This window comes from Myodes glareolus, chromosome 1 (genome assembly GCF_982192425.1).
Source record: "Myodes glareolus chromosome 1, mMyoGla1.1, whole genome shotgun sequence".
Classification (NCBI taxonomy): Eukaryota; Metazoa; Chordata; class Mammalia; order Rodentia; family Cricetidae; genus Myodes; species Myodes glareolus.
Window position 1 is genome coordinate 72,203,159 of NC_142026.1, and position 137,973 is coordinate 72,341,131.

At 51.3% G+C, this 137,973-nt stretch overlaps 9 protein-coding genes across 19 annotated transcripts; 5 read left to right on the forward strand and 4 right to left on the reverse strand.

Annotated features, from left to right (window-relative positions):
* Nucleotides 1-4,811: 4,811 nt before the first annotated feature.
* Sbk3 (SH3 domain binding kinase family member 3) lies at nt 4,812-11,428 on the forward strand. The gene is made up of 4 exons (XM_048426948.3): nt 4,812-5,616; nt 6,123-6,273; nt 6,720-6,922; nt 8,990-11,428. The coding sequence occupies exons 1-4, from the start codon at nt 5,572-5,574 to the stop codon at nt 9,671-9,673; spliced, it is 1,083 nt and encodes a 360-aa protein (XP_048282905.3). The 5' UTR covers nt 4,812-5,571; the 3' UTR covers nt 9,674-11,428.
* Nucleotides 11,429-12,422: 994 nt separating this feature from the next.
* Sbk2 (SH3 domain binding kinase family member 2) lies at nt 12,423-21,348 on the forward strand. Its single transcript, XM_048426876.3, has 4 exons — nt 12,423-12,651; nt 13,542-13,796; nt 18,894-19,096; nt 19,869-21,348. Exons 2-4 carry the CDS (start codon nt 13,544-13,546, stop codon nt 20,454-20,456), a joined length of 1,044 nt encoding a protein of 347 aa, XP_048282833.3. The 5' UTR covers nt 12,423-12,651; nt 13,542-13,543; the 3' UTR covers nt 20,457-21,348.
* A 9,919-nt stretch (nt 21,349-31,267) lies between these two features.
* On the reverse strand, nt 31,268-50,446 carry Ssc5d (scavenger receptor cysteine rich family member with 5 domains). 4 transcript variants are annotated; one of them, XM_087909510.1, is made up of 14 exons: nt 50,244-50,446; nt 49,689-49,715; nt 49,096-49,404; nt 48,651-48,827; nt 48,355-48,468; nt 47,695-48,003; nt 46,864-47,181; nt 46,280-46,438; nt 43,839-44,156; nt 39,861-40,424; nt 39,460-39,774; nt 38,844-39,014; nt 33,849-34,013; nt 31,268-32,784 (listed from the first exon to the last, which is right to left on the reverse strand). In XM_087909510.1, exons 1-14 carry the CDS (start codon nt 50,266-50,268, stop codon nt 31,331-31,333), a joined length of 4,425 nt encoding a protein of 1,474 aa, XP_087765636.1. In that variant the 5' UTR covers nt 50,269-50,446; the 3' UTR covers nt 31,268-31,330. The 4 variants fall into 4 exon arrangements, with proteins under 4 accessions (XP_087765636.1, XP_087765637.1, XP_087765640.1 ...); XM_087909511.1 differs by having other exon boundaries at nt 48,714-48,827; nt 50,244-50,445; XM_087909514.1 differs by lacking the exon at nt 39,460-39,774.
* Nucleotides 50,447-51,221: 775 nt separating this feature from the next.
* Nucleotides 51,222-53,936, reverse strand: Nat14 (N-acetyltransferase 14 (putative)). 4 transcript variants are annotated; one of them, XM_087909528.1, is made up of 3 exons: nt 53,413-53,936; nt 52,743-52,866; nt 51,222-52,220 (listed from the first exon to the last, which is right to left on the reverse strand). In XM_087909528.1, the coding sequence occupies exons 2-3, from the start codon at nt 52,812-52,814 to the stop codon at nt 51,672-51,674; spliced, it is 621 nt and encodes a 206-aa protein (XP_087765654.1). In that variant the 5' UTR covers nt 52,815-52,866; nt 53,413-53,936; the 3' UTR covers nt 51,222-51,671. The 4 variants fall into 4 exon arrangements, with proteins under 4 accessions (XP_087765654.1, XP_087765650.1, XP_087765653.1 ...); XM_087909524.1 differs by having other exon boundaries at nt 52,743-52,869; XM_087909527.1 differs by having other exon boundaries at nt 53,163-53,936.
* Nucleotides 53,937-54,077: 141 nt separating this feature from the next.
* Znf628 (zinc finger protein 628) lies at nt 54,078-60,625 on the reverse strand. 2 transcript variants are annotated; one of them, XM_087909516.1, is made up of 2 exons: nt 60,432-60,625; nt 54,078-57,319 (listed from the first exon to the last, which is right to left on the reverse strand). In XM_087909516.1, exon 2 carries the CDS (start codon nt 57,312-57,314, stop codon nt 54,213-54,215), a length of 3,102 nt encoding a protein of 1,033 aa, XP_087765642.1. In that variant the 5' UTR covers nt 57,315-57,319; nt 60,432-60,625; the 3' UTR covers nt 54,078-54,212. The 2 variants fall into 2 exon arrangements, with proteins under 2 accessions (XP_087765642.1, XP_087765644.1); XM_087909518.1 differs by lacking the exon at nt 60,432-60,625 and having other exon boundaries at nt 54,078-56,996; nt 57,143-60,373.
* Nucleotides 60,626-68,038: 7,413 nt separating this feature from the next.
* C1H19orf85 (chromosome 1 C19orf85 homolog) lies at nt 68,039-78,360 on the forward strand. Its single transcript, XM_048426845.3, has 2 exons — nt 68,039-68,815; nt 77,346-78,360. The coding sequence occupies exons 1-2, from the start codon at nt 68,643-68,645 to the stop codon at nt 77,845-77,847; spliced, it is 675 nt and encodes a 224-aa protein (XP_048282802.1). The 5' UTR covers nt 68,039-68,642; the 3' UTR covers nt 77,848-78,360.
* Nucleotides 78,361-79,099: 739 nt separating this feature from the next.
* LOC125395444 (isochorismatase domain-containing protein 2A) lies at nt 79,100-89,433 on the reverse strand. The gene is made up of 6 exons (XM_087909530.1): nt 89,274-89,433; nt 83,070-83,210; nt 82,753-82,962; nt 82,512-82,582; nt 82,290-82,407; nt 79,100-79,485 (listed from the first exon to the last, which is right to left on the reverse strand). The coding sequence occupies exons 2-6, from the start codon at nt 83,205-83,207 to the stop codon at nt 79,393-79,395; spliced, it is 630 nt and encodes a 209-aa protein (XP_087765656.1). The 5' UTR covers nt 83,208-83,210; nt 89,274-89,433; the 3' UTR covers nt 79,100-79,392.
* An 11,515-nt stretch (nt 89,434-100,948) lies between these two features.
* On the forward strand, nt 100,949-113,273 carry LOC125395461 (isochorismatase domain-containing protein 2). Its single transcript, XM_048426875.3, has 6 exons — nt 100,949-101,133; nt 108,137-108,277; nt 108,695-108,904; nt 109,090-109,160; nt 109,828-109,945; nt 112,868-113,273. Exons 2-6 carry the CDS (start codon nt 108,140-108,142, stop codon nt 112,961-112,963), a joined length of 633 nt encoding a protein of 210 aa, XP_048282832.3. The 5' UTR covers nt 100,949-101,133; nt 108,137-108,139; the 3' UTR covers nt 112,964-113,273.
* A 79-nt stretch (nt 113,274-113,352) lies between these two features.
* On the forward strand, nt 113,353-132,177 carry Shisa7 (shisa family member 7). 4 transcript variants are annotated; one of them, XM_087909537.1, is made up of 6 exons: nt 113,353-113,632; nt 121,023-121,857; nt 123,394-123,548; nt 125,697-125,747; nt 126,711-126,860; nt 127,476-132,177. In XM_087909537.1, exons 2-6 carry the CDS (start codon nt 121,178-121,180, stop codon nt 128,111-128,113), a joined length of 1,674 nt encoding a protein of 557 aa, XP_087765663.1. In that variant the 5' UTR covers nt 113,353-113,632; nt 121,023-121,177; the 3' UTR covers nt 128,114-132,177. The 4 variants fall into 4 exon arrangements, with proteins under 4 accessions (XP_087765663.1, XP_087765665.1, XP_087765659.1 ...); XM_087909539.1 differs by having other exon boundaries at nt 121,137-121,857; XM_087909533.1 differs by lacking the exon at nt 113,353-113,632 and adding an exon at nt 113,837-115,445.
* The last annotated feature ends 5,796 nt before the right edge of the window (nt 132,178-137,973 follow it).

Here is a 137,973-nt window from a genome sequence, read left to right on the forward strand (position 1 = left end):
GAAGCAAACACCCCTACCGACTAAACCATCTTGCCAGCCCTTCAAGTGTCTCTTTAACAATGTTCTGAACCGGAGCTGCAAGTACCTCTACGTCAGAGGGAAGGACCCTGAGGCAGAGGCACATTCATCAGAGGTTCAAAGATCGACAGGAAAAAGCAAAGTCAGGAAAGGGTCCCAGGAGGAGCCTTTGGAGCTGGCAGGCCCGAGGACTGGAGGAAGAAGGCTTGGCTCCCAGAGTTCAGCTTTGAAGAGGGGAGTTGTGTGTGTATGTGTGTACGCCCTAGCGCCAGGCCTGGACTGTCCCCTGCCACACCTGTGTGCTGAGGTCACTCTGGGTGACCCCCGTGAAGCAGTTGTTGCTAAATGGGGAGGTGCAAAGCTCCCCGGATCATCAGTGAGCTTGGGGGGAGGGCTGTGACAGGCTGGAGGCCTGAGGGGGCCCCTCCCTGGCTCCTCCCAGCAGGCCCAGGTGGCCATCTTTCTAGCTTGACCTTTCTGTTCTAACTAGTGTGACTGCCATTCCTGCAGTCCAGGTTCACACCACTGACCCTAAATCCCCTGAGCCAGAGAGCGTGGGTAAGCCTGGAGATAGATCTACAGAAGCCCTCTGGATGGGAGACAGAGAGTGGCCTGGCATCTGCAGACCAGATGGAATATTGACACTTCGTGTCCGTGGCCAGTGATTGTGTCTCCATGACTCAGTTTCCCTGGCAGTAATCTGAGAAGTATCATTCTGATCACTAGTGCATGCCGGACTTCACAAGCTCTTGGATAAAATAAATTAAGAGAGAGAGCACAGCGCCCAGGACCTGTCATCAGGGCATAGGACGATACTCGTGTCGTCTTCTGCTAGTTTGGATTTTTTCATAAGCAACACGGACTCGTGAGAGAGAAAAATCAAATAGGGCAAAGGAAACAGCTATTTAGGGGTTTCCCAAAACACATGCAAGGACATGTGTCATTTATGAAGAAAGGTGTGTGTATGTGTGTGTGTGTGTGTGTGTGTGTGCGTGAGTGTGTGAGAGTGTGTCTGCATGTGTGAGTGAGTGTATGTGAGAGTGAGAGTGTGTGTGAGTGAGAGTGTGTGTGAGTGAGTGTGTGCGCGCATGTGTGAGTGTGTGTATGTGTGTGCATGTGTGTTGGTGTGCCTGCGTGTGTGTGTGCGTGTGTGTGCGTGTGTGTGTGCATGAGTATGTGTGAGTGAGTGTGTGTGTGTGCGTGTGTGAATGAGTGTGTGTGCGTGTGTGTTTGCTACGTGCATGAGAATGCCTGAAGAAAGCAGAAGAGGGTGTTGGATTTCCTAGAACTGAGTATATGAATGTGGGTGTGGGTGCTGGGAATTGAACCTGGGTCCTCTGCAACAGCAGCAAGTGACTTAAATTTTCTTTCTTTCTTTTTTTCTTTTTCCTTTTTGGTTTTTTGAGACAGGGTTTCTCTGTAGCTTTGGAGCCTGTCCCGGAACTAGTTCTTTTAGATCAGGTTGACCTCGAACTCACAGAGATCCGCCTGCTTCTGCCTCCCGAGTGATGGGATTAAAGGTGTGCGCCACTACAACCTGGCTAAATTTTCTTTAAAAGAAAAAAAAAACAAATTTTCATTTTTTGGACATAGAATCTCACTGTGTACCCCTGGATAGTCTAAAATTCACTGAGATCTGCCTAACTCTGCCTCCTGAATTCTGGATCTAAAAATATTAGCCACAAATATATATATGCCACCTGCACATGGGCTCCATCTGGAGGTTAGAGAATAAACATACGTGTGGGAGTCCGTTCTCTCCTTCCAAGGGCTGGATGAAATTAAAGTTGTCAGGCTGGGCAGCCAGTATCATTATCTGCTGAGCCATCTCCCCAGCCCTGCCGTGTATGGGCTTCTGCCTTAACTAGGATATTTAAAGGAGTTGTGAGGGTGGGGGTTGAATGCACACTGGTTCTTGGTGGGCTTTAAGGGACAGCAATGTGGTTAAATGATGATAATGGGCCTACATAGATGGTTCAAAGACACATACACGCAGGCAAAACAACAAATACACATTTTTTAAAAATTTCAATATGTAAATGATAGCAAAATTGTAGTTGACCTGTGCTTTGTTTCATAACTTATTATTCTATGAAAAAAAGCATAAATGTGTTCGTATTAGGGGCATTTGTGGTTTCTTAGAGTCTCAAAACCTCTCTAGCACACATATGTACTTTTCATTTTAATTTTTCAAGAGTTTTATTTTTTTACTTTTGTTTTTGTTATTTGTTTATTTGTTTGTTTTTTAAGACAGGGTTTCTCTGTATAACAATCCTAGTAGATCTGGAACTAGCTCTTGTAGACCAGGTTGGCCTCGAACTCACAGAAATTCACCTGCCTCTGCCTCCCCAGTGCTAGGATTAAAGGTGTGCACCACAGCCTGGCTCAAGAGTTTTATTTTGTTTGTTTTGTGAGGGGTTGATTTTTTGGTTTCTGGGTTTGGTTTGTTTTTTGTTTGTTCTGTTTTGGTTTCGTTTTTTTGGTTTTTGTTTGTTTACTTGTCTGCTTATTTGGTTTGGTTTTGAGGGTTTTTTTTCCCTCTGTGTAACCCTGGCTGTCTTGGAACTCACCCTGTAAACTAGGCTGGCCTTGAACTCACAGTGATCCATCTGCCTTTCAAATGCTGGGATTAAAGACAAGCTCCACAACCAGGCTTTTTTCCCCTTTCCTTTTCTTTTTCTTTTTTTATTTTCTTAGACAGGGTTTCTCTCTGCAACAGCCTTGGCTGTCCTGAAACTCACTTTGTAGACCAGACTAACCTTGAACTCAAAGAAATCTGCCTGCCTCTACTTCCCAAGTGCTGGGATTAAAGGTGCGCACCACCAACACCTGGCATTTTTTGCTTTTGAGATATTCTTCCTAAATTGTCCAGGCTGCCCTCAAACTCGTTATCCTCCTGCCTCAGCCTCTTAAGTGCTGTGGGTACAGGCATGCATCACTATACCCGGCTCTCTGGAATATTTAATTTAATTAATTAGTTAATTAAATTCTCCTGAGACAATATTTCAGCTTGTCCAGGCTGACTTTCCACTCTCCAAGTAGCTCAGGCATATCCTGAACTTGTGACCTCCTGACTCAACCTCCCAAGTCACTGACATGGAAGGTCTACACCGCCATACCTGGCTAGATCTGTCTATTTGATTGTGTAGGGTCTTACTGTGTATCCCAGACTGGCCTGGAACTCACAAGCTCAAGACAACCACCTCCAGCTCACAGTCCTCCTGCCTCAGCCTCCTGAGTGCTGGGATTACAGGCATGCATCACAACACCTGGCTTTACTGGAGTATTTTGTTTTATTAATTTTATGGCCTGTGTGTGTGTGTGTGTGTGTGTGTGTGTGTGTGTGTGTACACATTCCACAGCTCATGTGTTGAGGTCAGAGGCCCTCCCGTGGGGGTCAGTTCTGTCCCTTCACCATACTGGTTCCAGGAATTGAACACCAGTTGTCAAGTTTGGTGGCAAGCCCCTTTACCTGGTGATCCATCTCGCCAGCCCCTTGGTGATCTTTCTGTGCCTTTGCTGCTTTCACTAATGGAACACGAAAAAGACAAAGATCAATGGAAACTCTACTTCAGCCCAGTCAGGCTCCTCAGGGACAACCACCTCAGCCAGTTTCCCGGGGATCCTTCCAGAGCCTCGGAGAGCGGTGTTGTGTCTATATTAATAGCCGGCTGTAGTAGTAGTGGAAACTTGAGTGGTGCCGACGTCAGGGTTGTGAGTCACCCAGGCCTGGCACGAATCTGGCGCCCTCTGACTTGGTGTAAGGCGATGCTGCTCTCGGAACCTCAGTTTCCTGCTCTACAGGCTGGGGACAAAGCCTGGTGCTGCGGGCAGCTGCAAGGGAGCAATGCAAAGCCCCTGCTCTGACCAGGGTTAGGATAGGTTGTAGAGCGCAGAGAGATACTATGACCCACTGTATCCCCAGCAACCTCTGCTCCCCTGTCCCTGGGGGTGGGGGTGGGGGATGAGGATGGACCACTGGGTCTAGGAAGGAGGGGTGGAGTTTAGAGGAGATCTTTGGGTCTGAGAAAGGAAGGATGGTACTTGGACCCCAGAGTCTGAGAGAAGAGAGGCTGGGATCTGGATTTCTGGTGATGTAGGAGTAGGTCTGGGTCTGAGGGAGAAAAGGCTGGAGTTTGAAGGAGTCCTTTGGGTCTGAGAAAGGAAGGATGATTCTTAGACCCCAGAGTCTAAGGGAAGAGAGGCTGGGATCTGGATTTCTGGCGATAGGAGTAGGTCTGGAGTCTAGACCCCTGGGTCTGAAGGAGGAGAGGCTGAAATGTGGAGCCCTGGGTCTGGGTGTGGAGGACTGGAGTCTAGACTCCTGAGTCTGAGGAAGAGGGCTGAGGTCAGGGTGACCCAGTTTAAGAATGGAGGATTGAGGGTCTCGATCCCCGGGTCTAGGGGACCTGGACTCCGGGTCTGGGGAAGGAGGGTTAAGGTTTGTTTAAGGCAGGCTGCGGCTTAGGCTTGGTATTAAGGAGCAGAGCTGTGGGAACAGTCCTGGCTTCTGGCCTTCGATACTCCCAGCCCCTAAAGAACGGTCCAAGCCCTGGACCAATTACCCCTGCTATCTTTGAATGAGTCTCCCTTCCTTTTTCTTCTGCTCTCAGCCTGGCTCTTGGGGGTTCACAATATGGTTTGTCCCCTCTGTCCTGGGACCAGCGCCCAGAGTCCAAGCTGGTCTAAGTTTGGAAGAGGGAGGGAGAGGACAGCGAGTCAGGGGGGTGAGGGAGGCGTGTAGGGGGGACAGGATGTCTCTGTCTCTGAGCTGTCACACACACACACACACCTCAGCCCAGAGAAAGGGAAGGACAAAAGGCTCGGAGAGACAGAACAAAGAGAGACCCAGAGACAGCCCAAGAGAGTCAGAGAGAAGGGGAGGCAGAGGAGAGAGTGGGGATGTCCCACGGGCAGACTTAGTTGACAAGTAGGGGAAGAGTATATAGGGAAGTCAGAGGTCCCAGCAAACAGAGGCGGGGTAGAGTGAGGGAGAGCACGCTGGGGAGAAACAGGGAAAGGGAGGAAGAGGGTGGTGGGAAAAGAGACAGACGGAAAAAAATAGAATCAGATACGCTCGGAGAGTGAAAAAAAGATTGAGAGAGACAGAAGGAGGAACAAAGACACCAGAGGGGAGAGGAAGAGGGAGAGAGAGAGAGAGAGAGAGAGAGAGAGAGAGAGAGAGAGAGAGAAGAAGAAGGAGGAGGAGGAGGAGGAGGAGGAGGAGGAGGAGGAGAGAGATTCAGAAGGAAAGAAAGACTGCCATAGGTTGTAGAGAGGAAATAGAAGGGTGAGAAGATTCAAAAGACAGAAGACAGCGGAAGGAGACACACTCCCTAGTAGGGGCCAGGAAGAAGAAAAGGGAGTCTGGGAAATCTCAGGGGCCAGGAAGATTGTTTCAGACAGTGACACCAAGGCAATCCTCCCACAGCTTCCCCACACTCGGCTGGGCAAGGACCTGTGGGGGTGCAGAGGGTCCCTCAGGCTGCTACCTCTTTGGGGACTCTAGATAAGGGGTGCCTACCAGGGTCAGCTGACACCAGGCAACCTGAGATGGAGCTCAGGGCCCTCGAGACCCCTGAGGATGGGGATGCAGAGGTGAGAGGGGACAGAAGGGAGGCAGACAGACAGAGCAGGAAGAAACAGAGGGAGAGATGAAGGACAGACAGAGAGACAGAGAGAACACAAACAAGAGAAGAGAGAGAGAAGAAAGAGAGCTGGAGGCCCAGGTTCAGGGAGGGACAGCAGCGCAGACTCAACTGATCACTCTCTGGGACCAGAACACCAAGATCAGAACGCAAGGAGAGAGGGTGAAGGGGTCCCGTTGGGCTAAGTACAAAGCCATAGTTGGGGTTGAGAACTTCTAGCTGCCTCCCTCAGGTGGGGCAGACAAAGCCTCTGAGACCAAGACCCCTAACTTTGCTAGGACACAAAAATAGGTGTCCCCAGGCTGGGTGACTCACTGTGACTCATCCTTCTCTCTAGGGACAGTGACCCCTGTCCCTGCATCCACAGTTTGGATCTGGGCTTGGCCTCTGATCTCTCCTGTCGTTCAGAGAGACCCCAGATGTGCCCCTCAGTCATCCCATTTCTTCTCCCCGCAGGAGGACACAGCCATGGCCCTCCAGCGACTCGTGGAGCTGACAGCCAGCAGGGTAGCATCTGTGAGAAGCCTGCGTGTCCAGTTCCGTCTCGTCCGAAAACTGGGTTCCGGTTCCTACGGCCGAGTGCTCCTAGCCCAGCCTCGCCAAGGGGGTGAGTTCAGTCACCAAGGGGTGGACTTCACATTCTCCCATCATGAAACATCTCTGAGATAAGCCAGACCTGGTGGGAACTCGGAATATTCAGACTCTACGATCTTCTGAGAGACACAGGCCACCCAGAGAGAGCAAGTAGCTGACTCCAGGTCACACATCACACAGCAAGGCAGGTGAGCAAACTGAACTGAAATTCATGCCACCACCATGTCCCTTTATGTTATAGGGAATGGAGGACCAGAGAGGGTAAGGCAGTTATACAAGGCAACACAGCAGTCCAAGTCAGAGCAGGAGGGACACAAGGGAAGGGACACATGTCACAGGTGGAGAAACTTGATTTTCACATGCGACTTCTCAGGCTCCAAGAGGTCAAGTGGTTTGCCGAAGGCCCCACAGCATGACCAGGGTGTCCCGGGTTCTCATCTGAGCCCGTCTTTCTGACAGGTCAAACCGTGGCCCTTAAGCTCCTCCGGCGGGATTCAGTCCTGAGAACAACGTTCCTGAGAGAATTCTGTGTGGGCCGCTGCGTCTCTTCACACCCGGGCCTGCTGCAGACCCTGGGATGGCCCCTGCAGACACCCCGACATTTTGCCTTTGCCCAGGAGTATGCACCCTGTGGGGATCTCAGCGGAATGCTCCAGGAAAAGGCAAGGCTGGATAGGACTGCTCAGGTCCCTCTCAGTTCCTAAGCCCAAATCAGTACCCCACTGAGATTACCCTGAGACCCCCAAATGACCCCCCATTTCTAAGTCCTGACACGGCTACCTACCTGCCCCCAGCGCTGATCCTATGATCATCCAAACACAAGCTTGGAAGAGTTGACTGGGTTGGTGTTAGGATGGATTGCGACTACTTGAGGGTGGAGAGGAGACAGATTTGGGTAATTTTCGAATGGGGTTTCCTCTAGAAAGGATACTATGTCAGGACTGAACCCAGGAGAATCTATTCCCTTTTGTCCTTGGAGAGAGGGTACATGGAGATGTTAAAGGGGTGGCATTTTGGATTTGAGATAGAATTAGGGGTGAGGGAAGGATGAGAGGGAGAAGGGAGGGAAGATAAGTGGGGGACGGATGGTTGGATGCATGAATGGATGAGTGGACGGTGGGTGTGTACATGGATGGACAGCTGGATGGCTAGTCTGATATGTAGATGGATGGATTCATGGATGGATGGACAGCTGTGTGGGTGCATGGATGGATAAACAGATGGCTGCATGACTGGCTGCATGGAGAGCTGTATATACACGCATAACTGCCTGGTTAGTTAGATGTATGGATGGACGGATGGATGCATGTATCAGTGTATAGATGGATAGATGGCTGTGTGGTTGTCCAGTTGTATGGATGGCTGCATGGTTGGCTAGTGTATGGACAGCTGCATGGTTGGCTAGTGTATGGACAGCTGCATGGTTGGCTAGTTGTATGCATGGTTGCATGGTTGGCTAGTTGTACGGAAGGCTGCATGGTTGTCGAGTTGTGTAGATGGCTGCATATGGCTAGTTGTTGGATGGCTGCATGATTGGCTAGTGTATGGATAGCTGCATGGTTGGCTAGTTGTGTGAATGGCTGCATGGTTGGCTAGTTGTGTGAATGGCTGCATGGTTGGCTAGTTGTGTGGATGGCTGCATGGTTGGCTAGTTGTGTGGATGGCTGCATGGTTGGCTAGTTGTACGGAAGGCTGCATGGTTGGCTAGTTGTACGGAAGGCTGCATGGTTGGCTAGTTGTGTGGATGGCTGCATGTTTGGCTAGTTGTGTGGATGGCTGCATGGTTGGCTAGTTGTGTGGATGGCTGCATGGTTGGCTAGTTGTTTGGATGGCTGCATGACTAACCGGATGGATGGATAGGTGTGTGGGTGGATGGTGGGTGAGTGTGTAGATAAAGTGAATGGAAGGAAGATGAAGAGGGCGAGTGCCAGATACGATAACAGAATAATTGGGTTGCTGCCTGGATGCGGAGTGCGTGTGGGGTGGAGTTGTGATTTAACATTGTTGGGTGGAGGTATGGCTGGCCAGTAAGACAGACTCTATGAGGACAGTCTGAGTTAGAGACGAGTTCTGCATCAATATAGGACTAAGACCAGGCTTAACTAAGGGGTTTAGATTCTCACTGAGAACTTTACTACACTTGGGAAGCAGAGGCAGGTGGATCTCTATGAGTTCAAGGCCAGCCTGGTCTACATAGTGAGACCCTGTCTCCAAGAACCAAAATATAACACACGCACCACAGAAAGGAGGGAAGAGAGAGAGTTTGAGAATTTTAGGATCAGGAGGAACTTTGAGAGATCTTCTGGGGCTGTAGTTCAGTGGTAGAGAACTCATCTGGCATGCATGAAGCCCAGGGTTTGATCCCAGCACAATGTAAACCAGGGGCATTGGTGCATGCCCGTGATTCCAGCACAGGGCAGGTGGAGGCAGGTTATCTATCAAGGTGACCCTCAGCTACCGGATGAATTTGAGGCCGGTCTGGTCTACCCAAGACCCTGTGTCAGAGAGAGACAGAGAGAGACAGGGAGAAATAAGTTCTGATGAGAAGTGGGGCTCTGTTGGGGGTAAGTGGAGGGAGCAGAACTTGGGGTGTTTGTGGAGACACTGGATGGCTCTGGGACTCAGGGTTCTGGACTCTCAAACCTCAAGTCAGAGTCTTTAGGAATCAAGAACATGACCAGGATGATGAAACAAACAGCAAGTCCTTTTTCCTTTCTCCCCAACCTCAGGGCCTCCCAGAGCGGATGGTGAAGAGGGTCCTGGCCCAGCTGGCTGGAGCCCTGGACTTCCTCCATGGCCGGGGGCTAGTGCACGCAGACGTCAAGCCGGACAACGTGCTAGTCTTCGATCCTGACTGCAACAGAGTAGCCCTAGGTGACTTGGGTTTGACCCGACCTGAGGGCAGCCCAACTCCTGCCCCACCAGTGCCTTTGCCCACCGCACCACCGGAACTCTGCCTCCTGCTGCCTCCAAATACCCTGCCTTTGCGACCGACTGTGGACTCCTGGGCCCTGGGCGTGCTTCTCTTCTGTGCCGCCACAGCCTGTTTCCCTTGGGATGTAGCATTGGCCCCTGATCCTGAGTTTGAGGCCTTTGCCGGCTGGATGACCACCAAGCCCCAGCCCTCTCGGCCACCGGCACCCTGGGACCAGTTTGCACCCCCGGCTCTGACCTTGCTCCAGGGACTTCTAGACCTGGATCCTGATACTAGGAGCCCTCCACTGGCAGTCCTGAATGTCTTAGGGGATGACTGGGGGTTGCGGGAGAGCGGAGAGAGATCTGGAAGGTTGGGGGGCGTGTCCTATGAGAATGGGGAAGAAGATGAGGGGGGATCGAGTTTGGAAGAGTGGACAGAGGAGGAAGATGAAATTAAAGATTGTGGGAGGACAGGGACAGACAGCAGAGGTTCCTGACCAGGTGACGGAGAGAGGAGGTCAAAACAGAACTTTGGCTAGTCTCCTAACCCAGCCATGGGGCCACCTGGGAAAGGCAACAGCTGTTACCAGGAGAAGACTGTGGGGAACACACTTCACTTTTCCCTTACGGAGGCTGGACTTGGATGTGTAATCCCCGCTCCCTGCAATGCACACACACACAACTGAGGACTCAGGGGTCCAGAGTGTGTGCCACTGTTGCTGCAGTCTCCTCCCCTCCTCCGCTGTTCCCCTTCTCCCCTCCTCTTCTCCTCCTCTCTCCATCTTTCTTTTTATCTTCTTCCTTCTTTTCCGTCTTGCTCTCTCTCTTTCCTCCCCTTCTCCTCCTCCCTTCTTCTCTCCTCATCATCCTTCCTTCTCCTCCTCCCCTTCTCATCCTGATTTTTCTTCTGAGACAGTTTTGTGTGTCCCACGCTGGCCTCAAACCCACTATGTAGCTGACCTTGAACTCTGACCCTCTGGCTTCCATCTCCCCAGTGCTGGGATTACAGGCATGCATCTCCGCGCTGTTTTTGAGGTGCTGGGTAGAGATGGAACCCCGGGGCTTCCCGCACACTAGGCAGGCCCTCTATCAAATGAGTCTCATCCCGTGGCCCTGAGCATTTTCCTGATGATAGTTTCCGTTTCTCCTGTGGTTGTTGTTCTGTACCTGGAAACACTGAATGAATTCTGATGGGACTACTCTTCTCCTCTGAGACCGTGGGTGGCTCCCACTTACTGGGGCACAATATCTGAATATATAGGATCCGATATTATGTTGGTCTAGCGTTTCCTGGGCTCTGTGTTGGTGACATCGTGGGAATTGTTTGTGTATTCCGAAGTTAGCTACACACCACACACACACACACACACACACACACACACACACACACATCGCTGCCGACAGCATGCTCCACCTGGCGCATTTTACTTCCATCTTGGTGTACCGAAACTGGTTCCCACCCCAGCCATCTTGTCTATTCTCCCCCACCTCCACCCACCATCACAAATTTCTGGGATGTGCTTGCTTTTATCTCACTTCTAGACACTTCCAGTTTCTGTTTCCACAAAGCCCCCAAGTAATCTGTCTCTGACTCTCCCAGCTCCGTCTTTGTACAGGGACCTACCAATCATGAGAGCCGGGACTGGTTCCATGGCTCTTCCTCTCTCTCAAACAGCACACAGACCCCAGCTCAGTGTGCCTCAAGTACCCAGCACTCGGCCGAGGGGCAGGACCAAGAAACATCCCAAGAATTTATACTTAAAACATCAGGTTCTCCTGTATTGGGACGTCCACTCACTAGCAGAGGGTGACCTTGAATTGATCCTCCTACCTCCACCTCCCAACTGATGAAATTACGGGCCCAGTCTGTGCCACCATAACAGTTTATACAGCACTGGAGGTTTGAGCGGAACACCAGAGCTTTGTGCAGGTCAAGCAAACACTGCAAACAGATCTACATCCTCAGCCCAGAGAGGTACGCTTTCTAGATGTAACAGTGAGTTCACTAAATGCACTACGGTGCCCCCCAGACTGGACCTGGGAACAGGAAAGGGACCTCGAAGGCAACGAGGGTGGACAGGACAACTGCTGACGGAAGCATAACTAACTTAGGGACAAGTGTTGGGTGAGACGCTGACCTCGGGGGAAGCCGGGTGAGGGGTCAGGGGACCTTTGCAGCCCTGTGACCTTCGCAACTGTTTTTGTAAAACTGAGAACATTTACATAATAAAATGTACATTTGGACAATGAAAGGAATCCACGTCATCCCCAGGGCTTTACACCCAGCAGACAGCGCAGCTGTCCCGGGGAAGGGGGAAAGTCACCCTTGATCCCCAGCTGCTCCACCACCTGTTTCTGGTCCCTCGTATGAGGTCATTTCTCATGACATCATTTTAGAATCCTGTCTCATTTTATCCCCAAACAGAGCCCTAGTGTCTGGGCTTCTGGACATACCTCTGGGAAGATTTGTGTCTATCAGTGGGGCAGCAGAGGCAGGAGCTGGGGAGCAGAACAGATGGGAACAGGTTAAAGCAAAGATGGGGCTGTCTGAGGGAGGAGCCTATGGTCTGCACCCCTAGATGTGAAGGAAGAGGGCTAGGATTCGGATCCCGGGGTCAGAGAGAAGAGGTCTAGCACCTAGTCTCCTGGATCGGTGGGAGGGGGGCTGGATCCCTGGGTTTGAGGAAGGCAGTTTAGGTGCCGGGATTCTGGGCCTGAGGGAAGGTGGCTACGGTCTGGGATCTTGAATCTGAGGGTAAATAGATGGGGCCGGGACTCCTGAGTCTGAGGAAGACGGGGTAGGGTCTGAACCTTGAATCTGAGGGAAGAGGGTTGGGGTCTAGAGTTCCGGACTTGAGAGAGGAAGGCTGCCCGAACCCTTGGATCTGAGGGAGGAAGGCTAAGAGCTTGGATATGAGAGAGAAAAGATAGGACCTAGACCCCCGTGTCTGGTAGGAGGGCTGCATTCTAGACTCCTCTACAGACGAAGGAAGGCTAGAGCGTGGACCCTGAACGTGAGGAAGGAGGCTGAAGTCTGGACTTCTGGATCTGAGAGGGGAGGGCTGCCTGGACTTTTGAGTCCTAGGGAGGAAAGCTGAGCCCCCTACCCCCATCTGGGGCGGTTGTCCAACCACAGCCAGTAACTAAGATTCAACACACGGTGTCGCTCTGCCCCTAGAGGGGGTCAGAAGGGGCGGGGCAGAGGGTGGGGCTTTACGACCCCCCAAGGTGGGGGCGGAACTTGTTTGTTCCTGAGCAAACCGATACTGGCAGGAGCCCTGAAGTGCAGGGCACTAACCGCAGTAGGCAGAAAGGGGTCAGACAAGCCTTGAAGAAGGTGAGGTCTGCAACGCTCAGCCCAGGTCAGAAGCAGGGCAAGGTTAACCGGCTTGAGGCAGGCTGCAGTTGGACAGGAAAAACGGGTGGAAAGAGTCTTGGACCCTCAACAGGACAAGAAACACCTTGAAGCAATCGGGTACTTGAGTGTTGGGGTCCAAACCCCCAAGTTGTGTGAGCTACAGAAGTTCCTGGGACGGTCATAAGTTATGGTTGGGACCCTTAGGTCTCAGGGAGGAGGACTTAGGGCTGACTCCTGGGTCTGAGGGAGGAGGGCTGGGGGCAGGGACCCTGGATCTGCGGGTAGATGGATGGGGTCTGAACTCCTGAGTCTGAAGAAGGGCTGGGGTCTGAATCCTGGATGTGAAGGAGGAAGGCTGGGGGCTATATTTCTAGGAGGGGAACTGGGGTCTAGAACCCCAGGTTTCGGGGAGGGCTGCTGGGCTGTGAGACTTGGACCACAACATAATTGAGGGTTGAAGAACTGGGGACAGGTCCAAGTGACAGCTCTGGGCAGGACCCTAATGTCTCAAGCTGTGTAGGGCCCCACCCTTCCCTGGAGGCAGAGAGCACCTGTTTGCTCTTTGGAGGGAGCTTCTCATCCACTCTGGGCCCAAGTCTGTTTGCTTTGGAAACAAGATGGGGAGGGGGGGGGTGTCTCAATGGCTTGGTTCATCTTTCACCCTCAGGCCACCAGGTGGCAGTGGGAATGGGGGGGAGGCACCTGACCTCACAATTGACCTCACTTCACACCAATGACTGTTTTCCACTCCTCGGGGTCTCTCACAGGGTGGAACTGAGTCACACTGAGAACTGGCAATCAGGCCTCCGTCCAGGTCCAGATTCCTCCTTCAGACCCCAGCCCTCTTCACTCAGATCCATGGGTCCCAACTCCAGCCTCCTCCCTCAGACCTAGGATTCCAGATCCCATCCTCCTCCCTCAGACCCAGAAGTCTGGTTTCCTTGCTCTCCCTCCGCTGGGCATAGTGACCTCTAAGTCCTGGATCCCTTTCTTTGTCTGTCTTGCAGAAATGCCGGGCAAACGGTCAGAAGACGGGCAGACGGAAGTGGCAGCTGTGGAGGATGGAGGTGACGAAGGCCTGGGGGGGCTCACGGTAGAGGAGCTGCAGCAGGGCCAGGAGACGGCTCTGGCCTTGGAGGACATGATGGCTCTGAGTGCCCAGACCCTGGTCCGCACTGAGGTGGAGGAACTGTATGAGGAAGTGCGTCCCTTGGGCCAGGGCCGCTTCGGCCGTGTCCTGCTGGTCACCCACCGTCAGAAAGGTACTGGGTCCCGGGCACAGGCGCGCCACAGGGTACATTTGAGAGTAGAGACTTCAGGCAAGCTTAGCCGGGACTGGGGAGTCATAGCAACGTCAATCAGATCTTCCTTTCCCACTTTATTTCTAAGCTGTGTATTTTAGGGGTTCCTTTAACTCCTCTGAGCCTCAGCTTTCTGCTTGGCAGAGAAGCCTGGCTTTATGGTGTAAACCTTCATAATCACATCACTCTACCACTCAGGCTGAGGCGGGAAGGTTGCTGTGAATCTGAAGCTGCCCTAAGGTTTACATAGTGAGATCCAGGTTAGCCATGGCTACATAGCAAGATGACCGTCTCAGACAAACGAAGCCAGGCATGATGACTGATTCCTGTAATTCCCGTATCCCTGATCAGGAGTTTGAAGTCAACTGTGATATGTATGGAGTTCCTGGCCAGCCTGGGCTACATAAGAGTCTGTTACAAAATGAGAAAGTCAGGCAGGATGGCTCAGCAGCTAAAGGCACTTGCCACGAAGTTCGAGAACCTGAGTTCAATTCCCCAGGTCCTGCATGGTGGAGGGAGAGAACTGAGTTCCCCAAGGTGTTCTCTGACCTCTGCAAACCTCCTCCCAACAAACACAATCAAACAGTGTAAAACTAAAAAGAAAGGGGAAAAGGAAAACCTATTTGTACTTAAAGAAACAAAACAATGATTTTCTAACACACAGTCATGTACACTTCTCTGCACTTCTGGGGAGTGTTTGAACTGTATCTACTGTGTCACCCACCTTTCCCTTCTCTTTCTTTTTACAATTTTATTAATTTTTTTTAGCTATGCACATATGGGGGGCAGTTGTGCACATGAGTGCAGTGTCCAGAGAGGCCAGAAGAGGGCAGCAAATCCCCTGAAGCTGGAGTTACAGGTGTTTGTGAGCTGCTGGACGGTGGGTGCTAGGATTTGATCTCTGGTCCTTTGGAAGAGTAGTGATTATTCTGATTGTTTTTTCTAACCTTTTCTTCCTTCCTTCCTTCCTTTCTTTTTGTTTTTGTTTTTTGAGACAGTGTTTCTCTGTGTAGCCCGAACTGCCCTGGAACTCACTCTGTAGACCAGACTGACTTCAAACCCACAGAGATCCACCTGCCTCTACCTCCCGAGTGCTGGGATTAAAGGCATGTGCCACCACCACCTGGCTCATTTAGTTTTATGTGTATGGGTGTTTTGCCTGCATGCACATCTGTGTACCACTTGCATGCCTGGTGCCCCCAGAGGCCAGAAGAGGATGTCCATTCCCTGAATGGACGTTACTGAATGGAGTTACTGATGGTTATTAGCTGCTGTGTTGGGTGCTGGGAATCGAACCTGAGGCCTCTGGAAGAGCACCCAATGCTCTCCACCACTGAGCCATCTCTCCAGCTTGCCTGCCTTTCTTCTTTTCCTTCCTTCCTTCCTTCCTTCCTTCCTTCCTTCCTTCCTTCCTTCCTCTCTTTCAGACAGGGTCCTATGCAGTCCACAATGGCCTCAAACTTGCTATATATCTGAGGCTGGTTGGGCAGGGCTGAAGATATAGCTCAGCGGTACAGTGCTTGCCTGGCACATGTGATGCCCTAGGTTTAATACCCAGTTCTGGACAAAATCCAAAACATCTCATCACGTTTCACCATCCAGCTGGGAAAACACAGTAACTGCAGCACTCAGGAAGCAGAGGAAAGAGTGCTCCGTGGCATCACCCACAGGCCACCGAGATGGCTCAGTGGGTAAAGCCTTGTAAGTCGTGCCACCTGAGCAGAGTCTCGGGGTGGAAAGACAAAACTGTCTGTGCAGAGTTGTTCCGTGATCCCTACATGCTCATCAGGTCATGTGCATGCTCATAGATAATCTCTCTCTCTCTCTCCCTCTCTCCCTCTCCCTCTCTCCCTCTCCCCCTCCCCTTCCCCTCGATGGAGTCTAGGGGCTGGAGAGGTGACTCCATAGTTAAAAAGCATTTGTTGCTTTTGCAAAGGACCCAAGTTCTACTCCCGGCACCCACAAGGTGACTCACAACTGTGTAAATCCAATTTCATAGGATCCAATGCCTTCCGACATCTGTGGTCACCAGACATACATACGGTGCACATACATACATGTAGACAAACACTCCGTGCACATAAAATAAAACTGAAATCGAAGAAAGAAGAGGGGTCGGAGAGATGACTCTGAGATGGTTCTGCAGCTAAGGGGGTGTGAGGGATGACGCACACCTTTAATCCAGCGCTCCAGAAGCAGATCTCTGAGTTCAAGGCCAGCCTGGTCAACAGAGTAAATTCCAGGACAGCCAGGGCTACACAGAGAAGCCCTTTCCTTTAGAAAAAAAGAAAAAGGATGGGACCTTACCTGTCCAGCAGAACTTAGTTCAATTCCCAGTATCAGGCAGCTCACAACCACCTGTGACTCCAGTTTCAGGGTCTCTAACATCCTTTTCTGTAGCACCCCACATATGCATCATATACTCACACACACGCATAAAATGCATAAATAAACATCAAAGATCACCCATCAAATTGAGACCAATGTGGTCAATGGGGTCCCAGGGCAGGTGAAATTACCCAGAGATCTTGTCTCAAAAAACTAAAAAGAAAGAAAGGAAAGAAGGGAAGCCACATTGGGGGGAGGGGGTCCTAAGAATTTGTCTTCCACTGTTTGAATTTGAGGGAATACAATTTGTCCCATAATAGAGAGAGAGGCAGAAGGAATGAGAAAGCCACCCAGGTCTGCTCAGAGCATGGCGGCAACTGAGAGACTGCCGATGAGCCTTCAACTGCTTAGTTTCACTGGACGGATAAGTTATGCCCCTGCATGCCCAGCCTCATGCTAGATCAGTGGTGCTCAACCTGCAGGTTGCGACCCTTCAGGGGTCAAACAACCTTTCACAGGGGTAGCCTAAGACCCATCAGAAAACAGAGATATTTACATTATGATTCATGTAATTTGGGTAGCCAAATTACAGTTATGAAGTAACAACAAAAGTAATTTGATGGTTGGGGGTCACCACAAAATGAGGAACTGTTTTAAAGGGTCGCAGCATTAGGAAGGCTGAGAACCGCTGTGTCAGAGGGTGAAGCCATAGGCAGGATGGAGATGCTCACAGTGGGAAGTGAGCAGAGGCTGTCAACACACGGGGTGAGCCCTGGGGCTGTAGCTCAGGCATAGGGTACTCTACTCGCCTTGTGTGCCCCTGGCTCTGGTTCAGTCCCCAATAGTGTCAAAAATAACCACACAAAAACAGAGGGTGGTGGGAAGTCACGATACCTGGAGGGGATACTGCCCCGTCAGGCTGGCGTGTGCAGAGTTTGAATGGTGGATGTTTGTTTAAAGACAGCCAGGTCTGTCATTTCAGCCATACGGGAGGCTGAGGAAGTAGGATGGCCATTTCAAGGTTTACCTGAGGCTGCAGAAATCGTTCGAGGTCCCCGAAAAATTTAGTGAAAACTCATAGCAAAGCAAAAAGTAAAAAGAAGTCTAAGGATATAGTTTGGGACTCTGGCACTTGCCTAGAATGTACCAGCGAGAGGCCAGGGGCAGGGCTCAGCGATAAGCGGTTGACCCAGAATCTACCAATGAGCAGGAAAGGCACTGTTCTTCCTTAGAGCCTTTGCCTAGAATCCCCCAGAGGGGACGGGGGCGGAGGGGGCACAGCTCAGCGGTAGAACACGTGCCTAGCATGCCTGAGGCCCTAGGTTCAATCCTCAGCAATAAAAAAAGAGAAAGTTGGTAGCCTGCCTACATCATACAACGATACAACCCCAAGGTAGATAAGCTTGTGCAAGAACTAGTAGCTGGCCGCTAAAGCTTGACACTAGCCATTCCTACCTTGAAAGAGGAATCTAGGAAGGTGTTTCTGCATAGACTAGGATCGTGACTCCTTACCTGGACCCGTTATCCTGTGCTCTGTACAGTTCCCCTGGTTGCCTCAAGCATGTCTTTGCACCCGCCACGGTGGTCCATACCTACATCCCAACTGTGAGACAGGATGGACAGGAGGGGTTCAGCATCATCCTCAGCTACACAGGGAGCCAGAAGCCAGGCTGGGATCCCTGAAACCCCCACAGTCTGCATGGGACCCACCTAGGTCCTGTACATATGTGTGACCGTTGTGTAGCTTGATCTGTTTGTGAGACTCCGAGCAGTGGGGTCAGTACCTGTCCCGAATGCTTGAGTTGGCTTTTGGGAACCTGTTCCTCATACTGGGTGTCTCACCCTGCCTTAATACAAAGGAGGAGCTTAGTCCTACCTCAGCTGGATATGCCATGCTTTGTTGATACCCATGGGAGGCCTGCCCCTTTCTGAGCAGAAACAAAGGGGGAGGGGAATGTGGAGGTGCAAAGAGGAGGCCAGGGGAGGGAACGGGAGGAGAGGAGGTGCAAAATACAGGAATAAAATTTAATTAATAATAATAAAAAAATCCTCCCACATGGGATTGTCATCATGGGGAGTCAGTCAATGGAGGTGCCAGTTTCAGTTTCTATTCCCCCTGAGAATGGAAATGCAGAGTGGACATGTGTGGACATGTGTGGGCATGGGTAGACATGGGCGGACATGGGCGGACATGTGTGGACATGGGTAGACATGAGTGGACATCAGTGGGCATGGGTAGACATGTGTGGACATGGATGGACATGTGTGGACATGGGTAGACATGAGTAGACATCAGTGGGCATGGGTAGACATGTGTGGACATGGGCAGACATGTGTGGACATGGGTAGACATGAGTGGACATCAGTGGGCATGGGTAGACATGAGTGGACATCAGTGGGCATGGGTAGACATGAGTGGACATCAGTGGGCATGGGTAAACATGTGTGGACATCAGTGGGCATGGGTAGACATGACTGGACATGGGGACATGGATGGACATGGGTAGACATAGTAGACATGTGTTGAAATTGGTAGACACGGGTGGACATGGGTGTTGAATGCTATCAGAGTAGGTTGGTAGGAAGGCAAGGATTGGGGAACAAGGAGGCATTTGAGAAACTGATTCCATTCGGAAGCCTAGGAAGAGGATCAAGAAAGCTGGTCCTAATGACCTTAAACTCTTACCCACCTCTGATATCCACCCCTGTTGCATCTGCCCCCACCTCCAGGAACACCCCTGGCACTGAAGCAACTCCCCAAGACCTCTACTTCCCTCCGTAGCTTTCTGTATGAGTTCTGTGTGGGCCTCTCACTCGGCACACATCCGGCCATCGTGGCCGCCTATGGCATTGGCATTGAGTCAGCCGGTTCCTACAGCTTCCTGACAGAGCCTGTCCTCCATGGGGACCTCATCACCTTCATCCAGCCCAAGGTGAGTAGGTGGCCCTGGAGATGCCTTTGTGAACCCTACAAGGGTTCGTGGGAGGCTCCAAACAGCATGGACCCCAAGAATCGTGTTCGCTGTTAGGCCACACTGGTCCCCATCTAACCCCAATTTCTAGAATTGTTGGGTCATTTTAGACTTCATTGACTATATCCTATCGAGATTAACCAACCTTCTCGAGTTCATAGTCTGATCTGCTGGAGTTAGCGGGCATCATGGGCTCACAGGGACCCATGTGGACTCCATCAGTTCACACTAGGCCTCACAGATCTCTCCAGGTCACACCAGGGGCTCATGCCAGGCCTCAGCATTCTTACAAGCCCATGGGACTTGCAGACCTCAGAGGCCTCAGATGGTCACAGGCCTCACAGCTCACACCATGCCTCATAGGCTCATGCTAGTTCCTCCTCATCCCCCTCAATAGGCCCCACAAGCTCACAGAACTTTAACATAGCTCAAAGGACTCACAGCTAAGAGTCACAGGTTCAAGCAGGCCTTACAAGCTCACACTAGGCCTTACAGGCCTAAAGTCCTCAAGGCCTGACAGGCTTGCTCTAGGCCTCAGAGACCTCACAGGTTCTCAGGTCTGAAGGCTCATACTAGGCCTTACAGGTCTCTCAAAGCTCACAGGCCCCACTGGCATCTGCTAACCTTCGCAGCTTTCTCCGGACCTGCGCCTGGGTTTGAAAAGCAGCCCTGTCTTTTCAGCTTCCCTCAGCAGCCCGGGAGCAGGGAACTTTGTTATGTTTTTCTCCTGCAGGTGGGTCTTCCCCAGCCAGCAGCCCAGCGCTGTGCGGCCCAGCTGGCCTCGGCTCTGGAACATATTCATTCCCACGGCCTAGTGTACCGGGACTTGAAGCCAGAGAACGTGCTGGTGTGTGACTCAGACTGCCATCGCATCAAGCTGACGGACTTTGGCCACACCAGGCCCCGAGGGACCCTGCTCCGACTCACTGGGCCACCTATCCCCTACACTGCCCCTGAGCTGTGTGCGCCACCACCCTTCCCCGAGGGGCTGCCCATCCAACCTGCCCTGGATGCCTGGGCTCTGGGAGTCCTGATCTTCTGCCTTCTTACCGGCTACTTCCCCTGGGACCAGCCCCTGGTGGAGGCGGACCCTTTCTTTGAGGACTTTCTCATCTGGCAGGCCTCTGGCCAGCCCCAGGACAGGCCACAGCCCTGGTACGGCCTGTCACCTGTGGCAGACACTCTCCTGTGGGGACTGCTAGACCCTCACCCCAGGAAGAGGAACCCTGTGAGCTCCATCAAGGGTTACCTAGGCCAACCCTGGAGGCAGAGGGAGGGGGAGGCTGAGGAACTGGCGAAGGGACTGAGGGAAGATGGGTAGTGAGCTGGCCTCCAGACTGCCAAGGGGGAGCAGCAAGCATGCCGAGACCTGCTTAGACTGTGCTGCCTGGCTGTGGCCTCCTCTCAGCTGTCAGTGTCTCCTACCTGTCCTGTGTGTAGTCTGTGTTCCTCCTCTATGCTCTGCCCACGTGCGTGCACACACACACACACACACACACACACACACACACACACACACACACGTGCTGTTGTGTGAAGGTCGGAGGACTTTCGGGAGTCAGTTCTCTCTTTCCACCTTGGGGCCCAGCAAGCGAACTGAGGTCTTCTCAGTCTTCAAGCACCTTACTTTACCTACGGGAGTCACCTTGCCATCTCTGGTCTTAAATCTGGACCCTCCTACCTCAGAATCCTGAGTCCCGGGATAACAAGCATGCACCGTGCTCAGCTCTCCTGCGTGGCTGCGCCCCATCCCACCCACCTCAGGTAGCCTCCCCCACAAACCCCAGATAAGACGGTCACCAGCCCCCCCTGGACTTCACGATCCCAGGCCCCTCCTCTACTATGTGTTCCTGGTGCCCACTGTACCTCTTCTGATCGTCCACCCTCCCAGATGGGGTGGGTGGGTCTTGGCTTCCGAAGAACGGCCATACGCCCTCAGAGTAGTGCCGGGCCTGCAGCAAGCAGTCAAGTAAGCAAACACATTTGTTCACCAGAGCTTTCCACGGGAGTCCCTCCCACTCTCCACCACTGTCTGCCCGGCTCTGATGTCCCATCTTCCCTTGTGGGGCTTCACGCCACTCGAATCTACTCCAGCTTTTTTCTCCCACCCACCTGCATGGCGGGACACTCCCCCTACCCCCAGCTCGCCGTGTGAGATACTTTATGTATTCTTGCCTCAGCTGCCCTCTGCAAATAAAGTCCCCCTGGCAACAGTTCCTGTGCTGTGACTCTGTTCATTTAGGAATGCGAAGTGTGTGCACAGACAAAGAGTGCACAGACATAGACACCCATAGAGACCAAGGGAGAGGCAGAAGAGACAGAGCAGTTGTAGGACCAAGTGGGACTTGGGTAAGGACTCCCATTGGGCCGCTCTTACATGGAGCCTGTGACATCACGTACCGAAATATTGTCCAGACAGCCATTTAATTTTAAAAAGAATTCATCAGGGGCTGGAGAGATGGCTCAGCAGTTAAGAACGTTGGTAGCTCTTCCAGAGATCCTGAGTTCAATTCCCAGCAACCACATGGTGGCTCACAACTGGCTATAATGAAATCTGGTGCCCTCTTCTGGCCTGTCGGGCTCTATGTGTAGATAGAGCACCATATACATAAAAAATACAACTTATTTTTTTAAAAGAAGAATTCATTATTACATGCTCATGCCACAGTGCTCCTGGAGCGATCAGAGGACAGGGTGCAGAAATTGGTCCTGTCATGGCTTAGTGCCAGGTACCGTGACCTCCTGAGCCTTCTCACCGGGCCAGTTTTTAAATTTTTGTTTGGTTTCTTTAATTTTTTTTAAGATTTATGTATTTATTATGCATATAGTATTCCGTTTGCATGTATGCCCACCAGAAGAGGGCACCAGATTTCACTGTAGATGGTTGTGAGCCAACATGTGGTTGCTGGGAATTAAATCAGGACCTCTGGAAGTTAATGCTCTTAACCTCTGTAACCTCTGAGCCATCTCTCCAGCCGTTTTTTGTTTGTTTGTTTTTACAACACAGAGTTTTACTATGTAGGCCTGGCTGTCCTGGAACTCCCTCTGTAGACCAGGCTGACCTCAAATTCACAAAGATCCACTTACCTCTGCCTACTAAATGCTGGGATTAAGTGTGCCACCACTCTCAGGCCCTTTTTTTTTTCCACGATCTTACATAGGCCAAGCTGCCCTTGAACTCACTATGTAGCTGAGGATGACCTTGAATTCCTGATCCTCCTGTCCATACCTCCTGAGTGTTGGAATTACAGTCTGGCACCACTGTGCTGGGTTTATGCAATCCTAGTATTGCAACCCAGGGTTTGTGGTGCTAAACACACATCCCCAGTCCCAGTCCCATGAGCTATTTATTTCCTCTCTCTTTTACCCAATCAAAGTTTGTGCAGTGCCAGTGTCAAAAACAAAACAAAACAAAACAAAACAAAAAAAACACCACAGTCCTGCCTGGGTAGATGTCTCAACTGGTAAATTGCTTGTCAGGAAACCCTGGGGTCCTGAGTTCCTTCTGCTTTAAGGGCATCCTTAAAACAAATCCTGCCCTGAGGAGGAAGAGACAGGCAAACCTCTGCAATTCGCTGGCCATTCAACTTTGTGTGCGCATGCTTGCATAAGCACAGCCGGGTGAGGTAGGTCAGACAGGAACCCTAGCCAGTCCTCATCCACCTGGTGCCCCCCCACTCCTTCTCACCCTCCCCACACATCCTAGCCCCTTCCTGGCAGCTGCCTTGTTTGCAAACACTCTCTCTTCCTCTCTGTGCCCTGCTTGGCTGCAGGCCCAGAGGAAGGCTACAACTCAGGGAAGGATCATGTGTCACTGGCTCCCTAGCCCCCTGCACACACCCTTAGTGCCCCTGCTGTGGCTACAAGGTGCTGCCTGGGAGGGGACTGGCAGAGCATGTGTGCCCGTGTGTGAAATGACCCCAAGGACCCTTGGACTCTGGGTTCCAGCCAATGACGCAGGGATGGCCGTTGCTATCCTGAGCGGCCAGTGGGGAGCCTGAAGAGTAAAGGATCTTAGAAAGAATAGATGGGGACACAAAGTGGGTGAGCTGCGTCAAGATCTCCTGCCACCTCCTCCATGGATCGAAAATAGCATGAGCAATTAGGCCAGGAATGTGTCCTATAAACATGGAAGGTGCCTGGGATGAGAGGAACAGACCAGAGAAGGCGGAGGGGCAGAGGGGCGCCTGTGTGCCTGTTAATTGGTGGTGGCAGCTGAGGATTAGCTGGAAGGTGATAATGACAAGCGTCGACCTAAGTGACAGGGGAGGATAGAAGATTCTCAGGAAGGGTCCAAGGGGAAGGACAACATTAATTAACAGTGCTAACAGCACCATTTCACACCAAGGACCGGCTCACACACTCCCCCTGCTCATTGATTCTCTCAGCATGCCAAAGGGGTCCCTGGGACTTTCCCTACTTCACTTTTGGGGTTGCGGTGTGGCACAGCAGCCAGACACTGGTCAGATCTCTTTCTCACTCCTACACACACACACACACACACACACACACACGTCAGTAGTAGAACTGCAATTCAAATCCCAACAGCACCCCTGCTGTTGATCTGCAGAGGTGTGAGAGAAGGGACATGGATAGTATGAGAGTGTGTGCAGTTACAGCCGTGTGTGTGTGTGTGTGTGTGCGTGCGCGTGTGCACAGCTACAGTCATGTGTGTGTGCTACAGCCATGTGTGTGTGCAGCTACAGCCATGTGTGTATGTGCAGCTACATCTGTGAGTGTGTGTGCAGCTACATCTATGTGTGTGTGCAGCTACATCTATGCTTGTGTGTGTGCAGCTACAACTGTGTGTGTGTGTGTGTGTGGTGTGCAGCCACAGTCACAAGAGTGTGGATGAAAGTGAGAATGCATGTGCATGTGAATGTGCACACGAGACTGTGTGTGTGTGTGCTACAGCCATGTGTGTGTGTGCAGCTACATCTGTGAGTGTGTGTATGCAGCTACAGCTGTGTGTGTGCAGCTACAGCTGTGCTTGTGTATGTGCAGCTACAACTGTGTGCATGTGTGTGTGTGTGTGTGTGTGTGTGTGTGGTGTGCAGCCACAGTCACAAGAGTGTGGATGAAAGTGAGAATGCATGTGCATATGAGTGTGCACACGAGATTGTTGTGTGTGAGAGGTGTGGCACAGTGAGTGCAAGAGCAAGTGTGATCGCAGGAGCATGGATGCATGAGTGTGTGAGGTAGGAGTAAACATGGGAGTGTGCATGTATGCACAAGTTAATGTGTGAGAGTGTGAATGTTAAGTGTGGGATGTGAATATGGATGTGGCTGTGAGACTGGGCTTGTGTGTGCAAGAGTCAGCATTATGCAAGTGGTTGGGTTGATATGAAATGCAGGCATGAGGGGTGAACAAGTGTGGATGTGAGTGGATGTGAACATGAACACATGGACCTGAGTGGACATGAGTGAGCACAGAGGTTCTGGAGCTAGTATGCTCACAAATGTGGTTATGTGAGCATGCAAGGGTGCTGTAAGTGCAGTGTGAAGTGAATGGGCACATGGGTGACTGAGTCCGAAGTGTGGGGTGTAAGAATGCACATGAGAATATGATAGTGTTTGTGTGTGTGAAAGTGAACACGAGCGTACGGAAGTGAGTGTGAGCACAAACATGTGGGTAGGTGTGAATTTGAGTGTACACCAGTGCAGGAGTAGGAGTGAGTGGGAGTGCATGGTCATGGGTGTGCATATGGGTGTGGAGGTGATGGCGAGGGCTGATATGATCATCAGTGTGATTGTGTGTAAAGGTGAGTGTGAACATGAGTGTGCATATGTACAAAAGTGAACTGGGTGGTGTGAAAATAAATGCACATATGAAGTGTGGGCAGGAATGAAAAGTATGCTCATATATACAGAAGTGTGGACCTGAGCGTGAGAGAGGACAAGAGTGTGTGATGTGTACATGTAGGAATGGTTACTGTGTGCAGGCACACGACTATGTGTGAACATGAAGTGTGTGTGTGAGGGTAAGGGCAGGTGTGAACATGAGAGGCTGATTATATGTGCAAGGATGAACACAGGGGTGTGAGAGTGAGTGTGAATATAATCCATCCAGATGAACACGAATAAAAGTATAGGTGTGGGTGTGAGCATGGGTAATGTGAGTGTGTGTGGAGTGAGTGCTAGGGTTCGTGTGATTGTGAGTGCATGCATGAGCAGGAGTGTGAATAGGAAATGTGGGGTAGACGTGAAGGTGTGTGCTTATAGGTGTGTGCATGTGAATGAGCGTGCATGTGAGTATGTTGTGTAAGTGTGCTCATGCAGGAGGGCATGCTGTGTGTGCAGGATCATGAATGTGTGTGTGGACTCATGGTGTGAGGGTATGGGGTGTGAGTGTGCAGGTGTGTCCACAGGTGTCAGCAGGAGTGCAGGTACACTCGAGTGTGCAAGTGTTTGTGAGTGTGGACACAAATGCATAGCTTGCTAGTATGGTATTTGATGTGAGAAGTAGTTGAGCAAGCCAAGGTGTGAATGTGTGCAAGGCTGTGTGAAGATGGATCTGAGCTGGTGTGAGTGAGCTCAAGTCAGGAGGGAAACAGTATGAGGTGGAGGTGAACACAGTTGTGTCACTGAGGTGTTCACCCCTTCTTGAGTTGTGGCACCTCACTGATAAACACTGGAAGCCAAGCAAGAAACACTTCACACCAGGGAGCACGACCACCACCATTATGGGACAGACGGGTGAAGATGAGGCAAACTGTGCCTCTCACACGCTGGAGCAGGCTTGTTACCATTATCTGGGGCCAGTGAGAGGGCTCAGTAGGTAAAGGTGGGTAAAGGTTTCATCTCTGGGCCCCACATGGTGGAAGGAGAGAAGAGACTCCTGCAAGTTGTCCTCTGACTGCTACACATGCATGGTGGCATGTGTGTCCTCTTCCCACATACACACACATCACATGTGTAACTCCCACCGATGAGCTACACCAGGCTAGCAATTCCACTCCGAGGTATACACCCTGGAGACAAGGACAGGACAAAGGGCCACAAAGAATGCAGCGTGAGGACCCGAGTTCAGGTACCCAGTATCCACGTAAACAGCCACGTGCAGCCAGAACGTGCCTGCAATTGCAGGGAGGTGTAGACTGGGGATCCCCTAGCCAACCCCGTGGTGAACTCCAGGGCTAGTGAGAGACTGAGAGACCCTATTTCAAAAAACTCAGGTGGATTTTTGCAATGGGCAGTAGTTGACAGAGAAATGCAACTGATCAAAACGCCAGGGACAAGGCCCTGAGTGGACCCCTAAATCATCCTGTCCAGGCCTCAGGCGGCCTAAAGGAAGAAGAAAGAAAGTAAAAGTTGGAGGATGGGGAGTAGCGCTGTGAAGCGTGACCTTCCAGATGTGGTGTGGCCTGCACAGCACAGCTGTGCTCATCTGCACAAGGTAGGGCCCAGCAACACTTTGAGACGTCTTCCGGTCACGGGAGAGCTAGTGAGCCCCACCCGGCTCCCTGTGCGCTTAGTGGCAGCTGAGGGGGAACGAGGAGCAAGGATCACTTTCTTCAGCAGTGTAGTTGCTGATAACTGCCCATGCTGCTGCAAGCTACCACAACTGAACTCAGTGCAGAGACAAAATACAAACATGGAAGTAAGAAAACTAGCTGGGGAGAAACTTCCAACCGGGCAGAGGGGCATGAGAGACAAAAATAGGATGAAAATGACTAAAGTTCGTTATTTACATGGATGAAAGTGTCATGTTTTTTAGTGAAAAACAATCGAAGAGGACATCTGACGTTGACTCCTGACTTCCGCACATACACAAGTATGCTCACACATATGCTCACGCACACAAAGGCTGCACGCATGTCTTCATAGCAACGTTCCCCAGAGAGCAGGGACAATGAAAACATCCGAACCCATGTGTGAAGATAGTGTGGCTCACCTGTGCATGAGATACTTCCATAAAGGAACGAACGGGACACACAGCCTGGGTGTCAGAGACACCCTGGGCCATCAAAGCTGAGTCAAAAAAGCCATCACAGGGGACCACAGGTGGCAACTCCATTCATAGGAAATGTACAGAATGGACCACCCATGGTCGTGATGGAGCTGATGGAGTAGGAGCTGGCGCTGGGGTGCAGTGACTGCTGAGGCCCATGGGTTTCCGTTTCAGGGGGCTGGGCATGTTCTTAGGTTAGATTACAATGAGCACTGAGCAGTTATCTTCATATGTTCACAGTCAGGGGGCTGGAGAGGTGGCTCAGCAGGGAGTGGTACAGAGAGACAAAAGGCCCAGTCTCACAGGTATGATTTTGCTGTTTTGTCTGTCTGTCTGTCTGTCTGAGTCAGTCTCGTGTAAGCCAGGCTGACTTCAGACTTCTTATGTAGCCAAGGATGACCTTCAACTAACTCTTAATCCTCCTGCCTCCATTTCCTGGGTGCTAAGGTTTCAGGCACACACCACTACACCTGCTTTATGCAGTGCCGGGGATCGAACCCAGGGCCCTGTGCATGCTAGGCAAGCACTCTACCAACTTATCTATACCCCAGGCCCAGGTAACAAATGTTAACTAGATGTGCTAAGATGTAGGCTGTGATTTGACAAGTCTTTCGTGTCGGTTCCTGACCAACCTCCAGAGAACCGGATGCTGTGTGTGGTGTGGGGATATGTGTGAGTGTGTGTATATGTGTCTGTGGTGTTGGTGTCTGAGTGTGTATGTGAGTGTGTGTGTATGTGTGTGTGAGTATGTATGTGAATGTGTATGTTAGGGGGTGTATGTGAGTATGTATGTGTATTGTGTGGGTGTTTGAGTGTATGTGTGTAGTGTGTGAGAGCATGTGTGCATGGTATATGTGTTATGTGTGTGTGTGTGCATGTATGGTGTGTGTATGTGGTGTGTGTGTGAGTGTGTATGTGTGGTGTGTGTATGTGTGTGGTGTAGATATTTGAGTGTGTGTATGTGTAGGGTGTGAGTGTGTTGTGTAAGTATGTGTGCATGGTGTATGTGAGTGTGTATGTGGTGTGTATGGTGTGTGTAAGTATATGTGGTGTATGTGTGAGTGTGTATGGTGTGGGTGTGTTTAATAGAGTTCCAGTTTGGAGTTTTTCTCCACCCACTGAACTTGCTAGTCCTATGCAGCTACTGTTCTGGGCTTGTCGCAAGTTGGCAAGCAGACATGGAGCTCAGCTGTCCCCCGAGGGAGGTGTCGAGGGTCAGGGCTAGCAGCGGGTGGGGTTGGTTACCCATCCTGGCCAAGGGCCTCAGGGCCAGATGTTTGGGCTTAGCTGCCCAGCCAAACAGGGATAGAATGACTGAGTAATTAGGTACCCGCTTGTTTGGGGCTGGCAGAAGGGAACGGGGGTGGAGAGACCTTGGGCTAGAACACCCATCACACACCCACACACCTCAGGTTTGCAGAGCAGCCAAAGCTGCACCCCAAGCTAGGCTCTCTGGCATTTTCAGGGAGATGACCCATAGCTAGGGCCCACCCGATCCCACCCAGGGATAGAGAAAACTTTCTTCCAAGCTGGGGTACTGCTCTGTGACACCCCAATGAGCCAAGACAGGAAGGGGAAGGCAGCCCTACTCTCCCAAGGTTAGCTGTCAGCAGTTATTTAAGTCTCTGGCTTAATGAGCTATGGGGACCAGAGAGTTCCCTGCATGTGCCTTTTGCCTGCTGGCGGGATCAGGGTGTCCATCAATCAAGACCCCCGGACATTATCCCACTGCCTGCCCAAACCAGTAACTGGACCCTGCTGGCCTTTGCAGGAGTGCAGGGGCGCCAGGCTCCATCACCTTCCGTGACCTCTGAGCCATGATCTTGGAAGAAGGAGGACCGGTTTCTTGGCCAGGGCTGCAGGGGTCAGAAACTGGAGTGCTGGCGGGTGGGGCGGGGTGGGGTGGCGTCTTCCAAGCTAGCCCTCGGTTTACAGACCAGTGAGGATAGGTTCAGGGGTAGGAAGGGACTTGCTCGGGTCACTAAGACAGGGTAAGTCATGAACGTCCTTAGGTGGAACCCAGGGCAAGGACAAAGCAGGGGCACTGTCTGTCTTTGTCCCCGCTTGGGTCCCAGCTCTACCATGTGGCTCTGGGGGTAAGCTGGTCTGCTCTGAGCCCTTTCTGCACTGCGGATCAAGGCTCCTCCCTTGCAGGGCTCCGGTGTGGCTGGCAGGCTGTTTACCTAGAGCCCACACTCCAGAAGGTGGTACCTGCCTGTAATCCAAGGACTTGGGAGATAGAGAGAGAGGGATGGGGTTCAAACCTCAGCTTTTGAAGCCAGTTTGAACTACTCTGTGTGTGTGTGTGTGTGTGTGTGTGTCTGTCTGTCTGTCTGTCTGTCTCTGTCTCTGTCTCTCTCTCTCTCTCTCTCCCTCTCTCACACACACACTACGTTGTTCAGCACAGATCTGGTGTCTGAGGGAATTTTCATCAATCCATTAACTTTACGGGGGTCATATGTGGAGGTTAGGACAGCTTACCATAATTGGTCCTCTCCTTCCATTATTTAGACTCCGGGGAATCAAACGCAGATCATCGAGGCTCACATAGCAAATGTCTACCCACTGAGCCATCTCACTAGCCCTGGGCTCGCTCTTGGTAAGGGGGCATCATCACATACCATCTCTGCCCATACATGAACTGATTCACTGGAAATCCTCCCCCGTGAGTGTCATGTGATTAACATTCCCATTTTACAGAGGACAAAACTGAGGCTGTGAGAAAGAAACCAAAATTCCAGAGGTATGCAGGCTGACCATAGCCAAGCCTCAACTCAAGTCCAGTTGGTCTGATGTGGTCATGAAATACTATCTGAAGAGCAAGGCCCCTGAGCTCGGAATGAAGTTCAATTGACAGAATGCTTGCCCGGCATGCATGAAGCCCTAGGTTCAACTGGCAATGGTGCATAGACGCAGGTGTGATACAACAGCACATCTGTGACCCCAGCACTCCACAGGTACAGACAGAGGCTCAAGGGCATCCACAACACACCAAATAGAAGATCAGATTGGGCTCATGCATGAAACCTTCTCTCAGAAGGGTCTGGAGTACACAGGCTTGGGTTGCCCTGGGGCACAAAGGGGGATAGGAGATCAGTCCCCCTGCTCGTGTGCCCTGAGAGTTTAAGCACCCTCAGAAACACAATGCTGCCACCCAGTCATCTCCGCGTGCCCATGAGCCATACACTATTATTATCCCCGTTTATAGGTGGGAACGGGGACCAAGGCTCAGAAGCTGGCTCAGGGCTACCCCTAGCAAGGGCTCCTCCCTGGCGTCCAGGCTGTGAGGACGTCCCCTCATCTGCTGAGCTGTGGTAACAGTACCCTCCTCCGTCAGTGTTAATGGAGAGGGAATGACAGCTGGCCGTGGAGCCGCTAAACCAGCGGTTCTCAACCTGTGGGTCATGACCCCGCCGGGCTGCCTCTCACGGGGGTCACCTAAGACCATCCTGTGTATTGGATGTTTGCATGACAGTTCATAACAGCAGCGAAATTCCAGTGATAAGGTAGAGATGGAAATGATGTCATGTTGGGGTCACCTCAACATGAGGAACTGAATTAAAAGGTCGTGGCAGCGTTAGGAAGGTTGAGAAGCGCTGCTAACACAGACCTACCCAGTCAGCGATGCTCTGTTCTTAAAGTCCCGCCTGGACAGATTCACCACTGTCAGGGCTCCTCGTGATCACCACCAGCGTGATCACCCCCAGCATATCGATGTCATCGTCATGGCGCCACTATTACCGTCACCATCATCTTCTGTCACCCACGCTACCATCACGCTCACTGCAACCATCAACACCTCCATTATTCCTAGTCACCATCATCACCTTAGCCATCCCTACCCGCATCATCACTAGTATCAACACCATCCCTAGCCAGCATCCCCATCAGAACCTCCCAAGTACCACCATCACCCTCAGCACCCGTCACCACCTTCGTCACTACACCCTTGTTGCCAGTCACATTGTCACACTTCATCATAAGCACCCCAATCTCTAGCAACACCACCCCCCAACATTACCATCACCATCAACACTGTCACTGCGATTCCTGCCTTTGTGTCCAGGATCGTCACCATCACCATGACCATAGCACATGTGAGGTTGACAAGTTAGGATCAGCTTTGTGATTCTGTCCCCCCAGGGTCCCCTGTTCCCCCAGTAACAACACCTACACTCGGGTGGTAGATACTTTGGTTCTCTTTTGTCTGAGAGCATCTTAAGCACCCTGAATTTCAGAAGGAGTCACACATCTCCCCTCAGAGGCCTCTCCTCCTCCTCGGTGGTGGTGGTGGTGGGCACAGGGGTGCTGGGAGGCCAGGCCACCTCTGCCAGTCTCTTTACAGTCTCGCTCAGCTGCCCCAGACCCTGGGCAGCCTCTACCAGCCGGACTAGGCCCAGCCCCAGGACTTGACGTTCCTGCCGGTCTTGTTCCAGGACCTGAGTCAGCGTCCGCAGCTGGTCACCCACCTCCCTCACAGCAGCCACCAGCTCCACCAAAGCAGGTGGCTCACAAGCCATGACCCTTACAGGGGGTACTGGGGACAGACACGGTCCAAGGGCATCTGGGTTGTGATTAGGGCTTGGCCCTTGAGTGAAGCGGTCAGGGGGAGGTTGGTCCAACGGGTGGGCCATAGAAGAGAGGTGAAGGTCGGAGGTCACAGTGGGGTCTGGAGGTGATTGTGAGGTCTGGAGAGGTGGAGAGGTTGATGTGGAACTCCGGCTTCTGGGTGGTTTAAAGATCTCCGTGGACTGTGGGTCCATGCTTGGGGCTGGAGAGAGCCTGGAGGGGTCAGACTTGGAGGCTGGAGAGGGCTCCAGGTTCTGCTTCTGGGATGTGCTTGTGGGAGGGGCTCCCTCAAAGGTCATTTCTGGGTGTAGGCTAGGCTTGACCCTTGGTTCCAGAGTGACAGAGGGAAACCCCGTCTCCAGGGAGGATGGAAGGGACTTTGTAGGGGTGGCAGTGGTTAAGGAAGCATGAGGGTTGGTGGGAGGTTGAGGTGTTGTGGTGGGGTGAGGGATCCTGGGAAGCTGAGGGTCTGTGGTGTGTTCAGTGGTCACGGTAGGGTGAGAAGTTGTGGTGTGTAGAGGGGTCGTGGTCGGGTGAGGGGTAGTGGTGGGGTGAGGGATGGTGGTGGGGTTAGGGGTGGTGGTCGGGTGAGGGGCTGGGCTGGGGTGAGGGGCTGTGGTGGGATGAGGGACGGTGGAAGGCTGTGTGGGGGTCCTGAGGCTCATGAGGATGCCTGAGGAGTCAGAACTCTCTGGGACTATTTTAGGTGTTGTACCCAAGCCTGGGGTTATGTCGGATCCTGGGGTCAGCTCTGAGATAGGGGAAAGGCTGGTCCCCTCTGGTAGCGCAGAGGAGTCAGAGGTTAGTCCTTTAGGGGAAGTGGATGTCAGGCTCCGGGAGTGCTGTGGGGTCCCAGTAGGGAGCAAACTGGCATCAGAAGTGGACAAAGCAGAGTCAGAGGCTGTCAAAGAGGTCAGTCCCGGGGTGGGTGGAGATGTTTGGGGAGGGCCTGTGGTCCTCTCCCGCTTTGTGGCTGAGTCAGGGATGAACTGTGGCCCGGAGCCAGAGGTCAGTGGTGAGCCAGAAGGCGCTGGGGAGGTGGAAGGAGCTGGGGATGAGGTGGTGGGTGCTGTCTTGGCTGGGGTTGGTCGCAGCAGCCTGCGCTCTGGTTTTGGCTTCCTTGGGGAACCTGGAGGAGAAGGCAGGGGGCCAGGGGCAGATCAGTCTGAGGTCAGGTTGCCCTACCCACCGTGTCCCGCAACGCCCCTTGAGGAGCTGACCAATGAGAAGGCAAAGATCTTCGTGACATCATGGGTCACTGGCAGACTTCACCAGGCCCTAGTGCCCCCCTCGTCTCCTCCTGTGAGGTTCCTGCCGCCACCTGGTGGTCTCTGAGGGGAACGTACATGGATACAAGTAGGAAGGAACTCTGGAGGATAGTGGAAGGTTTGAAGAAAAGTCCCAGGGACCAGAAAGATGAATACGCTTTGGGATGCAGAAATACAGTAAGATACCTAGGAGACACCCACAGTGCGACTCTATGTGATAATTTACTTCCACTGTGGGGTTGACTGGGTTTGGATTCACCTAGGAGACATAGCTCTTTGGATATGTCTATAAGTGTTTCCAGAGAGATTTTACTAAGAAGGGAAGAACTACCCTGATTATCCCATGGCCTGGGGGCCTAGACTAAATAAAAAGAAGTGACCTAGTGAGGTGTGGTGCCACACGCCTTTAATCCCAGCACTCGGGAGGCAGAAGCAGGTAGATCTCTGTGAGTTTGAGGTCAGACTGGTCTATAAAGGGGGTACCACGCCAGCCAGGACTGTTATACTGAGAAACCTTGTCTCGAAAAACCAAAAAGAAAAAGGAAAACAGAAAAAAGAAAGAGAGGAAGGAAGGAAGGAAGGAAGGAAGGAAGGAAAAGAAAGAAAGAAAGAAAGAAAGAAAGAAAGAAAGAAAGAAAGAAAGAAAGAAAGTTATTATCTGTCATAGGGTAGACCAAGGACGGGTAGACTAGTTCTTAGGTGTCCTTATAATTGCCTGCAACCCTAATGTCTTTAGCTACCACTGTTTCTTGGTTGACAGAATCCTTTTAGGATCATCTCTCCTCTAGCTAATGACTCCTTGCTGTAGGCTAGCCCTCTGTCGGGTCTTCCTGAGGTAAGACCTGGGTTACCCCTGGGAATTTGAAGCCCATCTCTGCACCCCACAGCACAAGCTCCCCAGGCCTCAGCTTTACCCCTGCCTCACCTGTGCCTGCACGGGCCCTCGGAGCTGGAAAAGGGTGGCCTGGACTCTTGCCGGTGCTGCTGGCGACAGTGAGTCGGGGTTTGGTTGTGGTGGGGGTCCCTCTGGACAGACCCCTCCGTGAAGGTGCATCCCACGTCCAGGAGAGTTCATAACCGCCCTGGTCATCTGCAGATGTATGAGGAAGAGAGTTGGGTCTCTCCTTCTACCTTCATCTCCCCGACAAATTACCACAGCCCCCGTCACAGCCTACGTCACTCGGCCTCCTCAACAACGTGTGTCACTAGGCCCTCAGTCAGGATGCTCTTGGCTACTGAAAGCAGAGACTGACGAAATTCCTCACAAAGGAAACACAAGCATTACTTCCATCTCCCGAGCTCCCTGACCTCGGGTACAAACCCTCACAATGGCTGGACTATCGTGCTATCCCAAACAAGTTCTTTTTTTTTCTTTTGAGACATACACACACACATACACACACATGCACAAACATAAATCAATGTAAATAGATAAATGGATAAATATAAATAAGCAATAAAAAGAGAAACCAAATTCTCCAATTTTATAAATCCTTAAAATACAGAAACATTTCCAGGCTGAAGTGAACAAGAAAAAATTAAACACATAGTTCAGGCCAGAGGGAGACACAGTACTGGCTTTGGAGATGGGAGGAGCTGCGTCTAGAAAAGTCGAGAGGTCAGAGTCTCCCATAGGAACCAGCCCAGCCAACACCCTGATCTTGGCTCGGTGAGATCCATGCATTCTGACCTACAGAAGACCAAGAAAATGAATTTGTGTTGTTTAAGCCTCTGGATCTATGGTGATGGCATTACAGCCAGAGAGATAAATGTAGGCACTTCTTGGAGCTTAAAACCTACCTTGTTGGGGCAAGAGAGGTTGCTTTGGTGACTGAGAGCATCTTTTGCTCTCACAGAGGACCCAAGCTGGGTTCCTGGCACACACCTCAGGCAGTTCATAATGTAACTCTAGCTTCAGAACGATGTCCTCTTCTGGTCTCATGGGGCACTGTGCACGCGTGCGCGTGCGCACGCGCGTGTGTGTGTGTGTGCATGCAAGTGCAAATATATGCACAAATAAGCCAAGTTTTTTGAGACAGGATCTCTGTATATATCTCTGACTATTCTGGAACTTGCTATGGAGGCCAGGTTTGCTTCAAGCTCACAGAGATCCACCTGTCTCTGCCTCTGGGGTGCTAGGATTAAGTGTGCCACCACGTCCAGCCATGTGTGTGTGTGTGTGTGTATTTAGTTTTTTGAGACATGGTTTTTCTGTGTAGTTCTGACTATCCTGGAACTCACTCTGTAGATCAGGCTAGCCTCAAATTCAGAGATCTACCTGCCTCTATCTCATGAGTGCTGGGATCAAAGGCATTGCCACCACTACCCAGACATAAAATAAATCTTAAAAAAAAAAATCCTAGGGCTGGAGAGATGGCTCAGAGGTTAAGAGCATTGACTGCTCTTCCAAAGGTCCTGAGTTCAATTCCCCTCAACCACATGGTGGCTCACAACCATCTGAAATGAGGTCTGGTGCCCTCTTCTGGTCTGCAGGCATACACACAGACAGAATATTGTATACATAATAAAATAAATAAGTATTTTTAAAAAATTTTAAAAAAATCCTAGTCCCGTGACTAAGCAAATTTTCTCCCAAAGGTCTTTGGTCCTCTGAGAAGCCCCTTCCTGGGGGTCAGTGAGGAGATAGATGGCTCAGTGGGTAGAGATGCTTGCTGTGTGCCCGATGACCTGAGTTGGACCCCCAGAGCCCATACAGTAGAAGTAGAAAACCAACTCATGCAAATTGTCCTCCGAGCTCCACACCTGTGTCATAGCACACACCCAAATTAATTAAAAAAATAATTCCCTCCCTGCTCTCCTCTGCCGCTGGATAATATCACATTTCTAGGAGGCTTTTTTCCTGATTTCTCTACTATAACCACCATTCCAACCTCAGGAACCTGTGCCTATGGGTTGGTGTCATACAACACCCTGCCAGCAATGCTTTCTGTCATAAGTGAGTTCAAGTGCATTCTGCACATTGGCTTGGGACATGACATCACACAACTCACTTCAGTCCCCGTGGAGTCTAGACTGGTGTCTGCTGAGTGAATCAGACCCCAGGCTTGTCCTTTGAAAGACAACATGCATAACCCCAATGCATCGTGCTGCCTGCCTGCAGTCCTACCACTGAGAGTTCAAGGCTTGCCTGGATGACATAGTTGACTTCCAAGCCAGGTTGGGCTGTGGAATAAGATGGTCTCAAAAGCAAGCCAAGAAGCACTGGAGATATTTCTGTTTGTAGAGTGCTTGCTTTGCACACACAAGGAATTGAGTGTGAGTCCCAGAACACACGCTTAAAGAAAATAAAAAGCACCGGGTGGTGGCAGCACACCTTTAATCCCAGTACTCAGGGAGGCAGAAGCAGGAGGATCTCTGAGTTCGAGGCCAGCCTGGTCTACAGAGTGAGTTCCAGTGCTGGGCATTTGGTTTCTCTTGTAATTCCAGTGCTGGGGAAACTGAGGCAGGAGAAACTCTCAGGCTTCTCAGCCACCAGCCTAGCCTCACCGGCGAGCTCCAGGCCACTGAAAGACTCTGTCTCACAAAACGAGGCTTAGACAGTGCCTGCAGAATGGCATCAGAAATTGTCCTCTGTCCTCCACACACTGTCCATACACTGCAGGGACAGACACAAGCATGCCACACATGTAAACGCATACATAAGACACAAGCAAACTATTTGAAACAGAGTCCCATTCTGGTCATACACATACCCCATACCTTTTCCTAAGCCTTGCTACGCGGAACTGACCTGAGAGTCCCCTTACACCATTTGTTGTTCTGCATTTATTTCTCCCTGGAAACCTGCCTCAGGGACTAGCTGCCTCTACAGCGGCGGGTGCCCCGCATGTGATCAATTCCACCACAAGGGGGTGCTGAGGGACAGGGAAGCCGCCCTTATTGCACAGAACAAAGGTTCTGAAACTCCGGCCACACCTGACTGAGAATCAGAGTCTCTAGGAAATCATTCCCGGTTCCAGCATCTCAATGGTCAACCCTAATCCCATCATAAGCTACTGTGGGGTCCAAGTCACAAATCCCTGAGCCTGCTCCCTTGCTCCACTCTACAGGTGGCAACGCTGGATCCTGGTGGCCAATCAAAATGCACAGCACTCCTGTGATGCAATGAGATGCCAGGCAGAGCAGCACATACCTGCCCCACCAGGCCTGACTGTGCTTTCTGGGTTCCAGAAGGAATATGGGCTGATCGTCCCAGCAGTGACAGGCAGAGAGATATACAAACGGGCAGGCATTGCTAGCAGTCGAAAGTGGAGACAGTGAAATGAAGGAGACCGAGGGAAACAGAAACGGTGGTGGGAAAGGCAGGGGATAGGACAGAAACAGTGCAACCAAAGAACAGAAAACGTGACTCAGAACATGACAGGAGCTGACCAAAAAGAAGATAGGTATATGTGGTGCACTGTGCCTGGAATCCCAGCATCTGGGAGAGGGGCCAGTTTCAGCTACACAGGAAATCCCAGCCTGGGCTATAAAACAGCATATCAAAAGAGTTGGGGAGAAGAGTGAAGGAAGAAATGGGAGGAAGGAGAGAGAAAAAGAAAGGGAAGGGACCTGGAGTAGGAAACACGAGTGGGCAGATGAGAGGGCTCACTGGGTGGAGACGGCAGCATGCAGGAAACTCTAGTTGGGTACCTGGAGCCCACGTGGTAGGAAAGGACTGGCTTCTGCAAGTTGTGCTCTGACTTACACACACACACACACACACACACACGCATGCACGGTGGCACATGGGCTGGCGCATACTCATGCATGCACACACATACACAATTGATCAACGTAATGAGAATTTCTAAAAAGGAAATAGAAGTGAGACATGAAAGGCAAAGGAGCGAACTACGGAAGAAATCAAAGGAGAGGGCATGGGAGGACAATGGGGGGGAACCCAGGAAAGCAAGAAGAGAGGAAATGATAGGTGGGAGGAGAGGCTGGAGAGATGGCTCAGTGGTCATGCCCTGCCAGGACACAGGTTTGATACACACACACACACACAGACACACACACACACACACACACACACACACACACGTCACGGAGGTCTTAGGAAGTGCCCATGAGGAAGACAGCTGGGTGGGAGGTAAGGAGAGAACACAAGGGGTGGCAGCTGGGGACCAGGGTGTCTCTCCATCTCCGATCCCCGTGCTGGCAGCAGAGATGGAAGGATGTAGACAACAGCGAGACAGAGCCGTGGAGTAGTCGAGGGACAGAGAGCCTGCTGGGCAGGCTGGGAAGGGCAGGGGACAGAACTCGTGGCCCCAGGGATCCCTGCCTGTGTCTGAGCTACAGCTGACAAGGACAGAGTGTGGCCTGCCAGACTCTGTAGGACTCTGTTCAGTTTCCCAGGAGAAGCTACCAGGGCAACCTGAGCTGAGGATTCTGGGTCATTTCCACAGACGCTCTGGTTTGAGGAGGTCAGCCACTTCCTGGTCGCTCGGGACCAGCCGATGCCCTCTGACTGGCCGATGCCCTCTGGCCTCTCAGAGCCAACCGCTGCCTCTTTCTACTCTGGAGAAGATGAATGCGGTCAAGTCCAAGCACAGGACACACGTTTATGATGTCTGGATAAGTTCAAGGAAAGCCTGCAGGGCCTTGGAGGCCTCGGCCAGCTCAGTTAGAACGATCTTTATGGGTGACCACGTGGCACCCATTTGTACTGTCAACACTTGGGAAGGGAAGGAGGAAGGATCAGGAGCTCAAGGCAAATCTCAGTTACATAGCAAGTTCAAGACCAGTCTGGGAATACATGTCACCATCTCGAAAAACAAACACGGTGGTCCATACAGCCCAGGGAGCAAAAGTGCTTTCTGCCAAGCCAAACAATGTGAGTTTGATTCCTGGGACTCCGTGGTGGAGGCAGAGCTTGGCAGACGCACCCACACAAGTTCCCGGCCAAGGCCCTCACCTGTGTCTGGCAGCCTCTGTGTTCCTGAAGAGGGGACTTCTGGGTTCCTAGTGGTAGCCCCCCAGGAAAGAGTTTGTCCAGGTCGTGTTGCTGCAGTGGTTCCTTTGGTCAGGTCCTCTCCTGAAGTGGGGTCCCAAGTCCAGGAGGGATAATCATCGTCACCTGTGTACCCTGGGGAGAGACTAGATAGCATGTGTCTCCTTCCGCTCTCTGAGGTCCCTGCCACTGCTCTTTCCTTCCAGTCTCCTGCAGCGACCCTTACATGTCCACACCCTGACCCCGCTCTGACCAGTTCCTTAGATGACGCTGTCATCCTGTCCCACTCTAACTCCATTCCCTCAGCCTCCCTTACTGTCCCCTGTACTGGTGCAGGAGAGCACCGTATCCCTCAACCTCCCTCACTGTCCCCTGCACCGGTGCAGGTGAGCACCGAGTCCCTCAGCCTCCCTCACTGTCCCCCTGTACCGGTGCAGGAGAGCACCACATCCCTCAGCCTCCTTCACTGTCCCCTGTACCGGTGCAGGAGAGCACCGCATCCCTCAGCCTCCCTTACTGTCCCCTGTACCGGTGCAGGTGAGCACTGAGTCCCTCAACCTCCCTCACTGTCCCCCTGTACCGGTGCAGGAGAGCACCACGTCTTCCTCGTGGTCACAGTTGTGCTTCCCCCACGTCCCCGAGGGGCAGTCGCTCAGTGAGGTCTCACTCCCCTTACAGCCCATGTCATCCAACCAGATGGGCCCGGTCCCAGGGCCATAGTGGGTTTTCCCTACTCGGGGCAGGACCTTTCCACAGCCCAGTTCCCAGCAGGCCACTGTGGCATCCCGAAGGTCCCAGCTGTCATCACAGACCGTCCCCCACAGTCCAGCATGCCACACCTCTAGCCGGCCAGCACACCTGTTAGGCCCATCAGCCAGACGAACCCGGAAGGGACCTGGGGGGCATGGGAGGCCCTCGGGTTAGGAGGTAAGGGGATGGCCTCGTTGCTGTTCCCAATCCCTTTCACCCTCCGCTGCTCACCTGATGGTGTAGGGACTCCAGCAGATGGGGAGGGGGCTGGATCTCGGGAGGACTCCAGAGAACCTTCTGGGCTCTCACCAGATGGCTCCAAGGAGGCTTGAGGGATCTGTGTGATGGTGGCCTCAGAGGTCACTTCTTGGGGGCCTTGAGTGGACAGTGATGTTACAGTCTCTGAGGTCCACTCCCAGGGCACCCTGGGGGTCAGTTTTACAGGGGTATGTGACATCTGTCTGTGGGGAGCCTCAGTGGTCAGTCTTTTAGGTAAGTCAGAGGTACGTGGAGTTAGATTTAGGGTGCTTGGGGTGCCTGGGACCCTGGAGCGTCTAGTGGTTGGCATCCCAGGGGGCGGAGTGGTTGGCCGCTTCGTGTTTTTAGTCACCCACTTCTTAGTGCTCTTGGGCGCTTTCCCTGGAGACTTTGTGGTCTTCTCTAGCACACTGGAGGTGAGGTCAGCAGAGGGTTTGGTGGCCAGCTCTCCTGGAATCCAGGCATCCTGATCTCTCCCCAGCCCAGGGAGCCAGCTCCAGCTGAAGGGGTCTGAGAGAGTATCCAGGCCAGGGGTCCCTAGGAGGCCAGAGGGAGGAAAGAGAAGATGTAGAAACCATGATGGTGGACTCATGGGACTCTATCACAAACCTCTAGCCCATGTCCTCATCCCTCTTTTCACTTAAAAAAAATAAAAATGAAAAAAGTGTGCTGGGCTAGAGATGTGGCTCAGTGGTTAAGAGCATTTGCTGCTCTTCTAGAAGACCTGGGTTTGCACCCATGTGGTGGCTCACAACTGTCTGTAACTTCAGGCTCAGAATGTGAAGCCCTCTTCTGGCCCCTGAGGGTTTCAGGCACACACGTGGTACACAGATGTACTTGCAGACAAACTACCCATACACACAAAAACAAATAAACAACATACACACGCACGTGTGCGCACACACGCACACACACACACACACACACACAGGTTTCTCGAGACAAGGTTTCTCAGAAATCTGCCTGCCTCTGTCTCCCGAGTGCTGGAATTAAAGGTGTATGTCACCACCCAACTAGCAATCTATATTAAGTATGTTTGTTCTCTGACAATTGCAAGCATGTCTATAATGAATTACTCTCTCCATCCACTCTCCCTCCTCTCAGCCCCCTCATCCCTAACAACGTCCCTTTCCCCCTTTCATAGCTTTGGGTTTTGTTGTGTGATCCATCAAAGATCACCTGTGTTACCACTGGATTGGGGCTGTCATTAGAGCCTGGTATGCAAATTAAAACAACCTTAAGATCCTATCTCGTCCCATCAGAATGGCCAACATCAAGAAAGCAAATGACAGCAAATGCTGGTGAACAGGCAGGGAACCAGAATCCCTATTTACTATCACTGGGGGTGCAGAGTCATGCGACCACTGTGGGAAATCAGCATGGAGATCCCACAGAAGGCTGGAAACGGGGGCTGGAGGGCCAGCTCAGCAGAGAGGAGAATGTACTCGGGTTCTATTCCCAGCACCCAAGCCAGCAGGCTGACAGCTACCAGAACCAGGGCACGGTGCCTCTAGCCTTTGAGGGCACTTGCGTGTACAAACCTACGAATAAACACACATACACGTCATTGAAAATAATAAAAACCAGTGCTTCTTCAAGGCAAGGCACAGAGCTACTTAGGACAGCTTCCCCCTCCCAGGCGCATACCCTAAGGTAGTGGTTCTCAACCTTCCTAATGCTGTAACCCTTTAATACAGTTCTTCATGTTGTGGTGACCCCCAGCCATAATTATTTTTGTTGCCATTTCATAAGTGTAATTTTGCTGTTATCAATTGTAATGCAGACATCTGATATTTCCAATGGTCTTAGGTGACCTCTGTGAAAGGGTCATTGGACACACCACACACACACACACACACACACACACACACACACACACACAGGGTCAGGATCCACGGGTTGTGAACCACTGCCCTAAAGGCTTCATATCTTACTAGCATAACAACTGCTTATCTTACTCTTTGAGACAGGGCTCACTCTGTAGCCCAGGCTGGCCTTGAACTTGAGATCCTCCTACCTCAGGCTCTCCAGTAGCTGGGATTACAGGTCTTCACCATCAAGCCTGGCCCCCCCCCAAACATTTACTTTTATTTGATGTGAGTGTTTTGCCTGAGTGTATATCTGTGCACCATGTGTGTTCAGTGCCTATAGAGGTCAGAAGACAGTAACAGATCCCCCCAGAACGGCAGTTAGAGAATTGCCACTCGGGTGCTCGGAATCAAACCTGGTCGGTCCTCTAAAGCTCTTAACCACTTAGCCCTGGGTTTTTTGTTGTTTTGTTTTTTGAAACAGGGTTTCTCTGTGGCTTTGGAGCCTGTCCTGGAACTAGCTCTTGTAGACCAGGCTGGCCTCAAACTCACAGAGATTCACCTGCCTCTGCCTCCTGAGTGCTAGGATTAAAGGCGTGCGCCATCACTGTCCGGCTTAGCCCTAGTTATGCTGTTGTTATTTGTTTTTTGGGGTTTTTGTGTGTGTGACAGTGTTTCTATAGCCCAGGTTAGCCCTAAAATCCTAAGAACCCTCTTGCCTCAGCCTTTCAAATGACAATGTTATAGGCATGCCTGTTGCCCCTGCCTCTTCCTTCATATTCATCAGCCTAGAGTGGCCCAATGTCCACCAGGCCATGTCCCTGTTTCTGATTCTCCGTGGCTCTCCCAGCAGAGAGAGGGGCAGAGCTAATGACGTCATGCTTTGAGTCACCATTATCTATGTTATATCTTTCTGACTAGGCCACACAGGCACTCTAGGGTGAGCCATGCTCAACACAAGCTTGGGTACATTTCCCCTGGCTTCAGAAAGATGACTTCTAAGTCCTTGGAATGTTCTTGCCTGGTAAGAAATTCTTTGTGGGGGTAGGGAACTGGAGAGATGATTCCGCAGTTAAGAGCAATGGCTGCTCTTCCAGAAGACCCAGGGTCAGTTCCCAGCATGGCAGCTCACAACTGTTTGTAACACCAGTTCCAGAAGACCTGACACACTTACATAAACACACATGCAGGCAGAACACCAATGCACATAAAAGTAAATAATCTTTTTAAAAAAATAAGAAACTCTTTGTGTTTGGGGACCCTGACTTGTGCTATGTTAGTCTATATGGACAATGTGACTTCTGAACAGCCACGTACATGCTCAGCTACATCTATGTGGTCAAAAAAAAAAAAAGGCTACCCATCAAGCTGACCACACATCTGGTTGGCCATCCTTGCATGTTGTTACACATGTTCTGGGAGAGTTCAGCACGAGCTGCTTCACCCCACGGGACTTTTTCTGAACTCTGTGCCTTTCCCCTTGCTGAACTCAACCCACGTCTTCACTCTGCGGAAACACGATCCTGAGCGGACGGCCTCTCATGTCTGGGAGTCCCTTTAGCAATGGATGGACCTCAGGCTGGTCTCAGAGCCTCCCAAACTCTACCTTGCCACACTGATTTGCAATAGCTTGTTTGTGTTCTTTCTCTCCATGAGTATTGAGCTTCTCAAAGACCCATACACTATGCCCATTCCATTTTGCACACCCAGTTCCTAGGTCGGTGTCAGAGACCAGAGTCCTAAAAATGAGGAAAATGTACTGCAACATTGGTTTTAACTAGCTCTTACTTTGGTCAGACTTAGGCTGTGTGTGTGTGTGTGTGTGTGTGTGTGTGTGTGTGTGTGTGTGTTTCCAGACGGGGTTTCTCTGTGTAACAATCCTGGCTGTCCTGGAACTTTGTAGACCAGGCTGGCCTTGAACTCACTGAGATCTGACTGTCTGTCTCCCAAGAGCTAGGATTAAAGGCATGAGCCACCACTACCCCACCAAACTTAGGCAATTTGAATGAGGTTATATGAGCTAAATTACCCACTACAGGGCTTGGGCCTAGTAAGCACTCGGTTAGGTTAACACTACCCTTAGAATCCATTCCTTCCTCTAGGAAGCCCGTCTAGCGCCAGAAGATGGCTAATGTGTTCTCACCAGTGCAGGTGACCCCAACATCCTCATTGTGGGCACAGTTGTGCTTCCCCCAGGAAGCAGCGGGACATTCTGACAGCGAAGCCTCCGTCCCCACACAACCTACGTCATCCAGCCAGATGGGGCCCGCGCCCCAACCGAAGCGGCCTGCTGCAGGGTCTGGCTGCCGAGGCCCCCCACAGCCCAGCTCCCGGCAGACCACGGCCGAGTCTCTCATGTCCCAGCCGTCATCACAAACTGTCCCCCAGCGTCCATCATGCCATACCTCCAGGCGGCCAGAGCACCTGCTGGGACCAGCCACCAGGCGCAGCTGGGGAGACCCTGAAATAGAGGGAGAAAGCCAAGAGTTAGGGTCGGAGAGCCCCGCTGGCATCTAAACCTTCATCTTTCTGCCTTCCAACTTCCTTTCCAAATGTCTATCTTTCCATGATAGGCTTTGCCTCATTAACCCTTCTGTCCAGATGGCAGGTGTGGATCGAGTTCTCCTGCATTAGCCACAGAGTCAGGCCTGGCTGGGTGACTCCTCAGCAAGCTAAATATAGAATTCCCATGTGATACAGAAACCCCACTGTGAGGAATATACCCAAAACACATTGAAAGGGGTGGCTCAGTGGGCAAAGGTACCTGCCACAAAGCCTGACACCCTGAGAGTCTGATCTCTGGGACCTCCACATGTGTGTGCATCATGACACACGTGCACACACAGAGATAAACATAATTTTAGAAAATTGAAAGGCTATATTACCGTACACTTGACAGAAATGGTCGTATTTATAGTAAAGCAAAGGTATTTCTTAGTATACGGACAGGTAAACAAAAGATGGTGTTGATCTTTGCGACGCTCTCTGGGATGCACAGTGCAGCCCATGCTGGCCTCAAACTCATAATCCTCCTGCCTCAGCCTCTCGAGTGCGGGAACTGCAGAAGTACACCACTGTGCCCACTGAACCAAGGGAATTATTTTACTTTTTTAGAGTTTTTTAAATATTACATTCATTTATTTACTTATTTGTGTGTGTGTGTGTGTGTGTGTGTGTGTGTGTGTGTGTGACACCACATGTATGTGAAGGTCAGGAAAATTTGTGAGAGTTAATGCTCTCCTTCCACAAAGTGAGTCCTGGGGTTAAAATTTCGGTTGTCAGGCTTGTAGCCAGCGCCTTCACCCACTGAACCATCTTTCCGGCTCTAGAGAATTTCCTGGGTGTTTGTGTGGATGGATGGATGGATGGATGGATGTGCATTCGTGTGGAGGCCAGAGGCTGATATTATTCTCTAAGTTATTTTCTCAGGCAGAGTCTCTCACCGACCCTGAGGCTCACTGATCTGACTCAGCAAGCCCCAGGGGCCCTCCTGTTCCCCCCACACACACACTGCTGGAGTTAGAGCAAGCCCCAGGGGCCCTCCTGTCTCTCTCTGTCTCTCTCTGTCTCTCTGTCTCTGTCTCTGTCTCTCTCTCTCTCTCACACACACACACACACACAGCCCCAGGGGCCCTCCTCTCTCTCTCTCTCTCTCTCTCTCTCTCTCTCTCTCTCTCTCACACACACACACACACACACACACACACTGGAGTTAGAGCAAGCCCCAGGGGCCCTCCTCTCTCTCTCTCTCTCTCTCACACACACACACACACACACACACACACACACACACACACACACTGGAGTTAGAGCAAGCCCCAGGGGCCCTGCTCTCTCTCTCTCTCTCTCTCTCTCTCTCTCTCACACACACACACACACACACACACACACACACACACTGGAGTTAAAGCAAGCCCCAGGGGCCCTCCTCTCTCTCTCTCTCTCTCTCTCTCTCTCTCTCTCTCTCACACACACACACACACACACACACACACACTGGCGTTAGAGCAAGCCCCAGGGGCCCTCCTCTCTCTCTCTCTCTCTCTCTCTCTCTCTCTCTCTCTCTCTCTCACACACACACACACACACACACACACACACATACACGCACACACATACACACTGGAGTTAGAGCAAGCCCCAGAGGCCCTCCTGACTCTGCTCTTCCAGCCCTGAACTACAGGTATGCACTGCCACACCCAGCTTTTTCCCTCTGGTGCTGGGATCTGAACCTGGGTCCTCATGCTTGCACAGGAAGAACTTTACCCACTGAGCCATCTCCCTAGTCCTCATCATGTGAAAACAATTTTTAAACTGTGCTGTCACTTGGAGCAAGCCAGAGAACATTGTGACAGTTGTGACATTGTGTCACATTGTGACAGTTCCATCCCAGGGCATGAGAAGCTTGTGATGGCAGACTCTCATCCTCACCCTTCTGCCCCACTCAGGGCAGCTACAGAAGGCGAGAGCCGTGTGCAAACACTGCCCTGGATTTTAGGGTGTCAACAGGGCATTCAGGCCAGTATGTGTCCTAGTGAGCAGAGGCATGGGACAGTCTCACAACCAGGGCAGAGAGGGACTTACCAGCTTCAGGCCCAGGCTCTGGAGGGTCAGTGGGAGAGGCAGGAGGCCGACTGCCTACTGGGCCTGGGGTCTGGCTCACTGAGGTAGACAGAAGCCGGGGTGCTGAGGTGTTGCTGTCCATTGTGGGGGCTGTGGGTTGCACATCGCCTAGCGGCATGCCTAGGTCAAGGAAGAAGACACTAATATTACCTCCGGGGCTGCCACACACAGACGAAGCCCAGGGCCTCGAAGTCTCTGACCCACAGCAAGAAGTGGGTGGAAATAAGAGGGTAGAGGGAGCGCAGGGAGTTTAAAGGCCAGAGAGAAGAGGGGAAGTACCCCTAAGCAGGCAAGACTGGCTTGAACTAGGAGCAAGGAAGTTGGGTTAATCCCATCAAACAATATCCAGTGTCTGTTAGGGAGACCAAGCTACCCCTAGTTAACTCCAACCAAGGTTTCACAGAAGAATGTAAGGTGGGAAAAGAGGGAAATCCACACACAGGAAATGCAGCATGAGCAGGGACAACATTCTTTCCCATCCACTCCAGGTGGCCACATACCCACTGTCCCATCCTTCCCCACTGACGTCACTCATAGGCCCTTACCATCACACACGGCCCCAGCATCCTCCCGATGGTGACAGTCATGCTGGCCCCAGGACCTCGAAGGGCAGAATCGCAAGGCTGTCTCATTTCCCCGACATCTGAGATCATCCAGGACTATGGGTCCAGCCCCCTCCCCAAAGAAGGCGCCCCCTGGGGCAGCCAACGCGCCCCCACAGCCCAGCTCCCTGCAGGCCACAGCGGCATCACGAAGATCCCAAGCATCATCACACACTGATCCCCAGCGACCGCCATGCCAAACCTCCAGGCGGCCGGCACAGCCGTGGGGACCATCAGCAAGTCGCAGCCTGGGTGCAGGACCTGGATATAGGACAGGAGACAGGATGACAAGAATTTAGAATGAATGAGGAGCTGCAGATGTTATACCAAAAGGGGAAACTAGAATGAGTTCGCAAGGACTATGTTAACGTTCTGTAAGAGTCCAGCATAGGTGCGCAGGTACGAAGTTAGACCAGTGAGGGATCAGGATGGGTGAATAGGTACTGAGTGGTGCCAACAGGGAACAAGAATGTGGAGGACGGGGAGGAGGGGCAGTAGAAGAAGGAAGAGAGAGAATGGAGGAGGGAGCCCTCAAGTGCCTTTCCATAACCCCTAGCCCTTTGTTCCCGGTTTCTAGCCTCATTGCTCCCTCGAATGCTGAAGCTCGGTAGGCTAAACCCAAGCTTCAATTCTGCCTCTCCCATTTCCCCAGAGAATGTGCAGAGAGACAGACTTGAGGCCAGGCCTTTTACTGCTTCCTGGGGGAGGGAGGGGCTGGGACCTGAGAACTGAAGAGGAGAGGGGGTAGTCTGTGCCCCCACCCACCCCGCATACCAGTGCAGACCAGCCCTGCATCCTCAGTGTGGTCACAGTTGCTCCGGCCCCAGGGGCTCCGGGGACAGTCCCGGAGAGCCTGCTCTCCTCCTCCACACCCCACGTCGTCCATCCACACGGGTCCTGCACCAGGTCCGAATCTGGCACCCCCAGGGGCAGCAAGCGCCCCACCACATCCCAGCTCCCGACAGGCCACTGCTGCATCTCGGAGGTCCCATCCATCATCACACACAGTGCCCCAGCGTCCACCGTGCCAGACTTCCAGGCGGCCAGCGCATCCGTGGGGACCTGAGACCAAGCGCAGTCGCTCTGGGGGATACAGACAGAGAAGGGAGACTGTAAGAGGTTAGGTATAATATCAGCCTCTTGTTTCTCCACCTGTGGAAAGTGAGGCCCAGAAAGGGCAGGGGACTCAGGTTTGCCCGCCGACTGGCTCGTTCAAAAAAAGAGAACTGCCCTTGGCAGGACCCCTGGGTCTCATAAGGGAAGGATCAGTTAGAGGGCGTGGCCAGCCCTGACTGAATCCTCAGAGAGAAAGTTGTGAACACTGGCCTCCTTGGAGGGCCCAGAAGAAAGTCTGGGATCCTCAGTTTGACTGGGCCTAGGTTCTCCCGGCACCCAGATCAGGAAGGGAGACCAGGGAGATTTGGAGGAGGTTACCTTGGCGGGAAGCTCCATTTGTCAGTACAGGGGCCCGGGTGGACTTGGCCTGCTTGGGTGGTCGGGGGTTCTTCTTGCGAGGACCATTCTGGGAGCTTGCTGCTGGCTGGGGAGCTGGAAAAGCGACACGTGACCCGGAAGTCAGGGTCTGAGCTATTCACCCTTCCTGACTCCTTGGCGCCTGTCTAGGGATCTCTCGCTGAGGGTCTGAAGTGCTGGAGGCCTCCTGGGTAATGCAGGACACTAGCTCACTAGCTCACAGAAAAACATCTGCAGCAAGATGACCTCCCCCATACCTGAGACAGAACCGGTTGCGGGTTGAGGGTTGCGGGACAGGAGGCCTAGTCCTTTGTGCTCACCATGAGTCACTGGGGGCTCCTCTGAGCTCAGGCTCAGCTCCCCAGACAGTGGTGGCCACGGATCCCCAGCCAGTAGGGATGTCGAATCTTCTCTAGAGTTAGCTGCACGCTGACCTTTGGGAGAGCACGGGAGTTGTGAGGATGGCCATGGGGTAAGGAATAGAGAGGTCACTTGATCCTTGGGACAGAAGAACCACCTGAATGCTTGAATTCCCTAGGGCTCAGAAATAAGTGATTGTAAGCTGGGGGGTCCTGGGATGGGACACCTGGCCTTATGGGGATAAGTAGGCACCTTTCAGCTTCTAGACAACTCAGATCTACAGGAACTAAGGACTTGGGAGTTCTTGGGGCCATCAACATAGGAGGAGTTTGAGTCCTTTACCTACACAGACGACGCCTGCGTCCTCCTCATGAGAACAGATATGGGCCTTCCAGCCCCGGTGGGGACAGATACCCAGCTGTCCCTCACTGCCCCGGCAGGCCAGCTCACTGAGCCACACAGGTCCAGTGCCCTCCCCGAAGAAGGCACCCCCAGGGGCGGCCAGCGCCCCTCCACAGCCCAGTACACGGCAGGCCACTGCAGCATCCCGAAGGTCCCATCCGTCATCACACACAGTGCCCCAGCGCCCGCTGTACCAGACCTCCAGGCGTCCTGCACAGCCGTGAGGGCCATCAGCCAGGCGTAGTCGCTCTGAGGGGTGAAGCAAAAGCTATGACTCCAGACAGGAGAACTGTAGTCTGGGGGTTAGGGAACAGTAAGGGAAGGGAGCTATCTTACAAGGTACCATCAGGAAGCTAGCTACCCCGGAGACAGGACTCTGGACCCAGACTCCTGATACAATGAGTGGAGTGTCTTAGAGATACTGAGGGCTGTGTGGAAGGTCAGAGTGGAATCAGGGTAGCAGGGAGCAGCAGGAGAGTGATGACAGGAGACTTGGAGCTGGGTGAGGCCAACTGGAGAGTCAGGACACTTACCAATAGCCTGGGTCCCCACCAGTAGTGCTGCAAAGGAGGTTGGAGGGGACAGAGTGAAGGGTGAGTCAAAGGGGAGGGGTCCTTTCCCCATTGCATGCTCCCGGCTTAAGTCCCATACAGATCCAATGGCATGCAGATTCCTCACACCTCTGAGTCAGAAACCCCATGGCTAGAATGGACTTTGGGTGGAGGCTTGGATAAGTTGCAGGTCCCTGGGGCGGGTGGGGCCCCAAATAGATGCCTGACCCTTGAAGACAGAGCTGGGGACCATATTGAATGGGAGGGAGTGATACCTCCCACTCCCCTACTCCCCTCCCCTCCCGCAGTGAGAATGCCAGTGCAACAAAGGGCAGGTCACTTGGGTTGCTAGGCAGGACATGCTAAAGGCTGGGTCCCTGAGGGTTAGTGTGGCCGGCCAGATGTCAAGCTATCTCAGAGCACCAAGGGCCAGAACTGGTTCCCTGAAGCCTGAGTCCCTAAATTAGACAAGCTAAAGGGTCAGAGGTGAAAGTCTAGGTCCCTAAGGTACCCACCCCCCAGGAATGGGTCACTCACCAAGGAGGCAGGCCAAGACCCTCATGTTTGCAGAGTCCAGGGCAGGGGATGGGGGTGAAGGGGGAAGGAGGGTAGGAGAAGGGAGGAGGAGGCAGCCAGGGAGGGAAGGAGGGAGGGAAGCCGGCTGCCGAAGCGCCGTGGACAGCTAGGAGCAGGCTGGGCTGAAGGCTTTGCCAGGAGGGAGAGCCGGCTGCAAGGAGGCAGCAGGGGACAGGAGGGGGAGGGGGCTGGCCGCAGCTGAGGCTGAGGGGGGGGCGGTGGGCAGGCAGAAGGGAGGTGTTCAAGTGCAGACACCCACACTGGAGCAAGGCGGCCAGCCAGGCTCCAGAGGGCCACGTGCTCAGAGATGCTTATGGGGATGGCAACTCTGGGAAGGGACAGGCCTGCCTGGGTTCTGGGGGGGACAAGGCCGAGGGCACACCCTCCTGCCTCCTCTTATTATCCAGCCAGGGAAGTGCGGCTGGAAGTGGACAGATTTGGGGGGAATTCTGCAGTAGCAAGAAGGCCTGCAGCCAGACACTAGGAGGGACTTCCTAGATTAAGAAAAGAAACTAAAAACAAACAAACAAAAAACCTCTCTCCATTTGATACCCACCCTGTTAAATCTGCATGGGAAGCTTCTAGTCCCTATCTGAGGAAGGAGTGTCTGAACTTATTAGTTCCCAGAACAAAGGTATGGAGAGTAGGGAGATCAAGGGGTCAAGGCTTCAGTCTGGAGGGGGTGTACACACACACACACACACACACACCAGGCAGCTGCAAGGGGGAAAAATGTGGTAATGGGGAGCATGACTCAGAAGGCCTGGCAGAGGCCCGGCTGCCGCTGTGAGCTCACTGCCTCTGCCTCTCCTTCTCCCAGCGCACTGCTGCACCTCCCCTTCCCGAGCAATTAATGTCAACTTTGGAGAGGAGGAGCCAGACGGAAGGAGGGGGTTCGGAGGGAGCAGCTGGAAAAGGCATCAGAGAGGAGACAGACACTCAGAAGTCTCAGGCTTTATTAACAAACTGTAAAAAAACAGATGGGCTTGGAAATTCGGTGCTCCCAGCCCCACCCATTCCAGAAGATCTGCCCCCTTTGGGGGTTCCCTGTCACAGACTCTTAACTCTGCCTCTCACTCTCCCCAAATACCCATCGAGACCTAAAACACACACAACAGGGGTTTTGTAGAACCAGAGGTTTGTTTGTTTGTTTGTTTGTTTTTTCAGTGTATACAGACTAGGGGGCAAAGAGTGGACAGGGTGACCGCTAGCAGTCCCTGGGGTCTACCAAGAAGAGACCCTACTACACCTGGCAGGTCCACTGCGGGGCATGTGCATCCAGCAACCTCGGTACTCCACTGAGGGAGGGGATGAAAAGTGCCTGGCACACAGTAGGTGCTCTTTTGGTGCTGGTTTCACGCCCATCTCCCCAGAGGGCATGGTCTATAATCACAGATCCTTGCTGAATTCTCTAACCAGCATATAGCCCATGCAGCCCCAACCTCCCTCTGCCTGGTAACCACAGGCCTCCAATAACCCTGCCACCCCCCAAGCGGCCACAGCCACTGGGACCACGAGCCGGGCCCGAGGCTCCCCATCACTCCCAGCCCAGGCTCGAGCTCGGGACTCAGCAAAGGCCAGCAGTCTCCTGCCTACGCCCCTGCGACGGTGCCACCGAGAGACAGAGAGGCGGGTGACTCGGGCTCCGTCCCTCACATTAGCACCAGGGGCCAGAGCCAGGACCCCACACACATCGCCGGAGCCGCGGACAGCCACCCAGGGTCCTCCCAGGCCGCCTGGCGGAGGCAGAGAGCCCCATCGGGCTCGCAGGCCCAGCTTCAGGGCAGCCACCGCCAGAAACACCGGCAGCAGGAGGGCCAGGGCAAAGGAGGCCAGGACGAAGCGCAAGCCGCTGCTGGCTGCAGCCAGGAGGAGAAGGGCTGGCGGACGTGTCAGAGCGTGGAGGGCCACACGGTTTTCCGTGTCTTTTACACCAGCCTGTGGGTAGGAGTAAGGGCTCAGCCACTCATTACATTGGATCGCCCAAGGAAGGGTTCCCAAGTGGGAAGAGAAGACAGCTGTTGGGGGAGTTCCAGTCTGACCCACTGGGTGTGGAGGGCTGAGTGAATGAATGAACCGGGGCCTGGAGCCAATGACTATGGAGGGCATGCTAGGGTAAAACACCAGGCAAGACTTAACAGGATAGGGAAAGTGAGGCCGTGGGCTCTTCGCAGGAGGGTCTGGGGGATGAGAACATCTGTCGTTTGGGTGCTGGTAGGTGAGGCCGACTGGCAGTCAGGAGGCCTGAACATTCAGCCCCCACACCCTTCCAGCTGCTTTTTTGAAAAATAGCAGCTGAGGTGTAAGAAGGAACTAGGGATAAGGGACCATTTGAAAGCAGTCGAGGCAAAGATATTCCCCCTTTGGAGATCCCTGAGAGCGCAGGCAGGTGGAACCCACTTTGAATGAACGTCCCTAAGTAGCTGCGCATGCTCACTGGTGCCCCTGCCGGCCTCTCACCTTCAGTATCTCCAGCACCAGGGGCTTCTCATCTTCCCTCATCTCCCGCACTGACAGGTGGTTGGGGGCCATGGTAGCCCCCGGGCCGCCGCCCCCACCCCAGAAGGGAGCTGGCGTCGTGCACCTGCTGAAAACAAGTAGGTCTGTGTTAGGTGGGCACCTGAGTCCTCAGAGCCCTGGGAAGTATGAACTGCATTTCCCATATCACCAAGGACGATGGAGCACCGCCAAACAGGGCTGCCACAGTGGCAGGTCAGGCGCCCCTATATCCAATGGGGCTCAAAGTCTCCCCCGAATCATCCCCCACTCCGGGGAAAGCATTCAGCCTCTGTCTGTAAACTCGTTCCCTCCCCACTCTCCAGGAGCCCGTCTCCTGCAGTGGTCCCCATGCAGCGAGCAGGAACAGGGCCCTGCAAGCACCTCTACGGGGTTGCTCGAATCCCTTGACAGCAAAGGGGAGCAGGGTCAGGAAAGGGTCACCGGCGGAAGTGACGTCCATACTCCCGACCGGAGGCGGGGCCGGCGCCTTAGCAACTGTTGCCAAGTTTTCCCCACCACCGGGCAGGGGTTGGGAATTGCGAGGGCGAGGCAATAGCAGTGACCTGCTGGAGGCCGGTGGGAGAACCATCGGGAAAGAGGAAGGGGGTGGGGGACAGAGAGGGTTTCTTACCCGAGCCTGCCTGTGGAGGGTTAGCACAGCTCCTTTCTAGCCGGTCCTTCGTTGCTAAGCGACCTAAGCATCAGGAGGAGGAGGCTTTGCTTGCGAACCTAGTCTCATTGGCGCCTGGGTCTTCCGGGTAGGAGTGGGGGCAGTACTGAGCATCCCCATCCGCAGGCACCTTTATCTCAACCCAGTGACACCTGGGGTATCGTCTGGATCAATAATAGCCCTTTACCTACCTTTCAGGTGAGGTAAAGGTGAGACTGACTGACACGAAAGCAGTGAAGAATCTGGAATTTGATCCCTGATCCTCCCTACTATAGTGACCACAGTGACACGCACCTGCGCGGACGGACGGACACACACACACACTAAAGGATGGAAAAGGACCAGAGAAATAGTTCAGGGAGTAAGAGAGCTTGCCAAAAGAAAATCCACATGGCAGACACCCACAAAGTCTGTGACCTCCACAGGTGTATCCCCCCCCCACACACAATAAAACTCTTCATTAAAAAATGTAAAGGATGGGGAAACTGAGCTGCACCCTGGAGAAGTAGCTAGCCTCCGAGTACAAAGCACGTCATCTCAGAGCAGGTGGCAAGAATGAAGACTTCCACGTCTTAGGCAGGAGTTATGCCCACGGCTATCCTCTTCCCCCATGAAAACAAAACCAAGAAGAGACTCTGTCTTTATTAGCAAGCCCAGCCAGCGGTCCCCTTGACCCCAGCCCAGCTGAGGAGAACAGTTAGTGCGCTGAGGGTGGAGGGGTGGAGGGGGTTTGTGGCAGACGGAAGTACTAGTGGATCTCTTCAAAACGTGTGTACCAACTGGACTGCTGGCAGAGTCTGTACAATCTGGATAGAGGGCAAGCTCTGGGGAGCCATGACCCCCGGGCCAGTCACTGCAGGGACCACTTGTACCATCTGGGAGGTGGGAGCTACGGGCACCCCGACAGGGGCAGAGACCGGGCCAGGTGTTGGTGGGGCCAGGATCTGCAGTGTTGCGGCGCCTCCTGCAGCACTGCTGTTCTCCAGCAGGTCGGTAGCGGGAGCGCTCCGAATGATGAGGAGTTTCTGTCCTGCCGGGCCAGTGGCGGCTGGCTCTGTCAGCCCAGGGGAAAGGGTTTCCACCTCCTGCACACAGAGCCTGGTCTGCTCGCCATCTGCTCCACTCAGCACCAGCACACTCTGCAACCCTTCATCTGTCTGCAGCGTTTCAAACAGGACATCCTGAACCACACTGGCACTGGCTTCGCTGTCCCCCACCTCCCCAGGTCCAGGGCCGGTGAGCAACTCTTCAGCAGCCCCACTCTGAACCACCAGCAGGTTTTGAGTGTCAGTAGCCACAGCTCCTCCATTAGAACTGGAGACTTGGCCTGTCAGGGGCTGGAGCTGGACCGTAGTCACTTCCTGTGCTGGTTGGAGCTGGACCGTGGTCACTTCCTGCGCAGGCTGGAGTTGGACCGTGGCCACTTCCTGTGCTGGCTGAAGTTGAACCCCACTCACTTCCTGTGACCCTGTCTCCCCACTCCCTACGTTCTGTAGAACAATGAGGCTCTGACCTCCCCCGCTAGCCCCTGCATTACCCCCTCCCTGCATCCCCAGACCACTTGGGCCTGGAAACCACATTACCCCTGTCCCCTGTCCAGTTTTCCCCACGGCCCGAGGGCCCTGTCTCGCAGCACCATTGCCCATAGCCGCAGTACTGGCAGGAGGCAGCAGAATGAGTTTGGGGGGTGGAGGCGGTGGTGGAGGGGTAGGGGGATGGACACTGCTAGGGATCAGTTGAAGGCCCTGGGCAGTCTGTACCAGGAGAAATGTCTGGGAGTTGGGGATGACTTGGCCTGGGGGTGTAGCCTGAGCTGTGGTCCCAGCTACTTCAAGTGAAAGTGTGGCCTGTAGGTGGGGGAGGACATGAACATCTTGGGCGGCCAGTGGAGCTGGAGCTGCGGCCAATGGGGCAGGGGGCTGTGGAGCAGTAGGGCCGGTGGTGCCCGAGGCTGCTGTGGCTGGGGTGTGCGTCCTCAGATGCCGCTGCAGATAGGCAGCCATGACAAAGCCACGGCCGCAAATGGGGCAGGCAAAAGGGCGCTCGGCAGAATGGGTGCGCTGGTGCAGCAACAGGTTGGAAGAGTGGGTGAAGGTCTTGGGGCAGAGCGGGCAGCGGAAGGGTCGCTCACCCGTGTGCACGCGTTGGTGCTGCCGCAGGTTGGAGGTCTGTGCAAAGCTCTTGCCACACACGCTACAGGAGTGCGGTCGCTCGCCAGTGTGCACGTGTCGGTGGCGCCGCAGGCACGATGTGTTCCGGAAGGCTTTGCCACACTCGCTGCAGGCATAGGGCCGCTCACCTGAGTGCAGTCGCAGGTGGTACTGGTAGTGGGATGACCACTTGAAGGTGAGGCCACACTGACCACAGGTGAAGGCTCGAAGGCCCGTGTGCACGCGCTGGTGGATGGCCAGCAGAGAGGAACGCTTAAAGGCTTTGCCGCACTCCCCGCACTGGTAGGGCCGCTCGCCCGTGTGGTCCCGCAAGTGGTAGCGCAGCCCGGAAGAACCCTTGAAGGCCTTGCCACACTCAGCGCATTTGTATGGCCGCTCTGCAGAAACAGGGGCAGGCGGGGGTGGAGGTGGAGCAGGAGTGGCTGGGGCTAGAGGCTCCTGGGGACAGGTGACCTCCGCAGCCTCAGCCTGAGGGGGCGGGCGTCCAGCGGCTGCCTCCTCCACATGGCACTGCTGGTGAGCCAAAAGGCTGGCCAGCTGTGGGAAGGCGCCATCACAGCTGCCGCAGCGAAAGGCCTGCCCACTGGCTGTGCCATGACTGTGCTGGTGGCGGGACAGGCCAGCCACGGTCCGGAAGGACTTCCCGCAAGGAAGGCAAGCAAAGTTCGGGGACTCCGCAGTGGCAGGCGGGGACTGTGGCAGAGGGGGGTCAGCCTGGGGCAGTTCGGCGGGCGCATCCTGGGGCTGGGCGGCCACGGCGGGACCCGGACAGGGCTGGTGCTCCAAAAGCAGCTCCTCGCTGCTGAAGCCCTGCTCGCAGCCGTCGCAACGGTACACCAGCTCCACGGTGGTCTCCGCAGCAGCCAGAAAGAGCTCAGGCACCACGGGTGGGGGTGGAGGGGGTGGGGCTTGGGGTGCAGGTGGGCTGCGAGGCTGCAGGTAGGCATCAGAGACCAGGACCTTGGTGCTGGCTCTGCTAGTCTCCCCTGCAGGGGTGGGGATAGACCCAGGGGCAGGGCTGTGGGTGCGGTGGTGCAGTAGCAAGTTGGAGGAGTGTGTGAAGGTCTTGGGGCAGAGCTGACAGCGAAATGGACGCTCCCCTGTATGTACCCGCTGGTGTTGGCGCAGATTGGTACTCTGTGTGAAGCTCTTGCCGCAAATGCCACAGGTGTAAGGGCGTTCCCCGGTGTGCACATGCCGGTGGCGCCGCAAGCTGGACGAGTTCTTGAAAGCCTTGGGGCAGTCTGGGCATGGGTAGGGCCGCTCGCCAGTATGCTGTCGCAGGTGGTACTGGTAGTGGGATGACCACTTGAAGGCCAGGCCACACTGGCCACAGGTGAAGGCTCGCAGGCCCGTGTGAACACTGCGGTGGATCTGCAGCAGGGAGGAGCGCTTGAAGGCTTTGGGACAGTCTGGGCACTGATACGGCCGCTCGCCTGTGTGGCCCCGTTGGTGGTAGAGGAGGGCTGAGGAACCCTTGAAGGCTTTGGGGCAGTCTGGGCACTTATAAGGCCGTTCGCCCGTGTGCGTGCGCTGATGGTGCAGGAGCCGAGAAGACCACCGGAAGGACTTACCACACTCCCCGCACTCATACTGAGCAGCAGGAGTGGGTGCTGGGGCAGTGGGGCCTGACTTTTCCTCGGTTCCCTCAGTGGTGGAAGCTGGCGCCATGTCCACGTGGGGGCCGGCCATCACACCTGGTGGGAGGATTCTGATCAGAGTGGGCTAGTACTGGCCCCCATCACCTCTCCAAGGAACGGGGCAGTCTCCCTATGTCACCCACACTGTAGGGGTTCTTCCTTAGGGTTAGAGCTTCCAACAGCCTAGGCTTAACACACGGTACACGGTATCACATACAGACTATGAGAAATAATGGAGTACCAGGGATGTCAACTTCTCAGCAAACTGCAACTAGCTGGCCAGCTCCTCTGGGAAGAAAAGATGCAAGAAAGGGTGGGCTCCAGATAGAACACGACCTTCAGGACACTTGTTCTCTGGACGGCAGTGCCTTAGAAGCCTCTGGTTTTGCTTCCTGTTCTGGTTTGAAGACTTGCCCCTACCTTTCCCCACCTCAACAGTTGTCCCCCCATCACACCGTAAACAGTTTCTCACCCATCCCACTGCCCTCCCTTCTCTCTTGGGTCCCCCAAATCCCAGTGGTGACTTCCTGTTCCTACAGGATCTACACGCTTCTCCCATCACGCCATCACTACCGTCTCCTCCTCCTATCACGCCATCACTACCGTCACCTCCTCCCATCACGCCATCACTTCCGGTGTCACCTGGCCTCCGCGTGCACTCACTCCCCAGTACACCCCGGCCTTGGCCTGCCTGTTTCACTGTTCCTACACTCATGTGCATTTTCTGGACACTCCCCATGCTTCTCAGCTCACACTGCACTATCTGGTCCCTGCATGCGCTCAGTGGTAACCCTTTGGCATGTTTCTTCCCACTGTAACATGCTTCCCTGCTCTTCGAAGGTGACCTGGCCACCACCATTCACTGCAGTGACTGGGAAGAGAAAAGGTGTCAGTCAGAACAGACATCCCGTGCTCCACCAGTGCTCTTCCCACTCAGGGGCAGCCTGTGATGCCTGCAGACACTCTCTGTTGCTTGTCTATCAAGTGCAGGGGACAGAGGTGCTTCTCAACACCCTACAGTGCAGAGGATGAACCCCACAAAGATCCAGGCCAAAACAGCAGCAGCACAAGGCTGTGGACCTGTAGGATTCCCCCACACATGCTGCCCTGTGCCACGGCCTCTGACCTCCCGTGGCATCCGCCAGGTTTTCAGCAGCACACCCTTGCCTCAGTCCCCTCCAGCCCCCTCAACCTGCTCTTCCCTCTGGGAGCACTTCAGTCACCGGTTGTCCCCAGCCCTTGTGCTGAGGTTTTCCTTAGACACATCCTCCTAGCTTCAGGAGGCTGACACTCCTTCCTGTCACCATCTCAGCCTTTGGGCTAGATCCTTCTAAACCTGGAGGTTGAGTTAGAGCGCAGTCAAGAATTGCTCTTTCTATCTGCCCCTCTCTCTGGAAGCCCTCGCCCCCTCTCTTAGGATTCCAGGATCTATAAATAAAGGACCCCAAAACTACAGCTCCTGAAGACTCTCCTTTGCTCCCCATGCTTGCTGCACTGTGCCTAAAACACCTCACATTTAACCAAAATCTAACTCCGGGTTGTTGTTGTTTTCCTTCTATGCCCTCTTATCAAAGACTTAAAAGTAGGGCTGAGATGTAGCTCAGCTGATGGAGTGCCTATCCAACACACACAAAGCCCTACGCCTGAACCAGGTACACACTAGGAGGATAACACGGAGTGGGGGGGGGGGGGGAGGTTGAGGCCAGTCTAGGTAGCAATCACACCTGTATGAGAACAGAGGGCAAACCTCTTACAGCAGCCTGCTGGATGTTCAAGACGGGTGGCCTTCTCCCCTCTTGCTGGCCTCCTGTCCCTCTAGCCTCAAGCAGGCAGGGAGAGTGACCCCATCTTGGGGCTCCCGCCTAGTACGCCTTCTTTCCACCATCCACCCTGTCACCCATGTCTGCACTAAAATCACCTCAGAGACGCCTCCTCAGACCACCCTCCTTAAGCCCCTTCAGCACTCCCTTGCTTTCTCTGCATACTCGGTTTGCTCCGTTCCTCATGGGGGGCCCATCAGCCAAGTGCTACCCAGCCAGGATCTCCCAGCCTCAGCAGCACAGAGATTTGAGGATGGGGCATTCTGTGTCAGAGGGGCTGGCTCATACATTGTTGGTGTTTGGTAGAATTCCTGACCTGTCAACCTGATGGATGCCCCTGGCAACAAAAAACAGAACCAGCTGACCCTGCCCTAGTAAACCCTCCAGTCACTGGTACAGTGTCCCCCCAAGACACTTTTATTCTGTCTAATGCTCGCACCATGTAAACAGGGAGCCCCTTTCTTGTTCACAGTTGCATCTCAGCACCTACCAGAGCATCAGCTGAGTGCGTGCTCAGTAAATAGAGTCCGAGTGAGTCAAGACTAGGCATTCCCTTTTGACAAGCTATGGAGGATTTCTGCATTTAAAGGACGGGCAACAGGCTATGAAAGATTTCTTATTTAAAGGATAGGTGTCTCTTTTGCCAAGTAAGCCACCAATGAGGTTAAGCTCCCATGTGCCTTAAAAGATGAAGTCAGGCCGCATCTTTTAACACGAGATGCCCAAAGAAACAGGTACCCATCTTAGCAGTAAGAGTCCCCTTTAAAAGGCTGGGCTTTTATGCTCTTGGGGCCTGGGATGTAGCTCGGTTGTTAGTTAATGACTGACATGCATGAAGCTCCGGATTCTATTCCCTTCCCAGTACATTAGAAAAAAAAAACAGGCCTGGTGGCACAGGCCTGTAATCCCAGCACGTAGAAGGTGGAGGGAGGCAGGAGGATCATAAATTCAATGTCATCCTTGGCTATACAGTGAGTCTGAGGACATCCTGAGCTACATGAGACTTGTCTGGAAAAAAAATAATAAAGGTTAAATGCCCATCTCTATCTTTATTCAGATATTCTAGGGACCAGCAGGATTACAAATTTTTTTCTTCAATGTTTGGGAAATTTTAAGAAAATTTCTCTTTTAAGAGAAAGGGGGCGGGGGAGACAAGAAGCTTTGGAAAAATGCATAGCTAAACCCAGTGCCCTTCTCCTTTAAGAGGGCGGGGCCGATCGAAACAGATTAAATATCGGAGGCGAAATAGCCACCTTCCCTTTAAGATACCCCTTCCGGTTTCCCGCTCGCCGTTGCCCAAACGACTCCGCCCTCCGGCCCTTCCCCCACCGCGCCCTCCGGTCTCTCACCTGTGGCCCCGGTCCGGGAGGGGGATCAAGGAGAACCCCAGGGCCTTCCCGCGGGGGCTGACGGGAAGCGGGGCCCGGCACAGCGCTGCGGGAGCCGCGGCCCGGGAGGGGGCGGGGGCGCGCTCCCTCCCCACGGCCCCCGGCGCGAGGCACTCAACCTTTATCGGCGGCCTCCCGCGCACACAAACCCCGCCGCCGCCGCCGTGCGTCATGACGCAACGCGCGGCTCCCAGCCCGACCCCACCCCCTGCTGGGGTGCTCCTGGTGAACAGGGATTCCTGGGGGTCCTGGAGTGAGGCGTGTGTAGGTCTCGGTTTGGATTCCGTCCTCTTGGAGAGGAGTTCCTCGGACGGGGGAAACTGAGGCATGCAACCTTCCTGCATGGCCTGGGTCTCGCGGGGAGTTTGAAGTCCCCCCCACCCCCCGCAAACGCCCCCTGCCTTTTTCCTCCTGCTCGCTGGCATCCACGATGTGGATCACGCAGGCTTTCTCAGTCAGGGCAAGGATGACTTGGGACAGATTCTTTTGTTTTATTTATTTATTTATTTAGTGAGGCCACGGGTTCATGTAGGTTGCCCAGTATGCAGCCCAGACTGGCCTTGAATTCATAATCCTTATGCCTCCATCTCCCTAGAGCTGGGATTACAAGCGTGATCCTGCATACTCACTTGAGATGAGTTTGGGCTTTGCTTGGTGGTTTTTCGTGGGAGCTTCTTGTGCATTGTAGTGTGGTCAGCCGGAGCTCCCGTCTGTGCCAACTAGTTACCGGTGGAACTGCCCTAGGCGCATGCACACACACACACACACAATCACAGCACCAGTTCTTTAAAACGCTCCAGAAATCCACTAGTTCAAAGCCAATGCCTCAAGCCAAACACTCTGGGATTGCGAAGCTCACACCCACACACCACCAGCTCCACACTGAACTTGATTTCCTAATCCTCCTGCCTCTATCAAGTGCTGGGATTACAGGGGTGCACCACCACAATGGGCTTCTACAGGCTTTTCTCTATGTTTATGCAAAAGATAATTTTATCACTAACTCACCTCTGCCTAGTTCTTACGGGAGACATCCATAATAACCAGTAGCAAGGAGACAGACATAGCTCCACACTGCCACTGGCTGCATGGCAAGGAGTTCCCCTAGACCAGTAGTTCTCAGCCCTCTAATGCTGCGACCCTTTAATACAGTTCCTCATGTTGTGGCCATCCCCAACCAAAACATTATTTCATTGCTACTCCATGACTGTAATTTTGCTACTGTTAGGAAATGCAATGTAACTATCTGACATTCAGGATACCTGATATGTGACCCCTGTAGGGGGGTTGCAGCCCATACATTGAGAACCGTTGCCCTAGACTTTTAGGGACCTAGACTTTGGTCAAGCTGGAAATGTGCCTTAGTGTCTGTAAGGAATTTCACAGCTATAGCCAGTATATGAAGCAGATTTAGTGACTTTATTAAAAGTTACTTCAATATAGATAGATTTAAGCACACAGTGTAAACCAGGTGGTGGTGGCACATGCCTTTAATTCCAGGATCTCTATGAGTTCAAGGCCAGCCTGGTTTACAAAGCAAATTTCAGAACAGCCAGGGTTGCACAAAGAAACCCTATCTTGAAAAAGAAAAGGAAGGAAGGGCAGAAAGAAAGAAAAAGAAAGGAAAGGAAGAAACTCAGAAGAAAGATGTATCCAATGTAGACATGAGCTTCCCAAGGGAGAGTAGGGGGGAAGGGGGATAAGATGCACCCAAGTGTAAGGACAGGCTCCTAACTGCCTTAGCATTAGCCACAAAGGCCATTTTTTATTGATTCCCAGGTTACATCTCAAGAGGTTGCTAAGAAAGTACTCTCTCTTAATTCCTGGGCAAGGGGAGCAGATTCTTTAAGATTTGTTTGTTTTTAAATCTATTTTTTTATTTTCTGTGTATGTGCGAGTGCCTACAAATATGTCTGTGCACCACATGTGGGCCTGGTGTCTGAGGAAGCCAAAAGAGTGTCAGATCCTTTGGACTAGAGCAACAGGCAGTTGTGAGCTGTCTGGTGTGGTCACAAGGCACTGAAACCCCTGCTCTGTAAAACTAGCTATTGCTCTTAACTCCAAGCCATCTCTCCAGCCCTGCATTAGCCGTCTTAACTAAAAGAACATCACGCAGAGGGCTGGTGAGACAACGTGGCAGGTACAGCCTCTTGCCGCCTAGTCTGATGACTGAGGTCTAATCACAGCCATCTGGTGGAAGGAGAGAACCAACTCCCACAAATAGTCCTCTGACTTGAGCCCATGTTGTGTGGCATACACACAAATGAAATAAGGAGATAAATGTAATTTAATTTTTTCCTTTTTATTTCTTTAGAGTATGTGTGTGTGCTCGTATACCATGATAAGCTTGGCAGCCAGAAAACAACTTTTATTAGTACAGTTCTTGCCTTTCATCATCTCAGGGATTGAACTCAGCTGTTTAGATTTAGGGACAAGCACCTTTACCCATTGAGCCATGTGGATGACCATTAATTTAAAAAAAAAAATAAGAGGACTGGAGAGGTGGCTTGGTGTTTGAGAGCACTAGGTGCTACTCCAGAGAATCTGGCTTTGATTCCCAGTACCCACACGATGGCTCACATTGTCTGTAACTCCGGTTCATACGGACCTGTGGCCTCTTCTGGCCTCCAGAGACACCAGGCACGTGGGCACAGACATAAATGGAAGCAAGGCACCCAAACACACAAAAATAGATATATTTTTAAGTTCAAAGTCTCTCCCAAGATTCAAAGCAGTCCCTTAGCTGTGAGGCCCTGAAAAGTCAAAAAGCAAGTTCCATGGTTCTGATATACAAGGACAGAGTAAGCACTCCCGTTCCAAACTGGAGTGCTGGAAAGACTGCAAAAAGAGACTGGACCAAAGCAAAACCCAAACCCAACAGGGCAGACATTAGATCCTGTACCTCCACTGGCAGCATGGGACACGTGATATCATGTGGGCTTTAGTACAGCATGCATGGCCTTAGTCTAAGCTCACTCCTCCCGGGCCACTTTCTTTACCCAATGGTCTACACTCATGCTGTCTCCAACATCCTCAGGCTCCCAGCACCACTTAACTTCACTCCATGCATTGTTCAAGCCAGGTCTTCCTGGGAAAAGCCTGCCCTGCTCACATTGTCTAGTCTTCTGGGCTTTTCTCTTCCATCTTAGTGCAAGCCCCCATAACCTAATAATTCTTTTTGTTTATTTGTTTGCTTGGTTTTCAAGTCAGGGTTTCTCTGTGTAACAGCCCTGACTGTCTTGGAAATTACTTTCTAGACCAGGCTGGCCTCGAACTCAGAGATCTGCCTTTATCTACCTCCCGAGTACTGGGATTAAAGGCGTGTGCCACCACTGCCCAGCTGACCCAATAACTCGTGTATTCTGCAGACCTATGAAACCAAGTTCTGCTACCCTGAGAGGGAGATAAATGCCCTGCTATCATAGCTGCAATGGTCTCTGACTGCCCACATGACTAAGTCTGGGAAAACATTTCTCAGGACAGATCTTTTTCTAGAAAAGCAATGCCCAAGGAGTCTGAAACAGGGCGCCAGATCCGTTGGACCTGGAGTTATAGATAGTTGTGAGCGGCCGTGTGGGTAGTGGGAACTGAACCCAGGTCCTTGGCAAGAACAGAAAATGCTCTTAATGACTTAGCAATCTCTTCTACCCCCAGGAAAACTTTTTAAAGAGAGTGGTTAGCTGAGGAAAAGAGGCTGCCATGAGGACCCGGGAGACGGGCGATTCTTTTTGCTTGCTTGTTTTTGTTTTTCAACACAGGGTTTCTCTGCAGCTTTGGGGCCTGTCCTGGAACTCGCTCTTATAGACCAGGCTGGCCTGAAACTCACAGAGATCCACCTGCCTCTGCCTTCCAAGTGCTGGGATTAAAGGCATGCTCTACCACTGCCTGGCAAGATGGTTGATTCTTGACTTCTGACCCAGATCACATCATTAAGGAGCCAGTCCCAGACAGTGGGCTGCTGGGCCTCTTCCAAGGCCAGAACCCCCTCTTGCTGAACTCCAGACCCTGACCTGAGAGGGAAGCATCCTTTTCCCTCATCTCTGAATCCCAGGAGACCACCCTGAGGCCTGCCCAGTAGGAGGGGAGGGTGGCTAGCCTCTTCCTGAACAACTGGATTTGGAAATTCAAAAGAGACTTCTGAGTGTGGAAGGGTTAGGGGATAGTATTGGAGGAGGTCGCTTGTTTCACTGGGCACCAGTTTGTTGTGGAAAGGCCACTTGGTCATTCTGGCCACTTGGCAGCTCAGATCCAAAATAACCACACAGAAACTGTATTAATTAAATCACTGCTTGGCCCATTAGCTCTAGCTTCTTATTGGCTAACTCTTACATATTAATTTAACCCATTTCTATTAATCTGTGTATCGCCACGTGGCAGTGGCTTACCCGGTAAAGTTCCCAGTGTCTATCTCCAGCAGGGCTACAAGGCTCCTCTCTTGACTCCACCTCCTTTCTCCCAACATTCAGTTTAGTTTTCCCCACCTATGTAAGTTCTGCCCTGCTGTAGGTCCAAAGCAGTTTCTTTATTCATTAATGGTAATCACAGCATACAGAGGGAAATCCTACATCACCTCTTTTCTGTTTACATAAAAGGAAGGTTTTAACTTTAGCATAGTAAAATTACATATAACAAAACAGTTACCAAGCAAGAATTGCAGTTACAATATTTATATCTATTTTATCTTGTATTATAACTAAGGAAAACTATAACTATAGTTATAAATTCTTCAACTCCATCAAAGACTCCAGAAGGATATAATATTACCTAAGTAAACAATAAGTTCATTGTAAGCAACTTCCAAAACTCTAGAATTGACAGAGACATTCAGGTAGTGACTGTCGCTACCTGGACAGTCACCCAAAGTTTTTCTGTACCATTGGGGCATTCATATTCAGCCTACAGGCCCATAGTATCCATCAGACTTTCCATGAAGCAGGAAATTTCAAAGAGAGGTCCGCCTATATTGGCAGTTTGTCAGTCACTTTCTTCTGTGTCCTGCAGAATGTCTCTCAGACTTTTTCATGAAGTAGGAGCCCTGACATCATGACAGAGGGTTGATTGAGAAGAGGTGGACTAGGGACTCTGCTCAGGTCCACTTCATGAGGTGGAAAAGAAGTCTCACAGACTGGGACCAAAACTCAATTCTTTTTTTTTTTTTTTTTCTTTTCATCCCCCGGGATTAAAGGCGTGAGCCACCACCGCCCGGCCTGAACTCTTCCTTCCTGATAAATCTCTTCCCTTGGGTGAGGTTTGTTGCGCCATCCAGAGCAGAGCCCAGCTATAACCGCTTTGCCTGGTGCGGAATGCAGTGGAGCAGAATTTAACACTGTCTCTGCGGAAGCAGAGGAGTAGAGTTGTTACACTCCGGGGCACCTGAGCGGAACTCTTCTTTCCACAGTGGGAAAGTTTCCCTTAGTAAGGCGAGCAGAGCTGTAACACTTTCGCTGGGTTAAGCAGAGTTGTTACATTTGCCTTGGGAAAACCTTTCCCTAGGGCAGGGAACTTGGGACAGCGAAAGAGGGCCTGGTGACTTCTCAGCAGTACATGTGAATGTGCAGGACTTCGACAGACACTCCATGAAGCCGGTCCCCAGCCTGGGAGATTCTCATACAAAATGGGACAGGAGGAAAGCGGGCCTGAAACTGAGTGGGACCTCCCAACATCAGCTTGAACATTAGCGCCCTCTGGTGGAGCATACCCAAGCTGCAAACTGTGTGTGCTCGCGCCAGCTGTGGAGGATGTTTCTCTTTGCTCCCAGGAGCAAGGAATCGAGCCCGCTTCTGGAGCTGGGCTAATAAGAGCACTGTCCTAGCTACAGCAGTGGTGACCCCTGGCTGGCCCTTGGACTATGAACCTTTCATTCTACTCCCCAGAGACCTGAGAGCACACTCCCAGCAACTCCCCAGCCTTCCCCTATCCATGAAGATTTGTAAAGAATGGACTGTATCTGAAGACAGAAACAAGCCATTGTCTCCTTCCTTAAGGTCTAGGAAGGCAGATTCACCTTAGGATAATATACTCTCCATCCCTGAATTCTCACCCGCTGCTAAAGTCCCAGGAGCCACCGAGAGCTTCAACTGGGTCTGTGTACCTTTCTTGGAAAAGTTTAACCATTTATATCTTTCTCTTCTTTTTCCATCAGACTCTGGCAGAGCCTGAGCATGCACTTAAACTCCCTAATGATGGCTTTGGACTTCCTTGGTCTTTCTCTACAGATTTCATCCCTGCCGGGTGGCTACCTGCTGTCCTGTGGCTGACCCCCCTGATCATCTGATCATCTCCACCCCCCTCCTCTGCCTGGCAACTTGCCTGACCTGGGGTTTTCCTTTACTAACTCTGATAAATTGTCCTTGATCTTCCAGCTGAGTCATTTCTTAATTCTTTTACTAATGAAACTAAGGACCCCCTGAGGGGACCTTGATTTCCCCTCTCCTGCATCATGACAGCTCTGCAGGGATGCCTCGGGAGATCCCGGAATGTTTCTGTCCTGGCTTTTACTTCTTTAAATCAACAGAGAAAATGAACCTGCGTGTGCCTCATTAGATGATAACACACACACACACACACAGAGAGAGAGAGAGAGAGAGAGAGAGAGAGAGAGAGAGAGAGAGAAAGAGAGAGAACTGACCCTGATCAATTGGAAAGCCAGCCAGAGCAACAGTGAGGAGCATTCAGAGAATGGAGTGTGGGGGTGTACTCTTGTAATCCCAGAACTGGGAAGGTGGAGGCAGGTGGCCCAGAAAGTTCAGGGCCATCCTCAGCTACCTATTGAATGAAAATAATAGCATTACCAGCGAGAAGGTTTTGTTGTATATATGAGATAGAGAACAGCCAGAGGCATCTGGAAAGTTACAGATTGAACCGAGCGGTAAGGCGGGGGGGGGGGGGGGGGTTGGGGGAGGTGGCAAGAGTCAGAGAGAGGTGGAGAGAGGAGCTTGTGGAATCCAAGACAGAGTATGTGGACCAAGAGAGTAACTAAGTGGCTGAGTTCTGTAGGGAATCAGACGGGGGGGGGGGGGGGGCCCGGCGGCGCAAGCTCCGCCCCTAGGAGGGGCTAGGGTAAGGGGCGGGGCGAGATTACTGGGAGGAGCCACTGTTACTGAAACAGACTTGTGCTGGATTTCTTTGGGACCTGACACATATTAAGTTCAAAGTCAGCAAAGACCCTGTCTCAAAAAAATGAAATAAAAAATAAAAGCCGAAGAGACACAAGGAGTCTCCAGAAACTCTGAGAGGAGCCAAGAAAGACCAACACGGTGGGAGAGAGAAGCAGAGATGCGAAAGAGGAGGGAAGTGTGGACCCCAGGGAAGGACTGGGGGGAGGGGGGACGACACCGCAAGGATGAGAGGGGCAGTTTGACAGCCAAGAAGCTAGTGAGAGTCAGGAAGGTTTTAGAGGTGGGAGAGAGTCAGGGACGGACAGAGTTGAGGGTAGGATAGAGTTCAGGGTGGGACAAAATTCAGGGAGATGTCTTTTTTTAAGTGTGTGTGTGTGTGTGTGTGAGAGAGAGAGAGAGAGAGAAGAGAGAGAGAGAGAGAGATTGAGATTCTCTATATAGTCCTGAAACTAGCTCTGTTCCTTCTGTAGCCCAGAGGCCTCAATTTCTTCTTCATGATTCTGGCCTCAGGAAAAGAAGTAGACCCTGGGGTGGGGTGAACCTGGGGTGGTGGACTGATGTGGAGTTCTTTACTCTGGCCTAGAGGTGCTGGTACCCCTCTCAGAGACTGGACCCTTCTTCCAACCACCAGCAAACCCCTCCCCAAGTCTCCTAAAAGCCCTCGACATTAATTGCTGTGGTTGACTCTACGCCTGCCTTGGCCTTGCTAAAGAGGCTTTTGTCCCCTTAATTGGCTATCTCCGAGAGCTTTTCTCTGCCTCCGCACCCACGCGCCCCTGTTTTATATCCTAGGCTCAACTATGTCTTAATTGGGCATGTAGGAGATGCGTAGCGCCCTTTCCACCCTGCCCCCGCCTTCCTATAACAGCCCGGCACCTGCAGACACCGGAGTCCAGCATCTGCGGTGGGACAGGCACAGCGGGAGGCTCACCCTAACTGTCAGGGTGGCTTCTCGTTCTGCAGTGCCAGACCTTGAGTCCAGATGCTCCTCCTGTCCCATCCCGGGTTTGGGGGTTGATTTCTGATCTGCGTTGTGACTACAGAGCAACCGGCCATGCACCCTGGATTCCCTGCGGCCCCTGGGGTCTCTGAACCAGGGCCCCGAGAGTTGTGCGCCTTTGTGAGCGGGGCTTCAGCCTACATCCTGCGAGCCCTGCAGCCCAGACGTACCCGGCCCCCCAAGCGCAAGCCCAACCACCGGAGGTTTCTACACAACCAGATTTGCAGGTGAGGAGGGTACTGGAGGGGAGGCACCGGGTGGGCCCCGGGAGGCCCCTAGACTGCATTTAGCACCATTTAGCGTGCGTTTGCCATGCACCTTCTGTGCGCTTCAGTCAACACCCATCACTAAACAGGGCCAAGGAAATCTCCACCCTGCACTGAGTCCCTGTGGGGTGGTAAAAGGTAAGAAATGGCCTGAATAAATAAGTATATGAGCCAGCCATTGTGGCACACAACTGTAATCCTTACACTCCAGAGGCCGAAGCAGGAGGATTGCTATGAGTTGTGGCACACGACTGTAATCCTAACCCTCCTGAGACGGAGGCAGGAGGGTGGCTGAGTTTGCAGCCAGTTTACTGTAGCATGTAAGCCAGGTTATGTAGCAAGATTCCACCTCACAAGAGAAGTAAATAAACGAGAGGGTATGGCGCCACCGTGTGGATGGACCTTGAAAAGGCGATTCAGGAGAACGTGCACCTCAGCTCTCCAGCCGGATGCCATGAAGACCCCACAAAACTGCCAGGCACACACTGGCAGGTAGGCAATGGTTACAGGTAAGAGGTCATCTTTGAAGAGGGATGAAAGTCCTGGAGCTAATTAGAGACATTGCTTGTAGAAGATAGTGAACAGTGGTCTATGTGGTGGCACATGCCTAAAACCCAACACTAACTAACACTCCAGAGGCTAAGGCAGAGGATTGCTGCTAGTTCCATGCTCGCCTGGTCTATACATGAAGTTCAGGGCTATCCCGGGCTACATAGTGAGATCTTGTGTCAAAAAGGCAGGTGTGGATGGGGGACCTGATGGGAAGGTAGGGGTGTGTATGTTTGTTCTCCAGGTTTTGTTGTTGTTGTTGTTGTTGTTGTTGTTGTTGTTTTGGTTTGGTTTGGTTTGGTTTGGTTTTTTGTTTTTCAAGACAAGGTTTCTCTGTAGTTTTAGTTCCTGTCCTGGAACTAGCTCTTGTAAACCAGGCTGGCCTTGAACTCACAGAGATCCGCCTGCCTCTGCCTTCTGAGTGCTGGGATTAAAGGCGTGCGCCACCACTGCCTGGCTAGAACTCCAGTTTTAAACTATGTATTTTATATCATTATGAGTAGATCCATCAAACTTCCAGTTTTCAAAAGCATAAAAAATTGGGCTGTGAGGTTCTACCTCATCTGCTGTAGTCACCTGACCTCTGGACTGCTAACTGACTGCTACTTTTTCAAGTTTCTCAACCTGTGGGTCTTGATCCCTTTGGGATCTGAATGACCCTTTCACAGGGGTCAGATACCCTACATATAAGATATTTACATTATGATTCATTACAATAGCAAAATTATAGTTATGAAGTATCAACGAAAATAAACTCATGATTAGGGGTCACCACAACATGAGGAACTATATTGAAGGGTCACAGCATTAGGAAGGTTGAGAAATATTGTTATGTATGGCATTTTTACATTTATTTTTAAATTGGTGTATGCTGTGTATGCATAAAAACACATCGTTTTTATTTAAAATAGGAACCATAACAATCAACACATTTTTGCCAAAGAAAAATAAGATTGTTTATTATTATTATTATTATTATTATCATCATCATCATCATCATTCATGTAGTATAAAAATCCAATCTTGAAGGGGTGGAGAGCCGGCTCAGGGGCTGAGAGGGAGCACTGCTCCTTCATGGGACACACGTTCAGTTCCCACCACCTACACTGGAGATCTGACGCCCTCTTCTGGCCTCTAAGGGCAACTACACTCACATGTGCTCCACAACTGCCTGCCACTTTTTCAAACATTTCCATATATTTTTTTTTAAGATGTCATTTATTATGTATACAGTGTTCTCCCTACGTGTACTCCTGCATTCCAGAAGAGGGCACCAGGTCTCATTACAGATGGTTATGAGTGGTAGCTTAAAACTCAGGACCTCCAGAAGAGCAGGCAGTGCTTTTAACTGCTGAGACATCTTTCCAGCCCCCCCGCCCCCGTCCCCTTTTGGAGACAGGGTGTCTGCCTCTGTGTAGCCCTGACTGTACTGGAACTCACTCTGTAGACCAGGCTGGCCTTGAACTCCAGAGATGCACCTGTCTCTGCCTCCCAAGTACTGGGATCAAAGGTGAGTGCAAAGGTGTGTGCCACCACACCCTGCAAACCCATCTTCTTGAGCCACTATGGACCTGTTTGTTCCTTAGAAGTTCCTGGGCAAAACGCATTGTTGATATTTTAAATCATCTCTTCTGCTTTACTTTGTACTCGTATATATATATATATATATATAAAAGACCCACTCAGATTTACTTCCTCTATGGTGTCTTTTCCATAGTTTAAAAACTATAAAGAGTCAATTAGCAAAATAACATAAAGCAAGAAGTGTGGGTAGAAATGATGTTTCACATAACCGCATTTGTTAACAATGTATCCCAATATCGAACTTCATGTTGCAATAATACAAAGCTGAAACCATTTTGTGCCAACCTTGTGCCATGCTTGCTTAGCATGAATGAAGCTCAGATTGCCTCCTCACCACAGTGTGAAACCAAGCATGGTCAGCAGCCTGTGATCACAGCACCCAAGAGGTAGAGGCAGGGCGGCCAGAGTATCCTGAACACCCGTGAATTAACTGACCCCCCCCACCCCCCCTTTTTTTTTTTGACAAAGGGTCTTGTGTGTCCCGGGCTGGCCCCAAACTCAATTATACAGTAAAGGATGACCTTGAACTCCTGATCCTGATCCTTCTGCTTCAGACTTCTGGAGTCACCAGCATACACCACCACACCAGTTCAATGGGGTGAGAAAATCAGGAATTCAGGGTCATCCTCTGCTACACAAGGATTTCAAGTCCAGCCTGGGCTACACACAGACCCTGTCTCAAAACAAGCAAAACAGTGAATTTTATGTTACCTAAGTTTTTACCTGGACTTTAAAAATTAGGCTACATTGGAAGGTGACAAATGCTACGGAGGAGAAATGGGCTAGGAGGGAGTGTGCTGTTCTAAAGGAGGAGGTCAGGGAAGACTCGCTGAGAGAGCAGGTTTGTGCAAAGACTTGGAGAAGGCGGGGGGGGGGACACACTCAGCTCTGAACAGCAGGCAGAGTCAGGGTAAACGCACTGGTGCTGAAGATAGGGTGGTGGTGGTGATGTTGCTGATGGTGATGGTTGGAAGGTGATGGTGGTGATGGTGATGGCTGTAATGACGTAATGGTCATGGTGATGATGGTCACGTGATGGTAATTGTAACATGAGGGCCAGCTTGTTGGGGTTTCTGTCCCGCCCAGTACCCCAACAAGCCAGCAAGTCCCAAGGAAAATCACGCACAAGACTCCATAAGGTTATAAACTGATTGGCCCATTAGGTCAGGCTACTTATTAATTCTTATGACTTATCTTAACCCATTATTCTGATCTATGTTAGCCACACGGGCTCAGTACCTTTCTCAATGTGACAGCTTACATGTTGCCTCTTCGGTGGTCTGCCCAGGAGTGGCTGAGGGAGCTCTGCTTCCAGAATACTCCCAGTCTCTTTGCTCCACCCCTACTTCCTGTCTGGCTTTCCCGCCTATACTGCCTGCCTGGCCAATCAGCGTTTTATTAAAATACATGATTGACAGAATACAGATAATTCTCCCGCACCATTTCCCTCTTTTTTTTTTTTTAAACAAAGGCAAATACCCATAGTCCATTTGTTGGGAATGTGGGCGTAGTATTTTAGGCTACTTCCTGCTGGTTGGGGGCGCTGATAATCTTATGGGGACCTAAAGAAAATTTAGAGTTATAATCAAGTCCTGACTGGAGTATCCTGTGAGTCTCGATCATCTCAGGCAGCAGTCTTGGATCAGTTCTGGATGTAGAACTCAGACATCTGGGCCATCTGTTCCTATCGGCGATTTTTCAGGTGGCCTCCCTTGGTCAAAGGTGATTATTCTTAACTCTGAATAAATCCAGAGTCTCTCGTTTTCTGTGGAAACAAAAGCAAAATCTCTTCTCCAAAGTAACATACCTTTTGACTTCAGTTTTGAAGCCAAGGCATTTTCAAAATTCCTATCTTGGGTTAGTTCAGCAGTATTTATAAACAAAAGTCTTTTAGCAGCTGTTGCTCCTTCCTCAACAATCAAACAATTTAAAGAGAGCATAATAGCATACAGTATCAAGATTCTCTGTGTATTTTCCATCTTTATGTGGCTTTATTTTAACCTCTATTTCTTTTATTTTTACTTTTACTTTTTGCTTTTGAGACAGGTTCTCTGTATATATCTTTGTCCTGGAATAACTCTGTAGACCAGGCTGTCCTTGAACTCACAGAGATCCTCCTGTCTCTGCCTCCCCAGTGCTGGGATTAAAGGTGTATGCTACCACACCTTGAACTCACAGAGATCTGTCTGTCCCTGCCTCCCAGGCATTGGGATTAAAGGTGTGCACTACCACACCTTGAAGTCACAGAGGTCAATCTCTACCTCTGTCCCTTGAAGTCACAGAGGTCAATATGCCTCTGCCTCCCAGGCATTGGGATTTAAGGTGTGTACCACCACACCCAACTACTCTCTTTCTTCCTTTTTTTTTCACATTAAGAACTTTAACTTTTAGTCTGCATATATTTTTAACACACTGTAAAATATTTAGAGGTTTTCTTCCTCTTTGAATCTCTCTTTACTGTATATCTCCCTTTTCTAACCACATGAGCCTTTAATTTACTAAGCAATATGGAGAGCAGTGGCTTTGACGGCTAGATCCAACCCACTCCCCAGCTCTCCAGTCTCATGGCTGAGATACCAGCCAGAGCTATGTTCATTGCAACAACTCTATGGCGTTTCAAGGTCCTTGCCAGCAAGCAAGCTGCAGCATTCTGCTCACAGACCACACTCAGTCAGACTGCCTGCCTGAAAGAGTCAGAGATTACCCTGTCAGGACAGCCCAGAAAGCCGGCATTGTAAAACAGCGCAGCTTTTTTCCTGCTACGACTGAAAACCGAAAAGCATGTGTTCCGCTTTTCATCAACACGGTTTAAGTGCTTCACGGCAGGACCTCTTTAAAGAGCTGCAAGGTTTTGCAGCTAAAGCTGAGTCAGGAAGCCTCTCTCAGATGAGAGTGCTTGCTTGCCTCTAGCAAGCAAAGTAGACCCAAGAAATTGCTGCTACCAACAAAACATGCTTTACTCTATTCTTTCCCAAGCTTTCTCAGGCTTTCTGTGGATTCAGTTATCCACGTCTGGGCGCCATATGTAGAAAGGAGCTGCGGGCAGGCCTGCTTTTCGCCTTACCCAGCTCCCGCATGGCTAGCTTAGTCCCAGAAATAACAACACACAAATTGTATTCATTTAAGCACTGCCTGGCCGATTATCTCTAGAGAGTTAGTTACTGACTAACTCTCATATCTTGATATTAACCCATTTTTAATAATCTCGTGGTAGCACCACGAGGTGGTGGCTTACCGGGAAAGATTCAGCATGTCTGATCTGGTGGCTGGCTCCATGGTGTCTGGCTCATAGCCCTCTTCCCAGCATTTTGTTCTGTTTACTCCGCCTACCTAATTTTCTGTCCTATTAAGGGCCCAAGGCAGTCTCTTTATTGACCAATGAAAATAACACAATAGACAGATAACCCTCCTCCATCAGGTAATCAGGATGGTGATGACAGTGACAGTTATGATGGATGGTGATGATGATAACCATGGTGATGGTGATGAAGGTGATGGTGGTGGTGATGGATGGTGATGATAACAGTAATGGTGCTGGCGGTGATAGTTGTAATGACAGCGACAGTGATGGTGATGATAATCATATGGTGAAGGTATGATGGGGATGTTGGCGACAATGATGACGATTGTGGTGGCAATAATAATAACGGGGGCTATAATGAGGATGATGGTAGTGATGACAGCTACATATGACACTTAAGTGTACCACATACTGGTGCGGGAGAATTATCTGTATTCTGTCAATCATATTTTAATAAAATGCTGATTGGCCAGGCAGGCAGTATAGGCAGGAAAGCCAGACAGGAAGTAGGGGTGGAGCAAAGAGACTGGGAGTATTCTGGAAGCAGAAGCTCTCTCTCAGCCATTCCTGTGCAAACCACCGAAGAGGCAACATGTAAGCTGACAACTGAAAAAGGTACTGAGCTGTGTGCTAACGTAGATAAGGATAATGGGGTAACATAAGTTATAAGAACTAATAAGTAGCCTGACCTAATGAGCCAATCAGTTTATAATCTTATGAAGTCTTGTGAGTGATTTTCTTTGGGCTTGCCAGTTGTGGGGTACTGGGCGGGACAGATACCCCAACAAGCCAGCCCTCATGTTACAACATACTCTAATAAGCACTTGGCTATTAATTCGTAGCGAGTTAGCACTCACTGACAACGAGTGTGCTTCTGATCCCCTTGCCTCCACTGATCAAGTGTGCACTACCACACCCAGTGTATTCGGTGCCCAGGGATTTGTGCACGCTAGGAAAGCACTCCAATTGAGTTATATTCCCAACCCTAAGGGAGTAATTATCCTCAAATTTATGTATGTGAGTGTGTGTGTGTGTGTGTGTGTGTGTGTGTGTGCTGTTGTTGTTGCTGTTATTTTGAGATAGAGTATTTCTCTGTCCTGGTACTTGTTATGTGAACCAGTCTGATCTCAAACACCCACTAATTCTCCTGCTTTAGCCTCCAAGAAAATTGAGATTACATATGTGTAGCACCTTGCTCATCTGATTTTGGATTATTATTTAATATCTCCCCTCCTCTCTCTTCCTCTCTCCCTCCCCCCCTTCTCCCTCCCTTCCTTCCTTCATATCTCCCTCTCTTTTCTGTCTCTGGAATTCTTACTTTGTTGACGTGGGATCTCATATAGCCCAGGCTGTCTCCAAATTCAATATGTGACCAAGGATGGCACTGGATGCTTGATCCTCCTGCCTCCATTTTCCAGGGCTGGGACTACAGGCACGAGCCACTGCACCTGCTATGAATGGTTATTAACAGAACTAAGCTAGCCTGGAGTGGTTTGTCTCTTGAGTCTGCAACATCCTAATGTGTGAATCAGTCAGTCTTGTGTGTAGACTCTTTATTGCAGGTGTGGCTATTCCTCCCTCTTTTAAAATTTAATTTCAAAAAATACTATATAAATTAAGTTAGTATACAAAGTAACTGGTTTCCTTGTGGGGTTTTAATTTTTTAAAGATTTATTTTATGTGTTTTGCTGCTTGTGTATCTGTGCACCACACACCATGTTGTGCCCTCAGAGGCCAAAAGAGGGCGTCATCTCCCTTAGGACTGGAGTTACCGATTCCTGTGAACCTTCATGTAATAGTTGTGCTGGGGATGGGACCCAGGTCCTCTAGCAGAGCAGCCTGCGCTGTTAGCCACTGAGCCAGCTCTCCAGCCCATCAGTGGCATTTTCACACACACTCAGTGTGTGTTGGTCCCATCCTCCTTGTTCCTCCCCCTCGTCTCCGTGCCTCCGTGCCCCAGGCTCACTCATACCCATCCACCCACAGTCGTCCACCATCCTGCCCCTTCTGTATCGCAGGTGTTGCTACCTTCCTCCGCTCCCTTCCTTAGAGCCGCATTTCTCCTCTCACCGTCCGTTTCTAGTTTTCCTGTCTCGACCGACCCGACCGACCGACCGACCGACCGACACTCACAGAATACACATATAAACAGATTAGCCACTGTAGGCCAGCTAGACCAACTCAGCGTGTAGAGACACTTGCAGCCAAGCCTCACTTATTGAGTCAACTATCAGGAACAGGATTGAAGAGATGGCTCAGTGCTTAAAAACACCCTCCTGCTCTTCCAGGGACGGATGCAGCTCTCAGCACATGCCAGGTGGCTCACCACCGCCTGTAACCCTCCTCTGGCCTCACCAGGCAGCCAGGCACACTCCCATAAATACATACACATTTAAAGACGTTTTTTAAACAAAATCCATATAAAGCAGTCCTCTGGCCTTCGTGTGTGGTGTGGAGAGAGCGGCAGGAGGAGGTGGAGGGAACATGCACACAAAATAAATAGATAGGTTTTTTTTTTAAGTTACATAAAATTTAATTTTTAGAAATAAAAGAATTTGGGGGCATAGTTCCGCCCCAGTTGTTTATGAAAGCCACCCATGTGATGCTGAGGGCTGGAAGTGCCAGGAGACATCAGTGCCTTAGCTTCTGGCAAGAGACACAGGGAGTGGGCAGCACTGTAGGATGCACACTCAACACGGTGGTGTGCGCCAGCCCACGGCTCCCTTTGCAATTATTGATTGGAAAGGCGCTCTTCTCCCGAGAAGGTTCATTTTTATATATTGGAATAGGGCTATAATAAATCTTCACTGTCAAGATGTGCAGTGCACAACCCTACAGCAATCAAATCCTTCCTGAGAAGACATATTGACTAGACAGACTCAAGAAAATGAAGGCAGGGGCCAGGAAATGAGCCTGGAGGAAAAAGAAGGGGGGCTGAAAAGAAGGAACAAGTATCTCTGGGTAAAGCCGGGGATAACTAGAAGAGAGGCCTTTTGCAGGCAAAGCTGAAATTCTCTCTCCCTCTCTCCCTTTCTCTCTCTCCCCTGCCCACCCCAGGCAGTTTGCCAAGATTGAAGCTGCCACCCAGCACCTGGCCCTGTCCATCCTCTCTCAAAAAGCGCCTCCCCAGAGACCACCACCCAGAAGACCACCTCCACCACCTCCATCCCCCTTTCTGGGGGTGGCCTGTGCTGAGGCCCCCATGGAAGGGCCCCACGACGACGGCCCCAGTCTAAATCTAGCTGCCCTGGACACCTCGACCCTTGACCTCTTTGATGACATTCTGCTCACTCCTGCATGCTCCCTGGTGGCTCCAGAAGACTTCTGCCAGACACCCCAGGAGGCGTCTGAACTCACCTCTCATGCTCCAGGCCCAGAAAACCAGAGAGACCCAACCCCACTGCAGGCTCCAAGGTTCTCCAATCCTCTGCCCCCTCCCCAGAATGCCCATGGGGGAAGTCCAGAGCCTACAGCTCTAGGCTGGGGTTGGGTGGGCAATTGGGAGGCACCTTGTGCCTGGGATCCTAGAGGAATTATGGATGGCTGGGGGACCCTTTGAAACCTTTTGGAGACACAGGCCAGACCCATCTCAGGCCCAACCAAACTCTGCCCTCTTGACAGACCTGAGGATGTGTAGTTCAGTTGGTAGGCTGCGTGCCTGATGTGCAAGCAGCCCTGGGTTCCAGTCCCAGAACCCACAAACCTGTAAAACAAACCAATCCCAGACACTCACTGTGTACCACCAGGAGCCCTGCTCCCAGGCCCAGTGCCCCCTCTGTCCACTCCCTGCCTGTGAATTTTCCTTTCTCCCTTCCCAGCACAGGTTGCCCCCTTCCCTCCCCCCTCTTCTCTCCCTGGAGTCTGCTCTCTCTCTCTCAACAGTCCCCCAATTCTTGGTGTTACGACCCTGCAGTAGTCAAAGGTAGACAAGAGCCCCACCCTGTGGAGCTCTAACAGTGGGGGGTGAGAGAGAGAATACGTGAGAACCCTCAGAGAGCTTCCACAGCCAGATGAAATTCCAATTTCTGATCAGAATGGGTGCTGGGATTATAAATAAAATGTGCTGCTGACAGACTGGCTCCTGGACATGGACCCACCAGGGACAGTCTCAGACACTGAGCGGAAGCAAGCTGTAGAAGGGCGTGGGACCCAGGAGCAGGAACAGCAAAGACCCTGAGGTGGGACTCTGGGGACCAAGGCAGGCCAGTGTGACTGGGGGCTCTGAGCTGGGGAGAATTTGGATCTTGGGACGGGGAAGTGGCTCTGAGACAGGGTTTCTCTGTGTAGGTTTGGAGCCTGTCCTGGAACTCGCTCTGTAGACCAGGCTAGCCTCAGACTCACAGAGATCCTCCTGCCTCTGCCTCCCGAGTGCTGGGATTAAAGGCATGCGCCCCCACTACCCAGTGAGATTTTTTTAAGGCAGTGCTTGTTTGCAGGCCTGTGCCATCACGCCTCGCTCTCACCTCCCTCTCCTAGTCTTTCTGTCCTGACCACGGCAGGTCCTGCCTTCCTGTGTGTATGTCCATGTGTCTCTTTGTCCAAGACACACATTTTTGAGTTCGGGAAATGGCCTGGGGTGGGGATGGGGTTGCTGTCTGGTCCTCCAGCTCTCAGGCCCAGAAGGGAGGCCTAGGATTCCTCCGTCAGGAGCTGCAGGACTGGGGTCCAGATATCTGGACGGTTGGAAGGCAGGCTCAGACTCAAAACTGGCCAGGGGTAATGGCTAGCCCCTTCTCCTCACTTCACCTCATTTTCTTCTCCCACTTGCACACCCCAGTAGCTACTGTGATGCCCCACAAACCCAATAATGGTTTGGTGCACAGTCACATCAACGTTTATTCAGAGTCTGGGGTCCCAGTCTGTGAGACTTCTTTGCCCTTTCTTTGATTTTCCACCTCATGAGGTGGACCTGAGCTGAGTCCCTCATCCACTTCTCCTCAGTCAACCCCCTGCCCCCACCCCTTCCACACTCAGAAGTCTTGTTTGAATTTCCAAGTCCAGTTGTTCAAGCAGAAGGCATAGCCAGCCCCCCCTCCCACCAGGCAGGCCTCAGGGTGGTCTCCTGGGATTCAGAGATGAGGGAAAAGGATGCTTCCCCCTCAGGTCAGGGTCTGGAGTTCAGCAAGAGGGGGTTCTGGCCTTGGAAGAGGCCCAGAAGCCCACTGTCTGGGACTGGCTCCTTAATGATCTTCTGGATCTGTAGGCAGAGAAGGTCTGGGTCAGAAGTCAAGAATCACCCATCTGGCTGAGCAGTGGTGGCGCACGCCTTTAATCCCAGGCAGAGGCAGGTGGATCTCTGTGAGTTCAAGGCCAGCCTGGTCTACAAGAGCTAGTTCCAGGACAGGCTCCAAAGCTACAGAGAAACCCTGCCTCAAAAAAAAAAAAAATGCCCATCTCCCGAGTCCTCATGGCAGCCTCTTTCCCCCAACCAACTACTCTCCTAAAAAAGTTTTCCTGGGGGTACGAGAGATGATTCAGCGATTAATTGCACTGGCTGTTCTTCCAGAGGTCCTGAGTTCAATGCCCAGCAACCACATGGTTGCTCCCAACCATCTATAATGAGATCTTGTGCCCTCTTCAGGCCTACAGATATACATGCAGACGGAACACTATATACATAACTAAATATTTTAAAAATATAACTAAACAGGCCAGGTGATGGTGGTGCATGTCTTTAATCCCAACACTTGGGAGGCAGAGGCAGGCAAATCTCTGAGAGGTCAAGACCAGTCTGGTCTACAGAGCGAGTTCCAGGACAGGTTCCAAAGCTACACAGATAATAATAAAGGAAAAAGAAAGGCTCCTCTGGGGATGAGCTGAGGGGGTGACTCGGTGTTCAAGTGTGAAGATTCCAGTTCAGTCGCCCAGAACCCACCTAAACTGGCTGAAGGCAGAGACAGGAACCCCAGAACAAGCTGTCTGGTGAGACTAGCCACATGCTCAAGCTGCAGGACTGACATGGAGCCCCTGCCTCCATGAGGAAAAGCAATCAAGAAAGATTCTGGACACCAGCCTCAGGCCTCCATATGTGTGTACACACATATATGCTTACCACACACATGTGAATGCTCACATACACCCACTCTCCACACAGGTACACAAAAACAGGAGAAAAAAGATGGTGTTCTTTTTCGTCTGCTTCTCACTGCACCTGCCTGGCTGAGCTCATCACCCACCATCTTGGTCTGCTCAGCTGCCTTGGACCCCTAATGATGGACGGCTCTGTTTTAGGGCCTTTTGCCTACACCTTCCTCTTCTTCACTATTCTCAACTTTTCTGTCATTCCTTTAAGCCTTCAGCTCCCACACTGGCCCAAACTGTGACCTTGAATTCTCAGTTTCATTCATACAAGTCCCTCTTGGTTGAACAGGAGTAACCAACCCCATTACCAGCATCAAATTCTCTCCAGATAACTAGACCAAAAAGCGCAAATCCCGCATCTCCACTGCCACGTCCCAGTTAAGTCCTGTAGGGGCTTCCTGGCTGGTCACACTCCTCTGTTCTATGCTACCTAATATAATATTGCTATTGCAGCCTTTCCCACTGGGAACAAATGAACAGCCTCTCTCAATACCTGGATGTTTTTCAAAGCCCAAAGAAATAATATTTCTTGCCGGGCAGTGGTGGCGCACACCTTTAATTCCAGCACTCAGGAGGCAGAGGCAGGCGGATCTCTGAGCTTGAGGCCAGCCTGGTCTACAGAGTGAGTTCCAGGACAGGCTTCAAAGATACACAGAGAAACCCTGTTTCAAGAAAAAAAAGAAAGAAAGGAAGGAAGGAAGGAAGGCAGGCAGGCAGGCAGGCAGGAAGGCAGGAAGGAAGGAAGGCAGGAAGGAAGGAAGGCAGGCAGGAAGGAAGGAAAGAAGGCAGGCAGGCAGGCAGGCAGGCAGGAAGGCAGGCAGGCAGGAAGGAAGGAAGGAAGGCAGGCAGGCAGGCAGGCAGGCAGGCAGGAAGGAAGGAAGGAAGGAAGGCAGGCAGGCAGGCAGGCAGGCAGGAAGGAAGGCAGGCAGGCAGGAAGGAAGGCAGGCAGGCAGGCAGGAAGGAAGGCAGGAAGGAAGGCAGGCAGGCAGGCAGGAAGGCAGGCAGGAAGGAAGGAAGGCAGGCAGGCAGGAAGGCAGGCAGGCAGGCAGGCAGGAAGGAAGGCAGGCGGGTAGGCAGGCAGGCAGGAAGGCAGGCAGGAAGGCAGGCAGGCAGGCAGGAAGGAAGGAAGGAAGGCAGGCAGGAAGGAAGGAAGGAAGGCAGGCAGGAAGGCAGGCAGGAAGGCAGGAAGGAAGGCAGGCAGGCAGGCAGGAAGGAAGGCAGGCAGGCAGGCAGGCAGGAAGGCAGGCAGGCAGGCAGGAAGGAAGGCAGGAAGGAAGGCAGGCAGGCAGGCAGGCAGGAGAGACAGGAAAAGAAACGCCACTTTTCAGGATGGCACAGTGTGCACAGCTGTAACCCTAGCACCCAGGAGGCTGAGGCAGGAAATTCCCGTGAGCTGGGTCTACAGACTGTTTCAAAGGGGAAAAAGTCAAAAGCAAAAGCAACCAATCAAACAACAACAAACAACCAGAAAGGGCCAGGGCTATCAAAATGCTTCAGTGAACATGCATGCTATCCTGGGACCCAACATGGGTGAAGGAGAAAACTGACTCCCTCACACTGAACTCTGACCACACACACACACACACACACATACACACACACACACAAAAGCATGCTCTGTCTCTCAGTCTCTCTCTCTCTCGTAAATAAAATAGGAAACCCTGTACAGAGTTCTTTTTTAAAAAAGAAAGAAAGAAAGAAAGAAAGAAAGAAAGAAAGAAAGAAAGAAAGAAAGAAAGAAAAGGCCAGATGGATATAGTGGCTGTAATCCCAGCACGGGAGGCAGAGATACAAGCAGCATGGAGTTTAAAGTCGCCCTTGACTCCACGGTGTGCTGTCCTAGGAAAGCCAGGCACTCAGGAGACCCTTTCTCAAATAGGAAGTATCCTTCTAGTCACAGAAGCCCAAAGGGCCCATTACCTCCTTGAACTGGGGGTGAGCAGCATCCCTCACTAGCTGCAGAATAAGTGCCTCGCTGGTGGAGAGGAAAGCCCCGCTCTGCCTCATGCGGGCCAGCGCCACCAGCCGGTCGACCTGGCTACAGGAAAGAGAGAGGGCAGGCATCCATGCTGTGTGCCTGACATACATGGCGGGGGGGGGGGGGGGGGGGGGGGGGGACACCCCCACCGAGACCCCTCTCACCTTCGAGAAGAGCAGGCGTCCACCACCACATGGACCTGCAGTCCCCGGTCCAGAAGGTCCAGGGCCGTGTTCTAAGGGCAGAGAGGTCCAGGTCCAGACCCAGAGTACAAACAGATCTCCCAGTGAGGGACTGGGGAGCCCCAGTCAGAACTGGGGATGAGGAGGCTCAGCCAGCGCCCCAGGGAAGGAGAGAAGGCCAGGAGGTGAGAATGGGGAACCAAGGGGACAGGCAGGGTCTCACCAAGATGCAGACTTGGGTCTCAATGCCACAGAGCAGCACCGAGCGCAGCTGGGGCCGGCCATCCAGCTCCTTCTGTAAGGTGGGCACCATGCTGAAGCATGTCTTACTCACTGGCCTAATGCCCTGAGCGCCCAGCTCTGGAACTGTGGGACCCAGGCCTTGTGGGTACTGCTCTGTCAGCAAGACAGGGACATCCAGCAGCCGGGCCGCCTACGTGAGAAAGGACAAGGATGAGGGCTGCGGACTGGATTCCTGGGTCTGGGGTCGGAGGCCTGGGCCTGAAACCCTGGGTCTTGCAAGACAGAGGGAGTTGGTACCTTGAGCATCCGAGCAGCCACCGACACGATCTGAGGGAAATAGGCTATGCTGGGACGGAACTTCTCCTGCATGTCACACAGGAACAGGATGGAGGACTCTGGGAGGATCCGGCCCAGGCTAGCCCTGGCTGCTGCCATGGTCTGGGGATGGACGGACGGACAGTAGGCAGGGTCAGGTGGGATTGTAGGGATTCAAGGGAAGTCTTTGGTGAATGGGAACTATTAGCATGCTCACGACCATGGCAAAAATCAAACACTCAGACCCATGGGAAATGGACAAAGCCTTCTTCAGGACTGAGTGTGAATATTGACAGTGTGTATAGGAAATGTCCACCACTTGGGACGTTTACAGCTGGACTGTCCCTACCTACAGAGTCTGCCCCCCTACCTACAGAGTCTGCCCCCCTACCTACAGAGTCTGCCCCCTTACCTACGTAGTCTGCCCCCCTACCTACAGAGTCTGCCCCCTTACCTACGTAGACTGCCCTCCTACCTACAGAGTCTGCCCCCTACCTACGGAGTCTGCCCCTACCTACGTAGACTGCTCTCCTATCTACAGAGTCTGCCCCCCTACCTACGGAGTCTGCCCCCCTACCTACGGAGTCTGCCCCCTACCTACGTAGACTGCCCTCCTATCTACAGAGTCTGCCCCCTACCTACAGAGTCTGCCCCCCTACCTACGGAGACTGCCCCCCCTACCTACGGAGACTGCCCTCTGGCCTACGAGACTGACCCCCCCCCCACCTACGGAGACCGCTCCTACTCCAACCAGCTAAACCTGCCTCCTTGTGCATCCATATCCAACACCCCCCGCCCCCTTGTTTATCTGTATGCAATAACGGCCTCCCTGTTCAGCTGTAGATAATAAAGAACCCTAGGTTGTGAGGCAGGGTGATGCTGGAGCTTCTTCATTAGATATTACATAGCCCAGGCCACCCAGCCGCATGTTAGTGTTTGCGTATCCCTGTATCTACTTTTTCTTCATGCCCTTGCTGCCCCAGTAAAGTCAATCATTGGAGCTTTGCACGATGCAGCCAGGGATGAGGGTTCAAACTCATCCAGGGTTCCCTCACTTGGTTCTGTGATCCGTGTACCTTGTGCTCTTGCTCCCACCTCCAGGTCTTTCTATCTGCTGTCCTTGGCCTGAGATTTTCTTCCTCCCTCCCTCCCTTCCTCTCTTCTTTTCTTACTTCTTTCCCTCCCTCCCTTTTTTCTTTCCTCCCTCCCTTTTTCCTTCCCTCCCTCCCTCCTCTCTTCCTCCCTCCCTGTTTTAGATCCAAGCATAGATATCTGCCTGAGCTCCGTGTCCCCGCCCCCAGGACGCCCTCCCAGACAGGACGCCCTCCCCAGCTCTCTCCTTCTGCACAAAGATTACAATGTCAACAAGTGGTTTCCTCACTCTCACCTGTCACTAGTGGAGCTCACTGAGGCCTCCACTCCTGCGGAAACTGAGGCCTAGGCAGTAAGGTGACCTGCCCAGAAGCATACAGATCTGGGACATTATCTCTTGAGATTTAAAAAAGCTATGTAGCTCTGGCTAATAAGCACATGCCACCATGTCAGGCTCTTTGAAACCCTGAAAGTCGGGCTTCCAGAAAGCTCAGCAGGTACGTGCCAGCCTCAGTTTACCCACATATAAAACACTGTTGCTGAGGGCGGTGGTGGTACATGTCTTTAATGTCTTTAATCCTAGCACTCAGGAGGCAGAGACAGGCAGATATCTAAGTTTGAGGCCAGCCTGGTCTACAAAGTGAGTTCCAGGACAGCCAGGGGCTACACAGAGAAACCCTATCTCAAAACAAATGAATAATCATCACCACCACCACTACCAACAACAACAACAACCATTGCTGGGACTCGGAGAGCTACCCACACAATGGCATATCTCCCAGTCACAATGAAGCTCTACCAGGCACTACCACTCTGGTGAAGCCCAAAAGTGCAGTAATCAGCGTAAATGGTCCCTAAGAAGGGCCATGAGATTGCTCACAGGAAATGTCCAGAATGACCCAGGACTGTAATTTCTGCATTCAGGAGGCTGAGTGTTCAAGGCCAGTCTGGGATTAAAAAGAGAGCTCCAGGCCAACTAGGAATATGGAATAAGACTTTGTCTTAAAAGGCCAATGAAGGAGCTGGAGAGACGGCTCAGCAGTTAAGAGCACTGGCTGCTCTTGCAGAGGACTTGGGTTTGAGTCCCAGCACCCACGTGGAAGCCACAACCATCTGTAACTCCAGTTCTGAGGAACTCGACAGCCTCTTCTGGCCCCTGCAGACACCAGCCACAGATGCCATACTGCCAGACATGCAAGTAAACCACCCACGCATGCAAAATAAAATAATAATTTTAAATAAAAATAAAGACTATTAAACAACACAAAATTAATAAAAATTTTACAACAGAATTGAAGGTTAAATGCACAGAGGGCACATTTATGTGTGTGCCCGTAACCATTAACCTAGGTACAGGGCATCTTCATGGCTGCAGCCTTTAGCAGTCACCTCAAAGACCTGGCTGTGTGAGTCTGTGGCTTTGCCTGTCCTAATCATTTTTGAATCTGTGGGGGCGAAGGGCTGGAACAGTGTGGGCGTACACATGCCACTTGTGGAGGCCAGAGGACAACCTCTGATGTTGTTCCTCGGGTGCTGTCTACTTTGTCACGTGTGTATGTGTGTGTGCACGTGCACACGAGTGCATGTGCATGCCTGTGTGGCTGCAGCAGGATGTCCAGTATCTTCCTCAACTGCTCTTCATTTTATTGCCTTAGACAAGGTCTCTCACTAAACCAGAATCTCTCTGCCCTCCAACATGGGGCAACAAGCACATGCCGCCATGCCCAGCCATTTATATCAGGGCCAGGGATCTGAACCCACGCTGGCTTTCTACATGGTGTTCATGCCTGTACGGCATGGGCTTGGCTGAATGAGCCATCTCCCCAGACAAGTGGACAAGTTTATTTTATAGGCTTTTCCCACAATTTAAAACAAAGAAGAGGTAAGGTGAAGCCACCTACCCAGTAACACTCTGACAAGAAAAAAACTTGTGTGCCAAAGGGCCAGATCATGCTTTCCGGCTTCCCCATAGTCTCTGTACACCCACGGGGTCAGAGGTTTCACAAGCCATGACACATGTCAGTCAGCACTCCTAGGAGGCTGTGTTGGTGCTGGGTCCTCTAACTGCTGCAGAACTGGGGGTTCCCACTGGGTTTTCTCTGGAGCTCTTTCCCACCGTCTCTGTGTGGATTTCTTTGTACTTAGTCACCATCTATTCAGTGGAGTGTGGGGACACAGGGACCCAGCAGAGGGGACACTGAGGGAGGTGGGGACCCAGCAGAGGGGACACTGAGAGAGGTGGGAACCCAGCATAGGGGACACTGAGGGAGGTGGGGACCCAGCAGAGGGGACACTGAGGGAGATGGGGACCCAGCAGAGGGAGCACTGAGAGAGATGGGGACCCAGCAGAGGGGACACTGAGGGAGGTGGGAACCCAGCAGAGGGGACACTGAGAGAGATGGGGACCCAGCAGAGGGGACACTGAGGGAGGTGGGAACCCAGCAGAGGGGACACTGAGGGAGATGGGGACCCAGCAGAGGGGACACTGAGGGAGGTGGGGACCCAGCAGAGGGGGCACTGAGGGAGGTGGGAACCCAGCAGAGGGGACACTGAGGGAGGTAAGGACCCAGCAGAGGGGACACTGAGGGAGGTGGGAACCCAGCAGAGGGGGCACTGAGGGAGGTGGGGACCCAGCAGAGGAGACACTGAGGGAGGTGGGGACCCAGCAGAGCGGGGCACCGAGGCGGATGTTGCTGAATGACAGACCTATTTTTTAAGCTATGTGGTAAGGATGCAGATATTTGTTATTACAAAAACTCAGGCCAGGTGTAGTGGTGTAGACCTTTGGTCCCAGCACTTACGGGGCAGAGACAGGCAGATCTCTGTGATCTATAGCCTGGTCGACATAGTGGGTTCCAGGACAGTCAAGGCTACATAGAGAAATCTTGTCTCAAAAAGCAAAAGGAAAACAAAGAAACAAACAAACAAACTCCAGGGGCTGGGGTTGTAGCTCAGTTGGTGGAGTGCTTGCCTGACATACACAAAACCCAGGGCTCATCCCCAAAGATGCATAAACTGGGTATGCTGGTGCCTGCCTGCATCCTGGCACCAGGCAGATGGAGGCAGGAGATGAGAAGACTTGTATCTTTAGTTATATATTGAGTTCTAGGCCAGTCTGGGCACTATGAGACTTGGTCTCACCTGCCCCACAATCCGCCAATGTACCTATCCTAAGAAATATATTCCCATGGGGCTAGAGAGATGAGGACCCAGGTTTGTCTGGTTCCTAGCACCAACAGCAGGGTGGCTCAAAACCTCCTGCAAATCCTGTTCTAGGAGACAATGCCCTCTGGCCTCCGTGGACACCTGCGTGCATGGGCTGTGCATAAAATCCATGCAGGCACATACGCATAAATAAAAATATTAAGTGAATTTTAAAAAGAAATGTGTTCTGTTTGTGTGTGTGTGCATGTGTGCAGAGGTCAGAGGTCAGGGTCCTCCTCTACTGCTGTCCATCTTATTGTTTTTGAGACAGGGTCTCTCATTGCAACTGAAGCACATAGATTCAGATAGTCTGGCCAGACGGCTACGTGCGGGCTTTTCCCAACGGAGTCATCTCCCTGTCTCAGGTAATATATTCCATCTGGAAAATATGTCATCGCCTGTCATCCTAACTACTCCCTGGGAGGCTGAGGCAGAGGCTAGCCCGGCCAACCCAGCAAGATTCTTGTTCCAGTAAATAAACAGAAGGCTGGGGTGTGGGGTTCAATCTACAGCGACCGCTTAGCGTATTAGAAGAGTGAAGCTCAGCCAGATGTGTAACGCGAATTCTACCTGGTCTCGGATATTGGGGTGAAAGCTGAGAGGTCAGAGAAGTAGCGCAGCCAGCCACGTGAGTGTTCTCACCTCCACCAAAGGGGCGAGCGCCACATGAGTGTTCTCACCTCCACTAAAGGGGCGAGCGCCACGTGAGTGTTCTCACCTCCACCAAAGGGGCGAGCGCCACGTGAGTGTTCTCACCTCCACCAAAGGGGCGAGCCTGTCTCCAGGAATCCAGACTGCTGTCTCAGACTGACTGCTCCAGACTGCAACCTCAGACTACAGCTGAGCTCCTGACTCTTCCCACCTTATATTCCTCTCCCCCCTCCCTTCCATCTCCACCTCCCTGGTGCTGGGATTAAAGGTTTGTGACTCCCAAATCCTGGGACTAAAGGTGTGTGCCACTACTGCCTGGCCTCTAGTGGTTTAGCTCTGCACTCTGATCTTTAGGCAAGTTTTATTTGTAAAAACACAAACAAAATGTGGCTACACAAATGTGGGCGTGGACGTCTGTAATCCCCCTGGAAGACCGCAATGGTAACTATTATCTCCGCCACACCACCGCAGGCTGGTTTGCTACCTGGAGACCCTATACAAATCTTCTACTTATTCTTCACTGAACACCTGTTACGAGTTGTGCAATCTTGTTTGTTTGTTTGAAACTTGTCTTTCAAACCTTGTACCCCCGGCTGGCCTCCAAGGCTTGGATCAGTCTCCTGGCAAACTTGAGTGCTGGCATTACAAGCATGTGTCACCATGCCCTAACCTCTATTCCAATTTTATAACACTTGTAGTTCATTTATTAACAACACAACAAAAAAGTTCCAACCAGCTGGGTTTGATGATTTGAAGACGAAGTGGGACCTGGGGTGAGAGTTTGGAACAGAAAATGACCAATTTGACAGCGAAAAAGAACCGGGGGAGGGCGTGTAAGAAGGAGTGGGGCTGTCTGGATAGAGAGAGATTTGAGGGCACTGTGGAGGTTCTGGAGGGAGTCCTCGGTGGGGTAAGCCTGTCCTAGGCTGAGGTGGGTGACCTCCTGCGGAAGGATCGCGATGAGGCTGTTCAATTCGGCAAGTGCCCACTGCACACACTACTGGAACCCAGATTTCCAGGCTGTGTGACCTTGAGTGAATTTCACCCCCTCTCTGGGCATCCTTTCTTCCTGGAAGAAATAAGATGAGAGCCGCCTTCTCCCGGGGACTGATACAAAACTTAGCTCCTGAGAGGGTTCGAGTCCCTCCCTGACGGTCCATCCTGACACCAACTGGAGTCCCGCCTCTGTCGGGCAAGACTTCCGTTTCCCGGTCTGCAAGAAGCAGCGGTTGGACTTACCCGGCGGTACCAGGTTCGAGTCCAGCCAACCCCTCAACAGGTGCCTTCTGCGTACTTTCGTCACTAGACCCTCGGAGGTTCCAGGCTGAGTCACCGTTTTGCCCGCTTTGGACACGTGGTCCGCGCCCCTTACGTGTCCGCCCCTCCCTCCCGAGCAAGCCAATCCGCCCTGCGCCTCGGCTGTGGTCTGCGAAGGGCGGGGCGACTAAGGCGAGTCCGTTTCTGGAATATGATTGGTCTGCAAAAGCGCAATGGGGCGGGAAGATAGAGTACCGGACCAATGGAGAGCCGATAAGGGCGTGAGTGGCGGTGAGGGCTGATTCTAACAGGGAATGTGGGTGGAGACGCGCTAGGTGGCCCTTCCCAGGCTACCGGAAGATCTGGAGTTCCAAACAGGCTTTCCTATTACATGCTAAGGTGGTAGCACCTGCATGTAATCCTAGCTCTGGAGGGGCTGAGGCAGGAGGATGCCAGTTCAAGATCATTGTTGGGCTACATAGTGAGAGCCTGACACACACACACACACACACACACACACACACACACTAACGCACACTGCAGAATTAATAACAGGTGACACAGAATAAATAATTTAAAAAATTAAATAACTACAACGTAGGGAAACCCGGGAAGTATTTGCTTATTCTGACTCCTGACTTGTCTCCGGCTCACTCCACTGCATGAACCTCAGCATTCCGTAGTCGGCAAAGTCAGCCATTTTTGTTTCCTGGAGTCATTTGGGCCTCAATTTCCCCTAAATTAATTCTGGACCTCGAGCAAAGAGGAAGCTCTGGGGCGATGTGAGCCTGGGGGTGAAGCACTTGACCCACACCTGGAGGTGCAGGCACCCCTCTCAGAGACCAGACCCCTCTTCTTTCAACAACCCGCAAACTCCTCCGCAAGTCTTCTTCTGAAGGCCCTCGACATTAATTGTTGAGGTTGACTCTGCGCCTGGCCTGGCCTTGCTATAAAGGCTTTTGTTCCCTTAATTGGCTATCTCCGGGAGCTTTTCTCTGTCTTCCCACCCACGCCATCCGTTTTGTATCCCAGGTCCAACTATGTGATACCCAGGAAGCCTGCTCCCTCCCTGCCTGCACTTTACCTTTCTATATTAGCCCCTCAACCAGCAAGCCAGTGTCCAGACTCTACCCATCTATCTGGTGAGACAGGGGAAGGGTGTGATGGCTTGAAAGAAAATGGCCCCCATAAGGAGTGGCATTACCCTTTCTGAGGAGTAGATAGGGGATTGAGGGGGGGAGGGGGGAGGGAGGAGAAACTGTGGTTGGTATGTAAAATGAAAAAAAAAAAAAAACCTGGCCCAAATAAATGTGTCACAGAACATGGCTGTAATTTCAACACTTAGACACCAAGGCAGGAGGACTATTTGGAATATGACGCCAGCCTAGGCTACACACCAAGATCCTGTCTCAATCTGAACAATGAAGTAAACAACAAGAAAGCAAAACACTGTGTAGATGCATTCTGAAAAGAAAACAGAGGGGAAGCGATCACACAGTAAAAACCAGGCATCAGGCTGAACATCCAGCTGAAGAAATGTCCAGGCCCCACAGGTAGCCAGTGAATATGACCTTTGGGAGCTTGAGCTCAGAAATGTTTCTCTTTCCTTACTTTTTTGTTTTTATTTATTTATTTATTTATTTATTTATTTATTTATTTATTTATTTATTTGCTTGTTGTTTTGTTTTTAGAGACAGGGTTTTTCTGTAACTTTGGAGCCTGTCCTGGAACTAGCTCTTGTAGACTAGGCTGGCCTTGAATTTACAGAGATCCACCTGCCTCTGCCTCCCCAGTGCTGGGATTAAAGGCAGCGTGCACCACCACCGCCTGGCTCTTTCCTTACTATTATCCAGTGGTGAGGATTAGCTCCTTCCTGATCCTCTTGCCTCTGCCTCCTAAGTGGTAAAATTGTGGGTGTGGGGCCTGGAGAGATGGCTAAGCATTGGCTGCTCTGCCCAGAGGTACTGAGTTCAATTCCCAGCAACCACATGATGGCTCACAACCATCTATAATGGGATCTGGTGCCCTCTTCTGGCCTGCAGGTATATATGCAGACAGAATGCTGTATACATAAGTAAATAAATCTTTTAAAAAACTATAGATGTGGGCCACTATGCCCAACTAAGAGTCTGTTTTCCTTACCAACTGTCAGTCCCCAGAGATCGTTGATGAGGTGATGGTGAGGATGAAGGTGATGACAACGGTAGTTAGGGTAATGGTTGTGACAGTGGTGACGATTGTTGCATGAATTTTGGGGGGGATGTGGGAGAGATAAACACCTGCTCCCCCTTCCCAAATAAGGCTCCAAAGAAAGACTAAGTAAGAATTTCACAGATTCAACATGGTGAGTCAATCTACTTATGCAGCAGAGCGAGGGGTCCTTGCAGGACCTCAGGTGATCCCAAACAGCCTCCCCGTCACCAAGTCACCCCAGAACCAATGACGACTTCCCCATGGCTGCATAGGTGAACTTTCCCTTCACTTACCTTCCACGGGTTTGGTCTGTCATCTCCTGAGACCAGAGACCACACGACAACATGAAGTTGTGGCAGAAACATACGACTGAGAAAGAAACACTGAAACGGAACTGGGCTGCTCTTCAGACGTTTTGGTTGCCCGCTCTCTTTGTACTTTGGGGCCTGTTGGCTCCCTCTCCTCACATGGCACAGTTCAGTCTGGCCATGTCCACTCTGGACTTTCCCAGATGTTCCTGCGTCTGGCCATGCTCTCCTACATCTCTGTAATAAACCTTCCCTCCACCATACCTAAGAGCAGTCATTTCCTTTCCTTTCCCTTTCTATTTTCCTTTTCATTCAGTGGAGATGGTGATGATGGTGATGGTAGTGGTGGTGGTGGTGGTGGTGGTAGTGGTGATGGTGGTGGTGGAAGATGGTAGTAATGGTGATACTGATGATGGTGATGATGATAGTGATGGTGGAGTAATGACGGTAATGATGATGATAGTGTTGGTGGTGATGGTGATGATGGAGGAATGATGCTGGTGATGGTAGTGCTGATGGTGATTAGTAGTGCTGATGTCAATATTAGTGATGATGATGGTGGTGGTGATGGTGGTGATGGTAGTGTTGATGGTGATGGTGCTGATATTGATATTGGTGATGATGATGGTGGTGATGGTGATGATGGTGATGGTGCTGATGTTGATATTGGTGATGATGATGGTAGTGGTGATGGTGGTGATGCTAGTGCTGATGGTGATGGTGCTGATGTTGATATTGGTGATGATGATGGTGGTGGTGATGGTGGTGATGGTGATGATGGTGCTGATGTTGATATTGGTGATGATGGTGATGGTGCTGATGTTGATATTGGTGATGATGATGGTGGTGGTGATGGTGGTGATAGTGATGATGGTGATGGTGCTGATGTTGATATTAGTGATGATGATGGTGGTGATGGTGATGATGGTGATGGTGCTGATGTTGATATTAGTGATGATGATGATGATGATGGTGATGGTGCTGATGTTGATATTGGTGATGATGATGATGGTGATGATAGTGATGGTGCTGATGTTGATATTGGTGATGATGGTGATGATGGTGATGATGATAGTGATGGTGCTGATGTTGATATTGGTGATAGTGATCATGGTGGTGATGATTATAGTGATGGAGGTGATTATGGTGATTGCTATAGCACTGGTGGTGATGATGGTGATATAGTGGTACCTACAGTAGTGTGATAGTTACCATGAGTCAGACGTAGGACTAAGCACTTTAACATTGATTTATAATGAGTTAGCACTCCCTCACGATGGGTACCAGCTCCATAAGCTCCCCACTAACTAAGCACTTTAACATGATTTATAATGAGTTAGCACTCCCTCACGATGGGTACCAGCTCCATAAGCTCCCCACTAACCCTGAAAAGCAGTTGCTAATTAATCCTCACTTCAGATGAGGAAACTGAGGCACAGAGAAGTAAAGGGGCTTCACTCAGGATCTACTTTTCTGTAAACAGGTGGCTATCCCAGCAAGCCCAAAATCTTCCCTCAGGAAAATTTTGACCCAAGTTAAGTAAATGACAGTCCAATACCCCAAGCCCTCCTTCTCCTAGGACGCCCAGCCCTGCCCATGTCATCATCCTCTCCTACTGGCCAAGAGGAAAACAGGTTTCCCAAATAGCCCAGACACCCTCCACAACCTCTCAGACGCTTTGAATGTGCCCCTCACCCCACTCCTGTTCCGGGACACAGGTACCTTTTGCAGGTTCTTGGTGTCAACAATTAAATTAAAGCAGACTCAGAGAGACACTTGAAAACTATATTGGAGATCTGAGCAGCTACTGAGAAGAAACAGTTGGAAAAGGAGAAATGTATTGGGCGGGAAGGCTGAGCAGCGGAAGTCTGTACGACTACATGGCGGTGTGTTGAGTATTTAGTTCATGATATGAGTATTTTATCATATGAGTATTTATTTCTTCAAGAGGACTATTCTGTTTTGTTTCGTTTTGCTTGAAAAAGGTCTCAGGTGTCCCAGGGTGGTCTCCTATTCCCTATATATTTAAGGATAACCTTGAACTCTTGAGCTTCCTACTTTGCTCCTGCCTCCCAAGTTCTGGGATTGCAGGCATGTGCCACCATGGCGCCCAGGGCCCACCCAGTGCATGTTATATAAAAAGTTAATTGCCACAAACTCTGGCAACCTGAGTTCAATCCCCGTGACCTATGTAAAGGAGAAAGGAGAGCAGCAACTTCATAGAGTTGACCACTGACCTCCACACATGCACAGCAGGGGGCGCTCATATCCGCCCATACACACAGTAATACTAATTTTTTCAAAAGGAAGAGCTCTCTGTCCCCGAATTCTGAGCACATCCACCCATGCTGGGCTCTGACCCTGCTCCCAGGGTTCCAGGCCTCCCACATACAAGCCTTTAGGGCAGCCCAGGGAGCAAAAAGCACTTTCTCAGGGGCTCTATCTCAACCTAAACTATCTAGGTCAGAATATCCTCAGCATTTTCCCACACAATACTGCATCCTAGCTGCAGGTTCCCCTCAGGCCCTGCTCCCCTGGGGATTACCCTGCGTCTCTGCTATAAATTTTTGTCATCTTATTATGAAACATTTCAAACTTGCAGAAAAGTTCAGACCAACTCTTATGGAATGGATCTCAAAAAAGGGGTGGGGACAGAGTCAGTTCAAGGTCATCCTTGGCTGCATATTGAGTTCCAGACCAGCCTGAGCTACATGAGATCCTGAGAGAGAGAGAGAGAGAGAGAGAGAGAGAGAGAGAGAGAGAGAGAGAGAGAGCTAGGCTAAGTCATCAAGCAACCCAGCCTCACCTGGGAACTTATTAAGGACATGAATTATTAGCCCTTACCCCAGGACCTGCAGATCCAAAAGTTGGGGTGCCAGCCAGGACCCGACCCTATGTCTTCCCATGTGTGCCCAGGTCTTGTCAGTGGCAGAGATGCTGGGAACTCAGCTCCATGCTGCTTCCTACTGAAATCTGAGTTCTTCTCTGAGAATTCCACTTGGGTAAACTGGGATGCTTGACTTTGCAACAGAACAAATTTCAGGAAGAGTCGGTAGGAAACAAAGTTGGAGCTTGTTGGGAAGAGATTTTTAGCAGAGATTTAGGCATAGATGTTCATAGAAAAAGGAGCTTTTGGAAAGGACAGTCCTCATCCAAGTGTGGGCGTGGACTTAAGTGTCTGTCTGCCTGCTTGCTTGCCTGTCTTCCTTCCTTCCTTCCTTCCTTCCTCCCTCCCTCCCTCCCTCCCTCTCTTTCTTTCTTTTTTTTTTTCTTAGTAAATTTTATTAAATTATAAAAGTTTCCATTTCCGCCCCCCCTCCCAACACCCTCCTCTCTTTCTTTCTTTCTTTCTTTCTTTCTTTCTTTCTTTTTCCCTTCTCCCTCCCTCCTTCCTTCTTTTCTTCCTTCCTCCCTCCCTCCCTTTCTTTCCTTCTATTTTATGAGATAGAGTTTCATGATTCTGGTGCTTTTGAGACAGGATATCACATACTCTAGAGTAGCCTCAAACCCAGTTTATGACTAAGGATGACCTAGAACTCCTGATCCTTCTGCCTCCACTCTCAAGTGCTGGAATTACAGTATGTGCCATCACATCTTGTAATGTCATAAGGGTGGAATCCAGGCCTTCCTGAATGCCTGGCAAGCACTGTGCCCGGAGCTACTTTCCAGAACTGTTCAAAGGGCTTTGAAAATTACATTTATTTATTTGTGCATGCATGTGTGCACACAAGTGTGCTTGAGCATTTATGGACATGCCACAGACTGTATGTGGGGACCAGAGGATGATTTTGGGATATTTGTTCTGTCCTACCATGTGTGCCCTGGGGACTGAATTCAGGTGACCAGCTTTGGCTACAAATGCCTGTACTTGCTGAGCCAGCCTGACAGCCTCTCCTCCTCTATTTGTAAAATATATACATATTTTTTTCTTGTTTTTTTTTTCAGAAAGGGTTTCTCTGCAGCTTTGGAGTCTGTCCTAGAACTCACTCTGTAGAATAGGCTGACCTTGAACTCACAGAGATCCACCAGTCTCTGCCTCCCGATGCTGGGATTGAAGTTGTGTGCCACCACCATATCATACGTGCACACGTGTGTGCCTGCATCAGTTTACATGCATGCCTGAAAGTTGAGTCACAAGTGACTGTGAGCTGTCACGTGAGTGCTGGGAGCTGAACTCGGGTCTTCTGTGAGAGCAGTACTTGATCTAACTACCAGTCCACCAAGGCTGGCCTGGAAGTCTTTGATCTCCTGATCCTCCTGCTTTTACCTGCAGAGTTCTGAGATGACAAGCAGGGACCATCATGCTGGGTGCTATACAAAGCTGGGGAGTTCAGCCCCGTGGTGGTGGTTTAAATGAGTCGTTGGGCTTCTGAACACTTGTTCTCCAGCCAATGGTGCTGTATGGGAAGTTTAGGAGGTATGGCCTTGTTAGAGGAAGCATATCACTGGAGGCATGCTTTGAGAGTTATTTAAAAACACTCAAATTTCTAGCTCACTCTCTCTACCTTCACACTTACTGTGAAGGATGTAAGCGCTCAGCTCCCATCCCAGCCGCCATGTCTGCTGCTTGCTGCTTCCGCTCCACCATCATGGACTATTATCCTGGAAGTCAAAGTAACCTTTCTTCTATAAATTGTCTTAGTCGGGGTGCTTAATCGCCACAACAGGAAAGTAGCTAGCATACATGTAACAGCCCTGGTTGTCCTGTCCTGGAACTCTCTTTGTAGACCAGGCTGGCCTCAAATTCAGAGATCCGCCTGCCTCTGTTTCCCAAGTGCCAGGATTAAAGGCTTACAACACTTTGCCAAGCTTTTGGCTACTGCTTTTGTTTGTTTGTTTTCAAGACAGGGTTTCTCTGTAGTTTTGAAGACTATTCTGGAATGCTGTAGACCAGGATGGTCTCGAACTCACAGAGATCTGCCTGTCTCTGCCTCCCCAGTGCTGGGATTAAAGGCGTGTGCCACCACTGCCCAGCTAGGCTCCTGCTTGTTAATAAATCCCCGTAGGCTGACTTTGAACTTGTAATCCTTCTCCCCCCATTAACTGAAATCCCCAGGTAAGGGAACAAAAAGCTTTGAAGCCTGGTGCATCAGACACCTAAAATCTTAACCTTCATGGGATGGAAGCAGGAAGACTGGGAACTCAAGGACAGCATCAGCTACATAGTGAGTCTGAGGCCAGCCTAGGATACATATGGCCCTGTTTTGGGGTAGGGGAGAACATAATTGTGTGAGCACATACACTTACTTAGACATACAAATAAAATGAAAGTCATTCTTGTTTCAAAGCGGGGAGGAGCAGCTAGAGAGATGGCAGTAACTGCTCTTTCAAGATGATGGGAAAGTAGATGGAATTGGGAAAATATATCAAACAGAGTAACTCTGGCTCGGGAAAGCAAACACTGCATGTTCTTTCTCAGACGTGGATTCTGGCTTTCAATCTTTAATATATGTGTATTGTGTGGGAATGAGTGTGGGTGGAGGCCGGGAAACTAGGGAGGGACCCAGGAGGAGAAGACGCTGTGAGGAAGGGAGGTGGGGAGGGTAGCAGAACACCTGTGGTGTGGAAGTGGAAAGGGGAGAACTGTGGGTGGAAAGGGTACAGGCGAGGAAGTGGCAGGAAGACAGGGCGGAGAGGAACAAGAGGAATAGGAAACCAACCTAGAATCAGTGTGCGTGGAAATGCCATAATTTTCATATTTCTATGCGAATTAATGTCTATGCTAATTAAATAACAGCATAAAAATTCCCAGAGCACTAGAGCTCTGTGGGTAAAGGGGTTTACTGCCAAGACTAATGACCTAAGTGATATCAAGGACCTGCACAGTAGAGAGAGAAGCATCTCTAGCATTATCCGCTAACATCCACATGGGCACCAGCACCATGGTGGTCACACACAACATACACATACACAAACGCAAAAGAGTTTGTTTGTTTGTTTGTTTGTTTAAGAAAAGAGGGTCTGGGGCTGGAGAGCTGGCTCAGGGGTTAAGAGCACTGGTTGCTCTTCCAAAGGACCCTGGTTCAATTTCCAGCAACTACATGATGTCTCAAAGCTGTCTGCTGACTCAGAATTCGACACCCTCACACAAACATGCAGGCAAAACACCAGAAAAAAAAATAAAATTTAGTCGGGCTGTGGTGTTGCAAACCTTTAACCCCAGCACTTGGGAAGCAGAGGCAGGCGGGTCTCTTTGAGTTAGCATGATCCCTCCGGTCTACGGAGTGAGTTCCAGTACAGCTAGAGCTACTCATTGGGCCCTGTCTAGGAGGAGAAGCAGGAGGAGAAAAGAGAAGACAAACATCACTACAGTGTTAAAAAGTTTACAAAGTCAATTGATCCATGCTGGCTTTAGTTCCCTTAATAGCTGTTCATGCTAGGTGCAGTAACACAAGTCTGTAGTTGCAGCTCAGAGCCTGTGGCTCTTGCCTGGAGCGAAATGGACAATTAGAAGGCACCTGTGCCTGGCGCTTCAGGAGATCCTTGAGAAGTAGGGGTGGGGGAGCTCATGAAATCATTCATGTCACAGACTGGGTCCCAGAAGAGCCCAAGGCAACCCCTCAGGAGTCCCCATCCATGTACTCCCTCCCTGGCAGAGCTGTGGGTATAATTCAGTGAACACTTGCCCAGGATGCATGAAACCCTGAGTTCAACCTCAGCACCACAGAAATTTGTACAAAAATAAACCTGGGAAAATAAGCCAAGCCCAGACTCCGATATTGGACCACAGCCCCAGAACCTTCTCGACTCAGGACCCAGGGCTGTCCCAGCACAGACTGCTCCCCTCCCCACCTCACTCTTCTCTGCCTGGTGTCTGCTCTCCCTCAACAGTGCCCCAGTTCCACTGAGCACTGCTGTGGACCTGGCCCGGGAGACAGGAGCTCGGATGCAGTCTGAGGATTCAGTCTGAGATGCAGTCTGAGGATCCCTAGGGACAGGGTCGCCCCTTTGGTCTGGGCATTGGTAGGGGTAAGAACTCTAGTGGCTGCTGCTTTGCTTCTCTGATCCTTCAGATTCCATCCCCTAATACCTGACTCTGAGTTTTAATTATTAAGACCAATTAGAATTCGTGCTACACTTAGTGCTAAGACTTTGAATCAAAGTAGACAAGAACCCCACCTCGTGGAGCTCAAGTAGGTGCGTGTGAGATCATGCGTGCACGTGTACGCGCACACACACTCACACACTAATAAACAAGAATCTGCAGAGAGCTTCGGACAGCAAGATGAAAATTTCAGTTTCTGATGGGGATGGGTGCTGTGCTATAAATAAAATGTGCTGCTGACTGACTGCATCGCATGATCAGAGAGGACCTGGAAGGCCGAGCGGAAGCAGGCTATGGGGAGGCATGGAGTCCAAGAGCCAGGAACAGCACACAGACCCGGGGAGGCCGGTGCGGCTGGAGCGCAGACCAGACAGGACGGGAAGAATTTAGATTGTGTCTTTCTTGCTATTTTGTCTTGTTTGGTTGGCTAGTTGGCTAATTGGTTTGTTAGTTTTTTGTTTTGTTTGTCTCTGGATGCATGCGAGTTCACTATACTGGAGAGACTAACCCTGAACTTCTGCTTTTCCTCCCACTTTCCAGGTGCTGGGATTACAGTCCCATCCGTCCCATTGGGCCCACTTCCCCGTATTTGTACAGTGCTGGATACCGAAGCCAAGGCTTCACAGGTGCCAGACAAGCGCTCTACCACTGAACTACATCCCAGCCTGTAGTACAGACAATAAAAACCCAGAGACAGATATTGGGGTTCAAGCTGAAGATCAGAAAAGCAAAGCAGCCAAGTCCCTAGAGAGTTCTTACCTCTACCAAGGCTCAGACAAAGAGGCGATCCTGCCCTCAACATGACTGGGGACTGCAATGCTCCCCACCAAATCCCAGAATGCAACTGTGTGGGACCCCAAGTGCTGGGCCCACCTTTGTGTGAGCTCTAGTTCTTCTTTTAGACAGATTCAATCTCGTGCAGCCCAGGGTGGCCTTGAGTTCTTTGTTTATTTTAGACAAAAAGGACAATATAGTGATATTTTATTTGTGTTTTAATAAATAAAGCTTGCCTGTGGATCAGAGTGCAGAGCTAAGCCACTAGAGGCCAGGGAGTGGTGGCACACACCTTTGATCCCAGCACTGGGGAGGCGGAGATGCTGAGTCAAGAGAGGTGTATAAGGCAGGAGGATACAAGAGCTCAAGCAGCCTGAGGTTTGGTGCGGAGCACTTCAGTCTGCAGTCAGAATGAGGACAGGATCGCCCCTTTGCCCGTCCTAACCTTGGTAGAGTAAGAACTCTCTAGTGGCTTGGCTGCTTTGCTTTTCTGATCTTCTTCTTGGGCCCCAATATCTGTCTCTGGGTTTTTATTAGTCGTGCTACACCAGCCTTGTTTCTTCTGTTTGCCGGACAGGGTCACTCACTGTAGCCCAAGCTAACCCGGGACTCTATGTATATATAACTGTGACTGGCCTCAAGCTCTCCCACAATATGATCCCCTACTTCAGCCTCCCAAGAACTGGGTTTACAGTTACCCACCATTCTTGAAATCAAAGGAATCCTCCTGCCTTCGTTTCTCAGCACTCGGGATCATGAACAGGAAGCACCCTACTCAGCCCCCACCCCCACTGCTTGAATTTAAGACAGTCCTCCAGCTGGGATTACAGAAGGGAGCCACCACACCAGGTTTATGCCCTTGAACGGAAAACTGTCTCTTTTAACTCCCATTTCTAAGCCTAGCGTCAGTTTATTAGACCACCCAAAGAGGCAAGGGTTGAATACTTGGAGAAAGGAAAAAACACCGGCTAACAGGGGGGCAAAATGTTCTTTTGTTGTTCTGGTTTTTGATGATAGGCTCTCACTGGGCAATCCTGCCTGGTCTTGAACTAGCAATCCTCCAGCTTCAGCCTGCTTACAGCTAGGTTTACAGGAGAGCATTACCCCTCTATGCCCTGAGAGAGTGAGGAGACCCCAGCTCTTTACACTAGCTTTGGCAGAGTCTGCAGCCCCTGGCAGAATCCACCCAGATTCCGGGTTAGACGCTGAGCTCTCAGTCAGGGGCACGCCCTCCGTGCATTCCCATTGGTCGGGTGCACTGTATCTCCGCCTTCTTGAGCTTCTACAGACCAATCAGGTTAACAGAAGTGAAAGCGTACTAGAGACGTCTATGCATTGGCCCGAAGAGTGAGACAGAGTGAGACAAGCACCGATTGGTTCCGCACGGGAGGGCAGGACAGTGACCCAAGGACCTCACGTGTCCGTACAGGGCAAAAAGGAGACCCAGTCCGAAGTCCGTGGGAATCCAGAGAAGAAAAGTCAAAGGTGGAAAGCGACCGGATTCGAACCTGGGACATTCAGGGTAAGCCCCATTCGCTGAGTGCACGCTGCTTGTAAAGCCACTGTCTCATCGAGAAACGGAAATCTTGAGGGGCGTGGGTCGGGATTTGGGGTGGCATTCCAGTTGGCCTCAGGATAGACCCGCGGGATGGGACTCCAAGCCTTTCCAGAGCCAACTTTTGCATCAGCCCCGCGAGTGGGCTAACCCAGAGAAGAAGCGAAACTCTCCCAGGGGCACACAAAGCACTCCCGACTTCTCCCAACTTTTGTCCCCAGTCCATCTCCATCACATCTGGCAGCACTGGAGAACTGAGCCCAGGGTGTCAAGAATGCCAGGCAAGTTATCCCTGAACAACAGCCCCGGCCCCTTCTCCCCTGTTCAAGACATATGCCACAAGTAGCACGCCACACTAGGACGGAAGTCAGGTGAATTCTCACCAAGTGAACTCCCAGTTGTTTACCGCTTGTTCTAATGAGGAAGTGGAGCGTCAAACTGAGAGTAAAGTTACTTACCTGGAGTTCCTAGGACACGGGGTAGAGGCGGAAGGGTCAGGTATTCAAAGGTATACATAGCAAGGTCTCTGTCAACCCAGGATGCCTGACACCCTGCCTAAAATAAATGAATGAATAAAAGAGAATACAGTCAAGGTCAGTTAGCACACGGGGCTGAAGGCAGGAGATCAGGGGTTCAAACCAGACTCAACTGGATAGCAAGTTCCTGGTCAACCTAGGATACAGGATACCCTGCCATCCATTAATTAATTTAAAAAGAGGACACAGCCAAAGTCAAATTTCCTTCACACTGTGCCTATCAGAAATGGTTCCCAAGCCAAGATTGTGTGTGTGTGTGTGTGTGTGTGTGTGTACATGCGCATGTCTGTAGACTTAACTCAGTGGTTAAGAGCTCTTGTTGCTCTTGCAAAGGACCTGGGTTCAGTTCCCAGAACCCACATGGTGGCTCACAATCACCTGTTACTCCAGTTCCAAGGGATCTAATGTCCTTTTCAGGCCTCCACAGACAATGTCATGCCAGTCATACAAAATAAACCTAATAAACACACACTTTTGTGTTTCCTGGGGACCCACCTGCTGGAAGGAGAGAACTGACTTACTCAGGTTGTTCTCTGACCTCCGTGTGTGCACCATGGCGTGTACACCCTCTCCCATATATAAGTTAAATAAACAAATGGATTGTTTTGTTGTTTTGCTTTGTTTTTTGAGACAGGTTTCTCTATATAGCTTTGGAGCCTGTCCTGGAACTCGCTCTTGTAGACCAGGCTGGCCTTAAACTCACAGAGATCCCTCTGCCTCTGCCTCTGCCTCTGCCTCTGCCTCTGCCTCTGCCTCCCAAATGCTAGGATTAAAGGTGTGTGCCACCACCGCCTGGCATAAATGAAAATTTTTAAGAAAAATAAAAACTACTGTTGGTGGTGGCGCACGCCTTTAATCCCAGCACTTGGAAGGCAGAGACAGATGGATCTCTGTGAGTTTGAGGCCAGCCTGGTCTACAGAGCAAGTTCCAGAAAAACCCTGTCTTGAAAAACAAAACAAGAAAAATAAAAACCTCCATTTGCCATTTCGTGGGGGCCGGGGGCACAGACGGGAGTATTCCTACCATGCTTGCACTTTAACGTCTCCTGAGCGCTTTTCGAGGTGTCGAAGACCTTCCTTGCCGTCGTTTCCCGCCACAGAGAATTCACAGTGAGAACTGGGTCCTGTGCAGGCTTGTAATCCCAGCTGCTCTGCAGCCTCAGCAGGAAAATTGCAAATTGAATTCCAGGACCCCCTGGGCATTTTAGCAAGGTTCTGTCTCAAAGTCAACAGTGTTGAACCTGATACATAGCACCGAATGCATAAACTGTTTGGTGATGCCAGCTGATAATTCTAACACTCAGGGGGTGGAGGCTGGAGGACCCGAAGTTCAGGGTCGTCCTTAGCCACATAGTGGAAAAGCAAAAGAAAATGATTATCACAGCATGGTGACTCAGTACCTGTAATCCCAGACTTTAAACAGCTAAAACAGGAGGATTGCCAGGAGTCCGAGTCCGCCTTGACTACGTGAGAGGCTGTCTGCTGTATAGCCGTGTGGATGAGAACGGATAAAATACCATGGATCTTTAGGAGTCAGTCCCTAAATGTTTGTGTAAGACATCGTGGATCACCATGTGGCCAGGCTGCAAGGGTCCATAGTCTGGGCATGTTTGTATTTATGCTTGACCCTTTGTCACTGGAGCCCTGTCAAAGAGTTCTGTGATTAGTAACCTGGTCCCTGTCAGATAATACTTAGTGACAGATTTCTGGATAGGAGATTTGTGTCCCTGTCGTTCTGAGGGCACCGACCATACTCTTCAGGTTCTGACACCTGTCAAGCTATGAGACATTCTGAGCCTCCAGTTTTGACCCTCTGGGGCTTCTTGCAGCCTTCAGCCAATTGCCAGGCCTTTGCGATCCTCCATGTGACCCTCCAGCTCATCGGAAATATCTCTTGCTGCTGGTGTATCCCTTGTGCTCGGGACCAGGAGACAGGCCTGGGGATGAGAAGGGTCCTCCAGCGACTGGGTAGATTGCTCAGGGGGTCAAGTGTTTGCCATCCAAGCATGAGGAGTTGAGTTCAGAGTCCTCCGCACCCGTGTAAAGCCAGACATAACTATAATTCCAAAACTCACGCTGGGGGGTGGGAGGTAGAGATGGGAGACACCCCGGAAGTTCCCCGCCCAGCTAGCTGGCTTAGCCTGTGCACTGCTACTAGCAGCCGGCAGGAGACTTGCCTCAGGGTGGAACACCTGAGGCTGTGCTCAAATCGGCATGTGTGGGCTCTCTTGCACATGCTCACACACAGACACTCACACTCACTGGTCCTCCAGGAAACGGGGCACAGGGGCTGTTGAGTGGGCTATGGCTGGGGCTCTGAATCTAGAGCCTTGTGGCCATGTGGGCAGGACTTGTGTCTCTGTTCTCAGGCCTGGGAGACGGCTGGGGTCAGAGGGAAGTGGCTGTCACTTTTGGACCTCATCCCACGGCTTTTTTTTTTTGCTGGCTGTTGACTGGCTGTTTCTTCACTGGACAACCTGTTATCCATTGTGCAATCTTAAATTTCTTATTGCTTAGCTTTTTGGGGGCAAGGTCACTATGCAACCCTGGCGGGCCTCCAGGTCTTGGCACAGCCACATGGCCAAGTCTCCCAAGTGTTATGCCTCACACATTTATTTTCATTTTATAGCACTGTATTTCAATTAAAGAAAAAAAGAGAGAGAGAGAGAGAGAGAGAGAGAGAGAGAGAGAAGCTGGATCCAGCCCCCATGGGGTGGGTAATAGCTGTAACTCCAGCTCCAGGGGACTTGATACCCTCTTCTGACCTCTGTGGGGACTGCATTCACGTGGCCCACAGACATACATGATAAAATAAAAAAAATGTCTTAAAAATCAAAAGTGAAGGTTGAGCAGTGGTGGCACACACCTTTAATCCTGGGAGGCAGAGGCAGGCGGATCTCTGAGGTCAAAGCTAGCCTGGTCTACAGAGTGAGTTTTAGGACCCAGGACTACACAGAGAAACACTATCTCAAAAAAAATAAAAGCCTCTTTTAAACCCCAGTGAGCTGGTTAATTGCAGTCTGACAAATGCTGAGAGACAGCTCACCTGACCTTGTGTTAGCAGAGTCTACAGACCTCTCCCTGAGAAGGTTGTATGTAGCCCAGGCTGTTTGGAATCCACTTGTAATGGGGAATACTTTGAACTTCTGAGCCTCCTACCTCCACCTCCAGAGTTCTGGGGTTCCAAGCCTGTGCCACCACACAGTTTTTGTGGTGTGAGGCATGGAACCCAGACTTTTGTGCATGCTAAGCAAGCATTCTACCAACTGAGCTACATCCCTAGCCCCCCCCAAAATAAGTGGGCAACTTCTCCCCCGTGAGATCTTCCAGGCCTGAGGTGCAAATCGTACAGGCTCAGACAACCCACGTTCCTACCTCAGGACTCTTCAGTGTTTGTGTGTATGTATGTGTGTGTGTGTGTGTTGCCTGCATGCAAACCTGGTGCCCAAAGAATTCAGAAAAGGTCATTGGATCCCCTGGAACTAGGGTTAAAGACAGTTGTGAGTCACCATATGGGTTCTGGGAATCAAACCCTGGTCCTCTGCAAGAGCAACAAGTGCTCTTAACCACTGAGCCATCTCTCCAGACCCCCATGTGCTTATTTTATAAAATGTATGTGTGTGTACACCAGGCTTTCTTTTGGGGAGCCACAACCAGCTTTCAAATCATGACACCGTGACGACATTAACCTGGTCCAACCTCTTAAGGATCATTCATTGGCTGACAGAGATTCCCCTTCACTTATTAGTTACGAATGCATAGCCTTAGCTTACGCTTGTTTCTTGCTAGCTCTTATAGCTTAAGCTGTTTCTCTTCGTCTATGTTTTGCCTTGGTCTTTTTACCTTTTTTCCTTTCTGTATGTCTTACTTTCTTTTCTTAAATAATTTTATAGTTTTTATTGAGCTATATATTTTTCTCCCCTCCCTTTCCTTACTCCCCCTTCACTTTTACCCTCTCCTGTGACCCCCCCATGCTCCCAATTTACTCAGGAGATTTTATCTTTTTCTCCTTCCTATGTAGATCCATATATGTCTCTCTTAGGGTCCTCTTTGTTTTCTGGGGTTGTGAACTGTAGGTTGGTTTTTCTTTGCTTTATGTCTAGAAGCTACTTATGAGTGAATACATATTATATTTGTCTTTCTGGGTCTGGTTACTCCACTCAGTATGGTCTGTTCTAGCTCCATTTATTTGCCTGAAAATTTCAAGATGTCATTATTTTTTACCACTGAGTATTGCTCCGTCGTGTAAATGTACCACATTTTCTTTATCCATTCTTCAGTTGAGGGGCATCTAGATTGTTTCCAGGTTCTGGCTATTACAAATAATGCTGCTATGAACATAGTTGAGCACATGTCCTTGTGGTATGATTGAGCATCCTTTGGGTATCTACCCAACAGCAGTATTGCTGGGTCTTGAGGTAAGTTGTTTCCTAATTTTCTGAGAAACCACCGTACTGATTTCCAAAGTGGCTATACCAATTTGCGCTCCCACCAGCAATGGAGGAGTATTCCCTTTACCCCACAACCTCTCCAGCATAAGTTGTCATCAGTGTTTTTGATCTTGGCCATTCTGACAGACTTAAGATGGAATCTCAAAATTATTTTGATTTGCATTTCTCTGATAGCTGAGGATGTTGAGCATTTCCTTAAGTGTCTTTCAGCCATTTGAGAATCGTCTGTTAAGAGTTCTGTTTAGCTCTGTATCCCATTTTTTATTGCTTACTTTCTTGCTTCTCATGTCTGACTGGCAGCTGGCCCTGGGTGTCTCTCTCTCTTCTCTTCTTGTCTCTAGATTTCTCCTGTCCCTTCCTGCCAGCCCCACTTATCCCTCTCCTAACTAGCTATTGTCTGTTCAGCTCTTTATTAGACCAATCAGGTGCCTTAGTCAGGCAAGGTGAAACAAATGCAACACATCTTTACGTAAATAAACACATCCTTTCAGCGTTAGACAAATGTAGCGCACCTTTACACAGTTAAAGTAATATTCCACAGCATAAACAAATGTAACACATTTTTGCCTAGTTAAAATAATATTTCACAACATGTGGGGGTGTATGGAAGAGAGACATATGGAGGTCAGAGGTCAACTGTGGGGTGTTGGTTATTTCTTTCCACCAGAGCCAGTCAGCTGTGGATCCTTGGGTTCAGTGGTGGGTACTTTCACCCACTGAGCCATCTTGCCGGCTCTGTTTTTGGTTTTTCGAAACTCTGCAGCCCAGGCTACCTTGGAACTCACGTAGCTCAAGCCCCCTTGAAAACTCAGCAAGTCTGGCTGTTCTGGGCACGCACTAGGATCACTGTGTGAGCCACCACACGTGGCTCATTCTGGCCATTTCATAGGAATGGATGGGTCATGCTCTCTTTAACTAAGCAAAACATTTTGGGGGTCCTATGCTGTAGCACTGTTAGGCTTTTGTTACTTCCTGTGGCTTATTAACACACGTTCTGTGGGTACACCACCCTTTCTTTACCATACCCAGAAAGTTCAGCCATGGTGTTTTACTCATGGGTAGACTGAGGCTAAAAGGAAGTATTGGCCAGCTGGGAAGGTAGGCTTTAAGGATTTCAAAGAATCTGGGATGGTGGCACATGCATGCTATCCTAGACCTCGGGAAGCTAAAGCAAGAAGATTGTAAGTTTAAGGCCAGCCTGGGCTACATAGCAAGACCTTGTGGCACTTTTTCTTAAAATTTTTGGTCGTGAGCCTAGTCATTAATGACTGAGCTATTTCTCCAGCCCCCTGTGGCACTTTTTATCTCAAAGACAATATCCAAGATCTGTATGTCCCTGAATGGGTTACCTTATTGCTTAACCATCAGTATACCGAGTGGGTGGAGGCCTGCGTGAGTGGGGACAGGTAGAAAGAGGTCACACTAGCTGGGTGGTGGTGGCGCACGCCTTTAATTCCAGTACTTGAGAAGCAGAGGTAGACAGATCTTTGTGAATTTGAGGCCAGCCTGGTCTACAGAGTGAGTTCCAGGACAGGCTTCAAAGCTACACAGAGAAACCCTGTCTTGAAAAATCAAAAAAAAAAAGAAAAAAAAAAGAAAAAGAAAGAAAGAAAGAAAGAAAGAAAGAAAGAAAGAAAGAAAAAGGAAGAGGTCTCAGCATGACTTGCGAACATTGTAGTCTTTGGGGAGGAGAAAAGAAAGGTGCAGTCATGGGGACAGGGGTGGCTGACACTGGCCCTGGGAATAAGGTAGACATGATAAGATAAGGCTTTGGGGGGCAAGTGTCCTCACCCATGAACTGGGCAGGAAGAAAAGACGGGTCGGGGCGAATCCCAGACCAAACAACAACAGGTGAAAAGGCCCAGAGGTAGAAGCCGGAAGATGAAATGCATGGGCCACAGAGCCGAGTGCACAGATCCTGGACGAATCCCTGAACCTTCATCCCTATCTCACCCTGCCTACTGTCCCTCTCTCCACCCCCAGGCAATGGCAGCAGCCAGGGCTGGCCTGGGCCGGATCCTCCCTGAGTCTTCCATCCTGTTCCTGTGTGACATGCAGGAGAAACTTAGAGACAGAATCCTCTACTTCCCACAGATCGTGTCAGTGGCCGCTCGGATGCTTAAGGTACATGCCAACTTTTCTCCTAAGACCCAGGAATGGAGACCAAAACCCTCAGACCTGGGACTCCAGGCCTATCTTCCTCCCTCAGACCCGGGAGTCCAGGCCTGTCTTCCTCCCTCAGACCCGGGAGTCCAGGCCTATCTTCCTCCCTCAGACCTGGGAGTCCAGGCCTATCTTCCTCCCTCAGACCTGGGAGTCCAGGCCTGTCTTCCTCCCTCAGACCCGGGAGTCCAGGCCTATCTTCCTCCCTCAGATCCGGGAGTCCAGGAGGCCTATCTTCCTCCCTCAGACCCAGGAGTTCAGGCCTGTCTTCCTCCCTCAGACCCAGGAGTTCAGGCCTGTCTTCCTCCCTCAGACCCGGGAGTCTTGTCCTCAGCCCTCATCCGTGGGTCCCAGCACAATGCTTTCCCTCCCATACAGGTGGCTCAGCTGTTGGATGTCCCTGTCTTGTTGACTGAGCAGTACCCACAAGGCCTGGGTCCCACAGTTCCTGAACTGGGTGCTCAGGGCATACAGGCCGTGAGCAAAACATGCTTCAGCATGGTGCCCCCACTGCAGCAGGAACTGGACAGACGGCCTCACCTGCAGTCGGTGCTGCTCTGTGGCATTGAGACCCAAGTCTGCATCTTGGTGAGACTCCTTGTCCTCAGGGGTCGCTAATCTAGCCCTCTCTTATCCTCTCTCCTACCCTGGGGCCCAGCTTTGCTGTGAGCCTCTCTCTGCTATTTCAGTCCTCTGTTCTGCTCTAGGGTTCTTGCTCCCTCGCTGCTACCAGCCCACTGCTGTGAAGCTCACTGACCTTTCTCTGCCCTTAGAACACGGCCCTGGACCTCCTGGACCGAGGCCTACAGGTCCATGTGGCGGTGGATGCCTGCTCTTCTCAAAGGTGAGACGGTCACTCTATGGTGAGTGGATGTTGGGGACATCTGGGGCACAGGTGTTTCCTGAGGAACCCCAGCACTCAGACATCTACTCTCCCCTAGAGGGAACCTAAATGTAACCATTGCACCAAAGTCAGTGACTTTCTTGATTTTTTTTTAAAGATTTATTCATTTTTATTATGTATACAACATTCTGCCTCCATGTATGCCTGTGAGCCAGAAGAGGGCACCAGATCGTATTTCAGATGGTTGTAAGCCACCATGTGGTTGCTGGGAATTGAACTCAGGACCTCTGGAAGACTGTGCTCTTAACCAGTGAGCCATCTCTCCAGCCCCTTTCTTGATTTTTTTAAAATAATTTATTTAATTTTATTTTATGTGCGTTAGTATGAGGGTGTCAGATCTGCTGGAACTGGAGTTCAGATAGTTGTGAGCTGCCATGTGGGTGCTGGGATTTGAACCCAGGTCCTCTGCAAGAGCAGCCACTGTTCTTAACTGCTGAGCCATCCCTTCAGCTTCACGTGTGGCCTCTTGTTTACCTCCTGAGTCTCATGAGCCTCCCCCTCCTGCCTGGGAAGAATGTTTCCGTTGAGAGGAAACTGCCCCACAACACAGATGTGGCATGGCGTGAAAATTAAAACCTGTCCTCTCCTCCTGCTCTGTCCTCCACAGCGAGATAAACCGGCTGGTGAGCCTGGGTCGGATGCGACAGAGTGGTGTCTTCCTGTCCACCAGCGAAGCGCTGATTCTGCAGCTGGTAAAGGACTCTACCCACCCACGGTTCAAGGAGGTAAAGGCCCTTCTCAGTCACCCAGACGTAGAGAAACAGTTCCCGTCCTCCATTTCTTTTTCACTTTTGTCTTGCTGCACATTTTGCCTGTATGTATGTCTGTGCCCTACTGGTGTGTCTGCTGCTTGGTGCCCTCAGGGGCCAGAAGAGGGTATTGGGTTCCCTGAACTAGAGTTAAAGACGATTATGAGCCATCAAGTGGGTACCGGAAATCAAATCTGGGACCTCTGGAAGAGCAGCCACTAATCTTAACTGCTGAACCAAGAAACCAGCCCGCTTTTTTTTTTGTTTTTGTTTGTTTTGTTTGTTTGTTTGTTTGTTTGTTTGGATAGGGGGTTTTTCTGTGTAGCCCTGGCTGTCCTGGAGATTGCACTGTAGACCAGGCTGGTCTCAAACTCACTGAGATCTTCCTACCTCTGCCTCCCAAGTGCTAGGAATAAAGGCGTAAGGTGTGCACCATCACCACCCAGCTGCTCTTTTTTTTTAATTTTTAATGTAGTGGTGATGGAACTTAGGGCTTTAAGCCTGCTAGGGAAATTGAGCTGTATCTCCAGCCCTATTTATTTGTTTGTTTAATTTTTTTTAAAGATCTATTTATTTTTATCATGTATAAAGTGTTCTGCCTGCATGTATGCCTGCACACCAGAAGAGTGTACCAGATCCCATTATAGGTGGCCGTGAGCTACCATGTGGTTGCTGGGAATTGAACTCAGGCCCTTTGAAGGAGCAGCCAGTGCTTTTAACTTCTGAGCCATCTCTCCAGGCTGTCTAGAGGCCTCAAACTCATGATCCTCCTGCCTCCGCCTCCTTCAGCAAATCGTACTGGCGTGTGCCACCACAACTGGCTTCTTTCTTCTGTTAGTACGGGCGTGTGTGCCACGCATTGTGTGCTGGCGGTGTGTGCAGTCAGAGAACAACTTTTAGGGGTCAGTTTTTTCCTACCTCCTGGGCTCTGGGGGATTAGACTCAGGTTGGGCTAGCATCGCAGCACTTCCGCTTGCTGAGGCATCTGGCTGGCCCTCTGTCTTTTGTTTGTTTTAGTTTGGTTTTTGATTTCTTGAGACAGGGTTTCCCTGTATAACCCTGGCAGTCCTGGAACTTCTCTGTAGACCAGGCCGGCTTCAAACTGGCAGAGATCCGCCTGCTTCTGCCTCCCGAGTGCTTGGATTAAAGGCATGTGCCACCACCGCCCAGCTGTCGCTTTGCTTTTGAGATAGGGTCTCACTATGTAGGCTGTCCTTTGGAACTTAATATGGAGACCAGGGTATCCTCGTGAGGATCCACCTGCCTCTGCCTCCCGAGGTCTGGGGTTAGAGGTGTGTACCACCACAGCCTGTTGTGGCACTCTTGAGGGGTAGGCAGCAGGGTCATCCTTGGCTACTTGGTAAGTTTGAGTGGTGCTATGTTGGACCCTGTTTTCCACCCCAAAAGAAAAAGGTCATCTCATGTTCATTAACAATATAACCTGGAGCAGGACTGTGAAGAGGAGTGAAAGAATGGGAATGGGGAACCTTGAGTCCGAGACTGGGAGACTGTTCCAGGAGGTAGCTGCAGCAAAGGTCAAGAGCTAGTGCGAGTTTGCCTTCTTCCAAGAATTGTGTGTAGCTGAGTGTGGCCAACACTGGCAGGTTGGGGAGGAGAGGGAAACAGGAGCCTGGGCCACATCTTAGGAAAGATTTGGGGTTGCGCAATAGCCCAGCTAATGGGGTGCCCCAGAGCAGTCCATGGATGTTGCTGCTGTCAGGTGGCTATCTAGCCTTGGCAAGGCCCTACGCTCTATCCCAGCAACACCAACATTTATTTCTTTACAAGAAGTAAAGAAAGCCTGCGTAGGGAATGTTTGCCTGGTCCATAGAGCCCCAGAGTAAAGAAAGCCTGCGTGGGAAGTGTTTGCCTCGTCCATAGAGCCCCAAAGTAAAGAAAGCCTGCGTGAGGAGTGTTTGCCTCATCCGTAGAGCCCCAGAGTGGATAGGGTAGGAATCAGCTCCCTCTTGGTAAGACTGCATGCATGCTTTGGGGTTTATCTTCTTCCTACTAGGGAATCCCAGAGTCTACTGGAGCTGCAGGAAGAGAAAAAAAATCTCTCTTTGTTCCTAAAATCTATTTTAAAATATCTTAATAAACTTCAACTATGCTTCATTTAAAAGAAAAGAATGGGAACTGGCCGGGCAGTGGTGTCACACGCAGAGGCAGGCAGATCTCTGTGAGTTTGAGGCCAGTCTGGCCTACAAGAGCTAGTTCCAGGACAGGCTCCAAAGCTACAGAAAAACCCTGTCTCGAAAAACCGAAAAAAAAGAAAGAAAGAAAGAAAGAAAAGAAAAGAAAGAAGGAAAAAGGGAGCTGGGCCATCATCAAATGGGAATAGCCAAGGAATTTCATTGGTGGCCTGGAACAGAAGAGAGGCCAGCTTTCACGCCTCCTCCAATCAGTAGTGGGACTTAACTGGGAAGAGGCAGTGGAAATGCAGGATTTGCAGGTTTTGGTTTAGTATTCTGGAGATGCACTTGACTGAACTGGCTGGTTGACGGTAGTGGGGTTGGTTCCTCCTGTTCAACCAAGAGACACTTGTGTGAGTGAATTGAAAGTCCATGCTCACAGTGTGGGTCTGTGTGGGAACTGAGGGCTTAAAGGAATGACGAGAAGGTTGAGACTAGTGAAGAAGAGGGCTGTGTTGGCAAGAGAGCCCAAAGTACACTCATCCACCCTTAGTGGTCCAAGGCAACAGGGCAGACCAACATGGGTATGGGTTGTAGCTCAACCTGGCGAGTGTGAGGAAGAGGCCACCAAGAAACCTTTTAAGTGGTTGACTGGAGAAGTGATGCTGTCGGAATAATAAGGGGATGAAGATGAAGAGGTGCTCCTCGGATTAGATATCATGGAGATGGGAAGGACGGCTCTTGACTTCTTGACCTCTGCCTGCAGATTCAGAAGATCATTAAGGAGCCAGCCCCAGACGTCGGACTTCTAAGCTTCTTCCAAGGCAAGAACAACTCCCTGTTGCTAAACTCCAGGCCCTGACTTGAAGGAAGGACCCACCCTCCTTGTCACCCAGACGTTGATGGATGTCTTTTCCTTCATCCATGGATCCCAAGAGTGGTGCAGTCCGCCAGGAGAACTGCCCCCGTGGGGGAGGAGGCGTGGTTTTGCCTTCCTATTGGACAGTTGGTCCCGGAAATGCAAATGAGACTCCTGTTGCTGGGTGGGAATTGGCTAAGGGAAAGGTGGAGGCGGGGCTGGGCCCCGGGCCACTTCACGGAGCGGGAAAAGGAGGGGGAAGGAATGTCACAACTGGGACCCGGTCTCAGAGAATAAACATTGATGTGGCAGAGGACCGAACCATTATTGGGTTTGGGGGGCATCATAGGGGCTACAGGGGTCTGTGGGAGGAAAAAAGTGGGGTCTCTTGCAAGTGGGGTGGGGGAGGCGCCTCTTCTGAGCTCCAAGCCGGCGAGACACAGGCGAGGGTTGGCGGCGGCCACATCTGCACTGGGGGGGCCGGTGCGCATCTGCACGAGAAAGAGCTGCCGGCCAGGGTCCCCGCCACGCTGCCTGCCGCCCCCACCCCCATCGGCGCGCGCGCGCGCCCAGCCCCACTGGCTGGCAGACACGCGCTCGCGCTGCCTTTCTTGGCTGGCCCCCACGCTACCACCCCCGATTCCCCCGAGGGTCCCGCATCCGGAAAGTGAGGTGAGCGCATCCGTACCTGGTGAGAAAGGGAAAACTGAGGCACGGGGGAAAGAGGGGAATAGGGAGGAAAGGACAAGTGTATGAATGGATGGATAGATGGGATGGACAGCTGCTGCTCAGTGGTTCGTACTCGCCCAAGACGCAGAATTCTGCAGCCCCTAGGAGAGTGTTGAAACTCTACAGACGCCCCCCTCAACCTCCACCGCGTCAAACCCTCACCCAAGATTTACAGATTCCTTCCCCAATCTTGAAAGCCCTTAGAAGGCATCCTGTGTCCGCCAAGGATGCACGGACCAGTCCGATTCCATTGACAATCAGACTCACCCCACCACCACCACGGATCCTGGCAGCCCAGCCCCCTCCCAAAAGGCCTGTTGCCAGTCACCCTAGTCCAGCAGACCCTCCCCGGGGACCTAGGAGTACCAGCCATCCTCCGGAGCCCTTTGGGACTCGGGCATCGGAGCCCCGGCCCCCGCCTTCCGGATCCAGGTGTCCCCTCCGCACACCCAGCCCGAAGCCTGCGTCTCGAGGCCGCGCTCGCGTCGCCATGGCAACGGGAGTCTATTTTGCGCCGGGAACACACAGCTCCCTCCGCAGCGCCCCCCACCCACCCTGCTTAAGAGTAGGGGTCTCAAAGGGCTGGGATGGGAGGCAATGCCGTGATGGGAATTAGACAGAAGCCTGGAACAGGCGTGCAGAGATTGAGAGCCCCTGACAGAAGTACTGGGTGTGGAGACTACAAGGAGAATACAGCTCCAGGCGGGGGAGGCTGGAGATGGAGGCCCCAGACAGAGATCCGGGACAGAGCCCCAGACAGACACAGAGATGCAGAGGGACCGAAACAAGGACCCGATGGCAGAGTCGGGTTAAAAGGAGAGAGAAAACAGCCGGTTGGATGGAGGCAGGGGTCCTGACAAGAGGATGCACAGAGTGTCTATCTAGGCAGGGACCCCAGACAGCCCAGATAGAGTAGAGTTGCATGTAATGCTAAGGGGGAGCCACTCTTTCCTCTGGCAAGGATCTGGGGATTTTTCCCGGTAGCCAGGACCGGCTCCGCTTCCCTCCCTCTGCTTCTTCCACAGGTCTTCAGTTTTGCCTGGTTTCCGCATTCCTACCTCAAACTGCCTCCTAATCCCCGAGATTCCTAGGAACCCCCTCCACTTGCTCTCCAACCCCTGCCCTGATCTACTCTCCCGCTACCGCCTCCGCCACTGCCACCTGCAGACCCCACTCAGGCCATTTTAGAGGCTTTGGTCCTTGTTGGTTATGCCCTCCCTCTCTGGGTCTCACTTCTCTCACTCTCTTGCCCACCTCCCCACCCTCCCATCCCCCGCCTCTCTGTTCCTCCTTCTCTGGGTCTCCCACTCTCTTTCTTTCTCTGTCTACTTCCCATCACTATCCATCCTTCCGGTACCACCTTCCGTGGGTTTCTATCTCTTTCCTAGCTGGCTGGCTCTGTCTTCCTCTTTGTTTCTATGTTCCCCTCTTCCGGGATCCTGTTCCCCTGTCCCTTCACCAGCCTCCCCCCCACCTGCTGCTGTTCTCTTCAAGGACCCTCAGGAGGCACTCCGATCTTCCCAGCCCAGCCCACTTCCGCCATCCTAGCCAAGATTCTCCACCCCCAGCTAGCAGGGATGGGATAGGACTTGTTGGGGGCTTCCTCTCTCCAATCTGGCTCTCTTTCTCTGTACCTTGCGTCTCTCAATCCTGGGCCGGATTTGAGAACCAAGCAAGGTGAAGCAGCTGGAAGAACCGGGGGTTTGGGCCTCCCTTTCCACCCACCCCCTCTGGCTGTGGAGGAGGACATTGACTTGTGAGTGAGAACTAGAGGTTGGGGGCGGTATAGGGCTGGGGGCGGAGTAGGGAATGGGGCGGGTATGTAGGCTCCACAGGAGTTCTCACAAGCCAGCTGCAGATTCTGCACGGTTGACCCGGAGTGTGCTTGCACCTATAAGGCTGCATGACAGATAGGATGAGCCTGCCTGCCTGCCTGACTGCCTGCCTGCCTGCCTACCTGCCTGCCTGTGCCAGCGCAGGGAGCTGGCCTCGGGTGGTAATGTCTCTGGTGTGTCTTGGGTACTGAAGGCTAAAATACGTGCAAATGTTTGTATGTCCGTGTAGAGTGATGTGTGTGTGTGTCTGCACACACTCACATGCTCTGGAAGGAGGTATCGGTGTATCGCCAGGATGACACTGAGTGTCCTTGCTTTGGGACCACTGTTTAGGTGTCCTATGGTCTGTTGTCTATCGATCCTGTTAGGAGTCTGAGCAGTGTTGTATGAGGGAAACAGAGAACCAGTCCCCCTGTCTCCAGTGTCTGCACTGGCTGCTGCATCTGCAGATGGTTGTCCTCTGTCAACTCCCAGCCTTTGAGCAAGGGAGACAGCTGCCTTCCGCCCCATCAGTCCAGATGGCTTTCATTCTTTCAGCCAAATTCTCATTGTACATGTCAGTGCTCAAAGAATGAAGGGATCTATATGGCTGTGTCTGCCACTCTCAGAAAGACTGACTCTCTAGGTGTCTCTCCTCCCTTCTCTGTGTTTGGGATAAAGCCATCTAGTCTAGTACCTGGAGATTCAGGTTTACAGACTAGCCCCAAGTCCGGGCACTGTGGGGCATAAGCAACCAACAGAACCTCTTTAAAAATTTTTCTCATCTGGGGGGTGGGTGGGATATGAATATCTGCCTCTCATACCTGCTTCAACATTTCCCAAGATACAAATGTTCTCCCGAGCGTTTACATGTACCAGACACTGATTCTCAGTGCCGTAGAAAAGCAGAGATGTAGATCCAACCCTCCGCCTTCATGGACGTTCTAGTCAAGGCGTGAAAGGTGCATAGCAAGACAACATGTGCATCCCGTGACAGATGTAGAGAACTCTAGAAGACACCCAACAGGACCAGGAACCCCAGCGGGTCTGGGGCTGCTTAGTGACTTGCTGAGATGCTCGGTGAGAGGTGCTGAATGGGGCAGTGGGGGTGGTGGCTGACGGGCTGAGATCTGCCACAGAGGCAGCAGCAAGCGCTAAGGGCAAGAGAGGAGAGAATTCTTGGGCATGACCCTAGAATGGCCTAGAGAAACGATTCTCCACCCCTTTGGGCTCATGAAGGTTGCCTAAGATCGTTGGAAAACAGATATTTACATACAATTAGTAACAGTAGTGAAATTACAGGTATGAACTTATGACTTATGAAAATAATTTTAATGGTTGGGAATCACCACAACAGGAGGGGCTGTATTAAAGGGTCGCGGTGTTAGGAAGGCTGAGAAGCCCTGGCCCAGAGGAAAATGAAATGGCGAGTACTTCGGGTAGACTGAGGCAAGAAGTCAAGACAGTCTCAACAGGGAAGTTGTTGATGTCATCTGCCCATTTTGGGTTTTTTTGTTTTTTGCTTTTTTGTTTTTTGAGACAGGGTTTCTCTGTGAAACAGTCCTAGCTGTCCTGGAACTCACTCTGTAGACCAGGCTGCCCCTCAAACTCACAAATCTGCCTGTCTGTGCCTCCCAAGTGTTGGATTAAAGGGTGTGCCACATGCTGTTTGTTTTTAAAGACCGGGTCTCACTTAGTCATGATTAAGCTTGAACTCTCTACGCTTTGAACTCTGACCCCCCCTACCTCCCATGATAGCAGGCGCTATCATGCCTGCCTCCATTTTTAAAGAGATTGGGTAAAAATGTGGTTGGATGTGGAGGCACAACACACCTTTAATCCCAGCACTTGAAGGCAGAGGCAGGCAGATCTCTATGAGTTCAAGCCAACCTGGTCTATATAGTGAGTTCCAAGCACTGTTTCAAAAAACAAAACAACAAAAACGCTCAGAAAAAATGATGGAAACAGATGCGGAGACCCACAGCCAAACAGTCCTCCAGGAATCCTGCCGGAGAGGGGGAGGAAGCCAGAGAGGAGGGGATGCCACCAGAAAACCCACAGAATCAACTGACTTGGTTCATAGGGGCTCACAAAGTCTGAACCACCATCCAGAGAGTTTGCTGACCTAGGCCCTCTGTACATGTTACAGTTGTGTAACTTGGACTTCTTGTGGGGCTCCTCAGAGTGACAGCCTGAGCTGGTTTTGACTCTGTTACCTGCTTTTGGGACCCTTTCCTGCTGTCGGGCCGCCTCATCCAGCCGAGATAGGAGAGGAGGTGCCTAATCTCACTGCAACTTGATAATGCCCTGGCTGGCTCATATAAACATGGGAGGCCTGCCCTTTTCTGAAGAGAAACAGGAGAAGTGGGGCGGGGGGGGGGGGGAGAGGATGATGGGAGGGGCAGGGAGAAAAAGGAGGGAGGGAGGGGAAACTGATTGGAGTGGGCAAAAAATCGTTAATTAATTGTTCATTAAAAATTGGAAAAAACTTAAATTTACATTTAGCACCTTAAAATGTACAACTCAGTGTTGTCTGGCATATTCCCTATGTTGTGTGATGATCTCTTTTATTGTAAGAGTGTGTGTGTGTGTGTGTGTGTGTGTTATGCTCATGCACACGCACACATGTGTGCCATGGTTCACATACAGAGGTCAGAGAACAACTTTTGGGAATCCCCTTTTCCTCTTCTACCGTTTGAAACCCAGGGGATCCAATCAAGGTTGCCAGCTTAACAGTAAGCAATTTTGCCCACCGAGTCACCTTGTCTGCTCTAGTTCCAAAACATTCTCACCACTGCAAAAGGAAGCCCTCTGTGTATGAAGCCCTTCCTCCCAGCTACAATATATAACTATTAGGATTTTTGTCAGCATGGGCTTGACTATTGCTGGCATTTCATATAACTGAGCTTATATACTCTGTAACATTTCACCTCTGGCTAATTTTACTTCTCACACAGCTTCGAGATGCATTTGTGTTGTAGCTTCCGTAGCTCTGGGTGTAACTCCTCTTCCAGGCTGAGTAATAGTCTACTGTATGGATGGATCATATTAGTTTGTCCAGCCATCTGTTTGCCAGAGTCAGTTCTGCTTTCTCTTTACAATGCATAGAAATACTATAGACTTTGGTGCATGCATTTTGTATGCTCATATGTATTTAGTTCTTTGGGGGTAAACACAAAGAAGTGGAATTGCTGGTTTCTATGGTAACTTACAATTAATATGTGTGTGGTATTTAGGATTAAACCCTCAGCCTCCAGCATACTACGCAAGTGCTCTATCACTGAGCACTTGCTCACTTTTTGAGTCAGGATCTTGCTAAACTGACTAGGCTAGCCTTGAGCTCACTAAGTACTCAGGCAGGTCTTGAGTTTGCAAACTTTCTGCCTCAGCATCTCAAGCAGACTGGATGGCCACCAGATCTGTTTAAATTTTTATGTGTCACCAAACTCTTCAACCAAGTGAACCAAGCCACTTCTAAAGCAACTATAAACACCCATATGAGAGCACCCAGTAAGCCGTGAAGTAGTCTAGGCTAGAGTTTAGGGAAAAGGTCTAACCTAAGGCTGAGATGAAGGCCAGGCATGCACTCAGGAGGTAGAGGCGGAATTGGAGTTCAATGTTAGCCTTAGTTACATAGTGAGTTTGAAGCCAGCAAGGGCTCCATGGACTTTATTACAATAAAATCAAGCAAAAGGTAAGGAGAAGGAAGGACAGGAAAGCAGAGGAGTGGCTGGAAGGAGTGGAAGAGATGGAAGGCAAAAGGAGGAAGGGATGGACAGAGAGAGAGAGAGAGAGAGAGAGAGAGAGAGAGAGAGAGAGAACGCATTCATGCACCTGTAATCTCAATTCTTGGGAAGCTAAGGTAGAATGATTCACTGGTTTCCAGCTAGCCTGGGCTACATAGTTTTATGGGTCAGCCTGGATTAGAGTGAGACTCAGTGGTTTAAAAAAAAAAAGTTGAGACTCCATGTGATAGAAGAGTTGGAGCCAAATCTTAGGAAACCCCAGTACCCCAAAACCATCTCCCATACTAACTGTCTAGCACTTTGGTTGACAGTAGTTACACACACACAGAGAGAGAGAGAGAGAGAGACAGACAGACAGACAGACAGACAGACAGACAGACGCAGGCATGCACAGTGGACAGAACAGAACAAATTATAAAATCACCTAATAATTTTTTCTTTAATACATTCCTCCCATCTGCTGTTTTAGTTCCTTATGGGTCTGTCACTTCTCAATGTTTCTCCTCAGTTGTCTGAAGCACACGTGACAGTTCTGTCTAGTCACTCCCTCATCTCCCTGGAAGGTCAACCCTAGACCCACAGGAAACTGTGCGCTTGCTTTGTTAGAGGTTCCACCCTTGATGCTCTTGACAGCTCGGGGAGGGTGGTCAGGACCTCAGGCATGGATCCAAGGGTTGTTTCCAGGAGTCCCTGTCCCACGCACTAGGCACAGCCTTCGTGCTGAGTCTGTGGAAGGAAGCTCCTGGGCAGCTGGTCTCTCTGGGGTTTGTCAAGATGCCATTCGAGAAGAGGGGGAGCCACTCTGAGGGGAACCACCCAGAGCCTGCCTCTGCCTGCAGCCGGGGCTCTGAACTGCTTATCCTGCCTTGTGGTGGGGCTCTGCTCTCCCGGCGGCGGCTCCCTGTTAGACTGTCTCTACACCCCCCTAACTTCTCCTGCCCACGCTGGTCTGTTCCTGACCTGCCTGGACCGTTGCCATGGAGACAGCTAAAAGACCTGCCCTTCGGACCCACCTCCCCAGTTACATTTCTCTTTTTATCACCCCCACATCGAATATGTTTCTTCCCAAACTGTGAATAGCAGTGACACTCCTGTATATGAAATCGTGCGCATGCACGTGCGCGTGCACGTGTGTGAAAGAGTTAGGGACTGTTTGGAGATATCACCAAGACAATTTTCCTTTGTAGGTTTGTTTGTTTGTCTCCGTATGTATCTTTGGTTGGCCTGAAACTTAACTCTATAGCTCAGGTTGGCCTCAAACTTCAGACAATGCTCCTGCCTCTGCCTCCAGAGTGCTGGGGTTACAGGCATGTGTCACCATACCAGGCTCCTTTTTTTTTTCTTCCCCAGTACCAGGAGGCATCTTAGGTTGTCACACAGGGACATCACCTGCACGCCTGTCAGCTGTTCTACAGGTTCATAGGACAAGACTGTATGATGACTCCCCACTTCAGTATGTGTTCCTGCACCCATGTTGAGAGCAGAGCTTAGCTCATGGCTTGGCTCTGAACTAATTTTCATATTCTCATTCCCTCTCTCTCTCTTTCTCCCTCCCTTCTCCCCTCTTTACTTCTGCCTCCTCTACTACCTTGCGACCCCACATCTTCTCTTCCCTATCCCTCTTTCTGCCCTCCCTTCTCTTTCCTTCCCTCTCTTCTTTCCCTCCTTCCTGGACTCCGCGGGTCCCTGGCTGCCGCTCACCACCCCCTCCCCACACATCTTCCTCAACTCCCCCCTCCGCCTTCTGCCTTCACACCTTCCTTCTCCGTCAAGTCCTCCCTTCGTTATAACTTCTGCAAGCCCCTCCTCCATCCCCGCCGACCTTTCTTTTCTCCCGCTTCACTCCTCTCTCGTTGCTCCCTTTGCCCTCCCCTTCCACCCCTGCAGTTCAGCTCCGGGATCCGCAGCCTGGCGTCCCGGTGCGCACCATGCGGGCCCTGCTGCTGCTCGGGAGCATCGCGCTGCTGGCCTCCGCCGCGGGTCCAGCCATGGCGCGCCCATCCAACGATACGAGCGCAGTGGCCCCGGGCCCGCTGCCTGCGCTCCTCGCGCACCTGCGGCGCCTAACCGGGGCTCTGGCGGGCGGCGGGAGCCCGGCGGGCACCGGCGCTAACGCCACCAAGACCAGCCCCGCGGGTGGCGCGGGTGCAGCGGCACGGGCGCCACCTCCGGCCGAGCTCTGCCACGGCTACTACGATGTCATGGGCCAGTACGACGCCACCTTCAACTGCAGCACCGGCTCCTACCGCTTCTGCTGCGGCACCTGCCACTACCGCTTTTGCTGCGAGCACCGCCACATGCGCCTGGCACAGGCCTCTTGCTCCAACTATGACACCCCACGCTGGGCCACCACACCTCCGCCTCTAGTCGGAGGCGCCGGGGGTGCTGGGGGTGCGGGCGGGGGCCCGGGACCGGGCCAGGCAGGGTGGCTGGAAGGGGGTCGGGCCGGGGGCGCTGGGGGTCGTGGAGGCGAGGGCCCCGGGGGCAGCACGGCCTACGTAGTGTGCGGAGTCATCAGCTTCGCCCTGGCGGTGGGCGTCGGTGCCAAAGTGGCCTTCAGCAAGGCGTCGCGTGCGCCCAGAGCGCACCGGGAGATCAACGTGCCCAGGTAGGTGTGCGGAGGGGCTGGAGGGATAGGAGGGAGCACGCAGCCGGGGCACTGGGAGGCCAAGCAGTCTGATGGAGGCGGTGCCTTAATGCTGGGAGGTGAAACTGGGCAGTGAGAGGCCCAGCAACCTGTCTGAGGGTGTGGCCTGGGCGAAAGGGGTGGCTGCTGGGGGCGGGGCCTGTGCTGTGGGAGGTGGAAGCTTTGAGGTGTGGCTACACGAATGGGTAGGATCCAAGTTAGTGGTGGGAAATAACTGGGGCCTGAGAACAGTTGCAAGGGTCTGGTTATAGAGAAGAACTGGGATAGGAGAGTTCATTCATTCAGCCAATATTTCTTAAAAAAAAAAAAAAAAAGCTTTCTGTGGAGCAGGAGCTGGGGATACAGAATGGGAAAAAAGCCCTGCCCTTCTGAATAAACCTATGTCCCAAACTCAAGTATTCTGCTTGTGAACTATGAGATGTGGGGTCTCTGTGCCTAGGGGTCCTCGCACAGATAGTAGGGCTAAGAACAGACCTCCGTTTATTCAGATTCTAAAGAATAGCTGAGCTGATTCATGTAGAGTCCTAGCTAAGTGTTCATTAAATATTTGTGGTAGACCCAGAAAGCCTGTATGCCACGTAACTCTAGACGTTGACAACCGCTATGGGGTGGGGGGTAACAATGTACAATGTAAAGAGTTAAGAGAAGGAGTGTTGGTTTCGGGGAGAGGTTTGTTTTGTTGAAGATCGGAAAGAGTCTGAGCAGGATCCTGAAGAAATTAGAGATAGAGTCAAGCAGCTACTGTGTGAGGCTGTTCCAGGCAGCGGGCACAGACACATTCCAGAGGTGTCCTGTGTATACGTGGTGTCTGAGATGAGGCAGGAAGGGGCTGCGTTTCTTCTGTGTGCTATGAGTAGCCACTAGAGGTGGACAGAGACCATTGCAATACGTAGACATCCTGTGTGAGGGCCGACCAGGGACAAGGACCGTGATTTCTGGGTGGGAGAGGCGCTGAGCAGTGAACTGATGGCAATGTATTGTGGAGGTCTACTTTGGAGGACTGGAAAGAGGAAAAGTTCCAAAAGGTTTGAGGTCTGCCTAAGTGAACCAGGAAGGCCGCCCAAGAAACAGTAATAAAGTTCATGGTGGGGCAAGACAACACAGGAACATGAACGTGGATGGACCACAGAAAGAGTTCTTGGAGGAATATGTCAGTCAGGAAGTGTGGCTGAGAAAGGCTGACCTTAGAAGCCCTAGTCAGATGGTGGTGGTACACGCCTTTAATCCCAGCACTCAGGAGGCAGAGGCAGGCAGGTCTCTGTGAGTTCAAGGCCAGCCTGGTCTACAAGAGCTAGATCCAGGACAGGTTCCAGAGAAACCTTGTCTTGAAAAAACAAAAAAACAAAAAACAAAAAAAAAAAAGTGCCTAGTCAAAGATGGACCACATCTCTGCCCTACAGACTCCCTACAAAAGAGAATGGGGGGGGGGAAGAAGCCTGGGCCCCTCCATCCCCTCTCATCCCAGTCCCTGACTACCCATCCATCCACCATTTTCAGAGCTCTGGTGGACATTCTAAGGCATCAAGCAGGACCAGCAACCCGCCCGGACCGGGCCCGAAGCAGCTCTCTGACCCCAGGGCTAGGAGGCCCAGAAAGCATGCCTCCCAGGACACCCAAGAACCTTTACAACACCATGAAGCCCTCCAACCTCGGTGAGTGCAAGTGACAGATGCAATCTCATCTCTGGTCACGCCCTCAACCCTATGGTTCTGCCCTTCTTCCCCGTGTGACATCCCCCCTCCCGCTTGATTCCTTGGCCCCACTCTGGTCTCCATCCATCAGCCTTGACCACCTCATTTCTCCCTTCACCGCCCATTCTACTCATCCTGAGAGAAATCCCAGAGGCCATAGTGGACAAGAAAAATTCTGGTCTTGTTTGAGGCAGGAAATGGGGGAGGGTGGTGGGGCGGGCTTTTCCCAGAGAGAAGAATAACTTTAGCTGCAGGAGCTCTGGGTCGCTGGAGCAGAACTTATGAGGCTCTCAGGCCTGAGACCGCACACATCATGGAGTTCTAGGCTTCTTCGGTGCCAGGCTGAGCTCAGGTACCCTGCTCTGAAATCAGTGGGGAGCCACTGAGGTATTTCAAGCAGGAAGCAACACAGTTAGATGTTGAAGCACTCAGCTGTAATCTCAGAACTCTCAGTGAGGCCGGAGACAGGAGGATCAAGAGGTGGAGAGCAGCCTGGGTTAAATAGCAGGAACCTATCCCAGAAAACCAAGGGGTAGGAATGCAGCTCAGGGGTGGAACAGACTTGTGAGGAGCTGGAAGTGGGACCCATGAGTAGACCACTTGCCTAGCACCCAACAGGAAGGGATTCGGGGATGTAGTTCAGTGACAGGGTGTTTACTTAGCACGCATAGAGCTCTGGCTCCCATCTCCAGCCTGGAAAAACATAAAATGGAAGTCGGGTGTGGTGGCTCATGTTTTTGATCTCAGCACTCAGGTGTCAGAAGAAGGTGAATCTCTGTGAGTTCAAGACCAGTCAGGGTTACACAGTGAGACCTTAAAAAAAATGTTGACGCCAGTATGGTGGCACACACCTTTAACCCAGTGCTTTTGAGGCAGAGGCAGGCAGAGCTCTGTGAGGTTGAGGCCAGCCTGGTCTACAGAGTGAGTGCCAGGACAGACTCTGAAATTGCAGAGAAACCCTGTCTTGAAAAGAGGAAAAGAAAGGAAGGAAGGAAGGAAGGAAGGAAGGAAGGAAGGAAGGAAGGAAGAAAGGAAGGAAGGAAAAAAAAGATGAGGTAAAAGAACTATGTTCTGGAATCTGCAACCTATGTTAAGGGAAGAGATGAGATGAACCAGGCTCTGGAGGCTGGGATTACAGCCCACGCAGTGATAGAAGAGGGTCTGGGCCAGGTCAGGGGTGCAAGGAGGAGATAGGATTTTTTCGAGACAGGGTTTCTCTGTGTAGCCTCGGCTGTCCTGGAACTCACTCTGTAGACCAGGCTGGCCTCGAACTCACAGAGATTCGCCTGCCTCTGGAGTGCTGGAATTAAAAGGGATTAAAGGGACCACCCTGCTGAACTTGAACTTCTGATTCTCCTTCCTACATCTTTTAAATGCTAGGATTACAGGATTACAGCATCAAGTTTAACTTTTCCCTCCTAACACAAGATATCACACTGCACCGCAGGCTGCCTGGAGCTCCTGTAGCCTGGGCCGACCCCGAATTCATGGCAGTTCTTCCGTCTCAGCATCCTGTATGCTGGGGCTGCAATCATGAGCCGCTTTGTGAAGGCTCGAGGTAGATTTTGAGGGAGCTTTCATTCTTCAGGCAAAAAGGGGAAGGAAGAGATTCAAGGCATTGAGACCAGTATTACAGAATGTGCAACAGCCCTGTGACAAGCCTCGGGCACCACCCCCACGGTCCACTTTTCCTGTTGGGGATGGTGAACCACAGAAGGCATCTGAGTGTCCGAGGGACAGCCGCTACGGGGCTTCCCACCTCAAACTGGCACATTTGATGATTCAAAGAGAGGGTGCCTGTCAAGGCACAGATGTGGAGTCAGGAGCAGCCACCAGGCATGAGTGGTGAAGACCAAGAGGTGGTACGGAGACCATCAGAGTTCTGGCCTGGGTATTGGGGTGAATAAGAGGGACATCTCATCCTCAGCCATGATCCTGAGTTCCCATCCTCTGTTTCCTCGATGGGACCGATAGAATAAGTCAACCTGTGGGGCTCTAATGAGGGGGTGGGAGCGGCACGGAACTGGGAGCCAGAAGTGACACACTTCCGGGCAAGTGTCAATTGGGATGGCGATGACAGTGACGTCACCTCCCTTCTCGGTCCCTCAGATAACCTGCACTACAACGTCAACAGCCCCAAGCACCGCGCTGCCACACTGGGTACGCAGAGGGCCGAAGCGCCCTGGGAGTCGGGGTCCTTCAGGCCCTCACTGTGGGCAGCCCCAGCCTGGTGCTGGGTGGAGCCCCAGTAAGACCCCTGTGAGCCGATGCTCACGTGGGGCTGGCCATCAAGGCAGCTGCAGTGTCCTCGAGAGGACACCGGAAGTGGTGATCTCCTTCCCGTCAAGTTTTGGGAAGATGCGTGGAATGCATTCCCAGCTGGGGCCAGGATTCAGTGGGTGCTGACAAATGCCAGCGGTCCCCAACCTGGAATGTGATTTCATCCTCAACCACAACCCTGTCTGTCCACTGTGGTGGGAAACGAGGGGCTCCTAAAGGTTGGAGCTCTCGAAAACTAGAACCCCAGGTCTCTCACCTCCCAAGCCCCCAGACCTCTGAAGGAGGAAGGCTGGAGCCTGAAATCTCGGGTCCGAGGGAGAATGGTTAGAGCATGGACCCCAGGTCTGAAAAAGGAGGGCTGGGATTTGAAATCCTAGGTCTAAAGGAGGAGGGTTGGACTCTTCCCTCAGACTCTTGAGTCTGCGCGGGGCGGGGGTGGGGGGATCTCCTGGGTCTAAAGGAGGAGGGCAAAGATCTACTGGACCCTGGGTCTCAGGGAGGAGGGGTAAGACCTGGATTCCTGTATCAGAGGGAGGGATGGAATCTGGCCTTTGGCCTTGAGGGAGGAGGGCTGGGGTCTGGACTCCCGGGCCTGGGAAAGGAGGGTTGGTCTCTGGACTCTTGGGACTGGGGGAAGAGGGCTGGGCTCTGGACTCTTGGGTCTGGGGGAAGAGGGCTGGGCTCTGGACTCTTGGGTCTGAGGGAGGGATTGGCTTTGGGAACCTGGGTCTGAGGGAGGAGGGCTGGGCGCTGGGTCCCTGGGTCTGAGGGAAGGAGGGCGAGGCTCTGGAACCTGGCTCTGAGGAAGAATGGCTGCACTAATATGGTCTTCCCCCGCCACAGACTGGCGAGCCATGCCACCACCCAGCCCCTCCCTGCACTACTCCACGCTGTCCTGCTCTCGATCCTTCCACAACCTCTCGCATCTCCCTCCATCCTATGAGGCTGCTGTGAAATCAGAACTGAATCGCTACTCCTCTCTCAAGAGATTGGGTGAGCTTGGGGAAGGGGTACTCAGCCAATGGTAGGGGGTGGAGGGAGGGGGGTGCGTTGAGTTCCAAGGACAGCAGTGGGGTGGTGGGGAGCTCAAAAGGTTCCAATCTTTCTACCGACTTTTTTCCTAGTTTTACCTGAAATATTTTGGGTTGGATTTTTGTTTATTTGTATTTAATTTTATTGTTCTGAAACTGAGTCTTCGCCTTGTAACACACTTTGTCCTGGAACACACTGTGTAATACAGGCTGACCTCAAACCCAGCTTCCCTAGAGTTGGGATTGCAGGTGGGAACCATCATGCCCTGCTTAGCTTGCTGACTTTTGTTGCTGAAACATTAAGACCTCCTGGGTGCGGTGACTGGAGACATGGCTCAAAGGTTAAGAGCATTGGCTGCTCTTCCAGAGGTCCTGAGTTCAATTTCCAGCAACCATCACAGCCATCTCTAATGAGATCTGGTGCCCTCTTCTGGTCTGCAGGCATACATGCAGGCAGAACCTGTGTATGTAATAAATAAATAAATCTTTAAAGGAAAAAAAAAAACTCCTGGGTGGTGTGCGATGCAGATGAGGATGCTCTGGGTTGTCATGGGATCTGTCTTTTCTTCTCCTCCAGCTGAAAAAGATCTAGATGAAGCCTACCTGAAACGCAGACATCTAGAGATGCCCCGTGGGACACTGCCTTTGCATGCACTGCGGCGGCCTGGTACTGGAGGTGGCTACCGCATGGATGGCTGGGGTGGTCCCGAGGAGCTGGGCCTGGCACCGGCACCCAACCCCCGGCGGGTTATGTCCCAGGAGCACCTGCTGGGTGATGGCCGAGCTTCCCGCTATGAGTTCACATTGCCTCGAGCGCGGCTGGTGTCTCAGGAACACCTGCTGCTGTCCTCACCAGAGGCACTCCGCCAGAGTCGAGAGCACCTGCTGTCACCCCCACGAAGTCCTGCACTGCCCCCAGATCCCACCACCCGGGCCAGCCTGGCTGCCTCACACTCCAACCTGCTGCTGGGGCCTGGGGGCCCCCCCACACCACTGCATGGGTTGCCTCCATCAGGCCTGCATGCCCACCATCACCACGCCCTTCACGGCTCTCCTCAACCAGCCTGGATGTCCGATGCAGGTGGGGGTGGTGGCACACTGGCCCGCCGGCCACCCTTCCAGCGCCAGGGAACCCTGGAGCAGCTTCAGTTCATTCCTGGGCACCACCTGCCACAGCACCTGCGCACTGCCAGCAAGAATGAAGTGACTGTCTGAGGCCAGGGTAGAGCGCTGGGGGCTGTGGCTTCTGAGGCCCCCTCCTCCCAGCCCAGATCTCCATCACAGGCTTATCATACACACCAAGGGTCTGAGACCAGATGAGCCCTTGGATCGGAGACCACGCCTCCTTTTGGGATGTCACAGTAGATGAGATCTCTCCTCCTACTTTGTCACTGTTTGAACCAAGGCCTCCTTCCCATGATGTCATCACAGAGGAAGAGGCCTGTACATGAGGTCATCGCTAGCAAATATGTCTGTGTTCTATGATGTCATTGCAGAAACTAAACCTCCTTCCTATGAGGTCACCACAGAGGAAGAGGCCTGCCCATGAGGTCATCACTAGAGGCTGTATCCATTTTGCATGACATCACCAGAGACTCCTTCCCTGTGATGTCACCACAGACAATGCCTTGTCCCATCCCATCATCCCTAGAAACAAAGATTTCCTCTGTGATGTCACTACAGAGACGAGTCTCCCACTTCTTGATATCGTCCTGAGCACCAAGGCCTCTTGAAACTGTCCAAATGTTTCTCTGCTATGGAGAAGATGCCTCCACCCCATGATGCCATGACTACAGACGAAGCCATTTTCCTGGGACACACTGCAGGGGACCGTGCCCTGCCCTTGTGTCCTCACTAAAGATGAGGCCTCCTCCCCACAGTGCTGTCACAGGATTTTGCCTCCCTCCTGTGATGCCATCACCAGAATAGGTGCCTTGCCCGATGGCACCATCACAGGGGCCGTGCCTCTTCGAGCGCAGTCATTACCAGTACTGACCACCTGTTCCAGGGACCTCTCCAGGAGGAGGCCCTGCTGTGGTGTGACCACTAGTGACCACCCGCTTGGAAATGACACCAGGGGACACCTCTATTGCTGTGCTGGGTTGTGAAAAAGTTGGGCGTGTCCAGCCGAAGACCATTTCGGGAAGATGCCAGAGAAAGCAGCTTTTCCTGAGATGTACTATGAGGGTGTCGGCACTGGGGATGCCAAGACAATGACCTGTCTGTAGGAGGCTGGCGATGATGCCCTCCATCGCCTGGACATCATCATAAAGGGTTTCCTTCTCAGAGGCGGTCCCCACTCTCGATGGCCACCAGTAGTGATTGTCATCAGAGTCCTTGTCTTGCTTCCCTATAACTTAGCTCCATGGCTTCTTCCCATGACCCCAGGGACATGGCCAACAGGATGTCTACCAGTGCCTCTAAAGGAAGGTTGGGCCTGTGCAGTGAGTCCTTGGGGATGGCACCCATGGATGAGCTTCAGCTCCAAGGAGGCCACTTTGATCCATGAGGCTTCTAAAATCCTGGGACTCATAGGTGGGCCAAAAGCTGGCATTACTTCTTTCTGCCATATCTAAAGACATCAGCTCTGTCAACAGAGCCCCCACCTCCTATTGGAGGGAGAGGGTTGGGGTGTATGTGCCGCTGACCTTGCCGATGACATCATCAATGCTACCCAGTGTACTCCTTTCATGATGGCATAGCAGTTGGGGTCCAGTGCTAATCATGTCATTTCCCAGGATTCCATAAGACTCACCTCAACTAGCACATCATCATCTACCAGGAATTGTCACCACTAATGATGTCAACATTGTCTCCCAATATTCCTCCCAACCGTAGTGTCACCATCTCCCAGGATCCTCAAAGCATGTCATCATCACCATCTCCTATGAGCCATCACAGCATGCTGTCATGGTGTGCCAGGATTCACCACAAATATGTTCTCATCACCTCCCAGCATTCACCACAGCCATAGGTCCCATCATCTCCCGGGACCCATCAGAACCATGCTGTCCTCATCTCTCAGGAGCCACTACAACCATGATGTTCTTGTCTCCCTAGTTGTGCCATGACCAGTGATGTCCGTCCTTACCTTCCAATCATTCCAAATCCATTATGCCTCATGGTGGCCCTCTCCAAGAGGCCTTGTTAGGACGGATAGTGCCGATGTTTTTCATTATCACAGTGTCGCCATCTCCCACGATCTACCTGCCCCACGTCTCATGTCTCGGCCACCAGAGCTATGATGTCACCACTTCATAAGATCCACCGCAGCTGCGGTGTCCTTGGATTCATGCAGCCCTGCATCGCCACATCCCGGATCCCTCTGAGTGTCACAGTCATAAGCCACAGGAGTCCATGAGAGTCATGGTGTCACCACCTCGGCCCCAATCGTGTCCTGTCATGATTCATCAGCAGTCACTGTACCCATGGTGCATCGCCTCCAGTCAGGCATACTAGCCAATGGTGTCTTCATCTCCCAGGACCCTCTCGAACCCCAGTGTCTCCGTGACCTAGGGTCCCTCTCCCATAACGATGATGTCATCACCTCCTGGATCCATGACAAACAATGCCATCATTTCCAGAGCTCACTGAAGTCCTGGTGTCACTGCCTCCCAGAATCCACGTTAAAACTGTGTCCTCATCTTCCAGGACCCATGGCACTTGTGTCCCATCTGCCAGGATCCACCATCTTAGACCGGCTATCTTTCCATTGTCCTCTGGGGTCTCATGGCATTTACAGTTCCTCCCTTCAGGGGAACCAGCACAACAGGCCATTTCCCATTCCCTCCGCAGGACTAGGGTGGAGCCAGCTGTCTCCCTCTGATAGTGCCCCCCTCCCCCACTCTGGCCCTTCTTGGTTAGTCACTGCCTCACTCCTGATCTGAATACATACCTGGGTCCAGACTTGGCCTTGGCTAGCCTCCTTCACCCACTGGTGAGTGCATCCAAACTCTTCCTGTGTCACCACCGTCCCTCACCCAGCCATTAGATCGGTGACAGGGTCAACCCAGTGACTTCACAGCAGTAGTAGAGGTGGGGTTTCCCAGCCCTTGGGTGGCTTCACTGACCTACTCCACTCAATCCCTGTTACTTGGATCCCACTACCAGATCAGAACTCACTAGCTTGGGCCAAACTCTCTTTAGAATCTTGGCCTGTAGGAAGATGCCACAGCTGGCAAACCACTTGCTGGCCAGTTCCCGGGGTAGGGATACCTGAGAGCAATGGCCATTGCTACCTTCATCTGCAAAGGCCAAGAAGGGTGCTCCTTCACCCCTTCCCGTAACATCCCAGGGAGTACCCAGGGGTTTCAGGGAGTCCCTAACACCCAGTGCACAATTTGACCCCTCCACACACAGTTCTCTGTACATATAGCCATGTTTCAGGGGGGCGGCCATTCCCCACTCTTAAAGGGCTACATGTCCCCCTCCCAGCCCCCAAGGCAAGGAGGGGGCTCTTCTCCCTCCTCTGGGCCGCCCTCTCCCTCTTATGCCCTCTTGCCCCACCAAATATTGGCCTCTGTGCTCATCCCTTCTCGCCAAGAGCCTGGATGGGATAGACGGTGCCAGGGTCTCCCCATCGAGGGAGGTAGGATGTTACCACCAATCCTCCTAAACTCCAGCGCCAGGTTTTCAATCTCCCGGCTAATAGACGTTCCGTGGGCTCCCCTTCCATTCTAGGGCCTCCCTTCAAGCGCGCTTAACACTCCCACGGAACATACAGCTTTCTTCAGCCCCCAGCATCGCAGGGGTGCGGGAGCTTTCAGCTTTTGTTTGCCCCCTTCTCTCAGTCTCTCCCTCCCTCCATCCTAACTTAGATTCCTTCCTGGGATCGGCCCTCCCCGTCCCCCAGCCTCTAACCCTCCGTTCACCCGCCCGACCCAGGAACTTTGACCTCTTATCTCAATAAAGCCATAGTGGGGAGAGGTCTCACCCGCCCCCCCCCCCCCCACTAGCACCACGATGCTTCCAGAGCTGGGACCTGGCCTTCTGAGTCTTCCCCCCTGTTCCCCAGTAAACACACAAACACACACGGACGGGGTGTGCACTGCCGTGCAGGGAAGCAGCTCCCCTTCTGGTTGGGGCTTGCAGAGGGGATGCCAGATTGAAGTGCTCCACCGGAGGACCCTCCACACCTCTGAATCCTAGCCTCACTCCCCTCTTCCCACTCTCCTTTCCAGTGCTGAACCCACCTTTGACTTCCTGGTGAGGACAGCGAGAAGAGCTGGCGCTCAGTGGGGGGTGGTTTTTGTTTTGGAATAAACAGCTGTTTTTCCTGATCTCCAGTCTCCAGGTTTTCACTGGGAAATTGGGGACCTCCTCCCCCTTTGTAGTAGATATAGGCTTGGCCAAAGTCAAAATGATATTTGTCAGGCGAGAAACTTCTAAAGGTGTTTCAGAAAGCTCAGAGATGCCCATTGCCTTGTGTTCCATGAAGCTGAGGGGTCAGAGAGGGAAGGGGAGTTATTTTTGTTTTTTCTTCTCTTCTCTTCTCTTCTTTTCTCTTCTCTTCTCTTCTCTTCTCTTCTCTTCTCTTCTCTTCTCTTCTCTTCTCTCCTCTTCTCTTTTCTTTTCTTTGAGACAGTTTCTGCTGTCTTGGAACTCACTTTGTAGAGCAGGCTAACCCTGAACTCAGATCAGCCTGCCTCTGTCTCCTGAGTGCTGGGATTAAAGGTGTGCACCACCACTGCCCAGCTGGAAGGGGCATTTTAATGTGCTTTTTACTTATGGTTTTGCTTTGTTTCTTCTATTAAATTTTTTATTATATATAATATACATATACTAAAATATATAATTGAACTATAAAATTATATAATTACATATATACCACCATCTATATATACATATATGGTTATTTTGCCTGCATGCATGTTTGTATAGCATGTGTGTGCTTGGTGCCCTCAGAGTTCAGAAGAGGGTATCAGGTCCCCTGGAACTGGAGTGAGCCACCATGTGGGTGCTTGGTATCAAACTTGATCCTCTGCAAGATCAACTAGTGCCCTTAACAAGTACTTCACCTCTCCAATTCCTTTAGTTTTTATCTACTGCGTGTATGTGTGTATAATAGTAAGGGCTGAATGTAGGGCCTCCTGCATACTAAACCAATGAGCTGTATTTCCGCATTTTTCTCTTTTTTTATAGTTTTTTTTTTTTTTTTTTTTTTGCCATGAGGTGATGGCAGACACCTTTAATCCCAGCACTCAGGAGGCAGAGACGGGTGAATCTCTGTGAGTTCAAGGTCAGCCTGGTCTACAGAGTGAGTTCCAAGACAGGCTCTAAAGCTGCAGAGAACCCTGTCTCAAAACCCAAAAAAAGAGCCTGGAAAGATGGCCCAGAGGTAATGAGATCTGGTGCCCTCTTCTGGCATGCAGGCTTACATACAGACAGAACACTGTATTCATAATAAATAATAAACCTTAAATATACATATATATACATATATACATACATATATGTAAAAGCTGAAGGATCAGAGAAGCAGACAGTCACTAGTTCTTACCTCTACCGATGCCCAGACCAAAGGGGTGACCCTGTCCTCAGACTGCATCTTCCGACTGTACTGAGCTGCTGTCTCCTCTTATCTTCCTCTCTCCGCCCAGCCATATCACTCCTGTCCCCACCTCCCTAGTGCTTGGGATCATCTTTGTGTGCTCTGTTTCTTTTCTAGATTGGATCAATTTCGTGTAGCCCAGGGTGACCTTGAACTAACAGAGATCTATCAGTCTCTGTCTCCCAAGTCCTGGGACTAAAGGTGTGTGCCACCACTACCTGGCCTCTAGTAGCTTAGCTCTGCACTCTGATCTTCAGGCAAGTTTTATTTATTAAAACACAAACAAAATATCACCACAGAAAATGCCTCATGTTCCCATTCCCCACCCCACCCCTGCCCTGGCCCCAATTTACCCAGGAGATCTCATCTATTCCCCTTCCCAAAGAAACCCATAGTCCCTCTTAGGGCACTCCTTGTTACCCGGCTACAAGAGGCCCGCCCCTTCTGGAGTGAAGGAGGAGGGAATGTGGTGCAGGTAGACGGGAGACGGGGGGGGGGGGGGGGGGGGGGGGAACACGACTGTGGTTGGTATGTAAAATAAATGAAAAAAAATTAATAAAAAATAGTAAATTAGGGCTGGAGAGATGGCTCAGAGGTTAAGAGCACTGACTGCTCTTCCAGAGGTCATGAGTTCAATTCCCAGCAACCACATGGCGGCTCACAGCCATCTATAATGAGATCTGGCACCCTCTTCTGGCATGCAAGCATACATGGAAGGAATGTTGTATACATAATAAATTGTATACATAATAAATAAATTAAAAAAATAGTAAATTAAAAAGAAAGCGAATGCCTCACAGACACAGCCCCAGGCCAGTCCCATGGAGGCAATTCCTCAGCTGAGGTTTTGTCTTTCCAAGGATGTCAAGATGATAGTTGAAGCTAACCAGGACAAAGTAGTTGTGTGGCAATGGGCACAATTATTTCTCCGCTGTGGGGAGGTGCCTTCGTGAATCTACTTGTGAACGCTGAGAAAGCTTTGGGGCCTGTGAGGTAGCTGGGCAAGTCAAAACACTTGCAGTCAAGCCACCGACCCGAGTTCAATCCCTGGGAGCCACATGGTGGAAGGAGAGAACCAACATTTGCAAATGGTCCTCTGGTGTCCATTATTCACCTGCATGAGTGATTGTATTATACACGCACATACACAATAGATAGATAGATAGATAGATAGATAGATAGATAGATAGATAGATAGACAGATAGATAGATAGATAGATAAGGAGATGGAGAGATAGCGGCGGGGTCATGACGAGGGGGGAGAAGGGGGACGGAGGATCCACAGAAACAGCTGACCTGACCTCATGGGACCAGCCTAGGCCCTCTGCATGTGTGTGACAGCTGTCTTTTTGTAAGTAGGAGCCAGCAGTGAGAGCAGGACCTGTCGCTGGCGCTCAGCTGCCTTTTGGGAACCTGTTCCCCATGCTGGATTACCTTGCCCAGCTTTGAAGAACTGGGAGGAGCTCAGTCCTACCCTAACTTGAAGTGCAAGGCTTTTTCCAAGCCCATGGGCTGAAGGGAGAAGATGGAGGAGTAGAAGGGGAGGGGGGTAGATGGGAAGGCGGAACTGAGAAGAGAGGAGGGAGAGGAAACTGAAGTTGGTATGTAAATTAAATTTTAAAAGGTATTTAAATAAAATAATTTTTAAAAAAAAAAAGAGAGAGCACTGGCTACTCTTCCAGAGTACCTGGGTTCAATTCCCAGCACCCACATAGCAGTTCACACTTGTTTGTAACTTCAGTTTCCAGGGCATCTGGTACCTTCACACACATACATGAAGGCAACACACCACATAAAACTCAGTAAATAAACAAATAGTAGTAAATAAATAGATGTAAAAATTTACAGGATGCTCTCTTTGGCATCACTAAGTGTCTGCCTCTGCAATGTAAGCTTTCATCTCAAAGTTTGAATGTGCAAATCCTCCTGCAAACCGAGATAGGGAAAGAGAGGAGTAGAGATGGGTTGGAGCAAGTATATACCTATAATCCCAGAACTCAGGATCGAAAGGGCAAGGCCAAGACAAGTGTGGCATGTGCCTTTAACTTCACTGTTCTATTTATTTATTTATTTGATTTCTCTATGGCTTTGAAGCCTGTCCTGGAACTAGTTCTTATAGACCAGCCTTATAGCTCTTATAGAACTAGCTCTGCCTGCCTCTGTTAGGATTAAAGGCGTGCGCCGCCACCACCCAGCAACTTCAGTAGTTATGAAGCAGAGATGGAAAGATCAGGGATTTAACACCAGCCTATGCTACATGAGACCCGATTTCAATTAAAATGTAATCAAACCAGGAGGTGGTGGAACATGCCTTTAATCCCAGCACTCAGGAGGAAGAGGCGGACGGATCTCTGTGAGTTCGAGGCCAGCCTGTTCAACAGAGCGAGTTCCAGGACAGGCACCAGAACTACACAGACAAATCCTGTCTCAAAAAGACAAAAACAAAACAATAAATAAATAAATAGATAAATAAATAAACAAACATATAATAAAGCTGACTGAGAACACAGCACTGTCAGTAAAGTGTTCCACTCCCAAGCTTGGATCATGAGTTGAATCTCCAACATGTATATACAGAGCCAGGGACGGGGACACTGGAAAGGTGGGGACTAGCTTAATCCCCAAGCTCCAGTGGACAGCTCCTGAGGAAGGACACTGTGGGGTTGAGATCTGGTTTCCACACACACACATGAACACATGTGCATGATACACACACACACACATAAATGTATGTACACATGCATAGTGAATACCAGTCCAGCCATGCCTACATAACAATACCCTGTATTAACTGCCCCCTTCCAAAAAACCAGAAAGGAAGGGAGAGGAAAGCGGGGGAAGGAGGAAGAGAAGGAATATGGACCGGACTGTTGGGGAAAGTACGGGAGGGGCAGGGATGGTATGAAGGCAACAGTTACCTAGCCCTCCCTGGGGACTCAAAGGAGCCAGCTTGGATTCATATTTTTGTTGTGCCAACCCGAAGATTTATTCAACAAAATGGAGTGAACAGCACAAATAAGTCCCTGTTCTTGAGAAGTAAATGGCCCTCGGAAGTTCCTGAATTCTCCCACAAGCCTCTCTTGATTGGGCTCCCATTCCTGGCAGCCAAATGTGCCCTGACAATGGTGGTGATTGTGAGAGGAGCAGATGAGAGCCAGGGAAGCGAGGGGAGGGCCAAGTGAGCATCAGCCAGTCAAGTTCCATTTGCATTTTTATGCTTCCTTCCAGAATTTTCCTCATGCAAATACATTTTTTCCCACAAAGCAGTCTTCCTATATATAGACTGCTCTGTAACCTGCTTTTCCTCATCTAATAATACAAGAGTGTTGTGGCAAACATATATTTAACTTATGGGCACCCAATTGTATGTCCTTGTTGCAGAGTGAGAGGAAGGAAACAAGAGGTGAACATTGAAAGTCATCAGGAGGAAAATAATGAAGATGGCTTTTTTGTGACCTGCATGCCTGAAAGGGATACTTCAAGATGTTGTTGTTGTTGAGTAAGAAGCAGCAGGCAGGCCAGGGAGATGGTTCTGTGGGTAGAGGCTTATGCTGCCAACCCTGACGAGCTGAGTTTGTCCCAGGAACCTACATGGTGAAATAAGAGAACCAATGCCCAAAGGTTGTAGCCGGACCTCCACACATGCAGTGGCACACTTCTACACATACACCACACACACCATAAATAGATGATAGATAGGTACACAGATGGACTGGAGAGAGGACTCAGTCATTAAAGGCTAGGCTCACAACCAAAATAGATAAATAGATGATAGATAGAAAGATAGATGATGGATGGATGGATAGATAGACAGACAGATAGATAAGATAAATGATAGATAGATAGATAGATGATAGAGGGATAGATGATTGATAGATAGATAATGAATAGATAGATAGATAGATAGATAGATAGATAGATAGATAGATAGATAGATAGATGAATAGATAGATAGGTAGGTAGATAGATAGATAGATAGATAGATAGATAGATAGATAGATAGATAGATAGATGCAATTAAGTTTAGAAAAAGAAAGAAATCACAGGCACAAGCTCCTATCAACCTGATACTTGGGAGGTGAATGCCAGATGATCAGAAGTTCAGAAGTTCAAGGTCAGCATAAGGCAAGACCTATGCCCTTAATGCCAGCACTCAGGCAGAGGAAGGTAAACTTCAGGCCAACCTGGTCTACATAACAGTAGCAGGACAGTCAAGACTACTCAACAAAACCCTGTCTTGAAAACAAAACAATGCAAAAAGTTCAAGGTCATCCTTGGCTACCTGGAATTCAAACCAAGAAAAAAACAGTGGAGTGGGACAGAGAGAAGGTTCAGAAGGGAAGATGATTGCTACTCTTCAAAGACCCCTACCTTGACTCCCAAAATCCAGTCCAACAGCTCCCAAAACTCTATAATGAGGCTCAAGAATCTGACACCCCCTTCTGGCTCTTCAGGGAACCTGTACACACATACATACGCATGCACACACACACACACACACACACACACACACAAAAGCACGCAA

Bases quoted from the DNA above. Each gene is read 5' to 3' on its own strand.
- Sbk3 (XM_048426948.3), top strand. From the start codon at position 5,572: ATGGAGCTCAGGGCCCTCGAGACCCCTGAGGATGGGGATGCAGAG. The intron at 5,617-6,122 runs GTGAGAGGGGAC...TTCTCCCCGCAG, and splicing joins CTGAGGATGGGGATGCAGAG to GAGGACACAGCCATGGCCCT. The intron at 6,274-6,719 runs GTGAGTTCAGTC...TCTTTCTGACAG, and splicing joins AGCCCAGCCTCGCCAAGGGG to GTCAAACCGTGGCCCTTAAG.
- Sbk2 (XM_048426876.3), top strand. From the start codon at position 13,544: ATGCCGGGCAAACGGTCAGAAGACGGGCAGACGGAAGTGGCAGCTGTG. The intron at 13,797-18,893 runs GTACTGGGTCCC...CCCCACCTCCAG, and splicing joins GGTCACCCACCGTCAGAAAG to GAACACCCCTGGCACTGAAG. The intron at 19,097-19,868 runs GTGAGTAGGTGG...TTTCTCCTGCAG, and splicing joins TCACCTTCATCCAGCCCAAG to GTGGGTCTTCCCCAGCCAGC.
- Ssc5d (XM_087909510.1), bottom strand. From the start codon at position 50,268: ATGAGGGTCTTGGCCTGCCTCCTTG. The intron at 48,828-49,095 runs GTAAAGGACTCA...GCTCTCCCAAAG, and splicing joins CGCAGGCGTCGTCTGTGTAG to GTCAGCGTGCAGCTAACTCT. The intron at 34,014-38,843 runs GTGAGGGCCTTG...ATACATCTGCAG, and splicing joins ACAGAGGCTGCCAGACACAG to ATGACCAGGGCGGTTATGAA.
- Nat14 (XM_087909528.1), bottom strand. From the start codon at position 52,814: ATGGCCCCCAACCACCTGTCAGTGCGGGAGATGAGGGAAGATGAGAAG. The intron at 52,221-52,742 runs GTGAGAGGCCGG...TCCTACCCACAG, and splicing joins TGGTGCTGGAGATACTGAAG to GCTGGTGTAAAAGACACGGA.
- Znf628 (XM_087909516.1), bottom strand. From the start codon at position 57,314: ATGGCCGGCCCCCACGTGGACATGGCGCCAGCTTCCACCACTGAGGGA.
- C1H19orf85 (XM_048426845.3), top strand. From the start codon at position 68,643: ATGCACCCTGGATTCCCTGCGGCCCCTGGGGTCTCTGAACCAGGGCCC. The intron at 68,816-77,345 runs GTGAGGAGGGTA...TGCCCACCCCAG, and splicing joins CTACACAACCAGATTTGCAG to GCAGTTTGCCAAGATTGAAG.
- LOC125395444 (XM_087909530.1), bottom strand. From the start codon at position 83,207: ATGGCAGCAGCCAGGGCTAGCCTGGGCCGGATCCTCCCAGAGTCCTCC. The intron at 82,583-82,752 runs GTGAGACCCTGC...CTCTGCCCTTAG, and splicing joins AGACCCAAGTCTGCATCTTG to AACACGGCCCTGGACCTTCT. The intron at 82,408-82,511 runs GTGAGAGGGGTC...TCTTTCCTGTAG, and splicing joins GACGCCTGCTCTTCTCGAAG to CCAGGTCGACCGGCTGGTGG.
- LOC125395461 (XM_048426875.3), top strand. From the start codon at position 108,140: ATGGCAGCAGCCAGGGCTGGCCTGGGCCGGATCCTCCCTGAGTCTTCC. The intron at 108,278-108,694 runs GTACATGCCAAC...CCTCCCATACAG, and splicing joins TGGCCGCTCGGATGCTTAAG to GTGGCTCAGCTGTTGGATGT. The intron at 109,161-109,827 runs GTGAGACGGTCA...TGTCCTCCACAG, and splicing joins GATGCCTGCTCTTCTCAAAG to CGAGATAAACCGGCTGGTGA.
- Shisa7 (XM_087909537.1), top strand. From the start codon at position 121,178: ATGCGGGCCCTGCTGCTGCTCGGGAGCATCGCGCTGCTGGCCTCCGCC. The intron at 121,858-123,393 runs GTAGGTGTGCGG...CACCATTTTCAG, and splicing joins CGGGAGATCAACGTGCCCAG to AGCTCTGGTGGACATTCTAA. The intron at 125,748-126,710 runs GTACGCAGAGGG...CCCCCGCCACAG, and splicing joins GCACCGCGCTGCCACACTGG to ACTGGCGAGCCATGCCACCA.